Below are 144,179 nucleotides of genomic sequence, written 5' to 3'. Positions count from 1 at the left end.
GATGATCAGGAGGCTGAGGGCAGTTCATTTATTTAGAGCTATGATTTGGACAGTTTCTGGATCTGAGACAGTTTTCCAAACTGTTTGATTTTTAACTGAAATAAAGACCAGGACCCAAGGAAAACAAAATGACAATGGAAAATTACATGGACTCCCCTGTGGTCCATAGTGAAAAGGGAAGTGAGGAAATGAAACTGAGGTAGCATGATTTATCATGAAAGAAAACAAAAAGTGAAAGCATGTAAATCTCACAGAGGTCATCCTGACTGAACCTGGGGCCAAAGATCATGATGTTTTATAGTTCCTACTGTCAAATATTTGTCCTTAAAATACAGTATATCCAGATATAGAAAAGAAAGAAAGTGGTCAAGCAGAAGAAAATATATGCATTTACATTATACATACACACATATATGCAGAACAATGAAAAATATCATGTACCCATATAACTTAGATTTTAGTAGGCAAACAGACAGTAAAGTGAAGTATATATGAAGTATTAGAAAGTAATACATCTGAAAAAAATAAAAATGGGAAAGAAGTATATTTTCATTTTTCACATGTATTACTTTCTAATACTTCATATATACTTCCACCTCAGGAAATGGGAGCTTCACATTTTAAATAGAGAAATTCTGCCCTAGAAGGTGATACTTGGTCAAATACTAAGTAGATTTGATGACATTATCAATGTGAATAGCTTGCAGAATAGAGTTCCAGGCAGTGTTCATGAAAGGGAATATGCATGGTATGTTCCAGAAATTGTAAAGAGAATGTGTTTAGTGGTAAGGAAGAGTCAGAGGAGACAAGATGTGATGGTGATGATGGGCAGTGGTGAGATGATACCCAGATCACATAAGGCCAACTCAAAATCTCAGAGGGCTTGGGTCTTTATATGAATTAAGAAGGGAAAATCACCAACCTGTATTTCCTTATCATTCCAGGGGATATAAAATCATGACAGGATATTTTTGACAATGTCTCTTCCTGTTGTCCAAGGCTATATTCTAGGTGCATATAATTTCATTAGAATACTTTCACATACTATTTTAATAATTTTTTCTTTCAAGTTATGGGACTTGCTGTGTTCAGAGATTACACATAATTTCTGGTTGTTATCATCATACCTGGAACATAATAAAATCTCCATTCATGTTTCTGAATAAAGCCATGTTGGAAACATATTATACATAAGGGCAAATTTCAGGTTGTCACATATATTAAGGTTATGAAACCATATGATACAATTCATTATGCTTAATTCAGAAAATGTTTGAGTGCCATAGACATAAGCACATTAGAAATTAAAGAGAACAGAAGAATATAGTTAAGATGGATTCAAAATAGGTACGATTTAAACAGAGAGCTATCTTAAAATAACATGTGAGTCAAGATATCCACAACAATTAAGAACTTTCCTTCTCTTGTCTATGATCCCTCTCAATATGCATCTTTTCAAATTATTTATGTAAATTTTAGCCAATATGACAGCAAAAATCTCAATAGTTAGTGAATCATATTCAAGCAAAGTTTATTTAATAATTTAAGGACATTAACAGAAATCTGAGTATAATTCAGTAATTTTGTTTACTCATTTTCTTTTTTTTAAAGAGAGAGAGAGAGAGAGAGAGAACTTTTTAATATTTATTTTTTGGTGGATACATCTTTTTTTATTATTTTTATGTGGTGCTGAGGATTGAACCCAGTGCCCCGCGCATGCCAGGTGAGCCCGTTACCACTTGAGCCAAATCCCCAGCCCATATTCATTTTCAAAATATAGATCTTATCGAGATCTTAGATGGGAATGCTTAGTGGCATAAATCATCATCTGCATTTATACTGAATACAGGACATGGGAGAAAGAAAGAGTGGAGTCTGGAATGACTATATGGTTTTTGGTTTAAAATACTGAAAAGCTGGAGTTGCCATCAACTGAAATGGAGAAAAACAAAGATAGAAGTAGATATTTTTCTTTTGAAAAACACAGTTTTGAACAACATAAACCTGAGACGTTTTTTGAATAATAAGGGCAAGTGTCAAGTACGCAGATGGACATATGGTTCTGAAAGTCAGGAAAGATGTCCAGCTGTTGTGTAATAGACATATGGGAGACACTAGCGTGGAGATTGATTTTAACACCACAAAACTGAATTAAATCATCAGTTCATGAGTTTAAATAGAAAAGAGAAAAGAAGTCCAAGCACTGGAACCTGAGGTACCATACCATTTTGATGACAGTGTGGTGAGCAGGAAACAGGACATGTAGCCCAGAAAAGAAAGCTGGAAAAGAAGAAGGAATATGAATGTGGGATCCTAGAATCCAAGGGAACAGTATATTTCCTGTGTCTGTTTCTCTGTGTATATGTGGATAGATACAAACATACACACACACACACACATCGTAGGCACGCACACACACACACACATGCACACACACATCACAGTTGGTCCTTTGTGTATTCCTCATATACCTATTAAAACAAATGAAGATAGAAAATATTTTTAAATGTGTTTGAATTAAACACGTACAAACTTTTTTCCTTGTATTATTCCATAAATTGTTTCCTAAATAATAATTTTTACATAGCAATTACTTTGCATTTTTATTATAAGTAATCTAGAAATGGTTAAAGAATATAAAATGATGTGCATAGCTTATATGCAAATACTGTATCATTTTATATCCAGGACTTGAACAGCCAGGTAATGGCAAGGTGTTGAGAACCAATACTGAGGGATAACCCAGATACACACACACACATACACACCCTTGAAATAAAATTTTTAAAATGTAAAAAAAAAAAAAATCTTCAAATTATTAAAGACAACAAATTAAAAAGACAACACTAGGAAAATTGGGAATTGATAGAGTCAGACAATTTATAAAAAGAAATATAAATATCAAATCATACCAGAAAATGTCCTATTGTTAGTGAGGCAATATCTCAGGTACAAATTCATTCTTTTATGCTCTAAAATGCTGGGGCTAGAATTCTTTAAACTATATTCCTTCTTGTTTCTTGTCAGTCTGTGTCAGCAGGAGGAAATAGAGAAACACTGGAAGACTGGAAGAGAAGAAAAGAAATTTTGTTTCTCCTATGCCCACCATTTATTTCATATTCCAGCAGCACATTTTAACCCATGAGTGATTAATTCTCCTAAAGGGATTATGGACCCAAGAACAAAAGATTAAACTAGAAAATAATCTTAAAAGAACTCTTTTATGTTTCTGAGCATAAGATAATTTATGATCAACATATGTGTTGTGAAAACTTGTATGACCTATAATTGAAAAAAATGAGAAACACATGTATAAAATAAAGGTTCAAATTAAAATGGCACATCCACCTCAGAGAATATCAGCCATTAAATGCTGTTTATGAAACATTTATATTAACATAAATAATGATTATTATAAAATATGTTTGCTATATACATATTTTTAAAGTACACATAATTTAAAAAATGTAAAATATACATGCTGTCAGGCGCATGAATGAATCATTGTGAAAATGTGAGTGAATCACATATAATAGGGAACCAGTACCTGTATGAAAGAATCAAGACTTAATTTGAAGTTCTCTGATTTGGTTTGGATTTTCTGCCCTGTTATAAAGCCTACAGCTCTTTTCTCTCTCATAAAGGTGTCACCAGAGCCCTGAGAGTCCCAGGTCTTTGCTCTTCAGAGTAGAGCACAAAGTGCAATAAAATGAACCTTTTAGGGAAAATTTTACAAATTTACAATATCATCGAGAATTACCATACAAAGTTAATGGTCAATGACAATGAAGCTTCCTTATACATATTGTTTCATCATTTGAAAATTGTCTTCACATACACCAACCCATGTGCTCCTCACAACAACTGTAAGAGGGAAGAGGAGAATTCTGAGCCTTGGGGAAGTTATGTAACTTCTGCAAACTCTGAAAAGCTGCCCAGAAATTCTTTAGTCCTTACACCTTACCTCATAACACCATCCGGAGGACAGAACGGCTTAACTCATCATTTTTTCATTCCTGTGGATAAACTCTGCAGAGAATCTGAAAACTGCTTTCTTCCCTATCAGCAACCCCTATGAGGCTTTGTTTTCTGAGAAGTCTGATTTAACAGCTGCAATCCTCAGCGACTACGGACATGGGAATTCACTGAAAGATAAAAGTTAACCCTTGGAAAACTCATTTTAAAATATTTATCTCTTAAGGTTCCACCTTTCTTCCTCTTTTGATTTGATATTGAAAAATAAGAAAGGAATGAAGCACTGAGATGTAATTTCACTTTCCTGTCTGTAAGCATGATGTAGAAATTCATTATTCACAAATAACATGACTTTCTACATTAGATTAACGGAAGCTCACTTTCTTTCCTTTTCACTCATTTTCAAAGTAGGTAAAATATTTTCTATTGTTCTTTTTGAAAAATTCCAGTGGATGTGATCCTGAATTGATTTTTTTTTTTTGGTTGGAAGTCTGCTGAAGACTGAGTGATTCAGATCCACATTCGTTTTGTGCTCCATAATATAGAATTATACATCATGACCATGGAGCCCAGGCTCTAATACCTGGGAGATTCAGAAGCTCACTGCTGCTCTCAGTATCATCCCTAAAAACAAGGGAAGCCTCAGCTCAGAATCACCAGAGAAAGGTGATTGATGATCAATGTTGAGGGACTCTGTCTTCCTGCAAAGGTGTCCTGAACCCTCCTAAAGATTCAATCCACTGCCACGAACTCACTAGTTGGTATTTTGATCCTGAGGCCACCTACCATACCCAGATAGGAAGTCAGTGAGATTTCACTAGAAGCCCTATGGAAAAATGACCCATTAATCTTTTTAGAGAGTTCCATCTTAGGGTTTTCTGTGTGCCAATATTATTGATCTAAAGTAGTTGGAAAGGAATAAGAAACACCACTCAAACTGTAAGCTTTCTCTACTATTTTCTAATATTGATAAATACTGATTTATATCTCTAGATCAGAACAAGACCAATTCCAATATATCTTCCAAAGTTGGATTAGGATTTTATTACAGTCTCCTATATCTCCCTTTCATGAAATATACTAACTTCAACTCTATGCATTTTTTTTTTATTTTGGTACCAGGATTGAATCCTGGGGTGATGCACAAAACCCCCAGTCCTTTTTATTTTTTAGTTTGAGACAGTGTCTAAGTTGCTTAAGGGCTCACTAAATTGCTGCGGCTGGCCTTGAGCTTTGTATTCTCCTACCTCAACCTTCTGAGTCACTGGGATTACAGGCATGCTCCCACTGCACCTGACTTCTATGCATTTTCTAAATTGCATTATTCCATAAACTTAAAGTATGACCTATAGATTTATTTGTTACCAGTGATAGCTCCTCAACTATTTGTTTGTCTGAGGTGATATCATTTTGGAAATTTAAAGTAAGCATTTAGAAGTTTGTTTTGTTTTGTTTGGTGATGCTGGGGATTGAACCCAGGGCCTTGTGCTTGTAAGGCAAGAAGTCTACCAACTGAGCTATATTTCCAGTTCTAGAAATTTTTGTAACAAATTTTCATTTCCATAAAATTCAAGCTCCAAATTGGGTTTAGATGTTTGTTGTTTGACTTCTTTGGTATACTGCATGTCAAGTTAGCTGCTTAGAAATGCTTAGTGGGATCATCTTCCAGTCTGAAATATTTTAAGATTAATCTGTTGTCTGTATCCTAAAGGTGCAATAAAAACTCAGAAAACAAAAGCATTTTTATACCTTGTCTTTACAATTTAATTTTAGTAAAGTATTTAAAAGAAAAAGCAATTATAATTTAACAATATTAATTAAATTAGAAATGTTAAATTTCTATAATTTATATTATTTATTTGAACCTTAATTTTTATCTGAAGTTATAAATTTTAGGAAAGGAAAGCCATACCTTTTCTGAATGTGGCAGTAATATCAAAAGAATGGCAATGGAAGTAATTTTAAATCAATAAATATCAAAAGGATTTTTAATAGTTTATAGAAGTACAATTCCTCACTAAGTTTGGTTTTGTAATCAAGGGTGAAGTATGAAATGTTAAAAAAAACAGTGTGCTTTTTAAATAGTAGTATATGTTAAAACAATGAAACCATCAAAACATAAAGCAACATTCACCAAAAATATAAATAAATAAGTTTAAACCCAAAAACTTTTCCAAAAAATATCTTATCTTAAAACTCTGACAAAAGCAGAAAAGCAGTTCATTACTTTTTATAGAGCATTAATAATGTAAAGACTTCTTATAAAGTAGAATTCAGGTTGCTAAAGCTAATTAAAAAATACATATGCTACTGTGGAAAGGATAAGGAAAGTCTACATTAAATGTTTTGTTTGAAAATATTGAATGGATCTGTGACAGCATAATTGAATATATTGAGAAACTGGATAATTGAACAACAAACTCACAGAACAAAATTAACAATGTATTTTTCATTGAACTTAATGAGTAGATAAATACTGAGAATATATCTTGCAATTTTTTGAAATGCATCATTTGATAACTATATTAAGAAAATTTTTCTTTTTTGAGCTTGTTTGCTGACAAAAAGAACAACCTTGAGATCTACAAAAATATGAAGAATTATATTAATACCTATCTAGCTTGGCGCTGTAAGATTTTGGGTGACAGATAATGACAAAAATATGTTGAGGACAAAAATGACAAAAATATGCTATTAAACAAATTGGCAACAATTTTGAAAAAATGATGACTTAATATTGACCATTTGCTAAAAGTTTTCACCAAACATTTAATGGAATTGACACAACATGAACAGCATTGTAAAATAAATTCATGGATACAGAATGTATTTCTTTCCAAAAGAAATAATTAAAATTTAGCTAAAATAAGCTAACTTGGTGATAAGTAAAAATTCTGAAACAGATAACTATCCTCATTTTAGAAAAAATAAAGGAAAATCTTAGCATACAGAAATTAGTTTAAATTTTTTTTCCATTTTGTAGACATTTCACAGACATACATTACTTATAAATTATATTTAGCTATGATTATAGAACAATCAAAATATATTCATGTAACATTCCTTATATTGTTATACTTCAATGAACACAATTTATATATTTTTTTCATTTTATAATGATATGCCTAACTGATGAAATGCCTAACTTATTGAAAATCATTTTATAACTTAAATCTAACAATAATAAAATACCAGTGTATATATTTTGAATGTCTTCTCATTTAATTATTCTTCTAGTAACACGTTTTTATCCCAGTTGATAAAAATATGTTATAAACAGATTTGAAATAAAGAATAAATCACTTCATCGAAGAGAGTTTGAGAAGCACTAAATTTAGTATATTCCAGAGGACAGAGGCAACACTTGTGTTAATTACCATGTGTACATGCATGTGTGTTCTCTTCTTCAGATAATGCCTCTCATGCTTAATTAAGAACTAGGCATGTAGTAGAACTCAATACATATTCATTGATTCAATGAATAAACACATTAACAAATCTACCAACAAGAAAACTAAAAACAGAGTGATTAAGCAGCAGTAAGAACTGTAATGTTTTACCTTCAAATCCCGAGATCACAAAGGTCTGACTGAGATCAACAGAGGTCAACCAAGGGTGTTACCATTCAACATCTAAAGAAAGACAATAAAAGGCCATTCCCAGAGAATTTTCACCTATAACCGAGCCCAGGACTGACTTCAAATTCTTGTTCTTTGCTCTTCTAAGGTGTTTCAACTACAGCATGGATTTTTTTAGGTTCATTTGACATTTGCTGTAGGACTGAAACTTAGATTCACTTAGTACAATTTATCTGATTAAAGCAGTTTGAACATAGGTAAATTATATAATGAAAAATAGTTATTTTAAAATGTCCATAAAGTCAGAAAATATAGAAAAAAATCAACAGTTCAGGGCTCCTATTTAACAGATATTAAATTTCACCAACACAAACGACAGCAACAAAAATATCAGGACAGTTTAAAAAGTTTAGCGGATAGTTAAATGTGAGGATTTAGTTTAGAACTGTCTATATTTTGATTTAGCTGTTTTAGACATGTGCTAAGAAGTAGCCTGTGGATCATTCCCAGGTGATTTCTAATTCACACTTTTTTCCCTTTCAAAACCAGTAAGATCACATTGTACCCCATAAATATGCACAATAAAAAAGACATGTATAAAAGCTGAATTTTTCAAAAAAAAACAAGTATTGCCATACAACAAACTAAGAACTTTGTAGATATTGGTGTCCTTTATCACAAAAATTAAAACTCTGAGGAAATATGGTATCCCACATATGTCTTACTAAAAATGATGTGTAAAAAAACTTAAACTATTTAGATAAAATACATGTCAAATCACTTCAGTGGATTAATCCTTTGTAGAGTTAAATTGTATATTTCAGATATGATTAGAATTCTAAATAAAAAATCATCTCTTTTTCCAAATGGGTAAACTTTATCCTTCCTCTTCTTCCACCAAGTTTTGTCAATTCTGCTTTCTCAATATCTCATAATTCATTGCCTTCCTTTCTTCTCACTCCTTTGACATCATCACTTATTTCCATTACTTCAAACATCTCCTAAAAGGTCTTGATTCTTGCCTCTCTGTACAACATAGTCCACAGCGATCTTTTAAAATGCAAATCAGTTTAGAACCTGTCCTAGCATAAATTTTCCAGTGGCTTCAAGTTGCCATCAGCATTAAATCTAGAGTATATAGGATGGCACACAAATTTAGTCACTGGTCCTCTCATTTTCCAATTGGCACTCTCCTATTTTTCCTCATTCTTTGCCACACTTAACCAACTGAAATTGTTTTTCTACATCCAAAATATACCTGGCTATCTCATTTTCTGTAGATTTCATATGACATTCTTTTTACATAGACTATCCTCACCATCATGCTACCCATCTTGTTTTCTAACTCATCAATGTCATATCTCAGTTGCTTCCTTCAAACCACACAAAATATCCTGATGTATATCTCTACCTACTATAGTATCAAACACTCTCTATTCACTAGTCTTAGAACTAAAATATGGATTCCCTTGGGTATAGAAATAGTTCTTATAAATCTTCATTTCCAACAACTTGTGTGTTCAGGCACGTAGTACATTCTTGATAATTGAATGAAGAATAAAGCAGGACAGAGCAGCACAGAAATAAATGCCTTTCTCGACATCTTGAATTACCTTTTTTTTTATCAGCATGTTTCCTGTGGTCCTTTGCAATACTATGCAAATTGCTTTCTGAGTGTGCAATTACAAGCACAATAGCTATCCCAAAAAGAGTTACTTTTTTATTGGAACATTAAAGATTACAGCTTTGCAGAATAGGATTTTGGGTAATTTGGCAGTCTACAGAGATTGCCAGTTGTGGATGATTCTCTTTCCTGCTGAAATCGGCACTCCTTTGATAACCCTCCTTTCTAAAGTTATTACTAGGCTCATCAGGTTTCATAGATAGCACCTAAACTGATATAATAGTACCATGAAAATCTGCCATGCGCAGGCTCCTATGCTGATTGTAATTTGTATTATCTTGCAAAAGAGGCGACCAAACCACTGAAATACGTAAAGCATTGTTCAAGTAATCGTTCATGTGTAGCACACTCTATAATGATGCAGAACTGCAAGATGTACAATTAAGTTTTATGGCACTAAGATTTTGATTTATGTTATCTGTAGGAAAGAAAAGAAAAAAAAAACTAGATGGGGCAATGAAAATGGGACAACACCCTATCTAATAGTAAATCTTTGCAATATACGTCCATGCTGTCATATGCTGAAACAGATATAAATACATAAAGATAGTATTTCTCCTAAAGTAATGGCTCATTGGGATGCATTTTCACTGAGAAAGAAACTCTCTACCACGTTTTGCTTACAGGGTCAAACTGGCTATGTAATAAGGCTAACATCACTCAATACAAGTTGGATTATTTTATATATAAAAAACAAACTGATCAGAAAGCTTACTAGATTCATTGTGATACCACTAATGTAGTTTCTCAGATGCTTCTTATTTTGAAGGGCAAATTCATTGAGATTGTCAGTCTCACAACAAAAGTCTAGCAAATATATGCTATGTGGCTTGAATATTATATATTTTACATCTCACGTTGCTTTCTAAAAATCATGCTAAATATTTATGCTTGCTTATCTGTGACTACCTTAGAAGAAACACACTGTTCTTTGAGGGATGCATCATAAAATATGTACTATACCTGTGTACCTGTTAACATTGCAGTTAATACAATGTTGAATCTTGTAGTAATTTGGATACTGTTTTAACCTGGTGTAACTCTATGTGCCAGGGTTTGGGGAATTATAATCAAAGCCAATTTAACAAGAAACCTGGCCCTTTTAGCCTTGTGTCATATCACATTCTTTGACCATGTTTCTTATCTCTGCATCTGGAGTGTGGGCATGATGTCTCACTCATATTTATCCTCCCTCTGAACCAATTCCGCTGTTATGTATCCTCATGCCACACTCAGTACATTGCATGGTAACAATCATGCATATATTAACTAAAAAGGCACTTTGTTGGGGTTCATGAACTTCTAGGCTCAGGGAACCAATCCAGCATTTTTCTGTTTGATCTATTTGGCATTATATCCCAATGACTACACCCCCCTCAAAATATCTTTTGCTTTCTCTCCTTCTCTTTATTCCCCTTTTCTAACCCTTCTCCTTATCCTTTTTCTTCTCTTTATCCTCATTTCACATTTTTTTCTTGATTCACTCAATACTCTATAAAAGCTTTTTTCCAAACTCTTCAGCTGGCTCTTCCTAGAATTGTCCTTGATTTATCATTCTAGAATCTACTAGAGCATGAATTCCATAAAAGCAAAGAGGCAGAACATCATGGCAGATGTGTATGGTGGAGAAAAGCATCTGGGACATGGCACCAGGAAGAAGAGAGAGAGAGAGAGAGAGAATATTCCACTTATCAGATATAAAATATATACACCAAAGGCACTCCCCCAAGGACTAACCTCCTGTAGCCATACCCTACTCACTTCAGTTGAGTTAATTCCTATCAGGGGATTAATTCACTCATTGGATTAAAACTCTAATAATCCAATCATTTCCCTCTAAAACTCCTTGAATTGTCTCATTGTCTCACACATGAGCTTTGGGGAGATACCTTTTATTTAAACTATAACATCATCTAAGTAAATCTTATGTAAGAATTAATATAGTTTGATGAAAAACAACAAAAAAGCAACCCTTAAGATAACTGATTTTCAGCATCGTTTTCACATCAGAATCACATGGGAAACCTCAAAAAAATCCTCAATGCCCAGAATGCCACTCAAGTCAATAAGATCAGTATCTCCGGGATGATACAGGGCTTTTCCCTAGATATTCCACTGTGCAACCGGGCAAGGCTAAGGAGATAAACTATTTATCCTCCCTCTGAACCAATTCCACTGTTATGTATCCTCATGCCACACATAACTCAGTACATTGCATGGTAACAATTATGCATATATTAACTAAAAAGGCACTTTGTTGGGGTTTATGAACTTCTAGGCCCAGGGAACCAATCCAGCATTTTTCAAAAACAAGGCAGCCCTACTTTTAAAATATACAGAAAATTATTTGTTCAGAATACTAATTTTCAGGGTTAAATAAAAAAAGACTCTTAAATTTAATAAGAAAGTTAATTGATATCCCACTATTGTACATTTTTCTTCATGCCTTTGGTCATGTCAGTCTTTCTAACTCTTATTGAAATACCTGTAATATAGTTATAAATTAACTGAATTCATTTTAAGAAGTTGACATGATTAGGCTTTGCTTACACCAACTTAGATATCAGTATGTAAGATGATTTACCAAGGGCAAAAGAGAAAACAGGGACAAACGTTCATCATAGAAAAAGAGATTTGCAGATGTTAGATTTTTTTGCTTATAGAAATTTATTATTATTAAAACAATGTTTAATATGAGTTCTTAATTTCCACTATTTCATTTTAAATGTTTGTAAAGAAAGAAATTCATTCACTTGTACCACCCACACTTGTGTTAAAGAGGTGAAAGATTGTGAAGGTCAAGTCCAAGATGACTCCTGTTATCCTTTGGATATGAGGTATTCCCCAAAATTTACTGTTAATGCAGAAATGATCAGAGTTAAAATTATTGGATTATAAGAGCTGTTACTTAATTGGTCTTTCCTAGTTTGAATGAACTGACTAGGTGGTAACTGTAGGCAGGTGGGGCATGACTGGAACAGGTGGGTCACCTGGAATGTGCTCTGGAAGGGTTCTTCTCTGCATATCTCTGACTGTCTGTCTGTCTGTCTGTGTCTCTGATTTCCAACTCCATCATCAGCTGCACAACTTTCCTCCACTGGGCCCTTTCCCCATGATGTACAACCTCAGTTTGGACCCATAGCAATAGAGCCAAACTTCTATCTATGGTCTTCTATGAACCTCTGAAACCATGAACCCCCAAAAAACATTTCTTTCTCTACATTGGTCTTGTTGTGTATTTTTGTAACAGGAAAGAATAAGCTAACTAAAACAACTCTAAAATTCCTAGAGTGGTTGACAAAGTAAAACATTACACCTTGAAAAAAAACTGTTTTTTTTTTTCAGTAATTTGGAAAGGACAAAATAATTGATCTGTATTTTTGAAAGTTGATTAGTTTGCCTGCAAGGCAACCAAAGAAAATGACATGTATGAGGTTGACTGGAGGTGGAAATACAAATTAATTTATATCACACAATTTGCCATTTCTCTTTCTAATTTAAAGCCTTCATTATTTTGTTTTATATTTTTCCAAGTAACATGTAAGTTGCTTAAGCACTTATAATTGTTCTTATGATTGAGTAAACTTAATAATTAATTTTGAATTGACTAATAAAATTGTTGAACTAGAAAAAGATGAATAAAGATTCCCTTTGGTCTGTCTGAGAAAATGACTTATGTCCCCTGTTAATATCACAAGTAGAACTTGAAATAAAAAAAGCAGAAGTAGACAAAGTGGGGAGATCAGTTCAGGTAGAGAAAGTGAAGTAAGTGACATGAAACTGACCAGCTTTAGGCTCTCGCTTCATTATGGACTGGCCCAATTTGTTTGGGAAAAAAAAAGTCACCATTTAAAATTTCTTGTCTATGGTCAAGATATAAATATATTTTCTATAATTTATTCACGAGAGAGAAGTAGGAAGTGGCAGCAGCTTAATCCTAGAGGACTGCCTTCTACAGGATAAGGATGAAGGAGACAAAGTCGGCTCAGTAAATTCCAGTGTCCATGGGACACAGACACCTTTTAGTAGTGGTGGTATAGAGGAAATTCAGCAAGCAACTCCTACCCAAGGAAATGATGGCATTTGTGGATCAAAGCTCCACAAAGATTTCAAAATTTAGGCTGATGAGAAGCCTGTATCCCAAAGGCCCTTGAGTGCATTCAGAGTAGCTAAGCTAGAGTCTAGTAAAAGAGAAGGGATGAAAATTAAAAAAAAAAAATTCTCCATGCTTTTCCTTTTCTTAGTATGTCAATCATCTCCTTGTGTTTACCACCTGGCAAACTGCTAAGTACCATTCACCTATATTTGACTTAGGTATCGCCCTCCTTTGAGTGAATTTTCCCTTCTCTATAATTCCTAGTAACTTGTGATTATATTCTTCTTCAGAGTTTCTAAACTATACTTAATTTTTTTTACTGATATCATTATCTACCCCAAATATCTTCCTTGTGAACCTGATATCTAATATGAAGCTCGACACACAGGCTGTTATGGAAAGGAACCACTTCCTTTGAAGTTAAAAGGGGAATGTACACTTGAACATGACTTAGAAGTGGAATTAAACAATAGCCTTCTTTCTTTTCTTTTTTTTTAACTGTTTACGGCAATTACTGTACCTCAGAAAACATTTTAGATAGTAATTAATGATTCCGGAATGAATTCTTCATTAAAATTCTTATAGCATGACCCAAGAGTGATTGCTAGAATAAAAAGGAGAGAAAGTGGAAAGAAACTAGCACAGAATTCACACTTCAAATTTAGGATTAGTCAGTGTATTGGTTTGTGAAGGCTACCAGAACCAAATACCACAGTACAGGTGGCTTAAACAACCAAAATTTATTTTCTCACAGTTCTGGGAGCTGAATTCAAGGTCAATGTGCTGACAAACTTGGTTTCTGAGAGGCCTCAGGACTTGGCTACCTTCTCACTGTGTCCTCAAAGATTTTTCTGTGTGCATACACTTTGGCACCTCCTCATCTTCTTATAAGGTAGCATTCTTATTGGATTAGAACTCCTTATAATCACATCTTAAAATAATTACCTCTTTAAGGACACTATTATCAAACATGGTCACATTCTGAGATACTGGATGTTAAGGCTCCAACATAGTAAATTGTGGTAGGGTGGGGGAATTGGTCTATAACTGAGGTTGTAAATGTGAGTCAGGGAGCGCTAGCATCTCTTAGAAATATGGCAAGTAACAGAGAATAGGAAATGAGACAGAGCAGGCTTGTCCAAGAGGATTGCTCTGTTCAGCTTAGGAGCTGACAAAATTTTTTCTACACTGGCTTGGAGATACTCATGAGAATATTCATGAGCTACAAGTAAAGAAATTAACAAACTATATAAATCCTAAAATTTCACTGAGACTTTTGAAAGTACATATATTTTAGGTATCATTATAAACTTGAAAATAAAACCTCATGCCATATAACATCTTTTTTTTCTTGAATTTTCTAATTTTTGAATCATTTTTATTTCTTTTTCTATCTCATTTCATTTTTTTAGTTTTAATTTGTTATACATGAGAACAGAATGCATTACAATTCATATTACACAAGTACAGCATAATTTTTCAATAAGTGTTGGTTGTACACAAACTAGAGTCATACCATTTGTGTCTTCATACATGTACTTCATGTAGTGATGTCCAGCTCATTCCACTGTCTTTCCTACCCTCATTTCCTCTCTCTTCCTTTCCCTCTCCTTTGCCCTAGAGTTCATCTAATCCCCCCATGCCCCCCAGGCCCAACCCCATTATGAATCAGCATCCTTAAATCAGAGAAAACATTAGGCATTTGGTTTTGGGCGATTGGCTAACTTCACTTAGCATTATATTCTCCAACTCCATCCACATACCTGCAAATGGCATGATTTTATTCTCTTTTATTGCTGCGTAAAATTCCATTGTGTATATATGCCACATTTTTTTATCCATTCATCCACTGAAGGTCATCTAGGTTGGCTCCACAGTTTAGTTATTGTGAATTGTGTTGCTATAAACATTTGATGTGGCTGTGTCCCTATAGTATGCTGTTTTAAAGTCCTTTGGGTATAGTCCGAGAAGAGGGATAGCTGGATCAAATGGTGGGTCCATTCCCAGATATCCAAGGAATCTCCATACTGCTCTCCATATTGGCTGCACCAATTTCCAGTCCCACCAACAATGTATGAGTATACCTTTTTCCCCACATCCTCACCAACATTTATTGTTGTTTGTCTTCATAATAGCTGTCTTTCTGACTGGAGTAAGATAAAATATTAGAGTAGTTTTATGTGCATTTCTCTGATTACTAGATGTTGAACATTTTTTTTTTCATGTATTTGTTGATTGAGTGCATATCCTCTCATGAGAAGTGTCTGTTCAGTTCCTTGGGCAATTTATTGATTGGGTTGTTTTTTTGGTTTTTTTTTTTCTTTTTTGGTGTTAAGATTTTTGAGTTCTGGGCTGGGGTTGTGGCTCACTGGTAGAGTGTTCACCTAGCATGTGTGAGGCCCAGGGTGAAATCCTTAGCACCACATAAAAATAAATAAAATGAAGGTATTTAAAAATAGATTTTTGAGTTCTTTATATATCCTAGAGATTAGTACTCTATCTGATGTGCATGTGGTAAAAAAATTGCTCCCATTCTGCAGGCTCTCTATTCACCTCACAGATTGTTTCTTTTGCTGAACAGAAGCTTTTGAGTTTGAATCCATCCCATTTATTAATTATTGATTTTAATTCTTCCTCTTTAGGAGTCTTATTAAGGAAGTTGGGGCCTAATCTGACATGATAGAGATTTCTTCTATTAAATGCAGTCTCTAGTTCAATTCCTAGGTCCTTGATACACTTTGAGTTCAGTTTAGTGCATGGGAAGATAGGGGTTTAATTTAATTTATTTTTTTTTGCATATGGATTTCCAGTTTTACCAGCATCATTTGTTGAGGCTATCATTTCTCTAGTGTGTGTTTTAAGCGCCTTTTTCTGATATAAGATAATTGTAATTATGGGGGTTTGTCTCTGTGTCCTCTATTCTGTCCCATTGGTCTACAAGTCTACTTTGGTGCCAATACCATGCTGTTTTTGTTACTATTGCTCTGTAGTATAGTTTAAGGTCTGGATATAGTGATGCCACCTGCTTCACTCTTCTTGTTAAGGATTGCTTTAGCTATTCTGGGTTTCTTATTTTTCCAGGTGAATTTCATGACTCCTTTTTCTATTTATATGAGGAATGTCATTGTAATTTTGATTGGAATTGCATGAACTCTGTATAGTGCTTTTGGTAGTATGGTCACTTTGACAATATTAATTCTGCCTATGCAAGAACAAAAGAGATCTTTCCATCTTCTAAGGTCTTCTTTAATTTCTTTCTTTAGTGTTCTGTAGTTTTCATTGTAGCTGTCTTTTTTAAAGTTTATTCCCAAGTTTTTTTTTTTTGGATGCTATTCTAAATGGGGTAGTTTTTCTTGTTTACCTTTAAGGAGATTTGTCATTCATATACAGAAATGCCTTTGATTTATGAGTATTGATTTTATATCCTGCTACTTTGCTGAATTCATTTACTAGTTCTAGTTCTAGAAGTTTTCTGGTGGAATTTTTTTGGGTCTTCTGTGTACGGAATCATATTGTTAACAAATAGTGCTAATTTGAGTTCTTTTTTTCCTATCTCTAACCCTTTAATTTCTTTCATCTGTATAATTGCTCTGGCCAGTTTTTTAAGAACTATGTTGAATAGAATTGGAGAAAGAGGGCATCCCTGTCTTGTTCCAATGGTTAGAGAGAATGCTTTCAATTTTTCTCCATTTAGAACGATGTTGGCCTGGGGCTTAGCATAGATAGTATTTACTATGTTGAGATATGTTCCTATTATCCCCAGTTTTTCTAGTGTTTTGAACGTGAAGGGGTACTGTATTTTGTCAAATGTTTTTCCTGCATCTATGGAGATGATCACATGATTCTTATCTTTAAGTTTATTGATGTAATGAATTACATTTATTGATTTCTGTATGTTGAACCACCCTTGCATCCCTGGACGAACCCCACTTGATTGTGGTGCACTCCCTTTTTGATGTTTTTGTATTCTATTTGCTAGAATTTTATTGAGAATTTTTGCATCTATGTTCATTAGAAATATTGGTCTGAGGTTTTCTTTTTTTGATGTGTTTTTGCCTGGTTTTGGAATCAGGGTGTTATTGGCCTCATAGAATGAGTTTGAAAGTACTCCCTCTTTTTCTATTGGAGAGTATTAGTATTAGTTATTCTTTAAAGGTATTGTATAACTCAGCTGTGTATCCATCTGGTCCTGGTGTCTTCTATTTCATCACTTGATATTGGTATGTTTAAATTGTGTATATCATCCTGATTCAATTTGGGAAAATCATATGATTTTAAAAATTTGTCAATGCCTTCTATATTTTCTTTTTTTTGGAGTACAAGTTTTCAAAATAATTTCTAATTATCTTCTGTATTTCTTTATTTTTTCATTATGTGTGTTAGTAATTTGAGTTTTTCCTCTCCTTCTCTTTGTTAGCATGTCTAAGAGTTTGTCAATTTTATTTATTTTTTCAAGAACCAACTTTTTGTTTTGTCAATATTTTTCAATTATTTTTTGTTTCATTTTCATTGAGTTAAGCTCTGATATTAATTATTATGTCTTCTACTGCTTTTAGTGTTGATTTGTTCTTCATTTTCTAGAGCTTTGAGATATAATGTTAGGTCATTTATTTGTTGACTTTTTCTTCTTTTAAGGAATGAACTCCATGCAGTGAACTTTCCTCTTAGTACTGCCTTAATAGTGTCCCAGAAACTTTGATGCATTGTATCCATGTTCTCATTTACCTCTAAAAATTTTTTAATCTCCTCCTTGATGTCTTCTGCAACCCATTGTTTATGCAGTAGCACATTATTTATGTCCAAGTGCTGGAGTAGCTTTTATTTTTTATTTTATTGTTGATTTCTAATTTTATTCCATTATGATCTGATAGAATACAAGTTTGTATCTCTACTTTTTTGTATTTGCTAAGAGTTGCTTTGTGGCATAATATATGATCTATTTTAGAGAAGTATCCATGTGAACCAGAGAAGAAAGTGTATTCACTCACTGAAGGATGAAATATTCTGTATTTGTCAGTTAAGTACAAGTTATTGATTGTATTATTGAATTATATAGTTTCTTTGTTCAGCTTTTGTTTGGCAGATCTATCCATGGTGAAAGAGTTGTGCTAAAGTCACCCAGAATTATTGTGTTGTGGTCTATTTGACTCTTGAACTTGAGAATATTTTTTTTATGAACATATATGCTCCATTGCTTGGGAAATATATATTTATAATTGTTATGTCTTGTTGGTTTATGGTTCATTTCAGCAGTATGAACTGTCCTTCTTTATCCTTATTGATTGACTTTAGCTTGAAATCCACTTTACTTGATAGGAGAATGGAAACCTCTGCTTACTTCAGCAGTCCATATGAGTGGTATGATTTTTCCCAACCTTTCACCTTCAGTCTGTGGATTTGTTTTCCTATGAGATGCGTCTCTTGGAGGTAGTATATTGTTGGGTCTTTTTTTTTTTAAATCCAATCTGCCAGCCTATGTCTTTTGATTGGTGAGCTTAGGCCATTAATATTCAGGGTTATAACTGAGACATGATTTGTATTTCCCAGCCATTTTTGTTTATTTTTGGTATTTAACTTGACTTGGTTTCTCCTTAGATTAGTTTTTCCTTTAGTGTAATTCCTCCTTCTGCTGATTTTCATGGTTTTTTATTTCCTCTTCATGGAATATTTTGTGGAGGATATTCTGTACTGCAGGCTTTCTATTTGTACATTCTTTTAACTTTTGTTTATCACGGGATGTTTTTATTTCATCATCAAATCTAAAGCTTAATTTTGCTGGATATTAGATTCTTGATTGGCATCCATTTTCTTTCAGAGCTTGGTATATGTTTTTCCCGGATCTCTTTGGGTTGAAAAATCTTCTGAGATACAAATTGGTATCCCCCTATGTGTGATTTGATTTCTCTCTCATGAGGACTTTAAGATTCTATCCTTATTTGTGTATGCTATGCATTTTCATTATAATGTGCCTTGGTATAGATCTGTTGTAATTTTGTATATTTGTTGTTCTATAATCCTCTTGTGTTTGATTTTCCAATTCATTCTTCATGTTTGGTAAATTTTCTGATATTATCTCACTGAAGAGAGGGTGCCTTCCTTTGGTTTGAAACTCTGTGCCTTCCTCTATCCCAATAACTCTTAAATTTGGTCTTTTGATGCTATCCCATAATTCTTGGATGTTCTGTTCATGGTTTCTTATCATCTTCACTGTGTAGTCAACTTTATTTTGCAAATTGTATACTTTGTCTTTATTAACTTATGTCTGTCTTCCAAGTGATCTAGTCTGTTGGTGATGCTTTCTATTGAGTTTTTAGTTGGTTTACTGTTTCCTTCATTTTGAGGATTTCTGATTTTTTTTCAGAATCTCTATCTCTTTCTTGAAGTTAGCTTTTGCTACCTGTATTTTCTCCCTTATCTCTTTATTGGTGTCATCAATGGTTGCCTGTATTTGCTATCTTATCTCTTTGTTAGAATGATCAATTTTTGCTTGTATTTGCTCATTTAGATTATTATTTAATTCACAGATCATTTTTAATTCTGAACATTCTGAACTCTTTCTCTGACATTTAATCAACTGTGCTGTCTGTCCATAGGTTCTGTTATTGTAGTATCCTGGTTCTGGAGAGGGGGCATTTTCCTCCCTTGTTTTTTCATGTTGTCTATGTGTCTTTCTTTCTTGCAGTGTGGATCTGAGGTATTACAGTTTCTACCCTATAATCTTGTAGTATCTGTACAGATTATCTGTACCTCACCTTGGTGTTGGGCTTCCAGACTCTGCTGGTGTCTCACAGTGAATGCTACTTCAACTAAAGGTGGTGGCTGCAATAGCAGAGTTAACTGAAGATAGCAGTGGAAGTGTCCCAAGATGGATACAAAGTCTTTCAGAGATGGGGCAGAAAGGGTGGCCCTTACACTGGCTTTGGGATGCTTGCTCCTAGATTCAGCTGCTTCTAGGCCCTGTCTGTTGTCCCAAGGTAGAGGCTCCTGCATGCGGAGGGCTATGGCAATGGTTGCAGTGACCCAAGATGGAAGTGGGTTAAGCCTGGGCTCCCAGGGGACAGAGGCAGACTTGGGCCTACCCTGTGTCTGGGCTTGTTAGCAGGTTGACAGAGGTGTCCTGAGCCAGAGCCTGAGCTCCAGAGGGTGTCTGCCAGTGGTGGGACAGACCTGGGCCTGATCTTAATAGGGAAAATAAGTTGATTATGTAAATTCAATATTTCTCTAATAGTTATGTATAAAATAATGTATGCAAGCTATTGTTTGCTCTTTTCCCAACATGACTATTTAGAAAACTCTCTAAGCTATAATCCTACAGAAAGAGTTTCAACTTAAATTAATTCTAAAAGTATATGTAAATGTGATATGGGGTCAAATTAGTTTATATCAAAATGCAAAGATTTATTGTTTTCTCTTATTTACACAAATTAATAGATTAAGAAGTTTTTGTATATTTAAAATAATCTAGGCAAAGGGTGATAGATTTTTTAGAAGCCTTTTCCAAGCAATGATAAAGTTTAGCATATAAAACCTATTTGTCTTCATTATCTGTAAGCCAGAAGAACAGAAATTGAATTTAGATGAATATATTGAACTCACCAATAGACGTATGTTGAGAGGCAGTGTGTCTTTGTGAATATAAAATTAAAGTAAGTGACTTAATAATAAAGTAAGCCTTTGTCGAGGAAGCCTGAGGCAGCAAAATCTATTCTCTGATCTTTCCCTCACTTCTCTCTTAGCAGGAGTTTGATAGCTCATTCCTTTTTGTGAAGGTATATTAGGAGGAAGAAGGAGGAAGAAAAAGCAGAAGAAAAAAAATTCTGATGACAGAACACAATCATGATGACTTATGAAATATTTTCAATTTCTGGTCACTAAATAAATATATAGTTATGAAATCTTACAGAAAATCTACAAAATATAATTTAGCTCATTGTAAGGGTGAAATTAAAAAAAAATAAGAAAGACATTAGTTTGTGATACAGCTATTTATCAGATAGAAAGTAACACATAGCTTAATCTATGCAGGATGACAGGTTTTTGTTTGTTTTGTTTGCACATCAAAATCTAAATAAATATATTGTGTCCATTAAAAAAATTTAAATCTCAGTTCTTAAAAAATGCTTCTGACAAGCTTATCAAGTGCAAAAACTTGTAACATAATATCTATCTTGTAAAACCTTAAAGTTATTAAAGGAAAAATTCAAAAGAAATACTTAATGTTCAATTTTATTTGGAAAATGTTCAGTAGAAATCAAAATAGGGTGAGCAAAAGCAAAACAAGATGTCTTTTTTTAAACTGGAATAAGAATATAAAAATTATAGAATCTATTTGGTATAGGAGACTGTTTAAATGTATTAGAGAATCTGAGATATCTGAAAGGCTCCTGATGGAAACTGACAAAAAAAAAAGAAATGTAATGATTCCAGTCATAAGTAAAAAAGAAATAAGAACTTTCCAATTGTGGGAGCATGTGTAGCTGTCCACACACTTTGAACTGAATCAGAACAACCTAGAAAAGCCTTTCATGTGTTCCTTTTGTTGACTGTGTTGGTAACAGCATTAAAAAAATGATCTAATTTTCATCTAGTGAGATATCTCTTCAGACAGTGTACTTGAGGGGCACATCTTGTCTCCAGAGGAATAATGCTTTCCAGTGGTCTAGCTATGGGTGTGGTAGGGGATTCTGTGCAATCAAACAAAAGGGTTTAACATTACCATGTGTCGGACAGAAGGAAGAAGTGCATCTTAGCTATGACATAATAAGATATTCAGTAGCAGCTGGAGATCTGGGTCACACTATAGTGATCAAACAGTAACAACTAAATGCCCAAATGTTGTTTGTAAAAAGTTCCATGTTTCTAGGAAGCAGATGAACTGACAGAAGGATAACAAATATTTTGGCAACATTTTTTTCTGATAACTTATTTACTACAATGTTTGTATGACTATTTCAAATTTTAAGCACCCTCAATTTTAGTGTTTTCAATTTTTGTCTGTTATTTTAAAATTCTGTAACACCCTTCATTTTATAACAAACATCACTATACCTGATTTATCAATAAGAATCTAAAGGATAGAAATGTAAAATTATATTCACCATTACTTACAGTTATTGTGAGATGCAACTTTGACCTAAATTACCACCATCAAAATTTTTGTTTCATTTTGTCATAGGAACTTATTGTCTGTTGCTCAAATAAAAGTCTTGAAAAATTCATCATTATTTAACATAGTCATCTTAGAAAGGTACTAAATCTTCATTGTATGATATTATCGTTATTAGCATTATTAAGATCCTGTGAAGAAAATTATTTTATATAAAAATAAATAAAATATCAATATCCTAAGTGAGAAATTTGGAAAAAGGATTAGAGTAGTAGAAACATTCGTGACTATTACACTCAATGGCATGCTAGTAAATAATAACTGAGTCTCAAAAATTAAAGTAAAAAAGGAAACTTTGAATTTAAAACAGTTTCCATAAATACCCACTCTATGGCAGATTTCGAGCTCCTTGAAAAAACCTTAGGTAAGTGTCATCTGTGAATTCAGAATTGCCAGAAAATTATTTGTTCATATGAGTCTGAAATCATATCTCACATTATAGGTTATGACATTTTTTCATATAATATTTATTATCCTGTTCCTAAAACTTGTTAATCACCAATAAAACCATTCCTCATAACCTCAATGAGAAAATAGTAAATGACATTTAGAGATGAATGTTTTACAGTTCTAAAAAGTGATTTTTAAAATTGTGATTAGAAATATTCCTGGTGATAAACACCTTCAAAATTTTGAAAATAAAAATTTCTTCAGCTTCTCCCTTTGCCCTCGGAGGTCAGGTATTCAGTGTGCAGCAGAGAGAAGCTTATGGAACATTGTGGAATGTCTAGAAACGTGTACCAAATAATAAAATTTGGAAGGGCTTGGAGAAATTTGTGAGGTTAATACAGAGTTATTCTGTAGAGTACTATGAAATATAATAATCATTTTTGTCTTCAGCCATCAATTTTTATTTCTCCCATACTCCCTTTACTCTCTGCTCCTATATCATAAGAATTCTTTTATTCTCTTATATATTAATGCTTGAGCATTCTAATATTCAGTCAGGCAATTTTTTTCTAGTTTTTAGTATTGACCATGAGGGGTTCAGAATGGGGTGGAGAGTACTAAACCAAGAGGTTCTTTTGCATTATCATATGCACATCTGGAGCAATATTAAAAATGATAATGCATAGAATGTATTTAAAAGTAAAAGAAAAATATCTTTATGAAAAATTAGGCAGTCCCTGTAATGCTAGGTATAGGGAAGGAGGATAGTATACCTACTTTGTGGGGCACTTGCTGAGTGCATAGCCATGATATTCATTTACTAAAAGCCATTAAGCAGAATACAGTGTGATAGAACCTGATGACTGAATCCAGGAGCAGAGAGCATCCTGCAAAAGTCTATTGGTATTATCAGATATTAGGCAAAATCAATTAGTTCAGAGAAAGAATTTTGATTACTTGAAAGTATAGTGGAAAAAAATGCTGAGACTGCAAGTTCAAAAGCAACCAGTAGAGCCAGACATGCTAGTGCATGCCTGTAATACCAAGTACTTCAGAGGCTTAGGCGAAGGATCTCTCAAGGTCCAGGCTAGCCTATGCAAATTAGAGAGACCCTATCTAAAAGTAAAATAACAAGTTCTATGAGTTTAGTTCAGTTGGAGAGCACTTTCTTAGCATACACAAGGCCCTGGGCTGCATCCTAGTATCACCAAAAAAAAAAAGAAGAAGAAGAAAGAAAGAAAAAGACACTGGAATAGAATACCTTGGAGTTTCTCTAGATTTCAATAAGGACAAAAACTCAATCAATCAATCATTCATAAATTCTAGACAAATTATGTGGATTAAGGAGAAGCCATTTGGAATCAGCAAGATAAATTTAATGTTGCTCCATAGAATATAAAATAAAAGCTATTTAACCTAGGAGTATAAGATATAGAATGCTCATTTAAGTTTGAATTTCTCATCAGCATTGAATATCTGCAATATTTTGTATGTATTTATACTAAACAAGCTAATGTTTCCTGGATTTAAATTTAACAATGTGTCCTACATTTTTATTTGCAAAACCCTTAAATGATAATTTAATGGCAATTGCATGTGAAAAGCCAGCCTTGAACATTACACTGGTACTGAATGTATGGGAGAGGATAGCTGGAGAAGTACCTCTAGGAAGAATTCAGGTGAAGGTGGGGAATCAAACCAGGTATTGGTTAGGCCTAAGTCTTGGAAGCTGAGAGAAGTTTCCTTAAACTATATTTTTTTTAACCACAGTATGGGACAAATTAATCCTTTAATTTATGTACAGCATTACTATGTTTGCAGCCCATGGTGGATTGCAATGTCTAATCTGCAGCATTCAATGAATGACAGGTGATTTGCCATAACTTTTGGAATTCTTAACATCTGAAAGACAATAAGTTGTTTAAAACATTATATTCAAGTTTAAATTGTAATTGCATCCTGAAATAATACTCATTTAATGATTTTTATATTTTACCATAACCTTTTCAGATTGGTCCAAGAAATAAATTATGCCACTTAGATGATCATTATCAAGAATCATTACTGACAACAATAGCTTAACTCCAAACTAAGTCTCAGTAGCACATTTTGAATTGTTCATACTCCAAACCAGGAAACACACTTAGTAATTCCCCACTCATGAATTGGCTTGCAAAGATGTCTGGGGATTTAACCTCATATTTATTGTCTCAGATTTTACTCTATCAGTCTCCTAACAGTAGTCATAACTCTGCTAATAACATGTTAGCATAGTTGAGGCTGAAATTATATTGCCTGGAAATTTATGATTTGTGGTATTAATATCCAGACTTATGAAAATTTTATGCCATCCCCAGAAGCTCATGAGTTTTGGGGTATAAGACTGTGATTTATCCCCTTCATATATTTAATAGGATGGAGATGAGAGTTGCTACATCTACTTTAGGTAATGACAATTTTCTGGTGAGATTACTTTTTTTTTAAGATTACTTGTCCCTGCCTCTTCCCTACATTTTAATACCAAAAGCAATATGAGGTCTTAAGGCCAGTTTCCAAAAGATAGTATTTTTATTAATACAGAAAACAATCTGGGCAAGTGTCAGAGTTCCAGGATCTAAGTGAAAGATTTTGACCACTTTCCTTTCTCTGTTTATTTTCAAGATGTTTTTAATTATAGGATGCTGCACAGTTTATTCTATTACTTAAAAAAAAAAAAAAACTACTGTTAAATGGCAACTTAAATATCTTTTGTCTTTAGAGCATGGGTAATTTAGAGCACATTGTGATTAAAGGCATCTTAAATCTCACTCTAGGGAGTAACTTGCTTCAGGTCATGGATGACACACACATGAATCTTGCTAACTCCTAATATCAGAGGACTCAGGAAAAAGATACAAATCACAGAACAAGACCACTGACAACAAATTTGTTTCTCTCACCTATACTTAGAAATCTTTCCAGTGTTGGGTTTTTTAAAATGGTATATATGTTCTTAATATAATTTTAGGATTATTGTTTATAAACAAGAGTAATTTGAAAACTGTCTGCTTGGGAGAATAGGTTACATTACAAAAGTTCTGTAAAACATTACTCTGGTACCAGGGTTTGGGATTTCACTTTGTTTATTCCTGGGACAACATTGTCATAAGAGCAAAAAAACATTTTAGGATTCTTTAAACCAGACTACTCACTCCATGCACTACAAAGAAAAAAGAAAGGAGAAAATCAATAATATATCTTGATATCGCCCCTCCCCCCAAAAAAACCCTCAAAGATAATAAGTGCCTGACATTTTTAAAATTTATCTGGAGAAATGCAGTGCGTGATGGTTAAAATATAAATTCTAGAGCCAGAATATGTCTACCCCTTACTAGTTGAGTGAATTTTAGGTGAATATTTCATCTCAGTTCTCCTCAGTTTGTGTATTTCTACAACAACAACAACAATTTAAAAAAATTTTTTAAAACATTATTTGTATTTATTATAGTAATAAAATACAAATAATGGTAATGATGATATATTTATTTCATTAGAATATTATAATCATTCAGTTAACATATGACAAATGCATAGAACAGTTTCTGGAACATAATAAATACTTAATAAACATTAACTAATATTTAATGTGTCTTTCATACCAGGCATTATATTAGGCATATTTTTCTATATTACAGTTAATTTTTTTGGCCAACCCTGAAAACTTCCATGTTTCTTCATATATGATAACTGAGGTTCACAAATTCCAAGGCTATTAAATAAAAACACATTACTGAAATGAAAACCAAAATTGGGAGTCAGGAGACAAAAATAAACTTCAATCAATTTTTAGATAAGGGAGCGAACTTATTGAAACCAACTGAGAAAATACCCAATTCCTGAGGACAAAAGAGGCAGACTTAAAATTTTGGCTCTATCACAGCATTTTGTATGGTCATGGGAACTTTAATTATCTGCTAAATGATGAAAATAGTAATGTATTTAATTATTTTCAATTTAAATTAATATGCAAAGAGATCAAATTTAGTGCCTACATTACAATAACTGTTCAATAAGTGATGTTTCTTCTAATGTCATTGGTTTTGGAACTCATGTTGTATTTGTTTTTATATTTCCTTCTCTTTCATGCATACATTGGCTGGTATAGATAGTAGATATACAAAGGAACACCAGAAATGTTTAACAGAAAGATGAGCAAGTTTCCATATAATGACTTGGAGTCAGGAATTTCTATTTTCCCATACTTCTTGAATAGTGTTATTTTACTTTTTATACACTTTTAATTGGTGCATTATGGTCTTACATATTGTGGGGATTTATTGTTATGCACTTGTACATGCACACAATATAACAACATAATCTGGCCAATATCACTCCCTAGCACTCCCCCCTTCCTCCCTGCCTTTCATGCCTTGGTCCCTTTCCTCTACTAATCTCCTTTTGATGTTTAGGAGATCTACTCCCAACTTTGTGTTCCTCTTTCCTCTCTAGCTTCCATATACGAGAGAGAAAATAGTACCCTTAACCTTCTGAGTATGATCTATTTTGCTTAACATGATGGTCTCTAGTTCCATTCATTTTCCTGAAAATCCCATAATTTCATTTTTCTTTGTGGCTGAATAAAACTTTACTATGTATATACACCACATTTTACTTAGCCATTTATCCTTTGATGGACACCTAGACTGGTCCCATAGTTTGGCTACTGTGGATTGTGCTGCTATACAGGTATGCATGTACCACTGTAGTATGAGGACTTCAATTCTTCATGGTAAGTATGGAGAAGTGGTATAACTGGGTCATGTGTTGATTCCATGCCTAGTCTTTTGAGGAGCCTCAAAACTGATTTCCATAGTGATTGTACTAATTTATAGTTTTACTAACCATGTGAAAGTGTTGCTTTTTCTCCACATTGGATGCTTTCAGTATGCAGAAACACTGAAAAATTACTAAGAGCTAGAATGGCTTGGTAGTACTAACAAGAAAGGCTTAGCTAAGGATTGCCACATAGACGGAAAGGTTAAATTAATTTATATGCTAAATATTCTTCAAAAGGGCAGTGTGTCAGTTTAAGCAGAATAAAGGAAAAAGAGATAATGATTTGGAGTTTTTATATTTTTACTTTATAATTTTGTTCATTTTACTTATTCAATATGAAGTTATTAGCAGCAAATTAGTTTAAGGTGATTTTATCTTCTTTCTGGGTTAAACATTTAATCCTTCCTTAACCCTATATTTAAACCTCAACTGTTCTTTTTATTTGCTTTAAAATCTGTATTTTGTGATATCTGTACAGTAACACCAGGCTAGATAACTCCAGTGGTGCTCATGGTACTAATCAAGAATAATGTCCCCACTCCTTCACCCTGCTCCCTATCCCATACACACCATAAGTTCTTAGCAGTTTCCCAATATACCAAAAAGATTCTTTGATTCCCATGTATATCTGCGTTGCTGAGAGGATTTTTTTATTATTGTATTAATAACTTCAGAGACTAAGATGGTCCTAACACCCAAGAAACACATTTTTTGCCAGTTCCACTACCCCTTTATACAGAGGGCTATTAATTTTATCTGGTGCATTGCACTCTATGACAGCAGTGCCCTTGTTTTGTGTTTGAAATTCTGTTAGGAAATAATGTTGAAATGGCTGAGAGGAATCATTTGCAGCAGTTTTATTCCCTCACATAGGGGAAAATAGCAAAATAAATCAACAAGGCAAATGTGTACTAAAGCAAGTGCAAACACCACTTATGAATGATGAAAATAATAGCATGGGATCTAAGGCTACTCATCTTTATAATATCTTTTCTTATAGGAATTCGAACATCTGCTCATTCAGGGTAAATACAAACAAACTCATCTTTGAAAAAACCTGTTTTTCATTAGTATTTATGATTATGATTTAGTAAAGGTACATTTTTATTTGTAGAATTTTCTTCTTTGAAAAGTTTGGCTTATTTTGTTTTCAATGAAATTATGTAAGTTTTCTTTTTTCTAAAAGAATCATTTTCACAAGTGGTTATCAGGAGCTATATGTTTTCCTACAGTTTCCTCTTTCAATATTGTTCCCACTATGAGAATTTTGACTTATCCCACAAAATGGCAAAAACAGAATAGGTATCTGTTTATCTTCACACTCATTGGTTATAATTTGGTGAATTTCACATACTCCTTGAAATAACTGTTTCATTTCCAAAGGCATGGGCACAAAATTTGCATGTAAAACTCAGCACCATGTGCAATTGAGTCACTGAATCCACATTTTATGACTACAGACAAGTTTCCCATGAGGGTGTTCCCCCTATTACCTTACCCCCAAAACATATGCACATACATATACACACAGAGACAAATATATACAGACACACACACACATATGATGTTTTTCTGATATCTGTTTGCTTTGTTCCTTACTCATCTGTCACCTTAAGACAGACATGTTGACTTTGAAAAAAAATGAAGCTAAAAATTCAGGGGTATTTCAAAGCCCACTTAATTTAATCTACAATTTGTCAGGGTAAAGGTTGCTTGGCAGCCGGCACCCAGCCCTCCCTCGTGGGAGGACAATCAGACGTACCAGGCAGAGGAGTCAAGCAGGATCTTGTTTATTGAGGAAGCACACACAGCTTATATACTGCACAGGAGCCAATCAGAATAAAGGTCAGAGAGGTGGAGCCAGTTCACGTGTACACCCATCCCATAGTCTGTAAGGGAAGGCACAGCTGTCCAGGAGGGCGGAAGAGTCTTGGACCTATCCTAGAAGTGGTCCGCCTTTTCCATCACCACCCACAGCACTGCCTCCTGGCTGATCGCCAAGAGCCATCCCAGCCACATGTGCGGCCCCAAGACCGGGAAGTGAGCAGCCATGCCCTAAAACAATTTATTCAATTAATTTGCTCAATGGTAAGGTTTAAATGTTTGTGTCTCTACCTCAAAACTCATATGTTCAAATCCTTACTCCAAGTGATAGTATTAGGAATGGGGCATTTTAAAGGTGATAGGCCATATGAGCTTCCCCTCCAAATGGGATTTATGCTCTTTGAATGGGTCACCAGACACTCTTAGCCTTCCCCCCACATCAGGGAACAGCAATAAGACAACCATCTGTGAACCAGATCTGCCACTGCTGTGTTCTTCGGGTTCCCAGTCTCCAGACTATGAGAAATGAATGTCTGTTATTTATAAGCCATATAATCAATCTATGACATTTTTATTATAGCATCCTGAACAAAGACATCTAATAAAGGGCCATTTCACTGCCCAACACTATGTTCTATAGCAGATCAGAGGGGAAGGATTCAGGGAAGTTAGGAGTAATCTTTTAATCTCTTAAACTTGTTCTATATAAATATTATTTCTTAGCATACATTATAGAGTTTATATCATTCCCCATATTTGAATTCATTTTATACTTTCTCCATTTAATTTTTCTTCATTTTTTCTCTAGAACAATGAGTTAAAATAGGGGGAATGGTAGAATAAGCAGTAAAACCATACTATATTCCAAATAAATTAATTTGCCATATGTGTTGTAAGTATTTATCATGCAACTAAGGATAGCTCCTAATTAGTAAAGCAATTTGACCTCTTATGCTACAGAAATACTTGCTTTGACAATTCTGATATTTAGGAAACTAATTCTCCACATAGGTTGCTCTACCTTCCTACAGATGCAGATACTGATGAAGTGGATCAATAGGACAAGTTCCAATCTACTGCAGGAGTCTAGAGAAAAGTTACAGTAATTTGCTTAAAACAGTAAAGAACTTCCAGGAGAAACGTCTCAGGTCTATGGGAGTGACTAAGGATTGCTGATCTCTTTCATTTACCCACAGAGGTTTAAGTAATTCTGCTCATCCAAGATTTCCCAAACACAGATAGAGGACCAGGCTAAGGGATGGAGATAGGCTGTGGTCATAAGTTTTAGCATCTTATATTCGTGTATATTTTAGGTGTTGTCTAGTTTATGTTAAAAGATCTGTAAGACTGAATTCAAATCTCAAGATATAAAACATCTTACCCTTCTATTCATTGTGAATTTGCCAATTTATTGAGAACTTTAATCTCCTTAATCAATAGGAAGAAAGAAATTCTCCTGTATTGCAGGAATGGGGTTGTGGTGGAATGATTCTTAGTTTCCGATTTGAAGAATAGCTCTTAGATGATAGGAAGCACAAGATACAATGGTTTGATTCGCAGTATTCTTGTAGCAAAGGTATGAACATGGCCGCTGAAATTCATTTCTCATTCTGGCCATATCACAATAACTAAAGGAATTCCAATTCAAGATGTCCTAATAGCTGAATCACTCAAAAAGTTCTTAGCTTTGGGGTTATTTACAATACATTTTTCACCGAATATTTTAAGGGTACTTCCAGGGATTCATTTAGTTGCAGATTGCTACATATAGAGTAAAATCTTAAGAGCAAAATTTTCTCATTTCCTGGATTCGTTTAAGAAAAATCAGTGGGGTTAGAAATAATAAAGATTTTATTAAGATATTTTATCTAAGTACAATTTCAATCTCAAGTTTTTTATGTTTAAAATGAATGTTAGGCAGCAATATAACAGTATTTACTTACATTTATACATAACTACATATTGGAAAAACATTGTTCCATTTTTTATAATAATATAGTGTTCATTTAAAAAACACTATATGCCAGATATTTATGGAAATAAAAAATGCTATATCCTTGATACCTCCTACAGAGCTTATTTACAAATTTTTAAGAGAATCTTTGGAGTTTAGTATCCAATTTATATGAAAAAAATTAAAATAGCATAAAAATTGAAACAATAATACAAAAATATTCATGTCTTTCAGTAATATTATTAAATTGCTAATATTTTGCCAAATTTCTTTAATTCTCCTTCTTTTTTTAATGTTACTAAGTTTTATTGAATCCAGTATATTTAAAATAGTATTTTAACATGAATATAAAATATAATGATGATTGGTTTAACCTTAATTTTTCTATCCTAAGCGTTTGAAACATAGATTATCTTTTGTAATTCCAGCATATTTCAATTTGTATGGTAAATTTTTTTGCTTGTCAATTTTTAATTTTTCTTATTTGTTCTTTTTAGTTATATGTGACATAGTTACACATGACAGTAGAATGTACTTTGATATATTAAACATGCATGGAGTATAATTTCCCATTTCACATTGTGGTTGTACATAATGTGAAGTTACACTGGTCTATATTCACATAAGGACATAGGAAGTTATGTCAGATCCATTCTACTATCTCTCATTCTCTTACACAAACATATCCCACAATGACAAAGGAAACATTTTGCTGAACAATATGAAACTAAGTTGCAGATATTATTACATATTACTCAACATTTCATGAGTCTCCTGCCAAAATAATTATTTCTGTATAACACAATATTATTAATAGAAAATAATGTTACTTTAATAAAATTAAAACAATTATTTATATTCATTTTTCTTAGTTCTTAAGAATCTTGATTCTTCTCAAGAAGTCTTATATAAATCTAGATTTTCTTTTGTTTGTACTTTGATTTAGTTGCTTTTGGTTAGAAGAAACCATCTTCTGTCTTATAGTAAAATATTTATTTGGTTGTACTTAGGAGAAGGGGGTTGCCATCATCACTTAATTTTTATAATTTTTAACTGGAGCATATTAGTTACACAGACTAGTTGGTTTTATTGCAGTATATTCACACATGCATATATGATAATTTGACCAATTTCATTCCCTAGCACCTCATCTTGCCCCCCTACTCCTCTCCATGGTCTCCTTCTTCTACCCTACTGGGGTCCTTTCTATTTTCATGAGATGCTTCCCCCAGTTTTGTCTCTACAGCTTCCACATGTGAGAGAAAACACACGGCACTAGTCCTTCTGAGTCTGGTTTATTTTGCTTTAGTTGCATTCATTTTCCCGCAAATGATAAAATTTCATTTTTCTTTGTGGCTAAATAAAACTCCATTGTGTATATACGCCACATTTCCTTTGCCCATTCACCTATTGACAGACACCTATGCTATTGTGATAATTGGTTACTGTGAATCATGCTGTTATAATAAGGGGAGTGCATGTTATCTCTAAAATATGCTGTTCTTAATTCTTCTTTTGAATAGATACCAAGAAGTGCTATAGCTGGATCATACAGTAGTTCTATTTTTAATTTTTTGAGGAGTCTCCGTACTAATTTTGACATGGCTATACTAATTTTAGATTCCCACAAATAGTGTATAAGGGGTTCCCCTTCCTCTACATCCTTGCCAGCACTTACTGTTATTTGTATAACTAGCATCATCAGATTCTTGACCAAGTTACTAAAAACTTATGACAACCTCTTTAACAAATGGTACTGGGAAAATGGGTTATCCATATATAGAATGTGTAACTAGAATCCTATTTCTCACCCTATAGAAACGTAAACTCAATATGGATCAAAGACTGAGGAATAAGCCCAGAAACTTGTTGTTGAAATCATGTTGAAAAGGGAAATGCCAGAAGAAAACAAAAGGGAAACACTCCAATATGTAGAGTTGGAAGCGACTTCCCTAATAGGATTCCTATGACTTAAGAAATAATACAAAAAAATCAAGGAATGGGATGGTACAGAGCTAAAGAGCTATTTCATAGCAAAGGAATCAATTAACAGTGTGAAGAGAGACCCCACAGAATGGGAGTAAATCTTTGCCAGCTGCTTTCTGACAGAGGATTAATATTCTGGATAAATAAAGAACTCCAAAGGCATTTTACATATGATAAATGAACTACACAGATACTTCTCAAAAGAAGAGGAACAAAGTCCCAAGAATAATATGAAATAATGTTCAACAGCTTTAACCATCAGGGAAATGCAAATAAAAACTACATTGAGAGTGGTGCACACCTGTAATCCTAGTGATTTGGGAGGCTGAGGCAGGAGGATCACAAGTTCAAAGCCAGCCTCCACAAAAGCAAGGCACTAAGCAACTCAGTGAGACCTTGTCTCTAAATAAAATACTAAACAGGGATGGGGATATGACTCAGTGGCTGAGTAACCCTGAGTTCAATCCCGGGTACCCCCCAAACAAACAAACAAAAAACTACATTGAGATTCCACCTCACTCCAGTCAGAATGACAATCATCAAAAATATTTCATCCTTTTCAACATCATTTCCTTTCATTGTCTCCTGCTCCCAGTTATGCTGCAAAAATGTTTTTATTTAATAACCTTGTTTTTCTATATACTTTTTGGTGAATTTCTGTAAATATCTAGAATTAAATGTCCAATGAGAACCAAGAAGTTCCAAAATACAACATTTTTAAATCACCAAGTTTGTTCTTCTATATTAAAGAAATTTAGAATGAACAATCTAAAGTATAAACTCTTGTACTTTAATTTTCTTTTATTCAATTTTCTAAATCTCTATGGTAGTATTTCAGATTGTATATGACATCTATCTTTTGTGGCCATTGTCGATTTCTGAGACTTCACTCTCTTTTAAACATGTTAATGAGCTCTGTATGAGGTAATTCAGTTACAGTCAGAAAACAAATTTGTAGTTTCAAATGATAGTTCTTTATAGAAGAAATGTAAGGGGCAGAGGGAATAAGGTTTAAAGTCAGAGTTCTTTGTTTAAGTTCTTTTAAAAAAAAATCTTTATTTATTTATTTTTATGTGGTGCTGAGGCTCAAACCCAGCGACTTGCATGTGCTAGGCAAGTGCTTTACTGCTGAGCCCCAACCCCAGCCCAGAGTGTTTAAGTTCTTGTTTAGCTAATTGAGACTTTTTTCCAATTGGATATGCTATTCCATCAATTTATATCTCAGTTTTTTAATCCACATTGAACTTGAAGAGCTACAACTCAAAGTCAGATGTGAGGATTATCTATGATTCCAAAGAAAATGTTTTGTAAGCAGACAGCACTATACAAACTAGGAATTACTTCAATTAACAAGAGTTACATTTTGTTGAAAATTATTCAGAAAATATTTTGAATCAATTCATGCTTTTAATCATTGTCTAAATTTATTATCTGTAGATGAGTTCCAAAAATATTTAAATCAAGAAAAAGTACCCTCTTTTAATGATTTGTCCAAATTGATTTAAGCATGTTAGAATGTGTGTTAATTCACATTTGTAAAACATATTAGCTCTGAATTTAGTCCCAAGGAAGTCTCAAACCAAATTGTTATCTGTAAAGGGACACAAATCTAATTTCAAAGGGTAGAAATCTGTTGTTGGTGTGAACACTATGATTTTGTATGACAAATCTTTATGCAAGCCCTTAAACTCAAAAAAATTCTGAGAAATTAGACTTGGGTGTCTTCATAATAATTTTGTCACCTGAATATCTATACAGTTTATACAGGTGGGATTAGAGGTGTTTAAAATGACATTAGGTGAATGAATATTAACCACTAGAGATAAGTCCTGTTTTTATTGCCAGTTATGTTCCTATGTGTTTCTATGTAGTTTTTAAAAGTTTCTACTTCCTACATCTTTATAAATTATTCTCTGTCTCCCCTTTTTAACCTTCTCACAAAACATGATCATGTCAAATAGATTTCACCTTACAGAAAGTAAAAAAAAAAAAAAAAAACATGAGTAGTTCTCCCAATACCATAAAAGTGTTGCTTAACTCCTTACCCATCACCTTTCCCAGGATTCATTTACGAAGTTTATGTCATTATAATGTGAGAATCTGACACCATGAAATAGGCCAGTGATATTCAAAGAATCTTGTCTCAGATCATCATTCAAATATGTGAGTTCTTGGAATGCATCCAATACCATTACAGTTGTCACATTTTTTTTTAAGAGAGAGAGAGAGAGAGAATTTTTTTAATATTTATTTTTTAGTTTTCGGCGGACACAAATCTTTGTTTGTATATGGTGCTGAGGATCGAACCCAAGCCGCACGCATGCCAGGCGAGCACGCTACCACTTGAGCCACATCCCCAGCCCACAGTTGTCACATCTTATGTGTACTGACTGAAAAAAGATAACATGAGAAATCTTTTGTCAATTTAGACTAAATTACTCATATTCCTAATATTAAAATTGGTCACTATAAAAATATTTTTAAAAAGTCTGAAACCAAGAAGTATTTAATAAATGCATATATGCACAAATGAACACATCTTTAATTATATACAATCAGCTCTAAGTTTCTATGGAGAGAACACAGACAGTGAAAGTTAAAAATTATTTTATATTATCAGTAAATTTTGAAATATTTCACAAGTGGGTCATGAAAGGTAGCTCATAATAACCAAGAAGGACATAATTGTTTTAAAATATAATAAAATTCTGCTGAAATTAACAAGTATAATATTTTTTTTCTCACATGCAATAATCAGAATATATTTTTTATTCCAAATGGCTTACTATAATAATACTCATTTATCTTACAGCAGAGGACAAACTTGAAGAACTCATATAATTCAAATTAAGACATACTTATATACAGTAGCCAAAACATGCATTCAAAGGATAGGAATGTGGATCAGCAGCATTAAAGAACAAATCTATAAATAGATGCACACCATTATGTTTAACTTAATTTTGAAAAAGATATGAAAGCAATACCTTATCTTTTCAATGGTCATCTTTGAAATAACTGGATATCCATATGCAAAACTAAGAAGCTCTAAGTATAAACCAAGCATTTATGTGTGTGTGTGTGTGTGTGTGTGTGAAAATAAAGTATAATGCAGAAAAGTTTCATAGATTCATTCAAAATAAAGTATAACATAGAATAACATTTCACTGGGTATATTTAAGAAAGGATTTCTTAGATCAGATGTCAAAATAACAATTAGAAATTAATTGGACCTCATAAAAATTAAGAGCATTTCTTCTGTGAAAGTAAAACATAAGAGAATAAAATGAGCCCCAAATAGGGAGAATACTTTACAAATTACACATTAGACAAAGTGCTTACCTGAATTATGTAAAGAAATTTAACTGATAGAAATAATGTCAACTAGAAAATAAGATTCAAATGTCAAAAATTAATAGAAGTAGAATCAATTTAACTGGCTTATTTTCATTAGAAATTACTATCTTTAGCTATTAATATCTTAAAGAATAATGGCATTCAAAATTGTAAGTGGCCTACCTTGAGATCAAATGTTAATCCCACAAAGTTTGCTCAGAGTAAATCAAGATGGGGAAAAAAAGGAAGGGTCATGAGCTGGGGAACAGTTTTAATAGAGAGATGAAGCATGCCTATTTGGTAGAAGATACTCATCAGCAAAAGTAAGTGACCTATAAACACGAGTGCAATCTCTCATTTGAATACAGCAAAATGGTAGAAGTCATAATCCACGTACCATGTTCACTTTAGCACAATGTCTGGGGTTATATGGATTCTTAAAGAAAAGATCACTCAATCATTTATAGAAGTTTATCCTTATGGAGGACAAATACTTAAATTCAAAGGTAGAACTTAAATTTTTGCAGAGAAATTGAATAATAGTGATGGGATATATCTAATTAATGAACTTATTTAAAAAGTCATCACAAATAGAAACTTAGGATGAGTAAGCTAAATTAAGCAAGAAAGAAACCTTATCTAAGAATAGCAGTTATGTGATAGGATTGGAGATGTATGGGAGAGGCTGGGAGGTAAGCTGATGCAGCAAATCAGACTGTTTCATAGGATTACAAAATCAATTTGACTGTGATGATGTCACATACCAACCATTCTTAAAAGTGGAGAAGAGGTAGCTGGACTTGTTCTAAAGTTCTATCTCTCATATTGACACTGAATTCTAAAAGTGGCAGAACTATGAATGGAAAGTGTAGTCAGAAAAGGTTTAGGTTTGTTGATAAAGAAAAAGAACAAAAAAATCAAATCCCTCAGAATTTTTAATGAATTATCTGACTTTATTCTGTGGATGGGAACAATGAGATACATACTCGAGATTAAAGCATTGCTAACTATATCTGCAAATTTCACTTCTCCTGTTCTAACACTTTTTATTTAATATGTGATTATGATAATGATAGCATATACTTTCTTAATGCTTGCTATATTTTTCAAGTGTACTTCATGTATTAACACATTCAAATCTTCCCATAACTTTTTGAATTAGTAAGTATCCCTGTTTTACAAATGAGAATAAAACTAGTCAATTAGAATAGTTCTCCCAACTTTTCAACATTTGTACTTGTCTTTAGGTCACCATCAAACATTGAGTTTGGAGTCATGACTACCCCAAAATGAAATAAAATGGAGGTAATGTTAGGTAATAAATATGTCAGTTATTAAATTTTAGAGAACAAATACAGTGTTTTCTTCCTTAAATTGTAAACACAATAATAACAATGTGACATGTATTTGTTTTTCATTTTGTAACTAAGAAAGAAGAAGGATGGTAGGAAGGAAGAAAGAAAGAAATACAGGAAAGGAAAAATCAGTGTTATTTACAGTTAACAGTTGTGGAAAAACTGATGAATCAATTTCAAATGTAAAATAATATTGCTTTCTTTTTAAAACCATATTAAGACTTTTCAAAAGATTTGGAATAAAGGTTCATCTATTTTGTTTCATAAGTGTATGCATTAGTGCTTATGAACCCAAGGAAAAGTGATAGAAAACCAATTACTGAATGATGTGCATTTGTAAAAGACTGCCATCTTATTTTTAGGACATATTTTTAAGGAACTAATACACACTGCTATGAATAGAAAACACTTTACAGCCAAGAGTAAAAGAAATAGGGCAGTAACAAGGCTGCACACAAAACCTTTGCAGAGGCAGTCAATCTTCCATGGTCATACCTGGCTGACTCAGTACTTCAATGATGTATTTGGAAAAGGGATTGTCAATCAAAGCAGATAAAATGTATCCATAAATGTATCATAAATTAGAACTTTTTAGTGTTGGACATTTTTTAGAGTGGTGGTATAGAGGGCTAAAACTTTATTTAAGAGGTAAAGACATTTAAGACATTTATCAATTATTTAACAGTTAGCAACAATGAATTTCCAAACTAGGATGAAACAAAGTCCCAGGGTGACATTGCATCTAACTACTATCCCTGAATGTTTCTTCCTAACCTGTTGACACTTTCCAACTTTTTTGTTGTCCTAAAAGCAAATAATGGTGGTTCTGGAGAACATTTCTTCTTTAATTATGCAACTATTTCTTATCTATATCTTATTGGGATAAAACTCAATTTTTGTCATAATAATATGTAAATAAAAACAATTTAATTTTTATTTAAGAATAACATAATTTATATATGAACTCTGTAGTAATAATAGATGTAGATCATTTTAAGATTCTGCAATGTAAGGGCACGGTTGATCAATATGAATCCAATGAAAGAATCCAACTTCAGATGTTAAAAGAGGTATGTGAGGGCTATGTGATTCGAACATTAGTACAGGTCATGGAAACTGAAATTGGAGCCTGACCTGAATTGAAGAGTATTTTAGGCCAAAGGATACTAACAGAAACATATTGATGAATAGCTGGCCTCTGGAACCTATCAAAGCTGAGATGTCGACAGGATTTCTGACAAGAAGTAAGCACCTTGTATTTCACTGAATAACAGAGTTGGAATTTTGTTTTCATTTTTTGGTAAGAAATATCGAAATATCTTAATTTTTATGCAACTTATATAAATAATCTTTTAAATTTCATTTTTAGTTGACACATAATAATTATTCATGTTTTTGAAGTAGAATGTGATATTTCATTTGTAGATTGTGCAATGATTAAATTGGCATATTTAGACCATAAACCATCTCAAATATTTATCAGTTCTTTGTGGTTAGAACATTTAAAACTCTCCCTTATAGTTATTTTGAAATATGAAATATCACTGATTAAAGTTACACTCCTGTGCAATTGAACAGAAGAACTTATTCCTCCTAAGTGTAACTTTGTGCTTTTGACAGACAGCTTTCTCTCCCCATTCTCCTCTGCCCCGTCCTTCTTAGCCCTCAGTAACCACTACTCTACTCTACTTTATGGATTAATGTTTTTAGATTTCACATATAAGTGAGATCATGAGGTATTTATCTTTCTGTGTATGACTTATGTTACTGAAAACAATTTCCTCCAGGTTCACCTATGTTGCCACAAAGGACAGAACTTTATTTTTTAAAGTGGATGAATAGTACTTCATTATGTATATATGCAACACTTTCTTTATTCATTCATCAGTTAATGGATATTTAGATTGGTTCCATATCTTGGCTTTTGTAAATAGTGTTGCCCTAAACATGAGAGTGCAGATTGCTCTTTATCATACTGACTTGGCAAAGGAAACAATCCATAGAGTGAAGAGAAAACATAAAGAATGGGAAAACATATTAGCTTTTGATAAGGGATTAACATCAAGAATAAATAAGAAACTAGACTGGACAATAAAGAAAAAAATGATCCAATTAATAAATTGCCAAAAGACCTGAATAGACAGTTCTCAGAAAAACACAAATAGATGGTCAAGAGGTATATGAAAAAATGCTCAACGTCATTAATCATCAGAGAAATGCAAAAGAAAACTGTAATGGGCTATTTCTTCACCTCAATTAGAATGGCTATTATTAGAAAGACAAAAAATTACAAATGCTTCTATGGATGTGGATAAAGGGAATAATTATACAGTATTGGAGGAATGTAAATTAAGACAGCTATTTATGGAAAACAGTACGCTTGTTCTTCAAAATTAAGGACACAAGCAACCATATGATCCAGAAATTCACCTTCTAGTTATATATCAAAAATAAATTGGATTTTTTGGACAATATTAGCCATTGACTTAAAAATGGAAGACATAAATACTGGACCTGTTATATAAGAATGTTGTATACAATATGTTATAACAATTTTTGGAAATATTTAATGGGAATACATTTCATAAATTTTATTAATGTTTAAAACCTGTTCTTTTACTGCAAATATATGTGATAAAATACCAAAAAGTAAACATGTGCAGATTGAAATTAAAGCATTCTAGCATTAGATAGACTATAATATAAAAAGATACAATATATACAATTAGGTTGCAGTGAATATAGATAGCAATTTTTTTATGAAATGCTTTTTATTCCTATGCCATCTTCTAAAAGTACCTTAATGCATATTGTGCGTATATATGCACATGGATGTATATGTATGTATGGAGATAGGTAAATCAGCTATTTAAAATGTATCTAATCTGCTTCCTCCAAGAACTCAGAAAGATGGGAAGAAAGACCATTCTACTCTCTTAATTAAAAAAAAAAATTCTGATTAACCAAAGAAACATTTAAAAATCCCTTCAGACAACTAAGGTTGCAAGGTAGTGAATACTCCCAACTCTAAGAAAAAATAGCACCCTTCCCTGCAGAAAGGACTGCCTTGCCTGTTACAGAACATAGGAAGAAATCAGAACCACAATACAAACAGATAAAAAGAAGACAGCTAAACAAATTGTTAAAGAGTTTCAACTGGTAAATAGAACAGAGCTTCTGTAGGCAGACAGAAGAGCACTCACAGGCTCAGTAACAAGGAGCTCTGTCAGGTGCTTTGAAAAAGCCCAGCCTCTGCATAGAAATATGGAATAAAAGGTGGAATGTAGAAGGAAGAGAGAAAGCCTAACAGGTGTTGGGGAGGACAGGAAAAATCTTGCATAGTAAACCTTAGCAGGTCTTCTCAGGACGTTTTCTCAAAGTCTCAACCTTCTGGAAGAGGGGCAGAAAATCATTTCATCATTATTAAATTTTTTTTAAACTATGCTCCCTCTGGGGGAGAGGTAGGATAAAGGCCTGAGGGTAAACCCCTGTGCCAGTGTTAAAGATCTGTCATACTGGGAAATTGGGAAACTTACTTGCCCACAATACTCACAGCAGATACAAGGCAGAACAGAAGGGATATAGGTGCTAAGAAAACCACATCCCTGAGGACTAATGACAGGAAGGTCACTTACCTGAAAGGATGTTAGTTCTCTCATGTCTACGCCACACAGACACCAGACAGCGTCCTTGCCAGCACTAATTAACAGGCAGGGAAAGACCATCACAAAGGGAGCCTGGAGTCAGACACTCCTCCTGTATTGCAGGCTTATAGAAAAAGCTGAACCCTCAGAGAGCTCTAATACTAAGGAAAACCCACCTGTGGTATATGGAAAATCATAGGAGCAAAACTCCAAATCTTGGGCAAATCCTGACCAGATCAATTCAATTTCCTTTGCTAACTGACTGAAAAAAAAAAAAAAAAAACTACTGATTTCCAGGGGTGAACATCCCTGAACCAGATATCAACTGCTCTGGAAACTGGTTAATATTTTTTGAGACAGTGTTAAAGAAAAAAAGATTAAAACACATCAAGCAATCTGTAGAACCAGACAGAGAGATACTATGGTCATGAGTTAGAGTATGATTCAAATGCTGAGGAATTGAGGGGAAATGACCAAAAAAATTTCACAAATATATAGTAAATTTCAGAAAAGAGGAGAAAATTAGAAGAAATAGTGTAAAATAAATGCTGCCAAAATAAAGCAATAACAGTGATGAATTCCTCTGACAGGCTCATAGCTAGATTCCACAGAGTGAAAGAAGAATAAGGAAAATTTAAACATAGGTCACCACAAATTACCAGTCTAAACATTTTTTTTAAAAAAGGAGAAGCAAATAGCCAAATGGTTTAAGATACATGAAATTAAAATAACAAAAAGGAGGAAAACAAGAAGAAAAAAAAAGTTGAATTCACAATTACAGAGAAATTTCAAAATATAATGAAAGAAACCAGCAATTAATCCAAAAGCAAAGGTAAGATATAATCAAAGATAAACAGACATATACATATCTGTAAATGTAAATAGGAACATATTCAGACAAGTAATATTCAGATAGCTGAATACAAAGAAATGAAATAAATAAATGGAAAATAGTTAGATACAAAGGACACATTAAATACAGAAAATAAGTGACAGAAAATCTCTGATCAGATACGCTGAAAAGTAGAATATAATGGAGCAATTCTCAAGTATGGAAGGAAATTTATTCCAAATTATAATTTTGTATCAAATATAAATATATTTCACATCTAAAAAAGACCTGAAAACTATTTTCAGACCAACAAAAATTAAGAGAATTGATTGCCTGCATATATTTCCTATAAGGAATAATAAAGAAATGACACAGAAATTGTTACTCCAGAAAAACTTGGATTTATAAGAAATGAATATTCTCAGGAATTATCAGAAGCAAAATATACATAAAAGGCATTTATCTTTTCTTTTCATGATTTATACAGAAAATGACCTAAAGCAAAATAATAATAGTTATGCATATTATAACATGTAAATTTGACATATGTACCAAAGAATATGGAAGATGGGAGAGATGAATTGAACTACGTTGTTGTAATATTCATAAAATATAGATAACCATGTATGATATTTATAGGTGCACTGTGATAAGGTTAGTGATCTATATTATAAAATCAAAAGCAATCACAAAAGAAAGTAGAGAGAGAAGCTAAAAATAAAATTAAAACAAATAATTAAAGTACACATTTATATCTAAGTCAGGCAGAAAATTAAGAAGAAGCTTAAGAACAGATGGAATGAATGGAAACCAACTAGTAAGGTGATATGCTAATAATTGCACTGAGTGTAATAGATCTGAGTACCCTATTTAAAAGGCAGTGATTGTCAGATAATAAAAATAAGAGTCAGTTATTTTCTGTAAGAATCCCATGTTAAATATACAGGTAAATAAAGTATAAGTAAAACAATAGGGGGAAAAGCATGAGAAATTTAGTCCCAAGGAAACTGGAGAAGCTATGTTAATATTACACAAAGCACACTTCAGATCAAGGATTATTACAGGAGATGAGGAAGGATCTTGCATAATGGTAAAAGACTGCATTCACTAAGAAGGAATAGCTGGCTTAAATATTTACAATACTTAAAAATAGAGCTTCAAAAGGGCATCAAGTAAAACCTGATAGAACTAATACAAGAACTAGATAGCTTCACAATTATAGTTTGAGACATTCTCTTTCAGTAATTGATAGAACAAATAGAAAACCATTTAGGATACAAATATCTAAGAATTTCAAATCAACTAAACCTAACTAACATTTATAGAAAACTGCTATCAATGGCAGCAAAAACACATTCTTTAAGTACAGAGTTCCCATACCTATCTCCCCAAATTAACTAAATTCTATATAAGAGTCCAATCTCACTTATTTTCCAGTAATATACATGTATCATATCTAAGACGTTACATTGCATGTAGCTGTCATGTATCCTTGGTGTCTTTGGGTCTGTACAGTTTTCCTGTTTTTCATAGCTTTGGCAGATTTGAGAAGTACTTGTCAGGTAATTGCACAGAATGTGCCTCATTTTGGGTTTTTATTAGGTATTCTTCTTGATTACACCATGGTTATGGGTTTTTGCAAGAACAAAGGTTAAGTACCCTTTAAATCATGCTATATCAAAAGCACATGCTATCAACATGAGTCGTCACTAAAGATGTTCACCTTATTCAGTTGACCAGTGTTGTGCTGCTAGTTTCCTTCATAGTAAATTTTCTTTTTTAACATACTCTATTCTTTGGAAATGTCATTAAGTGTTGTCCAAACTCATCTCTTAAAAGAAAAAAGTATCTACATGAATTGTATTCTTTTAAAGAAAACTTTGTCTTTAATTGTGTTAGTCAGCTTTTCATCGCTGTGACAAAGCATCTGAAGAAGCAACTTAATGCAGTTTTAGAAGTTTCAGTCCAATATTGGTTGGATTCGTTGTTTCTGGGTCTGTTATAAGGTAGAAGAACATCATGGTAGAAGGGCCTGTGAAACAAAGATGCTCACCCTCATGATGGCCAGGAAGCAGAAAGAGAGAGAGGCCAGAGACAAGATATACCCTACCAGAGTATGCCCCAAGTGACCTTTTCCTCCAACTAGATCCCATCTCCTAAAGATTCTACCATATCCCTATAATGCCATCAGCAATGAACCAGTGAATGGATCAGTCAAATGATGAGGACAGAGCGCTCATGAACCAATCACTTCCCAAAAGTTCTACCTCTGTGTATGGTTGCATTAGAGACCAAATCTTCAATTGATGAGCCTTTTGGGGGTGTTCTAGATCTCAGTCATACGTGTATTCTCTATTCACTTAACCATATATGTATATCAGAATGGACTTTGGGATATATTTTTTGCTTTGGGTTATAACTCATGACTCTTTATGGATTTATGCTCATATTATTAGTAATTATTAATAAAACATTAATGCCAAATTTTGATTGAGGGGATATCCAAGAATACTTATATCTAAGTATCTTATTTATCATTGTTTTCAAGCTGATTCAATGGCTTCCTAAACTGGCTTAGAAATATGATGTGAAAAATGTTATCTTTCTATTTCTGAAATATTTCACCTATTTTCATTTTTCATCTATTAGAGGAACTTTGGAAATAGTAGTGTTTCCTGATATTTGTGTCAATTTTATTACTGATACTAATAAGGGCAAATCTTTTTCATGTTGTTAAAGATGAAATGGAACCCAGTTTATTCTGATATATATGCAATTATTCTTTCATGTCTACAATAGAGATTACAGAGCAGAATGCATTCCAGCAAATATCTTCATTTTACATGATTTTACAATTTTCATATTTTATACCTTGATACAAAACTGAATTAAACTTAGGTAACTTGATTGGCAGGATTTGGAGGCAAGTTGAAAATGTTTTTACCTGAATCCTGGATAGATGTATTGCAAAGTATTACCACAGTATCATGATACACATTCAGTTTTCCTATTCCAGTAGTCTAGAATTAGCAGAGGGAGAAAACAAAGAAACTACAATGAATCTAATGAAATTACTCAAAATCTCAAGATAATAGTCTAAACTTTGAAGAAAAACTGAATCAAATGAGCCACAAATTGAGAAAGTTACTTATTACATGTTTTATAAGTAAATAAAATAATTTTCTCACCAAATGCAAAATAATGCATATATTCTGAATTTATCTCATGCTAACTATGAGAACTATTTCACCTTCATTTATTAATACTTCTTGATCATTTTATTTGTAATAGAGATCAAATATCACATGATATACAAATTATAGTTGAACTCTATTTTTAACTACATGCTGATGAAATACCATTCATATGTGAAAAATAATAGTGATATTTGTTAATATATCTAACCAGGATAAAGCTTTCTAATATAATTTTAGTGGGCAAATAAAAATTATGCACTTTTTTCTTGTGAAACTTGTTTTTGAAATATTTATCATTTTGAGACACTTGTGTAACAGGGTGACTATATTTAATAACAAATATTATATTATTGAAAGCTGTTAGGAGAGTAGGTATTAGGTGTTAGCAACACATAAAAAATGACGTGAGGTAATACACATATCAATTACCTTGCTTTAGCCATTCTATGATGCATACATATTCCTAGATAAAGATTTAGACATAGATCATTATAAACTACCTAATGATTCATAAATTCTTATACTTTTCCTGGTAAGTATTATTGCACTGTGACATATTCATCACAGTAGTCAATTAGCTGTATCCAATGTCTGTCTAATTCAAATGCAGGAATTTACACTGGCACATGGATGAGTTCTCAAGCATGTAGAATTTCATTGTATGTATTTGATGCATCAAGTCTCCATTTTTCAAAGTAATTTTGCTTTTACCTAAATTTTTCACATCCAATTTTGTATCATGGATGTGTTAAACATAATATCACTATTTTTCTCTCTCTTTAATTTTATAGGTTATAGTCAGTAATAAACTGATAGCACCGTGTGTTGTTACAGACAGCATGGGTGTTCTAGCATGATTATGCTACTCTATTTTACTCATTTTTGGTTGTATTCATTCTAATAGTAGATCAGTCATTAACACTTTATGACAATGGATCACATTAAAGAACTTGTTTAGACTGGTTATTGCAAGACATATTTATATCTATTAATGTGAAATTAGAGGCTTTAGTATCAGTTCTTAGGTCCTAACTGGCAGACACATATGTGTTTGTGTGTATATAAATATAATAAATGTAGCCAAAGAATGGAACCCTTTAGAATTACAAACTTAAGTAGTGATAAAGGAAATATAATCTCTCACTGTACTAAAAATTTTTTTTTACATGTTGACCTATTAACTGATCAAACTCTCATTGGTTAACTTTTGTGTAGCATGCATTGTGGCAGGAAACATGGAATCCTGTCATTATGATTAGTCACACTTTTTTTCTGGAATAAGATAGATAAAAACAATGAACAAAAATTACTGTGAGAAGAAGAAATACAGTCAATCAACAAATATATGAAAAAAGTGTTTGACATCTCTAGAAATTAGAGAAATGCAATGGAAACTTCTCTAAGATCTCCTCTAACTCCAGTCAGAATGGCAATTATCAAAAATATGAGCAAGAACTAATGTTGGAAAGAACATGGAGGGAAAGGCACACTCATACATTGCTGGTGGGACTGCAAATTGGTGCAATCAATATGGAAAGTAGTATGGAGATTCCTCAGAAACCTTGGAATGGACCCACCATTTGACCCAACTATCCCACTCATAGGTTTACACCAAAAGGGCTTAAAATCAGCATACTACAGTGACACAGCCATATAAATGTTCATAACAGCTCAATTCACAGTAGCTAAAATATGGAACCAACCTAAGTGCCTTTCAACAGATGAATGGATAAAGATAATGTGACATATATACACACAATGGAATATTACTCAACCTTAAAGAAGAATGAAATTATGGTATTTTCCAGTAAATGGATAGAGCTAGAGAATATCATGCTAAGTGAAATAAGCCTATCACAAAAAACCAAAGCTGAATGTTTTCTCTGATATCTGGATGCTATTTCACAATAAGTGGGGTGCTAGGGAAGAACAGAGGTACTTTGGATTAAACAGAGGGGAGTGAAGGGTAGGGAAGTGGAAGAGGGTAGGAAGGTAATAACAATAAATAATAAATCAGATAATATGGCCCTATGTGCTTATATGATCACATAACCCATGTGATTCAACATCTTGTACAATCAGAAAGAAGAATGAGAAGTTATACTCCATTCATGTAAGATGTGTCAAAAAGCATTCTATTGTTATGTATCACTAACTAGAACAAATTAAAAAAAAAAAAGAATTACTGTGAGGTTGGGAGTATAGCTCAACAATAGAGGAAGCTTAGCCTACAAAGCCCTGGGTTCCATGACCAGCACAGCAAAAATATAACGTACAAAGTAATAAAGAATTATTACTGTGGTTCAAGTCTGAAGAGAATCTAAAAACATCACAAGAAGGGAATTGAGAACTTCATCTAGAAAATTGTATGTTGGGGAAAAGTAGTAGAAGAAAGACATTAGCAATAAAATCTAGGCCCTTCAGACAGCAGCAAAACACAGAGACAAGGTGCACAGTCAAGAAAATTCCACGTAGCTGCTAATTTTCAGAGGCCAGGGCTTTGCTCATAGGATGCTAGAAAATGCCTGATACAGAGCTAAGATTTAATAGTGCTACACTTTCTCCATGTAACATAGAATGATCACTTTTATTTTTAAAATATCCACGAAAATACTAACTCACTTATTAGTTATTTCTGGAAGTTCTATACATTTTTCCTCTAAAGAACATTTTACAAATTTCTGCTGCTATTCTTCCAGTTTCCCCATTACTTAATATTTCTTTCTAGTTTTCAAGATACAGTTTTTAACAATTCCACTTATAAGGCAGGTAAACAGAAATAATAATTTCTCATGTTATTTCTGAAGTAACTATCATAATAACAATAGATCATTAGCTTAGTAGAGTCTCGTTTTTCAATGTGAACTGAGAGCCTGGTTTGGATGATTTCTATACTTTTAAGTTTATTAAGTTATGTTTCATGGCCCAAAATGTGATCTATCTTGATGAATGTTTCAAGCAAGTTTGAGAAGAACATGAAATCTGATGTTGTATGAAGTATTACATAAATGTCAATTAAATCCTAGTGATTAGTGGTGCTGTTCAGTTCAACTACACCCTTATTGCTTTTCTGCCTCCTGCATGTCAATTCTCAATAGAAAGGTTTTGAAATATCCAATTGTAACAGAGGAGTCATTGGTTTCTCCTTGCATTTCCATCATTTTTTGGGGGGGACTCACATCAGATGTTCTAATGTTAGTCACACAAATGTTAAAAATTTCTACGTGTTCTCTTTGATCCTTTATCATTGACCCCTGTATCGTCACATATGATCCTTATCCCTAGTGATGTTCCTTATTCTAAAGTTTGTTTGTTTTTGAAATTAATACAGCTAATCCAGCTAACTTTTGTTGTTAGCATGCTGTATGTTTATCTATTTTTTATTCAATTTATCTGTGTCTTTATATTTATAGTACATTGATTTTAAACAATAGACCATTGAATCAGACTTCTTCCAAACCAGACACACACTGTTTTATTTTTAATTGTTGTATTTAGACTCTTGATATTTAAAATGATTATTGACATATTCAGATTAATATCTACCACATTTACTACTGTTTTTGATTTATTGTCCTTGTTTTTATCTAGTTTTTTTTTCTTTTTCTTTCAAACTTTTTCTTATTTTTCTTGTTTTACTTGGGCATGGAAAGACTTTGAGAGTCTTTACTCCTATCCTTAGAATAAGAAAAAAGGTGAACAAACAGAAAATCAATAGATCTTCTTAAATTTATTAGAGATCTGCAGTTACAGAACAAACCACTGTCCCCAGAATTAAAGAGAAGAGAGATAGAATATCAGAACATAACTAAGTACAAGCCTATGAGAGAAAAAAAGTAGCACCTCAACCAATATGTGGGATAAGAAGACCTAAAGTGCAATTGATGAGTTAATGGAAGGTTGGTGTGAATAGTATGAGGTAAAAATTCCAGAGGTCCTCAACTTAGTGAAGCCCAGATTTCTATAATGTCAGAGGGATTAATGGAGTCTCATAGTGAAGGTTAGAGAAATTTCTCCTTTCCAGGGAAAGAGATAAGTAGCCATTTAGCTATATGTCCAGAATATTCTGCTCTTAACCATGTTTTCATTCAAGAAAAATCTATTTTATCAGAGAATAATTTCATTACAAAGTTATTTAAATAAAGCATCAGTAAGATATTCCAAATAATAAGAAAACACATTTAAATTAAAACAATAATAATATGTTACAAAAAAATAAAAAGAATTAAAGAGCCAGGTGTAGTGGCATATACATATAATGCCAGTGACTCTGGTGGCTGAGGCAGGAGGCAAGTTAGAAATCATCCTCAGCATTTTACTGAGACCCTTACTCAAAAAAAAAATAAATAAAAATAAAAAGACTTGGGATGCAGCTCAGTAGTAAAGGGTCCCTGGGTTCAATACCTAGTACAAAACAAACAAACGAGCAAACAAAGAAAAAAAGGAAAATGATTTAATAAGGTAACTGGCAAAATCCATGATTCTTAGCAGTATCAAAAGTACATTTTGACAAGATGAATCCACTCCATTATGGCATCATTAGATTCCAGATTCAGATTTTTTAAATGAAAGCACCTGCCTAGCAGAATCTAGATTACATTAGTATCTTCCAACCAGTGAAGAACTTTATATCTGGATGAATAATTTCAAAAGAAAAATCAAAAATGAAAAGAAGACATTCTTCAACAGGCAGTCAGAAAAATATGGGAAGAATTACAACTTCATAAAAAAAAGCAGTGTTTTAACTTATAGTGATGTAACTGATAGTTCACATACCATTTTCTTGCTCTGGCTTTCCATATACTCCTTGAAGAATCTAAGATATATGTGCCTTTTTTTCTCATTCTTTCCATTTATAAAAATTTGACAAGAAGTATCCACCTATTTTTAGCCAAAGATTTTTATAAGATATAATTAAGAACATTTTTTTAAAATAATGTTATTGAATCTAGATTTTTAATAATTTGTGGGGGGGGAATACAGAAAATGAAAACAATTACTAGAAGTAGATGTTATTTGTCTAAATGAGTAGTTTTTATTTTATTCCAAGGCAAGTCCCTAAAGACTAGTTATTAGAATGGACTTTCTAGCTATTAGATGGGTAACAGATGAAATGAAATTTAATTCATTGATTTTGATGTTGTATATATGCTCAGAGGGTTTCAGAGATTGCTATCATTCATGCATCAAGAGTTTGAAAACCGAATTCTGCCTTCACATCAGTCATGGGTGAATATGGTCACTGGCCTGTTTAATTAACTGGAAAACACTAATGTATTAAGATTAATAGAAATGAAACTTGGAGTCTATATTCTATTTCTCAGTAGTAATATAGATACTATTGCTCCAAAATGTGATAGGTAAAAATTCAGAAGTAATGGAAAAAATCATTAAAAAATAGATACACCTTCTTCACAAACAAATATTTAGTATCCTTTTAAAATACCCTATTCATGCTAGAAAATTCGTTTTCTTTTAATAATGGGTATTTTTTCTCAAATATTATATAACTTTTATATAATGAAAGGATATATAAAATGGTCAGATATGCCATACCTTTGGGAAGTTTTTCTTAAAATTTGTGTCTTACAGAATGAATGCTTTTTATTCAATTATTTCTTATTAAAAGGATTTATTTTTAAAGGAATGAATAAATAAATAATATTCATTCTTTTAATAACTTTCATTTTATTTTTATAATGCTCCAAATACCTTTTTATGCCTGAAAGTTGTAAATATAAATGAGTTATCAAATTAGCTTTAATTTGGGGGGGGGGAGAAGAGGAATTAGAAAATTATAAACATATTATGAAATTTCCACACAAAAATCTAAAGATATGACCAAATAAAACAAAAAAAAACAGTAGAATTTTAATTTTTATGAAAATTAAGTAATGGCCTTAAACCAACATACATATTAAAGATATTTGATAAATGAACTATAGATAGCAAAGTTTGAAAAAAATCATGGAGGAGTGACTCACAATGCCAAAAAACGTGTCAGGTAAATCTTTCTTGTATACTGTCAAATTCACAGAGCCAAAATAGGTGTCTCATTTTTGATAAGGATTTTTCTTCAGGGAGCCTATTTAAATCAATATAAATCGATGCTTTCTGGAATTCCGGCACTGATACTGAATGGACAATAGCATAACTGTTAGATCAGAAAACAATACTTGAACATTTTTTTATGAGGCACAGGTTTTCTTTTGGTATGTATATTAGTTTCCAGTGGCTGTTGTAACAAAATGCCAAAACTGAAAGTCTTAAAACAACAGAAATATATCATCTCACAGTTATGGAAGATAGATGGCACATAAATAAACTGTTGTCAGGGCCATGCTTCATCTGGAACCAGTAAGAGTGAATCCTCCCTTGCTTTAACCTAGCTTTTGGTGGCTTGTCAGCAATTCTTAGCATTCCTAAGTTTTCAGTGACTACATTTCAAATTCTGCCTATGTAATCATATATCACTTTTCCTGGGTGTGTCTTCACATAGTGTTTTCCTCTTATAAAAATCCTAATATTAGATTAAAATTTACCCTAGTGACATCAGAACTTTTTTTTATATCTGCAATTATTTTATTTCCAAATACAGATTCAAAGGTACGGGGGTTTGGACATTAAAATATGACAGTGGGACAGTGGCATATCTATTGTGTGATAGGAAAACATATTTTATTAAAAGAGAGATTCTTGGGCTGGGGTTGTAGCTCAGTGGTAGAGAACTTGACTAACACATGTGAGGCCCTGGGTTTAATCCTCCGTACTACATAAAAATAAATAAAATAAAGGTATAAAGGGGGGGGGGAGAAATTGATTCTTTCTAATGATATGTGTGAGTAAATTCATCATTTTAAGTTGAAATGGGTTGTGTGTAGCATTACATGCCCTCACCAATAGGAAAAAAAATACTTAATAGTTATTTTAAGAAAGTATATAACAATTTTTAAAAATAAAGTTCACAATGGTAAAAACTACCATAGAAATAGAGTAGAATAGAAAAATAAGAAAATATTAGAAAGAATAAATAAAGACAATAAAGCATTGAATTTTAAGAATGAAAGGATATTATATATAGACAGCGAAGTTTTAGACTTTATAAGAATGCAATCTGTAACTATATGGCAGAAAATCAAAATATGAAAGAAAGAGATATGATTGCTTAGCTTTAGTTAAACCATCAACATTAATCTGGTACAAAGAATTTGATAAGTCAATTACCACAGAAATAATTTTGAACATGATTAAAATTCTTTTTTTTTTTTTCCTAGGAGGGATTGAACCCAGGGGCACTGAGACACATCCCTAACTTTATTTTTTATTTTTTGTTTCGAGATGGGGGTCTCACTAAGTTGCTTAGGGCTTTGTTAAATTTTTGAGCCTGCCTTTGAACTTGTGGTCCTCCTGCCTCTGCTTTCTGAACTGCTGGGATTACAGGTGTGTATCAACAAACTTGGCAGAATTCTATTTTAAAGAAACATATTAACAAGATGATTTCACAGCTAAATTCTACCTACTTTTAAATAGTAAATAAATGCAATATAACAAAACATTCAACACCATAAAAATCATGAAATTTTTCTCAATAGAGTGTATTGATCAGAATGTGTTTAATACCAGTGTGATGAATTTGATTCTGTAAAGAAAAAAATTGAGTACTTAATTGTGATTATAGATGCAAAGAAAAATGGAATTTATTAACTTACTGCTATAGTTTGAATGAGTGACGCCGAAGTTTTTCTCAAAGACCCAGTCACCAGGGTGCTGCTATTGGAAAATTGTGGAAACTTTTAGAAGTGGGGCCAAATAGGATGTTCTAGGTCATAGGGGGCATGCCCTTAATGGGAATTGTGGGACCCAAGTATCTTTCTCTTCCTGTTTCGCCCCATTTCCTGGTCAGAAGATGAGCAGTTTGCTCTGCTATATGCTCCCACCATGACATACTGCCCTCCTCAGCTATCTAAAGTAAAGGGCTACTGATATATTTTGAAACTAGAACCTAAGGACCATGAGCCAAAATAAACCTTTTCTCTTTATAAGCTAATTGCCTTGGTATTTTGTTACAGTTGACAGAAAGTAAACTAATATGTTTAGCAAGATAATGTTGAGTTTACAATATTTGCTCATTGACCTTAGAAAATTTAATAATTTAGATAGCAGAAAATTTTGATAGAAGAATTTATGTTGTAAAAGATGCTAAAATTTTAATAATATTCAGCCAAGGTAATAAATTAAAACTAATAGGAAAAGAAAACTATGAATAAATACATTTAGCAGAAAACTTTGACTCTTGTAAATAGTATACAAAAGACTATTTGAAAGCTTCAGTTAAAATGTGAAATATTAATCATTTGTTTTAAAAAATATAATGAAACTTTTCAACATTAATATCTTCCTATAAGAAACAACAATATGAGTATAAATACTGGTTAAAAACAAAACAGAAAAAAAATCCCCTCTCCTTATGTTATAGTGACCTACTAGAACAATAGTACAGTACAGTGTTAAAATTAATGAAATATATGATTATATCTTTTTTTCAATAGTGACAATAATAGGTTTCAAACAAAGAAATAAAGAAAACCCTCACAAGAAGAATCAGAGTTTCAAAATTTAAAATTTACTGAATTAATAAGTAGAACTATATAAAGAAAATTATATGAAAATATAAAGCACTAACAAAACAAATTTCAGAAAACACACACAAAAAAATGAAAAGGTAGCCCATGTTCATGAATTAGAAAAATCAACATTAAGATGTCTATATTACCCAAGGAGAATTATAGATTTAATATTATTAATATTAAAATTCCAATGACTTTTTTGACAGAAATAGAAAAATAATCCCAGAATTTGTAAATGAACCACAAAAGAGCCTCAATAGCTAAAGTAATATTGAGCTACAGTGAAGACCCCATACTACCTCATTTGAAAATATGCTACAAAATTGTACCAATAAAAAAATCATGATATTATCATAAAATCAGGCACATAGCCAAGTGAAAAAAAATAGCAAATCCCAGAAATACATCCATGCATTTACAGCCAAATTATTTTTAAAATATGCCAAGAAAAATGGGGGAATAATTGTTTCTTCAGTTTGCTTCTGCGAAATTGGAAATATAAAAATATATACTACATACACACATGCACACAAAAAATAATGAATTTAGAATTTAGAACTTCAAATGTATTAAAGACTTAAATGTAAGTGCTGAAACTGTGAAAATATTAGAAAAAAAATATGTAGATGTATTGATCCATGATGATGGGCAAAGGGATTTGGGCTATAATCCAAAAGCACAGGCAACAAAAGCAAAATTAGATAAATCAGATATTATACTAAGAAGCTTCTGCACACAGAAGGAAAAAATATCAACATAGTTATAAAACATTCTACTGACTAGGAGAATATATTTGAAACCCATACATTTGAAAAGATTAATATCCAAATTACATATAGAACTCAGTAGTTAGAAAACAACCAAAGCATAAGAAATACAACTGAATAGATAATTGTCAAAGGAAGACATACAAATAGCCAAGAGGTATTTGAAAAAAAAAATGCTCCAGATCACTAATCATTAGGGAAATGTTAATTAAAACCATGATGAGATAATACCTCTGATCTATTGAAGTGGCTATTAGCAACAGACAACAGATGTTGAGGATGTGGAGAAAAAGGGATCCTTGCATACTGGTGGTGGGATTGTAAATTAGTACAGTTATTATGAAAAACAGTGAGGGGGTCCTCAAAAAATTAAACATTGAACTATCATATAATCCAGCAGTTCCACCACTGCATATATAATCTAAGGAAATTACATCTCTATGTCAAAAAAGATTTCTGCACTCACATGTTCATTGCAAAATTATGCAGAATAACGAAGATATGGAATCAATCTATGTTTTCATCAACAAAGAAAAGAATAAAGAAGGGACACACACACGGAAAGGAATATGACTGAGTCTTTTCAGAAAAGTGAAATCTTGTCATTTGTGTGTGAAAGCATGGACAAACCTAGAGAACATTATAATGAATGTAATAGGTACAGAAAGACAAATAATGCATGATCTCACTTGTATGTGGAATGTAAAAACAGTCACACTCATAGAAACAGAAAATGAAATGATATCAGAGGTTGTACAGTAGGATTAGTGGGAAAATATTTGTCAAAGAACAAAACTTTCAGTTAAATCAGAGAAGTAAGTTCAAGGCTTATTGTATATCATAGTAGTTACAGTTGATAACAATATATTGTATACTTAAAAATTTCTAGGAGGGGCTGGGGATATAGCTCAGATGGTAGAGTGCTTGCCCTGCATGCACAAGGCTATGGGTTCAATCCCCAGCATCACAAAATGACAACAGCAACAAATTGTAAGAGATTAGATTTTAGGCATTCTCACCATAAAAAAAGATATGTGAGATAATGCATGTTAGGTAGATGAATTTAACCATTCCACAATGTATGCATATTCAAAACATGTTGTATACCAAAAACATACATTTTTTACTTGTCAGTTGTGAAAGAAAAACATTAAAGAAGAGAAAATTGCAAATTATAAATAAATGGAGCACCTCTGGGTGAAGTGTCTACAGAATGGAAATCACACAGTGGATATAGCTAGTTAATCACTGATATTGATTTAGAACTGCTGCAATGCAATGATTGTTTTAAGCAGCCTCACTTTAAATTACTTTTATTCTTGCTTTCAAATTCTCTACTGAAGACATATTCTATAATTTCCTACCTTAAGAGCCCACCACATCTCATACCCATGTCTACAAGGTGCCATCAAACATAGCTAAAATATGTAATTATATTCTTGAACCAGGAAGTTTTAATATTGTATCACTTATACCAAACTTAATGATAACACTTAAAGCCATTGTAACTGAAGTGCTGAAATTTTTCTAATGATGTTTGGTTTCGTTTGGTATCTCAGATTTTGCATTACATTGTAGATATCAATGAAAAATTCAAAATATAATTATCATGGTAGATATTAAAATATTTTCATTAGCATTTCCAAATCAATGTGATATTGGTATAGATAATCAGATAAGCTAGTCAGAGAGGGAAAAAAAGAATCCAAAAATGGATGAAACAATAATTATAACTTCATTATATAAAAATCACTAAAAATAGTTTATAAAATGAACTAAAATTCTTGGGAGAATTTTATGTTATCAAAAGTATATATTAAAAACACTTTTGGTCTTTGTGGCAACACTTCTCAAGCAAGGAACTGTGTTATTAGCTAGATCCACAGACAGCATCACAGAGTCAACTGTTCTAGAAAGTTGAAGAACATTTTGAAAATGTCAGAAACACTGCGAATGCGTGAGGAAACACCATCTGTGCCATAGGTCAAATAATTCAGATGGTGAAGTCCAGGCCCCTTAGGTATGCTTCTGACATCCTGTACATTTTTCGTAATACTAGAGGGAAACCAAGAAAAAAATATCTTTCCTGAATGTCATATGTGTCAGTATCCAAATCAATATTTGCCTGAAACTAAGACAAAAGCAAAATGTCACTATTATAGGATAAAGCATGAGGACAAAAGAGTAAAGGAGAAACTGTATTAAAAGAAGAAGTGTACTTCCATTATAAAATGTTCCTTGATACATCTTCAAAGCTTTACAATTCAGTGCCTCACAGTAACTTCTCCATCCGCACAGTGGCTGAAAAGTTGCTGCTGCTGCATTCTCTAGGCTTCATCTTTTGCCACACTAAACAGATGCTTGCTTCCACTATAAAAAGGAGATCACCACCATGGAGACAGGTATTTTATTCTTTATGGGTAGAATCAAGATGTATTTTTTACCAGGATTACTAGGATAGAGTTAGATGGAAGGCAATACTGATCAGTAAAATGTCCTTCACATATTACATAAATTGAAAAATGTAAAAACATTCATCTGGTTCATCTCTGGAACTTAAGAGATTTTATCAGTGCAGATAGTGAGATTTCATGGAATGAAATATATATATATATATTCTCTATTCCCTTTGCATGCTTTTTTTTTGGTTTACAGAATTAAATATTAGCTCTTATTTGTCCTTAGATTTTGGACCTGGAAATGGACCAAAGAAGAAGTTGGCTTTAGGATAAAATATTATATTTGAATTTTTTCTTTTATTTTTTTTCTGGTACCAGGGATTGAACCCAGGAGCACTTAACCACTGAGCCACATTCCCAGCCCTTTTTTGTATTTTTATTTAGAGACAGGGTCTCGCTAAGTTGTGAAGGGCCTTGACATATTACTGAGGCTGGCTTTGAAATTGTGATCTTCCTGCCTCAGCCTCCTGAGCCACTGGGATTACAAGCATGCACCACCATGCCCAGGTTTTCTGCATCTTAATGTCATTTTATACAAAAAAGAAGCCTCCTCTCTGTTGTGGAGTGGCTGAAGTTCAGAGATAGCAGAGAAAAAATGTTGGGTTAGCTATTCCTTTCATTGAGGTACCAAATGCTGCAGCCGAGGCAAAAGCAGATTGTGACTAACTTCTTATGTCAAATGCTTCAAAATTCCTATTGAAAAACCGAGTTTTACTCCAGATATAATTTTAGAGTAGCTGTATAAATTAGATGGAAAAATTATTTGCACTCACGATAGAAATTCTTATAACTGGTTTTCAAATTGAAACTAATCCCCTCCAAAAATTATGCTTTGCTTTCATGAAGACCCATCTCAGTCTTCAAAGAGTTAATCGCCCGCTACTAATTATGAAATGTTAAGTTGGTCTTAGGTCCATTTTCACATGTAATACCCTGCATGGCAATACTTTGTTTATGTATTTATATCTCTAATCAGACTGTGATCTCATTAATATTAAAAATAATTTTAAAAAATTAAATAAAAAAAAAACTAAGGCACGACAGAAGCTCAACATATTCTTGTTAAGCTGAGAAAACAAAACTGAGGATTTTACCTTCCTAGTACTGAGTCAAAAGGATCCGATGAGCCCAGGTTACAAAGATACCCCTTAAATGATAGATACCAGTAGCAGAACCAAAGCAAAAAAGCCATAAGATTTGCAAATAAAAGGTGAAAATTTCTTAACACAACAGAACAATAGATAAGAGCAGAAAAATTCCATTTTGCAGCTCTGAGGAGCCAAAATACAGCCACTTGTCATAGGTAAAATGGATTCTCACTCAATCTACCTTGCAATTTCCTGACAGAAGGGAGAACTGGCCATCATATCATCTAGGAATTCCCTCATGTGCTTTAGTCTGTCAGCTGAAAAAGATTCAATTGATTATGACAGATGGGCATTAAGTTTGTCACAGTTCTGATGGATCGGGGAGGGAAAAGTTTGATAAATGCTGAGAGACAGATTATGCCTTGATGATTATTTTTGTGAAGTCAGTCATCTGTGTACTGGGTACTTACTATAATCTGCTTGAGGAAAATTATTATCTCTCACTAATTGGCATACATTTTATTTCATTTTTGACTTAAAATATCAATTTCAGCCTGAAATAATTATGCATAACAACAAAGAAAGCATACCTAAGAGCTTCGTAGTCTATACTTCCACAAGTACTCATACTCTGAGAATCATGTCTACCTTATGAATATCTAAATTGATGCTCTGAAATGTGGGAATAAAAAAAGATGTTTTAATTATGACTATATTCAGCCAATAAATAGTCCACCATTGTTTTATATCAATCTAAGGATACACCTTAACAAATATTTCCATAAAACTCATATTTTTAAAAAATCACTTTGGAAATTGCACCCTTATGACATTTCTAATTTGTAAATTAACTTTATGAGTTAGAATAGTTAAATTATAGTTGGAGAGTTCACATGAGAGTAAATGCAATTTTTAATCTTTTACCAGTGCGTGCAGTTTATCAAGCTGGTGTTTTTCAAACAATCAATTTAGGTAGGAGACTTTTAGGTAGAAATCTCAAGTCTTAAACATATTTTCAGTTCTGATCTTTATTACATCTTGGAAAATGTGTTTATTTTTTGGAATTCCTAGTTTCAAAATGTTCTTTTTAAGGTTCATTGGCAAAGCCATTTTTTTAAAATTAAAGGGTTTTTTTATTTAAAAAAGAAAATTAAAAGCCCTTTTTAACCTCACCTGCTGCACCAGTCCAAAACCAATTTCTCTCAGATCCCTTTCTTGCCCTCCCTACTCTTAGTGGTCCAGCAGATGGTCTGGCCCTTGCTGATTAGGTTTCTTTGGCTACAGTTTTATCTAGGGTCTATCTTCTTTGAAGTTGACAAGAGGCATTCACTGGCTCCCATCTTTTTAAAGTAAGCAAAAGGCACAAGGTAGCTTTTATGTTGTTTGTAATGACAACAAATGATAGGATGGTAAATGAGAACCACCATCCATCCTCTCTCTCCCTTCATTTTTCAGCATGGCTCCTGTTCCCAAGCAACAGGTCATAGTTACAACTCCTAGAAGTGATCCCTGTTTCTGGACTCCCTGTCCTCCATGTGTCTCAGCAACTTATGGTTTTACTGTTTTTCTGCTTTGAGGGATCTCATCAATTTTCCTTTTTTCTTCTCAACTCCATTATCATCTATATAATCAGTTCTATTCAATTACTTGTTTTTGAGTGATTTCTATTTTTTTCTGGGAGGATTCTAGATGACACATTTTATAAAAACTAATTAAAAAGAATAGTAGTATCTGCCTGGAATGGAATGTTGAAATGTGCATTAAAGCTGCCCAGAGTGTGATTCAGAGTGGGAATCAGTTATGAATGCAAACTATGGATAAAGATATTATATGTAACTGCTGATGTGTCTGTTCTATGACTGCCCTACTAGATGTGTCTGTATCTTTATACTCCATAGTGTCATCTTTTTTCACCACACGATTCTTCATTATGTATACCCTAAACAGTTCCATTTTCAAGAGACAACATTTCCTTTTTTTCAATCATCTTCATTAAAAGTTTTCAAAACTCAGGACTCTTACTGGTTTAAGACAATTTTTTATTTAAATTATAAGTTTTGTAAAAACATAAAAATTGTACATAAAATTGTCCATCAATGGATGAATGCATAAAGGAAATCTGGTACATATAAACAAGGGGAAACAACTTACTCTTTAGCCTATGGAATCTGATTTTCACATTCTTATAAGAAATAAGACTGAAATCAGTCTTAGTTTCTTATTGATGATATAATGTATGACCACCAACTTAGTGGTTTAAAACAGTTTAAATTTATTATCTTTTAGTTTTGGAGATCAGAATTTTCCCAAAGCTAAAATCAAAGTGTCTTTAAAGCTAAACTCCTGCAGGCCCAGGGGAAAAATGCATTCATCACATTTTCTAGCTCCTAGAAGCTGCACACACTTGCTGGTTTTTAAGACTCTCATACATTCAAAGTAAGTAATCGTTTCACTCTGGCCTCTGTTTCTGTTCTCAGACATCTTTAACTTTGGTGGTTAGGCCTACCTTTGTAGAATAACTCATCTCAAAACCTCCAACTTAACTCTCTCTAAAAAGTCCATTTTAACATACAACTGAAGTATTCATAGATTCAAGGATTAAGACAAGCACTTCTATATGTATCTACCTCTTATATTTTGAATTCTTGTTATACATTATCGGTCTCTATGAAATAAAGGCTTTTTATTAGTATAACATATATAGAACTTATTTAATCTTTAGATACAACACATTATGAAAATAATAATTATTCTTATTCTTGCCAGAAAATCTAAGGCAAGAATTAAATCTGTCCAGAATTAGTGAATGGATGTCCTGTAGTTGCTTTAATATGTCTTAGTTATTATTAATAATATGAGAGAGACAGGAAAGAACCAAGATCTTCAAATGATTTCTTTATAAGAATAAAAAATTACTTACTTATAAAAAGGTTTATTTTGTTATAAAAGGTTGATTTTGAGTATCCAGAACTTCACAAATATTACACAGTCTTATGAAAAATGCACTCCAGGCTAGTTTTAATATTTAAGGCTGGGGTACAATAATTTTTTCAGATTCATATATATGTTTCAAAGGAAAAAAAATGTTGAAAATGAAAGATGAGGGAAACTACATATTAAAATTAATAGAGCAGACTGATTTCCAGTTTCTGGTCTACCATGTAAGGTAGAACATTATGTAATGCTCAAGAAAGTCCATTGTTTTAAGTTACTGTTAAGTGGGCAGCTTCAGGAGTAGCAGAGCTGGTAAAACACTGGGGTTTTCTAGTAGATGAGTTCCTCTATTCCCAGGAGCTATGTGTTTGAGATCAAGGTTGAGACTGATAAAACTCTTGCACAGAGCCTCCTCATGCAGGGCATTACCACAGCAGCTAGGCATCCTGCACCCTTGCCCAGAAACATTCCCAGGCACCAAGCTTCTCATAGTCATGAGGTCATCAGAGACCCCAATCTCAGGCACTGCTATCCCATTCTCTGTCACCGCTCTCCACATACAAAGTTCTCTCATTGTTGATCAGAGAAAGCCCTCCAGAAACCTCTGGCAAGGAGAGGACAAAAATTACCATGTCTATATGATCCAGACCATCCTACTTTTCTTAAGCAGGTTTGCCCTGAAAGGTAATTATTTTATCAGAGAATGACTTTTGGGGGACTTATCAAAGCCTAACAGGCATGGAACAATGGAAATACATCAAGTTCACTGTGGTTATCCTGTCTCTTGAAAGGGGCAGGTGACCCAACAAATGCATATGAAGTTCACAGCTGAGAACAGAGATCTACTAAAAAAAAAAAAAAACTGCAATCTCGCTATAAGACTGTATAATGCTTCCTCTTCCAACCTAGACCACCACACCAACAAAGGTCTCTGGTCAGAGCTTCTTATACTGAATACCTCAGATAACAGCTTTCAACAAAAATTAAAAGGCACGATAAGAAGTAAAATCACACATTGAAGAGGCAGAGCAAGTATCAGAATCACACTCAAATTAAATGATGTAGGGATTATAGGAACAAAAATTTTAAATTGCTATAATTAATGTGCTTAAAAGCTCTAATGGGAAAACTTGACAACATGCATGAATAGATGGGTAATAAAAGCAAAGAGTGAAAATTCTAAGAACCAAAAAGAAATACTAGAGATAAAAAAAACCTGTAAAAGAAAAGTGCTAGATCTAAGCACATTAGTGAGATTGACACAAAGAAAGAATCTTAGAGTCTGAGAATATGTCACTAGAACTTTACAGAAGTAACAAATAAGGAATAAAACCTGAAACAACAACAAAAAGGAATAGAATATCCATGAGCAGTGGGATGGAAATGCCAGAAGGTCGGGAGAGGAGAGGGAAAGGTGGTAGGTAACAGAAACAAAATGAAAAAAAAAATTTGAGGCAAGAATAACTGAGCATTTCTCAAATCATAATAAATTTATTATCAGGCACTAAAACACAAATCCTGGAAGCTCAGAGAATGTCAACAGGATAAATGCCAACACATGATCAATCAATTAAAAAATCAATAACAAACAAGTCCACTTAGTCAGATCATATCCAAACTGCAGAAGAATGGAGAAAAAGAAAAATTCATTGAAGAAGCCAGTGGGTGAGAGAACCTTGCCTGCAATGGAGTAAAAGTAAAAGTTACATTTATCTTCACCTCATAAATCATGCAAAGATGAGAATAGAGTTAGATATTTAAGGTATTGATACAAGAATAAAAGTGACCTTGATTTCTATGCCAAGCTAAATTATTCCTTAGAAGTAAAGGAGAAATACACTCTCAGTTGCTAGCAGAATTACCTTGTAAGAAATGTTAAAAAAAAGTACTTTGGAGACAAAGAAAATTCTGTATGTCAGAAACTTGGACCTACATAAAGAAAGGAAGAGCATTGAAGAAGGAATAAACAAAATTAAAAACATATTTCTATTCTCAATTGATCTGATATGTTCAAAATTATAATGGCAGCAATGTATTTGATTTTGTATACTTAGGTAGATAGCTACAGATAAGCTTATGTTTGCTTATGTGTAAGTAAAATATATTAAGCTGGAGATGGGAGGGAAAAAACAAGAATATTTTGTTATTATGAGGTACTTATGTTACGTATGATATGGTAAAGTATTATTTGAGAGTGGGCTTGCATTAGTTGCAAATGTATACTGCAAATGACAGGTATCTTCTAACAAAAAATTATTTATAGCTTTTACATAACTTTAATATAGAGAAAAATTGGAGTCATATAAAATGCTCAAGACTGTAAAAAAATCCAAAAAATAATAGAGCATAAGTATAAAACCAAAGAACAACAATGAATAAAAACTATAATAGATGTGGTAAATATTAATCCAATCATTTCAGTTATTTTAAATAAAGCATCTAATTACAGCAATTAATCAATTCAAAAACTGTATAATGTTTCCTCTTCCAACCCAGAACACCACACCAACAAAGGCCTCTGGTCAGAGCTTCTTATACTCAGTATCTCAGATACATATTGCAGAGCAGATGAAGTTCCTAGACCAAACTATATGTTTTCTACAAGGAACCCACATTAAATGTAATCACACACACACACACACACACACACAGATTAAAGGAAAAGGAATGAAGAAAGACATGCCATGCTAATGCTCATCAACAGAAATGGAAATAGGTACATTAATTTCAAACAAATCTGACATCAGAGCAAGGTAGCAGGGCTGAAGAGGACATTACATAATAACAAGAGGACGAATTTTCTGAGAATACATAAAATACCTAACATGTACGCCCCAAGACCAGAGACAAAAACTGATAGAACCACAGAGAACCTCTACTATAGTCAGAGACTTCAACACTTCTCTGTCTTCAGATGGATAATTCAGCAGGTGAAAAATCAATAAGGATACAGCAGAACTCAACATCATCATCAATCAGCTGGACTTCATTATCTACAGACTACTTTTTCCAATTACATCAGAATACACATTTCTCAAGCTCATGTGAACATTCACAAAAGTAGACCACACTCTGAGTCTTACAACAAACCTTTAAAAACTTATAAGAATAGAACTAACATAAAATACCCTCTCAGATCACAACAAAATTTTACTATAAATCAATATCAGAAGCATTGTAGGCAAACCCAAAATACTTGAAGATGCTTATTCTTAGAGATGTCTCAAGAGAAATTAATATATCTTTAAAACTAAACGAAAATGCAGTCTTATGGTAAAGCAGTGCTTAGAGAAAATGTTATAGCATTGAATGCCTATATTAGAAAACAAGAAAGTATGGACATTAATAATTTAAGCTTTCATTTCAGAAAACTGTAACAAGAACAAATTAAATAAAAAAAGGACCAAAAAAAAGTGTCAGAGCTAAAATCACTGAAATTGAAAATGGAAAGTCAGTAGAGAAAAATCAATGAAATGTAAAGCTGTATTAATAAAATAGATGCTCTGTTAGCCAGAATAACTAAGAAAATAAAGGAGAGAAAGAAGAAATTTCTAATATCAAAAGTGAAAGAGGGGATTTCCCTCTATGTCTCACTGATATTAAAAAAGTAATACAATAATATTGTGAGCAACTGTATGTCAAAAATCCTATAATCTTGATAAAATGGACCAGTTACTTGAAGGACCAAAATTCACACAGGAAGGAGTAGAAAATATGAATAAAAAAACATGTCTATTAAACAAATTGAATCCATAATCAATAAATTTCCCAAAGAGAAAACATGAGACTCAGATGATTTTGCTGATAAATTTTACCAATATTCAACTAAGAAATTATACCAGCATTATTTATCCTTTTCCAGAATAAAAAATAAAAACAGAAGGAATGTTTTCTCAGCATATAAGGCCAGCATTTTTTCCCTCAAATCAAAATCCGATGAAAGATATTATAAGAAGAGTAAAATATGGACCAATATCTCTCATGAAAATTGATGTGAAAATCTTCAACTGACAATTAGAAAATCAAATTCAATAATAATTTTTTTAAAAAGGATGAAGTAAAATTTATCCCAGGTCCTTATATTGCTTTTTTTTTAAAGGATTACCTGAGGTTTCACTCTAATTTCTAAGTTTTAATATAATATTTAGTGTAATTTTATAATAGTCCCCAAAGAGCAAAATAAATAAATAAATAAAACACAATTGGAGACATCACAATACCTGACTTCAAAGCACACTACCGAGAAACATTAATCAAAACATCTTGGTGAAGGTATAAAAAGATACACAAATCAGGGGAACAGACTAAAAGTTTCAGAAATTAATTCATGTATTTAAAGCCAACTGATTATTAACAAATGTGACAAGAACATACATTGGAAAAAGTACAATGTTCAACAACTGGTGCTGGAAGATGAGATATATATTAGTTTAAGAATAAGACTCATATATCTCACCAGGCACATCAATCAATTCAAAATGGATCAATGACCTAAATGTAAGACCTGGAACTATAAAACTAGTGGAAGAAAGCACTGGCGGAGGCAAAGATTTTTTTTTTTTTTGAGACTGCAAAAGCACAGGCAATAAAAAAGAAATCTAAACAAGAGAGATTATATCAAACTAAGAAGATTCTTCACAGCAAAGGAAACGGAGTCCAGAGACACCCTGAAGAATATCTTTGTGAACTAGTCATCTGACAAAAGCTTAATATCCACAATATATAAGGAAGCAAACAACTCAACAACAGCAAAATGAATAATACAATTTTACAACAAACCAATAATAGTCATTTCTCAAAATAAGTATGTGAAAAAATTCTCAACATTCTAATCATCAAGGAAATATAAATTAAAAGAGCAATGTGATAGCATCTAACATCTTTCAGAATATTATTAAAAACTAGCAAATCTTGGTGACAACATGAAAAAGGAAGAACTATTAATAAGCTGTTGGTAGGAACATAAATTACTACAGCCAATATGGAAAACAGTTATGGAAGTTCCTTCAAAATATGAAAAAAAAGTTACCATATGACCCAGCAATCCTACTACTGGTTATATATTAAAATGAAATGTAATCGTTATATTAAAGACATTCCTGCATGTCCATTTTTATTATGGTATTAGTCATGATAGCCTAGACTTGGAATCCACCAAAGATGTTCATCAATGGGTAAATGGATCAAAATAATATGGTGTGTTTGTGTGTTTGTGTGTGTGTGTGTATGTGTCTGTGATATAAAATATACAGACATATAAAAGCACAAATCTTATAATTTGTGGTAACATGAGTGGAGCTGGTTAATATTATGTTATGTGAAATGAGTCAAGCATAGAAAGATTAATTTCATGTGATCTCACTCATTTGTGGAAGTCAAAGTTGATCACATAGAAGTAGAGTATAAACAGAGGTCACTAAGAGGCTTGAAAGGGTAGGAGGAGGTATGATAGGAATTGATACATGATAGATATCAAAACATGGAGGGGAGGAACTAGATCTAATATTATAGAGAACAAGAGAAAAAATATAGTCTACAATTAAGTATACATTTAAAAATAAGAATAATAGAAGAGCTTGAAAGTTCTCAATACATAGGAATAAGGAGATGTAAATGCCAATTACTTCTACATGATCATTACATATTGTAAACATGTTTCAAATTACAATGTTATACCCCATAAATAAGTACAAATATTCTATTTTAATTGTTAAAAAGTTGCCACAGAAGCTCAGCAAGCATTCCAAATGGAAATCTGAAGAACAGTTGACCTATCTCTAGTCATGTATGATGAGCAAGTTAAAGAATCCAGGTAGACCAGTCCAGCATTTGGGTGAAAGACTGTGAGCATTTAGCAAGTACTAAATATTCAAGTTAAGGCAAAAGTTGACTTGAGGAAGGCAACGCTTTGATATTAAAACAATATATAAGAAGCTCTTGGAAGGATATGGTAGCTACCATAATGAGAACTAGAATATACATTAAAATATTTTAAGAAATGTTTATAGCTGAGGTAAGATCTTTGGACATTGGTAAACATTATCTCATGTACATGAATTTTTATTTAATTACTAAATTTTAGAGGGACCCTGCTCAAAATAACAAAGTTTAGATGTGAATACATCTTTTAAGACTCAAAGTCCATTTTATTCTCACCACATGAAATCATAACTAATGTGTTCAGTATAGGTACATCCCCTCAGAACAAACTAGTTCTATTCCAGCTAGTAGATATGGTGATGATTCTGATTTATATGTAATAACGTTGAAATTACATGGATAGTTTTTGTTTTAGAATTAATTTTAATTAAGTAAGCCAATAGCTAGCTTGACCCCAAAATTTCAGAAGTAGTAAAAAGAAATTACTTTTTACTTTATTTTAATTTAAATGGCACATAAAAGCTTTGCTTCAACCTAAATTTTAACAGGCAATTAATTGTTCAGGGTTTTTAGGAGTAGGACCTGTGTGTTTTATCCGTAGGGAGATGAAATGGCTGAGGATATTGGCTGAACTGAGCATTTATGTGGTAAAAGATATGCCACAATTAGAAGAAAAAAAAGGAGGGGAGGATTGGACCCCAATATCATATTTGAAGTACTTCTGGTACAATTATTACAATGTGAATAGAAAAAAAGGTAAGTAGTTTGTAAAAAAAAATAACAAAACAGTTAAAATTGGCAATATAATGTAATCACAGTTTATATTTTCATCAATTTTTGCAACTTTAAAATAAAAAGATGATTTTACAAAAGAAGCAATTGCACATATACTCATCTGTTGAAATTTAAACAAAATGTTATTCATTGATTTAGTCTCCATATATACCATCAGTAGCCTGAAAGACAAAAGAAAAAAAGAACATGTGGCAGTATTAAAAAAATCACTCCTTAGTCAATGAGCACCATGTAGGAAGAAAGCTTGTGTGTGTGTGTGTGTGTGTGTGTGTGTGTTTTCTAGGATAATTTTGATGTGGTAGAATATACTTGTTCTTTCAGAGAGTCTCAAAGCACTTTAGAAATGCAAGTAAAAATCAACAAAATTGAGTTACTGAGTTTAGGTCCTAAAAATTTAAGTGAAAAACAAAGGCAGATGAAAAATATAAATAATGAACAAAGTTATGTATTATTCAGTGATGATTTTTATAGCAATGAAGGACACAGACTTATGAAAGATTTTAGATTCATTTTTATCTCTTAAATATTAAAAATTGTCAATCCATATTCAAAGCTTTGTGTACTAGATAGCAAAAATTTATATCAGTATGCTTTTCTTGATTTTTCATACTTGGTTTGTTGCTGTCTCATAATATTACTTAGTGAAATGGCTACTAAAAACACTATACAACCAAGCATATTGGTTCAAACTAATGTAGTTTGAAACCAAGTGGGTTCAAAAACATTAGAAGATAACAGTTTATACAAAGTCACAAATAAGATTAAAATGTAAACATCTCTTCTACTTTCTTTTTTGAAACAAAAGAATTGTTTTTATTATCACCATGTAATATGATTTTGGAAATAGTCACAAACACATAAATATTGATTACATTCCACAAATAATCTCAAATTTATAAGCTAATAGTCCACATAGAAAATAATTTCTGTAGTATGAAGAGTAAAAAAAAATGTTAACTGTAGCTTTTGCATGAAGTATTCCTTTATTCTCCAAATGACAAGCATCTAAGATCTTACAAAATTGTTTTCCTCTAAGAAAACAAATTTTAATCTGTGATTTCACTGTTGCCTTCCGTTTAGTTTTTCTATTTAAATCAACAAATCAAGGTATAAGTTGCATACTATGAAACACCACACCAGTTTTAAATGTACAGTTTATTGAGTTTTGCTACCATGGAATTACCACAACTGAGATTAATATATTTCAACACAAGCAAAAGAATATAGTAATTCCATTTTTTAGTCAATTGCACTGATCCTAGATTAGTAGAACATACATCTGCTTTTTGTCACAATAGGTTGTACTTCTGCTAAGTTTTTATATAAATAGAATAATACATTTATATAAAATGTATATATATATATATATATATATATATATATATATATACTTTTTTGTGTTAGGTCCTTTCTCATCATATTATTTTGTGAGAGTCATGTGTGACATATCATGCATCATAACTTCATCTTTTTCATTGTTAGATAGTGTTCTACTGTATGTGTATCCCAAGTCTTATTCGCCTCTTGATTTTATTTGTGCTTTCTTTATTTTTTACTTATATTTTGACTATTAGGATGAGGCTTTTATAAGCATTTGTCTATAAGTTTATATATTCATTTATTTTGCATATCAGTGTTGCTTCTTTCAGTTGATTTTATATTTGGAAAATAAAAGTATACACATGGTATAAAATTGAAAGTTATAAGAAAGAGAAATCACAGAAGATCTGGATTAGATCAGAAAAGATGTTTTAATGTTTCCCTTAGTATTGTTTGTAAAGATCTTGTTCAAAATTTCTATCGCTATTTAGTACTCTATGGTGTGCATGCACAACAATTTGGCAAAGCAATGTCCTATTTCAGATGATCTTTGGACTATTCCCAACATTTACTATTGTATATTGATACTGGTATTGTAATAAATACGTTCATCTTAGCTTATTTGGAATTTGGAAGCATGCCTTCACATATATTTCTAGAAGTGGTTTTGCTACATCCGAGAATTAAAGAATATATAGACTACTATATATTTTCAATTCACTAAGCACATCAAACTTTTGGGATTTTTTTCTATCAGCTCTAAACATAGAGAAAACTGGGGTTTAATGCACTATTGCATTCCATTTTATATGCATTTGTAGATTAATTTGTACTATAAGAAAGAAATAGAGATGATTTGTGCCATCTCTTTCAGATGTGAAAAGCTTGAAAAAGTGTTTATTCCACTATAACAACTAGAAAATCTAAGATGGTCTATAAACTAATGTTTCTTAAACTCATTGAAAAATTTCATCAGAAAATTGAGATCAAAGGACATCCAAATCACTTGTAATGAATAAAAGACACTGGCCCCAGAAAGATGAGACACAATTTCCACTTATCTGACAGAAAGTGAGTTGGAATAAAACTCCAGGTAAAATTTTTAGCATGATTCTAAAGGTGGAATGTGAATTAGGATGAGTGTATTGAAACATCGGGAGCCACAGAAATAAGGGGGCTTCGCTCAGGCTCTCCCCCTACAATGGCTCTAGATGCTGTCAGGAAAGACTGTGTAGGGGTTAGGAGTCAAGAGGAGTCCCTCCTGTGTGGTTCAATGCAGGAGGATTATTCTCTCAGGGAAGGACAGCAAACCTTGTCAGTCTCAAGGAATGGGTAAATACCCACTTCTAACCATGGGGGACAGGTAGGATCATCCATGATCCAAATTATACAAATTCTGTTACCCTGGGCAATGGAATTTGTCATGATTTAAAAAAAGAAAGAAGAGAAAAGAAATCTCAGAAACTGGGACAGACCAAGAAAAGGCATCACTCTCCTCTGTCCCAATTCCAGACTACCAAGCTGCAGATAAAATGTAAGAGCAATTTAGAGCCTGGACATGGGCAAAGTGAGAGAGAAAGTTATTACAGCCTGCAGCTTCACTCTCTAGCAATTCACAGATTCTTAGTATATATATTTTTGATTAACGAATAGGTAAAATAATTATTTTATAAACAAAAATAAGTTTTGTTATGTTTCTATTCAGTAGCCCTAGGCCACAACTTGACATGGAAATTGTTCTTTATCAACAAATTCTTTATTTATTGTGTTCAGCATGTTTACTGGATCCCATTGCTCCTCTTAAATATATCTAAATAGGTTTCATTTAGGAGAATTCACTTCAAAACAGAGAGTGAGTGTTGCTTCAAGCCACATTTACTACTTCTCATTCAGGTATCTGGGTCATGCCCACTGAAAATCGACTAAGATGATATAGGAAACCAAAGCTAGAATAACTAAATTCTACACCGATATTATTATTTTATGCTGTATTTATGTTCTGTCTCTTGTGCTTAACACAAAGTTAATGGAAAGAGCAAATGTGTTACTAAGCATCATTGGCTAAAAAAAGTCTAAACTGGGGATGGTCTGCCAGTTTTAGTAAAATCTGAGCTCTCATTGTAATCTGAATGCTTATGATAGATTATGTGAAAGTATACTCATTCATTCGATTTTTATGATTTACCTGAAATAAGCCCAGGCTGCTGAGTGCAGCTGTTTTTAAAAGGCAGAATACAAACTTTGTTATTCACCTTACTTTAAAACTTGACTTGTTTTTTAACTTGCAGAAATTCTTAGCATGCTCATTAGGTATGTTATTGCCATGAAAACTACACTTTGAAGCACACAGGCATTTGAATGTTATTGCCTATATTGAAATGTGTGTTATCAGCAGCAGGCTAGGAGACAAAGGGGGCACACTTTTGGCTTTAAAAGCTGTAAATGCGTTCTTTTATAGTTGGTAAAGGATTTTTGAAAATCAACTTCTTCTCTAGAGAACTACAAAAGGAAGAGAGATATGCATTATAAATAACTTAAGGGTTAACTCAAAAGGGCTGGTAGATACTTGGAAAATGGAAGAAAGAGAATTCTTTTGGTTCCAAATTGATACTAATAAGGAAAAGGGATAACAATAATGAAGATTTCTTACAACATGGAACATCTGGGCCCAGTGAAATATTTCTAATAGCCTGAGTACATAAAGCATGACTGGCAAATGTATTCCCTATATTTTTTAAACTAAAATCTATTGTAATCCATAGAGAATGATTACATAATTTTCAGGCAAGAGTGAGGTGGTTTGGGGTCCAATTTTTCAGTAGGAAATCTTGAAAAGGTCACACCCACACATGTAGTCACAGAACCCTTCTACAGAGAAGTTGGAAAGCACTGTTCCAGATGTACACCAAGTTCAGTGATTCCACTACCAGAAGTATTAGGGTACAGTATATTTTAGAGCACACTTCTGTCATCATCATATTTTCCCCCCTGTTATAACAGAAAAACTACAGCCTAGAAAATTTGTGCAGAATAGAAATTTATTCTGGAGGCAGAGAAGTCTAAGAGCAAGGTTCTAGCATCTGATAAGGGTTTCCTTGCTAAACTCTTCACATGGCAGAAGGCAGAAGGACAAGATGGGTATAAATTCTGTATCCTCATAAGACAGAGGAGAAGAGAAGGAATTTACTCCAGCCAGCCCCTTTTATAGCAATATGAATCTATTCACAAAGGGAGAGCCCCTATGATCTAAGCACCTCTCAAAAGGTCCAGACTTTCAGAAGTTTTACTTTATGACTTAAGTTTCATCTTATGAATTTCAGGAGACACATTCAGACCATGGCAACCCCTGAATAAAGTTCCAAATGATAGGTGTACATTTCCCCCCACATCCTCACCAACATTTGTTGTTGCTTGTATTCTTCATAATTGCCATTTTAACCAGAGTGAGATGAAATCTCAATGTAGTTTTAATTTGCATTTCTCTAATTTTTAGAGATGTTGAACATTTTTTCATATATGTGTGGATGGATCATACTTCTTCTGTGAAGTGTCTGTTCAGTTCCTTTGCATAGGGTTATGTGTTTTTTGCTGTTAATTTTTTTGAATTTTTTATATATCTGGGAGATTAGTGATCTATCTGAGGTGCAAGTGGCAAAAACTTTATCCCATTCTGTAAGCTCTCTCATTACATTCTTGGTTGTTTCCTTTGCTGTGATGAAGCTTTTTTCTTTGATTCCACCCCATTTGTTGATTCTTGATTTCACTTCTTGTGCTTTAGGAGTCTTGCTAAATAAGTCCGGTCCTAAGCTGATATGATGTAGATTTGGGTCTACTTTTATTAAATTCATGATTTAATATGACATTGGACACTACTTAAACACAGACAATAATCAAACTATTTTGAAAATTTATATTCTAATAAAGTAAAAATTCTTGAAGACATCTACAAATTTCTAGAGACATATGACCTACCCAAACTTAATAAGGAGAACATACACAATTTTAACAGATCAATTTCAAGCAAGGAAATTGAAGACACTATAAAAAGCCTACCAACCATGAAAAGCCCAGAACCAGAAGGACTCTCAGCTGAGTTCTACAAGACCTTCAAAGAAAAAGTAACACCAATACTTCTCAAATTATTCCATGAAATAAAAAAGAAGGGAACCCTTTCAAACTCATTCTATGAAGCTAATATCACCCTGATACCAAAACCAGACAAAGACACATCAAGGAAAGGAAACTTCAGACCAATATCCCTGATGAATATAGATGCAACAATTCTCAATGAAATTCTGGCAAATCACATACAAAATCATATCAGAAAGATAGTGCACCATGATTGAGTGGGATGCAAGTTTGGTTCAACATACAGAAATCAATAAATGTAATTTATCACACCAATAGACTAGAAGACAAGAATCATATGATCATTTCAATAGATGCAGCAAAAGCATTTGACAAAATACAGTACTTCTTCATGTTCAAAACAGGAGAAACACTAGGAATAGTAGGAACATACCTCAACATTGTAAAAACTAACTATGCTAAACCAAAGGCCAACATCATTCTAAATAGATAAAAACTGAAAGCATTTCCTCTAAAGACTGGAACAAGACAAGGATGCCCTCCTTCACGACTTTTATTCACCATGATCTTTGAAACTCTAGCCAGAGCAATTAGACAGAAGGAAGACATTAAATGTAAATGAATAAGAAAAAGAAGAATTCAAACTATCCTTACACTTCGATGACATGATTCTATATTTAGAAGACCAAAGTATTCCATCAGAAAACTTACAGAAGTCATAAATGAATTCAAAAATAACACCCATAAACCAAGTTCATTCCTACACTTCAGCAATGAATCCACTGAAAGAGAAATTAGAAAAACTACCTTGTTCACAATAACTTAAAAAAATTGGAAATCAATCTAACAAATTAGGTGAAAGACCTCTACAATGAAAACTACAAAAAAATAAAGAAAGAACTCGAAGAAGACCTTAGAAGATTAAATGATCTCTCATGCTCTTTGATAGATAGAAATAATACTGTCAAAATGGCCATACTACCAAAAGCGCTCTACAGATTGAATGAAATTTCAATTAAAATCCCAACCACATTCTTCATAGAACCAGAAAAAAGCAATCATGAAATTCATTTGGAAAAATAAGAGACCCAGAATAGCCAAAGAAATCCTTAGCTAGAAAAGTGAAGCACAATACCAGGCCTTAAATTATACTACAGAGCCGTAGTTACAAAAACAGCATGATATTGGCACTAAAACAGACATGTAGATCAAAGATACAAAATAGAAGACACAGAGAAAAACACACATAAATACAGTTGTCTCATACTAATGACAAAGGTGCCAAAAACACACAATGGAGAAAAGATAGCTTATTCAACAAATGGTGCTGGGAAAACTGCCAATCCATATGTAGCAAAATGAAATTAAATCTCTATTTCTCACCCTGCACGAAACACAACTCAAAATGGATCAAGGACCAGAGACCCTGTGTCCAATCAACTCTTTAAATGTCAAGAAGAATAAATAGCAAGTATTCTTTTTTTACTGCTGTTGTAGAAAATTATGACAAATTTAATACAAGTTTAAAACAATTGTACTATCTTGTACAGTCATAGTCTTACTGGGCTGAAATCAGGGCATCAACCACACCATATTCCTTTTAGCAGACTCTAAAGGGAGAATATGTTTTGATATTTACTTTTTATTGCCCCCCCAACTTCTGGAGGCCACCAATCTTTCTTGGCTGGTGGCTACCTTTTCTGTCTTCAAAGTGAGGGACATTACATTTCTCATATCATTCTGTCATCAGGTATTCCTCTGACTCTGGTTTTACCAGGACAATTCTTTTGAGGCCTCATGTAATTTGGTTGGATCTGCTCAAATAATCCAGATATCTATCTCCTGGTATTTACCTGAAACATACCTGCATATCTCTTTTTCCGTTAAACTGTCAGATTAACAGGTCCAATGATAAGGACATGGGCATATTTAGGAATCTATTATTTTTCCTACCACAACTTTCCTATAACTAAATACCTAATTAAGGTTAGAATTGACTGTAGTCACAGTGGCTTAGGAGGCTGAACAAGGGTTCAAAGCCAACCTCAGCAATGGTGAGATGCTAAGCAGCTCAGTGAGACCCTGTCTCTAAATAAAATACAAAAATAAGGGTGGGGATGTGGCTCAGTGGTTGAGTGCCCCTGAGTTCAATCCCCAATGCCAAAAAAGAATGAAACAAACAAAAAAATTGGTTAGAGCTGAGATTAGAATAGAAGAAACAATTCTCTGTCTTTTTAGTCACACTACAAATTATTTGAATTATTAAAAGAAGGGATAATATTTTTAAAATATTTATATTTTCTATGCAAATGGATAATGATATTGAAAAAAATTGACATTATTTGCAACAGATAACATGATTCCTTACACTTATTTGAACTGAACATTTTGTAGCATTGTAGGCCTACAACTGAAATAGATAATGAGAGATTTAAAAATGAGAACGCATTTGGAAAATTCAGACAGGAAATATTCAATGGAAGTTGAGTCCAGGAGACATGAGCCAGTAAATGACAAAGGTCAATATAACCAGTAATTCTGAAAACCTTTTTGGAAAAGAGGTATCTGGAAAATTATATGTAATGGCTTACCAACAAAACTTTTCTTTAACCACTGGCAAATATTCATTAAAATTTATATATATATATATATATATATATATATATATATATATATATATATATATATATATATATTTGGTATTTGTGTTTGCTTGATCTAGTTAAAAAGACTGGAAATGTTGAAGGTGAGAGAGTGCTACTGATGAATATTTAAAATTGTTATGAAAGAGAAAATAGCAGAAGAAGAGAAGAGAATAATATAAAATAAATATAGGCACAGGTGGCCATCTGATAGCAAATCACATGTAGAAATCTTGACAAAACCACTTCACAGAACCTTAAATGAACTTCTATTTAACCTTATTTAGATGATAAGGACAAAGTGGTCTTAGATGATATCTGAGTGGCAAGTCTTTGTGTATTTTTGCCAGGATCAAATTCATATTCAAGAATATTTTGGTTGGCATTTGCAAGCAAATTTATCACTCAGCAACTTAATAATATCTACTTAAAAACTTGCATTGTTTAATTTACAATTCACTCTGAAAACAATGCAATTATAATTATTAATTTCTATACAGCATTGCAGTTCTGAGCTCTATGCTTTGGCAATCTATTTGATAGCAAATGATATCTCATTAATAATTTCATTCACATTTCATATTTATTGTGAGTGATTTTTGCAATGCCTGGTAATAGGTATTATTCAATAAGGCTATATGTATTTGGTTTTCCTTCCACTCATGCCTTTTTTATGTGTGTCATTGTCCAGAAATGAATTAAAGTGCAAAACTTTCCATTGCATGTAGTCTATAGTCAAATAAGCAAGACAGAAAATAATCAAGTATAAAATCTTGGCATATGGCTATTAAAGAAAACCAAGTGTGCCTTGACCGAAAAATACAGGAAGGGTACAGTACTAAAAGAGTTACTTAAGAAAGTATTCAGGCCTAGTTTAAAATTTCTCTTCATGGGCTGGCTGCACAAGTTAACACTCCTGTTAACTTCAGGAGCTTGGAAGGCTGAGGCAGGAGCATTGCAAGCAAGGTCAGCCTGGGCAACTTAGTGAGACCCTACTTCAAAATAAGAATAAAAAGTCCTGGGAATGTAGCTCTGTGTGAGGATATCCCTGGATTCAATCACTAGTACTGGAAAAAAATTTGTAAATGCCCCTCATATGTTTGAAGATATAAATATGACTCCTGAATAAATATTTTATCATATGCAACAGATATTTCTGGAAGAAAACAATTATAATTTATTTTATTTTATTACCAAAATATTGCATGGCTGGCTCTATTTTTAATTTCATATTATAAATCACAGTTTATTATGTCACTGTTTATTTTATGTTATAAATCACCTTAACAAGATGATTATGTAGATAATGGAGATATGAACATGCTAATTTAATATTACATAAAAATACAGGACAGATTTTAATTGGTTTGTTCAGATTAAATCACAAATCATATTTAAATTCTGGCCTTTATGTAACATAGGATCCTGAAATCATGTGTTTTGCTCTTTTTTTACTTGTCAGTGGTAACCATCAAGCTTTTTCAAGTTCCTGAAAGAGTAATTAACTTTATATAAAATATGTTGCAACAGAATTATTCTGAACAATTTTTTTCTCAGTTGCTGTTATCTAAATGCGTCTTTAATTCTGGCATAATACATTCTTAAAAATGAGAAAGAATCTGTTGCTTCTATGTGTTCTAGAATTTTGTATATAAATTTTAAGTGATTGACTGGATTGATTATATTATTGGCAGACTAAGGGAAAAAGATAGTTTTACTTGGCCATATCATACTTTGGAATTATTCAGGGAAAGAAGCAAAAGAACAAGAGAATTGAAGAGAGAAGTTGATAATAAGAAAAGATGTAGAACAATGAGAATATAAACAGCAGGACAAAAGTCAAGAAACAATGCTCCTTCAGAGATGAGGAAATGGAAAAATGGTCCAAAGAGATAAAATTAAATTGGAACACACACACACACACACACACACACACACACATCAGTGTGGTTTATCTGTAAGCTATTCATATACTCACTGTAGTAATACTTGGCAGAATGACATGCTCTATCCATGTTTACTCCCCTCTATCCTGACCTCTTTTCCTTTATATAGCTTGTCACTCCCCAGAGATTTAATATCTTTCATTACATTGATTGTCACATACTCCATCTCTCACTATCATTTCAGCTGCCAATTTTTGTCACAAAACATTCAGTAACAGTAGTCACAAGCTGTACTGTAGCAATTCAGACAGGTGCATTTTCTGTGATTCTTAATTATGAGTTTTACTTTGTAAGTTAGAGTTTTCTGAAAAGAAATTGAGAAGAAGACAATGCTTTTTTTAGGGAGAGGAATGCAGATGAAAGGATGGCTAAAGACACTAAAGATTGCATTTTCTGAGTACATGTTTTCATTTAACCATTTTATTGTTTCTATTTGAAATATGCTGATAATATATAAAACATAGAAAATGTATTTATTTAGTCTTCAAGGCACAAAAGTTTATGTGATTGTATAGTATGATCTAATATATTGTTTTCATTTTTATATCTGGACCCTGAACCATATTTAGTATCAAATGTGAAAGGGTAAACATGATAATGTAATTTTATTTCTTTTGGTACAGAAAAAAAAACCCACTAAGTTGATTTACATATATTACTTATATTTCATTTAAATATCTACAAGACCTTATACTTACATTAATATTAAATTCATAGTAAATTTAGAAATGTGCATTTTTCTTTTAAATAAGTACTGTCATAAGAATCCTTTACATGAGAATTCATATGAATTTTTAAAAAAAGATTTTTAAAAGATTACATTTTCAAGGTGTTCAGCAAAAGTGTCCTCCAGAGAAAGCTTTCATTGGCACTGTAATAACTGTGTCAAGACATTGAGAAAAGCAAGAATCACTTCTCATTGCATCCTAGAGATTGACAAGTGACTTCTGCTGATGTCAGGTGAGAACAAAGTGCACACAAGAAAAATGAACAATGTTACATCTTTAGTTTGCTGATACAGTTGGAAAAAAGATATTCCCTAGAAATAAAATGTACTAAAGAGATCTAAGCTGCAAAGACTATGTAATGATAAATGAAATTGCATGGTCTCCATGGCCCATAAAATTGGATTTTATTTTATTCTAATTGGTTTTTGATTTAAAACTCATAGCACAAATAAAAATCTTAAAAGGAGAAGAAGCTTAAAAAGAACAATTTGAGTGTCTTTATTATATGAGGTTTGACCTTAAGAGTTCTCTATCAAACTATGTAACCATTTTATCATTATTGTGGAACAGTATATTGAAACTTTAAGATGAATATATAGTAGAAAAACCATACAAATTACTTACTCACCTAAGTTAACTTTAAAATAATGTTTACATGAGCCAACACATTTATTCATGGCTCATATAACTGCCATAGCAAATATTTATTAACTACTCATCTACATCATCTATATTTTCATTTTCTTACAACAAAACATAATTAATAATGTTTTAAAATGTGCAGTTTTGTAGTTTTTTTAATATGAGTACATGTATTTTAGTAGACTCTACAAAATACTACTTCTGTTAGATACAACAAAATGACAAGCCTATCAAAGGATTTATAATTGTGTATGACAAATGACATGATTTGCCGACTGAGGGAAATAAGGAAATGACATTTCCTTAAGTGTTTTGTTCAATGTCAGGTATATAAAAGTGGAATTAATTCAGATAAAAATGAATATAAGAATTGAAGGGTCTTTAAAGTACTTCACAAGACAAATGAAGGAAGGTGGTTTGGCATTTTAAAACAGCAAATAGTGGTTTCACAGGGGAATTAGGTATATCTCTTCAGTATTTGAAAGCTTGTCATGAATGAAGGGATTAATGTCTGTTGCGGATAAGTATTTCAAACACAGATTTGTATTTATGCCAGAGGGATCCAGAAATGTCTGCTACCTGAGATAATGAACATCCAGTGCCTATATGTGTTCAAGTGTTGATTCAGTACACAGTAAAGATGAATATTTCAAAGAAATTTAATAGTAATCCAGGCAGTATCTCCCTGGTGCTATTGGAACTAATTTGACTTGCTTACTCAATTTGAGCATCCAGGTGACCCAAAAATGATACTGGCATGGCTCTACATTGATGCGTATTTATGAATCAACCATTGCATCGTTCATATTGATGAATTCACTGAGTTACAATATCAGTATGAAGATTTGGACTTAGCTAAAGTGGAATGTGTATTGAAAGTTCTGAAGGAAATAGGTTGTACAAGTATGATTCCTGTGAAAATACAGTATTTCTGACAAACTTTGGTTTCCTTAAATTCTATTGTAAGTTAAAATTGAAGATATTAGTCTATTAGAAAACAAACAATTTTTTTAGAGAAATGGGGGATCTTTTAAAAATTACTTTTATTGTTTTTCAGTGCTTGGGATTGAACCCAGGTCCTCAAGCAATAGAATAGATTTCTGAAGCCAGCAATACCTAGGTTGCACATTTAGCTCTGTCATTTGTCATCTTTTGCCTAGACCACTTAGATGGATTGTGTACGTGACTCAAGGGTAAAGATATATGATATATGTGAAGGTCTTATTCAATATCTGATACATACAACATGCTGTGAAATGTTAATTTTGTTCTCTTTAAGTTCAACTAAAACTATTTTAGTTTCTGAAAGATAAAAGTAAATATGTTATAAATCATTCCCAACATGTGAAAAATACAATTTAAGTATGATTCCTAAGATAATATCCACTAAACTTACTTCATGTTTTGATCTACCACTGAGTCCTCTGACACCCTGTGAAACAGCTAAGCTTGTGGAAGCAAAAGTTGATTATAACTTTGTTATCCTTACCCACTGAGTTATAGCTAATGAATATAAACCACACCATTTCAGGGTAAGTTTGGACACAATGTAAACTGTTAAAGCAGGATCATTCAGTACAGAACTCAACTGAAATAAGTAAATGTTTCTATAATTATGGCTTAAACCATCACTTCTTAAAACCAAAGGAAAATTCACTGTCTTCCCTTTAAAAAAACTCTTCAATTTTTAGAGGCTGTAACAGAGACAAAGGAAGTCCCTAGTACAGAGTGAAGAAATCTCATAACTGCTTCTGAGAAAAAACAAAGAAAAAAAAGCATAGAATGGCTCAAATAACTATACTCAGTTGCTCCCTAGGAAAACATTGGCAATAGGCTCTCTTTCCATACAGTAAACATAGTATCCTTCTAAATATGAGGTACCTGTGAGTTATCTCTATTGCAATATGTATGATATATGTAATTTATTTCTACTGAAAATTAATAAGTGCATTTTAATTTATCATATTTGTGGAATCAAATTCAGGGTTTTGTGCATGCTAAGCATATGCTTTACCACTGAGCTATACCCCCAGCCCTACATTTTCTTTATTGGTGATTTTGTACTTATAGGAGATTACCAAGAATGTGATTTGTTGTTTACAGTGTCTGTGTATTTCTTTTTCATTCACCTTAAACTTTGGTGTAAGTCTTCTTGCTACATCATAACATGATAAAAAGCAGCCATGCAAAGACAGAGCAAGCATGCCAGAGAGAGTGGACTTTTATAAGACAGTTACTACTGTAGTAACCCACTGTTATTAGTTTATGAGTAGATGAATCCATATTATGACATATTACCTGTGAAAAGCCCCATGTTCCTATATTGCCACAATGACAATCAAACTTCAACATGAGCTTTAGAAAGGACAAACCATATCCAAACAGCCAAATCCCAAGCATGGTGAGCAAGATGTTCCTATACAGTAGTACTGAGGCACAGGGTATAGGAGCCCAAAGCACTTTCACAAAGAGAGATGGCAAGGTAATGATTCAGATCCTGAGAAGGGTCAGGAGGGTATATATGTAAAGAGTAAGGTACAATGAAAGAATGACAGAGACTACACATGTTGAAGAAGGTGTCCACAGAGAAAAACAAAGCAATTCATACAAAATATCAATGAACAAGGAAAATATGCAAGAGTAGGTGCAGAAAAGGTGTATCAGAGTTTAGGTGAGACAAACAGAATGTCCACACAGCAGGAAAATCCACTTTGAAGTGTCACCATTTTATCAGATCAGAGAAGAGTGGTCTCCTGTGGATTGCCTATGCCCTGATTTAGACAATGCAGATGTTCACATTGGTGGAGGCCTATGGGGGTGGGAGAGTCTAGTGGGATGTGAAGGGCCCTGGCAAAGGGAAGAGGCTGGCTGCATTCAGGAGAAAGAAATCAATAAGTGAATGTATTTAAAAAAAAACTAGAAAAAAATACCTTACAACCTTCACTAAATTTAAATCAAAATCAATCATAAGCTTAAATGTAAAATGCAAAGCTATAGAACTCCCAGAAAATCTGGATGACCTTGAGTATGACCATGACTTTTAAGATACAATACCAAAGACACAATCCATGAAAGAAAGTAGAAGAAGTCAATCTTAAAAGGCTACATACTGTATCTAAATTATCACTATAAAAAAGACAAAACTATGAGACAGTAAAAGATCAGTAGTCACCAGGGTTTAGAAGGGAAGTAGGCATGAGTAAGTGAAATGCAAAGCTTCTTAGGACAGTAAAACTCTTCTGTATGATATTATAATGGTGAATATATGGCATAACACTTTTGGCAAAAAAAAAAAAAGACTAAATGTGAACCTTTACATAAACGATGGAATTTGAGAATTATGTGTCAGTATAAGTTCACTGTAATAAAGATTTTACTCTTTTGTGGGATGTTGATAGTGAGGGACTTAGGTGTCTAAGGTGTGGGGAGTCTTGGATTCATCAGGACTCTGTAATTAACTTATTTTTGAAATAAAAATATAAATGCTCTAAAAAGCAAAGCCTAGAATTAAAATGATACAATTGAAAGACCAAAGTATAAATACTAGTAATGTGTTTGTGGCTTGTTTCCAATGTGCACAAGTTAAACATATGGCACCAATTGCAAAAATATTTCAGGAAGAAATCAAAATATGCTAACCAAAGGTTCTTACATTTATATGAGAAATAGTATACTATTTTTTCAGAGGAATTGTGATAAATTAAAATGCCAATCTCTATAAAAGCTACTAAAATTAAAACAAAGGAATTAGCTGGGGCTAGTTATTAATACATTTTAGAATACAAATATATTCATTAATCCAAAATCAGAAAAATAGAGCAAAAACCTTATAACATAAAGTGTAATCAAATAAACAAGATTTATTGAAGGAGTAGGTATATAGATTTATACCCAAACATATTGATAATCAGAATTTTCTAACAGGCTAAACAGAGTTAGCCAAGTCAATGAAAAGGCCAAGAATAATTATATGCAGTCTATAAGAAACTTATATGGTAACATTTAGAAAAACAAATCTATGATAAAAGTTAAAGGTTAGAGTGATATGTTCTATGAAAACAATAATCACGAGAAAGCTATATGATTATATCAGTATCAAAAAAACAAGCTGAAGAAAAAGCAATGTCCCATGTAAAAGGGAACATTCCACAATAATAAATGCACTCACTCACTGAGTATATATGTACCCCTAAATCTATATGTACCCCTAAATATATATGTACCTAATACAAAAGCTTCAAAATAAATAAATCAATAAATGGCAGATTTAAGGCCCAGTTTACCTGATCATGACTGAATAACAGGAACCAGAATGACCTTTAAACAGCTCAAAACTGAACAAACATGGATCAGAATTTTAAGTATTGGACTACAGGTGGTGGCATAGAATTCTGCTTTTGGTAAATGGAATAGCAATTAATAGAGCCCTGTGATTTCCCAGCTTTTTCTTTTTTTAATTATCTTTATGATTATTTTTAGTTGTAAATAGACCTTTATTTTACTTATTTATATGTGATGTTGAGAATTGAACCCAGTGCCTCACATCTGCTAGACAAGCACTTTACCACTGAGCTACAGACCCAGCCCAGATTTCCCAGCTTAATGTTTGGGATCATTTGTAGATTGGAGTATAGAGAAGAATCCTCAAAAAAAGGTCCAAGTTCTTATACGGTTACTGCAGTTTAGGAGATATATGCAGGTAGATTTTTTTTTTAGCAAATTCCCAGAGGCACGGTAATACCAGGGAGAAAGAGAAATAAAGTGTGTGGAAGAGTCGCCTTGATAGCTCAGCCTAGTACTGATGTGTGTATGTATGAGACAACTACCTGTAACTGAGGATAAAATATAATAAAAGACACTACTCAGGAAGCTGAGGCTAGGATCAATCACAAGTTTTAAGCCACCCTGGGCAACCTAGTGAGATTCTGTCTCAAAATTATAATGGAATTAGGAATGCAGCTCAGTGATAGAGCATGGTTGGGTTTAATCCCCAGTTCAGCTAAATAAATAAATAGATGCATTGAAATATAAGTAATCCCACAGATCCAAGAAGATCGATGAACCACAGAACTGTAGTCATATCCACAATATGCCAATGTTGATCCAAATGAAATTACCAAAATGTGGAAAGTCACAAATGTCGTTGTGTTGTAAACACAACAAAACAACAGCAGTAAAGATCTTAAATGTAGTCAGTAGCAGAAGTGGAGTCACACTACATGTAAAGAGACAGCATTAAGAACGCCACCAACTTCACATTAGAAGCATGAAAATCAGCATTCCGATGAAGTATCCCACCGTAGTTTTCTTCATGTGCTTTTGTCTGCATATCTATCAGTGTAAAATCTTGATAATTCAATCATTTATAGCCTTACAGGGTCATATATTATATTCAATCACATTTTTTATTTTATAAATAGATTCTTATTTTCAATTTTATTTAGATTTCAAAGTGGACAGCTGTCAAACCACAACATTTGAACTGAGGCATTGTTGGGGACATCAAAGGTAGAGGGCTTATTTGGTGAAAGAAGGAGGTGACATTTTTTGAGAGTATACATATATGACATAAATTTTCATTTAATTACCATAAGTGTCCATTCTGTTATTACTATCTTCCTTTAAAAATTGAGAATATTTGTATTCAAATACGTAAAGATTTGAGACTTATGGGGGTTTCAGGTAAGTTATTTAATATTGTGCCTTGCATGCTTCTATGACATATAAGCACCCTCTAAGGCACAGCACACCAAGTAAGTTTAAATACAATTGCACTAAGATTTCATATGTATTAGAAAAAAATAATCATTAAAAACTATATTTTCTTCCATTTATTTAATATAAAATCTGGTCTTATTTCAATTATTCATATCATTCACAAACAAAACATTTGCCATCCTTAATTTTGCAACTTATTTTTGTGGGAGGAGTCTTACATGTTGAAGGTATGCACTGATTCTATAATGCCTGTGACTGCATGCAGCTTGCTGCACTAACAATGTGTATAAGGTATGGAATCCATAGCTGAGTATTCAGCTACAGATATAAAAATAGCATTAGTAACTTCCTGGACTATGGACTCAATATTAAAAAATAACATTGCAGCTGATATGTATTGATTGAAATCCAGTCTTTAGGACTTGGGGCAGCAGATCTGATTCAGCTCTCTTTTGCTTCCCTAGAATAGCATTTTTAGTATTACAGTTATGAGCACTTCACTTTCAGTGACATTGACACATTGGAGAAAAATTCAAAGGGAGTATTCTTTACTTGAAATCATGATCCATGAAGAGTATTTTAAAAGCAAAGACAATAATATTCTAATGTGGCATTAAATAATAACAGTAATTTGTGGTGAGCCACTTCTGCCGTTTCTGCGGACTATGGTCGCCATTACAAGATGGCGCTGGCTCCGCTGTGGTCTGTGACAAACAACTCCTTATTTGGGAGAGTTGGCGCATGGTTTTTCACCACCCTATGAGAAAGCTCCACGTGGCAGCTTCGCATTGGGGCTTGAGATGCTTTATTAAGGCTGGGAGGGGCATCCGAGAGAGAGAAGAAGAAATATCAAGGGCCTGAATAAACTGCTGAAAGAAGATTCCTGAGTTGCGACTTCCTTGCGGGCAAGGGGTCGCGACAGTAATTAACATGTTTGGAGTATTTAATATAATATTCTATGAGTTATGTCACAGAAGAACATACACGTCTGAAAGATTTAAGTGGGCAAGGATGATTTTACTCAAGACTACTGCCCAGAAAGGTGGACATTCCCTGGGCAAAAGAATGTACTGTCTGTAACATGAAGGGAAAGAATGTTGAAGAAACCTGGATGTGGTCAGCATGTAGATGGGGCATTTAAAGCCATTGGTGTTTATCTGCTAGATCAGATAAGGGAAGAGTTAAAGTGGTTTAAAGAGGACATCAGTTTAGGCTCAGAGGTAGCAGACACCTGAAAGTCAATGAGAATGAAAGGAATTGTGACCATGGTAGAAAGAAGTGCTAACAGAATTTAGTATCTTAGAGGACAAGGCAAGTATTTCAAAATGGGGCGGGGGGATAGTTGAGGCAAGAAAGATAATAAGTGAGTTTGTACCAGACAATATTGGCAAAGATATCAAGATTAGTTTTATAGGAAACTTTGGGTTTGGGGCAGGAGATGATTGAAATGGGTTGAGAATGAAAAGTGAAAAGGGGTGAGGGAATCTAATTGCAATAGGAGAACATTCAGTGGAGAGGAAGAATTATAAGATTCATGAGGAAAAAAAAAAAACAGATGACAGAGCAAGAAACCAGAAAGGGATGCAATTTTAAGGAAACTTGGGAAAATAATCTTTGATAGGAAATGCTATATTTCTCCTATGATTTACAATTATAAACTGAAAATGAGAGAAAGAAATGAGAGGCATCTCAGAAACTGAGAGGAGTAGACAGAAAAATATTAAGATATCCTTCAAGTGTTAAGGATCCCGTTAAGTTGAAATAATGTGTTTACGCTGACATTTCAGTTGCTAGTCAGTCTTCCCCAGAAGACTAGAGAAAGTAAATGTTTTGATTTATAGTTTTTGGAGCACAGGGACTGAATCAAGCTGTTTACGGTGAATTCAAATTTGATAAAGTAAATGTATCTAGAAAACATGGACAGGAAGAAACTGGTTAGATCTCCTGATCATAAATACTAATGAGATGGAAAACCATTAGCAATGGGAGAAGTTGCCTAAGCAAACTTAAGTTTATGCTCAGATGGTGAGTTTATATATATATATATATATATATATATATATATTTACATAATTCAGATCATGCTCAAGGTAGAATTGGGAGTATTTTAATAGCTAAAAGTTTCTTCGAAAATATTTTAACGGCTGAAAGACTCTACTGTGTATATATATTTAAATATACTTCCTTTGTAGTTGTTACCAGTTTTTGTAATCCTAAATAACATTATGATGAGTAGTCTTGTACATAAATTCAAGACATGGACACACAGAACTAGTGCAGTACAAATAAAATAGAATGAGAAATTTAATTCAACACCACTAAGTTGTAAGGAGGGACAATGTTCAAGGTGTGAACTAATGGGAAAATATTTGAGGACTTTACAGAACAAGTTTGGTCAATTTGATTAGGATTTCTACGTTTGTAAACTTGTGCTTATCAAAGTTAGACTAGCTAGTACTCTCTCTTATTTTTAAAAAGCATTTTACTTTAGTTGTAGATGGACACAATATCTTCATTTTATTTATTTATTTTTTTAGGTGATGCTGAGGATCAAACCCAGTGCCTCACACATATGAGGCAAGCTCTCAACTACTGAGCCACAACCCTAGCCCAGAATACTCGCTCTTAGGACTAAGATACAGATGCACTTTACTTCTTGGTGGTTACATTTCAGAGTGATGGCTCCCTAGACTTTGAGAAAGATTTTCCTGGGTTGTACAACTTGATAAGAGACTGGAAAAAAGATTTACAGATCAAGGAGACTCAAAAGGCAGAGAGTGGTCTTTTTCCAAGAGGAAACTTTTCTAAAGTTTAGTCAAGCTAAAGAAGCCTCCTTGGTCAGATAACAAATGAATGACATATAGTTAAGAAGGAAGAGAATGGAAACAGGCTCCCTAGGGGGAAAGGCTTAATAGCTGTCAGACCTCAGTCTCCCCACATAATAAAGGTAATAAAAACAAGATGGCTTTATGATTGAATTAGTTAATATGTATAGCAAATGTACAGCATGTAATAAGTACTCTTTGAATGAGGACTAAATAGGAACATGAGGATTAAATAGAAATAAAATAGAAATATTTTACTTAATTTTATAATAACTCTATGAGAGATCCTATTGTTACTATTTTATTGATTAGTAAAATAAGCCTCAAAAAGATAAAAAATTATCCTATAGATTCAGCCATCATTAAAACCCAAGAAGCCTGGAGCTGAGACTTTCCTCTAATCTGAGGAGGAGAAGATGGAGTTGAGATCTGAGTAAAAATTATGATGAAAATTCCTGTGAAGAAATTTCCAAGTAAAAATTTACAAAGGCAAAATTGCCCAGACCGCATGAGGATGCCAGCAGTTAGTGTCCACGGTGTTAACGGAGACGACCAAGGAGAATCTTGGTGTGCAATGTGTTTCTTTAAGAATCAGAAATGTAATTTGATTAGATTGTCTTTAATTTTAATTTGTAAGTTACTATGAATTCATAGGACTTATTTTGATGTGAAATTCCATAACATTTTTGCAAAAGTCATACAAACAAACTGTAAGGAAAACATATTAATAATATTTTCACTCAAGGGGAAATAACCAGATTTTATTTTACTAAAGAAAATTTAAATGCATCTGATCCACTCATAGATAAGTAGAAATTAATAGTATAATATTTGATTATGACTTTACTTATATCCCTGTTTTAACTCCAATTACAAGGAAAATTCATTTATTTTTAACCACAGGTAATAAAGGCCACAAAAGAGTCCTATTGTTACCAATTACTGTGTATAGGAGAGCAGAAAATGAAAAGAGGCATATAATTAGCATAGATAAATGGGCTCATGACCCCATTAATTAGGCAGTAGGGGGTATTTTACACATAAATAATTTTATCATCTTCTTTCAATGATTGCCTTTTCTCAAAGAGTTCCTCTGGCACTTTCCTTTGTTAAGAAGTCTTCTATCTGTGATTTCACAAATGTCATTTGGGGTAAAAACTTCATCCTGGCTAAAAGGGCCATTCAGGACATAAATCTGAGCTCAAATCAACTAATAGCCTAGATAAGTCTTATTAGAGTGAGCAAGAGAGTCAAGTTTAGTGGAGAGAATACCTGCTTATAGATAATTTCTAATTATTAAAAAAACGAAAGGCTGTTCAGAAAAGAGTATCCAGCAACATCATCTTCAATAGCCACCGCAGTGTTTCAATCTGTAAAATGGGAAGGCCTAACTTGAACAGAAAGAATGTGAGGAATTTTTGAAGTGTGGAGACAGTTTCCCCTATGTGTTTCCTGTGATCTAACACAACAAATTGATCAGGCTTGGTTGTCTCTTTCAGGTTTATAACACACATTAACTGTATAGTCATCATCATTTTTAATAGAACATGATCAAACTAAGTCAATGGGGTAGAAGAGTCTTGATTTCATATTTTGAATTTTTCAGTGATTAATTTTTTTAAAGAACCAAAGAGAACAAGTTAATGGCTATTTCCTTCTTTAAATATCCAATCTCCATTATTTTCCCATTTATTTCCTCAATTATATGCAAGTACTAGATGTTCATAATGTCACTTGCATCTGTCTTTACATTAAAGGCAATGCTGTTCCTTATATATCATAACTGGAAAACTAAGCTGTTACATGCTCATAGGGGCAACTGCTCTATTTGCATTAAATCAGACTAAATAAAAGTTGATTTTTTTCCCCTAATACTTTCAGGGGATACATTATAGAGTTCATGGTGATTTTAATGTATATAGTCTAATGGATTCATTATTATTATGACAATTGTGCTATATTTTAACTATGTTCTTATGTAAGTAGATCTAATTTTTTTTTCATTTAACTTACAACAGTAAACTTCATAAGAGCACTTTTGATTAAAAATTAAAAGGCAAAGAAGATCTAAAGCCTATATAGAATTAAAGAGGAGATTCATAGAAGCTGCTTTGTATCATTTATACTAAGAAATTTTGGGACACAAAGACCTCCATTCATCCTGTGACTCAATCACATTGAGTCACTCACTATTTCCCAAAGATATTACCAGTACTGCTTACTACCTCAGCTTTTTCATTCCCCTTGATTACTCAGGGCTGAGTCATTGCTATTTATCATTATAAAGAAAATAATTTATAGTCACTTACAGGAATCTGCTACTTTAATTGTTGCAATTAAAATATTGTATACACATATAAAAGTTCTACACACTTGGATATGATTCCTAAGTGTAAGTTATAATTTTTATTTTTTAAATCAAATTGTGGTGCTGAAGCCTACATAGTCATTCACCAAAACAATTTTCTGTTACTTCTGGGTTTATAGCAAGACCATAATCATCATGCTTTTTATGGTTAAGTATGGTATATGACAGAGTTACAGCCAATGTGAGATATATGACATTTATTTGTTCCTTTTATAGTCTCAGACTATAAGTATCTTCCATAGAATCTTTTACCATTTTTCCCCCTATACTGATGACATTTTCATATCCAGGGTGACCTTGAAAGCTATGTATAAGAGAACATCTATCATTTTGTATCATTCAATGTTTGCATGGTTTTCCCCCTTCCTTCAGACCAGTGATCTGGATCATACTTTTAAAAATTCATTGTAAGCAGCTTGAGATTCTTGTGCAGTCTATTCTATTATAACATGTGTCACTGAACCTTCTTATTTATCCAACAAATAATTTTCTAGTCTTACTCCTTGCCAGAATTATTTATAGCACACATTTATTCACAGAACATATAACCCAGCCAAAAAAAATGAACACTCTCATGTTTCCTTTACCAAAAAGAAATTGAAGCTCAGAAAATTTACATCATTTCCATAGTTTACTAGTTGATGTGTGGCAAGACTAAGCCAAGACTCCAGAGAACATGCTTGTAAATCTAGCTCTGTTGCTTCTCTCTACTTCCTAGCACTGGGATTAGTAATAAACAACAACAACAGCAAAGGAGCCATCCACAAAGTATACAGTCTCTAAAAAGACTTAAGAGATAAGACAAACAAACAAATGGATGATCCAGAATTATACCCTGAAAGAGTTTGAACAATGGAGATTATTATGAAAATTTCCAATATTAAGTACAAATAATGGATCAGGTAATATTGGTGTCAACACTAAATTTCTAATTTTAATATTTTTTGGTTTTCCCTGATGAGTATAATGATGACTGATATAAGAGTTGGATATATATCTACAGAAAGAGAAAGACAAAGTAAAAGCAAATGAACAGTCAAGCCCAAATCTGCCAGACCTGATAGCACACACATAGGGATTCCTTGAACCTCTCTTTCAACAATTTCATTAGAAATTATACTAATATGAAAAGAGCTACTATGAAAGATTTTTAAAATCCATAAGATAAAGAAAGAAGCTGAGAAGTAAAGAGAATGATGAACAATCTATTTCAGTGAGAAACTATTGAGTAGTGTCTTGAGTCACATGAAGAAAGAAGTCATGGGAAGATTTGAGAAATGATAATTCAGGGAGGAATAAGGAGACATTTTCAATTACTGGAGTGCAGAGAATATCATGGGAAGTGTTCAGACATAGGCAGAAGTCAGACCCTTGTAAATAATGTTGAAATATTTTAATTACTTTTTAATGGTAAAAGGCAATATTGCTATTAGTGTCTGGTAAGTTATGTGATCCGAGTTACCATTTACCAATGTGACTTGACACAGAAGGTCATAAGGGAAATAAAGAAGAGAACAAGGAGAACTTTTTGCAAAATATTGTAATGGTTCAAGAAGAGATAGTGGCTTGGCCTGAGTGGCTGTTGTGGAGATGGTGATGAGCAGTCACAAATGGCATTTATTTTAAGGGAGAGTCCATATATGCCTTTTCCATGGATGGAATGATATATCCAGAGTGCACAGATGAAGAGAATGTCATCAAGCCTCTCTGCCTGCACTGAAGATCAATAATCTGAGGAAGCCATGTGGAGCCATCTTTTCAATAGATAAACAACATTCTGAGCACATTTTTGTGCAAAAGAAACAAGTTCAGAATACTTTGAAAAAAAAAACTTGAAGAAAATCTAAGCACATTTTTTTAGCTAGTTGTTCCTTTATTGTTCCATGGTACTTTTCTGCCACTCGTCATTGGCCATGTCAAAACTTATTATTCCTCTTGCTGCTTTTCCTTCCAGCATGCTTTTCTAAATATAGAAGGTGGCACCTATAAATTTTTCACAAGGAATCAATAATATAAGTTTATTAAATAAATTTCATTAAGACTTGGAGCTAACTACATGTAAAAACTATACATTGATAATAATGTATTCAAAGTGTATTTGCTATGGTAATTCTTGAAAAATTTCTTGGGACTGACTTGTTCATTAAGCTTGTAGTTGTTTCTCATGTTTAGGACAAATATTCCTTCTGAAACAGAAGCCTTTTATTTGTTGTAACCTCATACACATTGCAAAGGTCATAATATCTTGTATTGATCTCTTAAAGAAAACCCAAATCTGCAGACATGATAGCACCCATGTAATTCTGGCTACTCGGGAGACTGAGGTAGAAGAATTAAAAGTGTGAGGCAAGTCTAAGTTACTTGTCTCAAAATAAAAAATCAAAAGGTCTGAGATGTAACTCAGGGGTAAAGCAATACCCAGTACTGAAAAGAAAAGAAAAAAATAAATAAGCCCAGACCCCAAATCTGTTGTCTTTGATAATGGCTTATGCATCCAAACTTTTACATCATTGAGAACAAGTTTACTAGTTTGCTAGCCAATGTTTATAAATCTACCTCTCTAGAATAGGATTTTTCTTTGTTTATCTGTGTTCAAAAAGAATGTTTCAGTAGCCCAATCTCCTCCTTCTCTCTCTCACACACACAAACAAACATCAGGTAGTTCTGGGTCTCAAAATTAATTTCATATATTTGCCTCTGGCAACACAAGGTAATTTCAGCATTTAAAATTTTAATTCTGTTTTTGTTTTTTTTTTTGTCTTCTGAAGGCAGCAAAAATGTCAGATGAAATTATTACCTATGGACTAAAGTACCTCCCTAAGCTGTTCAAATGATAAGTTATTGCTTGATTAGCTGCATTTTGGTTGGGGTTACTGGGGATCAAACAATGTTTGATGCTTTGTCAATGAGCCATATCCCCAGCCCTTTTTCCTTTGTATTTTGAGAGAGAGTCTAAGTTGCTGAGGCTGCTCTCGAATTTGTGATCTTCCTACCTCAGCCTCCCGAGTAGCTGGGATTACAGGTGGGCGCCACTACATTTGGCTATTGCCTGCCTCACTTGTGATTACACATGAAAAACACTTAAAATTGGAAGAACCTTGAATCAGCAGGTAACATACATTCACCATTTTCTACAACTACAGGTAAGTGATTACTCTAGATATTTTCAGGCTTCAGTACTTAAGGCAAATATAAACATAACAGAGATGTATGTCTTTCACCAGCCTCAACAACAGAGTTTAAAAGGCTGATGATAATAGTGTTCATGTTATCCTACGATACCTGACCAGAACCCTGCACACTAGCTGCACTATAGCACATAACATCTGTACTCATGGATATTACAGCATAACAGGTTAGGGAGTGACATGGTGCATGAGATATGACTCTTCTGATTGGATTGTAAAAGAGAAATTATGGAACAAAATCAATGTTCCTTCTGTATTTATTGACCATGTCAAAATAGTAATATAATCAGTAAGCCTGTACTCCAACTGCTGATTTTTCACTGCCATCTTCATTCACTGGTAGCACATTGTCACTTTCTAAAAGGAAGGCTGAGGATCAATATAACTACTAATAATCTTGACTCACCTACAGCTAATCTACACTGTGAGTTGGATCTGCTTTATTATGGTTACTGATGGATGAGGAAACATGAAATTGACTCTGTACTATGTTAAAGCAACTAAGGAATGTGTTTTGGGTTTTTTTTTTTTTTAATTCCAGAAAACTTTTGTCCTGGCCCTATAGAAAAGAGGCTGACATTTTACCATAAACAAGATTTTTTTAAAAAAAAATCTCTAAGTGTGTGACTTGTGTGAAAATAATTTTCTTCACAAAGAGTGGTCTTGAAGAGATACATTTCAGTTAACATTTATAGAATTTTTAGGACTATACTAAATATGTGCAAATTTTCCTTATTTTAAGTTTCATAACATAGAAGTCTGTCTTTCATGATGAAGGTAGAATATTTTGTCTATTGATTCCACATTTGGGAAGATTGCAATACAACTGGAGATAATTCCAGGGTTCTCTCAGAAACACTTCTACAGATGTCTCTTTTTATACAAGGTAGCAGTGGAAGATAAGTGTGATTTTACTTACTAGAAGAATATTCAAGTCAGGGACGTGAAGTCCTGGCTGAAGATGAATTCCCATGCAAAATCTAAATTGTCTCTTTCCCAAAATCTTATATCAAATCTTGTGGCCCTTTTTTGGAAGGTGACACATTTTAATTTCAGAGCTTTTACCCATATGACACTGAATGCACAGATTTTATATACATTTAGAATTGTTTCCTCCTTTTAAAATATTGCTTGTAGTTTTCTAGTCTTCACAAGCTTTGGAAATTTTATATATTCCACAAGACATGTAGCTAAGTAACCATTTTGTCATTAAAAGTCCAATATTTTATCAGAATCTCATGTATTAGTGTATACATTCATAAGTCTGGGGAATTACTATTCACTCTGTTAGGTGTGTTCTAGCTGTTACTGCACATTGGCTGAGTGTTTTGAGATTTCCAGCATCAGCTTTATCTCATCACTCTTTGACCTTGATAACCTCCTTCAGCTTCTGGGTTCATGCAGCTGTTTCCTAAGCCACTACTGGTTTTTGCACAGTGGTTTGATTTCAACTATGATTCCAGCACTGATTTTACTAAAATACCTGTTGAGAACATATTATAACTCAAAATGGGATGTTATTAAAGTTTCCTTGACAACATAGAGGAAGTACAGCTCCTATAACCTTGGGGTACTCTGGCAGCTAGGAGGCCCTGACAGGTGAGGCCCTGCCTAGTCAGACAGATGCTCCATGGAGCAGAATGCTTCTACGATAATTGCAGTATGAAAAAGTTGGTCTCTGTTAAAGGATTTATCTTCTTTTTATGAGGTCTTCAATCAGCAAAAGCTTCCCCCAACTTAGGATCATACTTTTTTCCCTTAGTCTTAATTTTCCTGTCCAAATATTAAACTACCCGCAAGGTAATAGACAATATTTGTGCCCCAAATCTTCAGAAGAAACTCCCTCTAACATCTTAGGAAAAAGAAAAACAAAAAGAAATCCGAACACAATAGGTATAATAAACCATGAGAAGAAAGGATACATACTAAATATGTTCATGCTCTTAGAATAAGGTTAAAAATTAAAATGGCAGAGACCATTTTCCCAATACCCTCAACTTTAATTCAAATCTGTTCTCCCTCTTAAGGAGGGATCAAGTCTTAAATCACTGAGGAAAAAGCATGCTACATCTTTAACGTTCCCTTGATATGTTGGTTCTTTGTTATTGATTTATTCAGATGTTCCCTATAGAGTAGACACAGTGCTATAGAATGAGGGAAGTATTTGTTTTCAACATGGCAAAAATAAGAACTTTTGAAATTATTTTTCTTGCCCAGAACACCTTTAATCAATCAAGGCATTTTTCTCTGAAATGGAATTCAGTATAAATATTAAATGCAAGGTCTGAATTAATTTAGGATGGCTAAGGTATTTGTTTAACTAAACTAGGCATCCCTTATTCATCAAGGAGAAACTAATAAGGATTATTCAATATATATGAGACGAATTCATTGGCTATGTAATTAATGTAAACATATATAAGCACATTGCTATTTGAGCCATTTAGGTACATAATTATAAATCATCAAATTGCCCCAACAATTCATTTATAAAATTGCAAGTGGTAATGATACTATTTAGTGTTTACCTATGATTAAAATTTAAAATGTTGTATTTAAATCTATTCTGTTTGTTTTCCTATTACATCGTAATTTTTATAGTGTTTTCATTTATCTTTATTTAAATATCTTTTTAATTAAAATATTTAATCCACAATAATCCTGGAGAAAAGTTAGAAGTACAGTATAAAGGATATTTTTTATTTAACAGTTTAGAGATGAATTGATGATCTGATGCTACGTCATCTCCAAACACTGTAGTACGTTTTCATACAAACATTGGAATGTTCAAAAGAAAGAAAACAGAGAAAAAAAGAGACGTATATAATACAATTACCAAAAATTGACATTTACACAATTCCAATTTCATAGAATTGTTCAATAATATTTTATAGCAAAATTATCCAGTTCTGAATCCCTTCTTGCATTTAGATGCCATGTCTTTTTAATCTCTAGTCTTGAAGGATTCTTAATTTGTTCTTTGATTTTGAAGATTACAGACCAATTATTTGGTAATATGTTTAACTGATGTTCCTTTGTAATTATATTCATGTTATATAATTTTAGCAAGAACATCATAAAAGTAACTTTATGTTCACATTGTGTCTTACCAGGTATCATACCCTTTCAATTTGTTCCATTACTGATATTCACTTCACTTGATAAAGTTGGTATGTTTCAGGTTTCCAACTATAAAGATACTCTTTCTTTTTTCTTTTTTTTTTGAGAGAGAGAGAGAGAATTTTTTAATATATATTTTTTAGTTCTCAGCGGACACAACATCTTTGTTTGTATGTGGTGCTGAGGATCGAACCCGGGCTGCATGCATGCCAGGCGAGCTTGAGCCACATCCCCAGCCCAAAAGATACTCTTTCATTTTTATGATTATTAAATATTTAAGAGAAAGATTTACTTTGAAGCTGAATAAAAATATTATTCATCATACAATTTTATATGCACACACACATACACAAATACACATACATTCATGGAATTTTCTTAGTATTCTTTGTGTAAGTGGATTATGTCACCAGATTGTCCAGTCAGAACCCATTCAGTCTATATGGGTGCTTTCTAAACATTCATACTATTCTTTTAGTATTTCCTCATTTTCAAGCAAAATAAGAAGGTTCAAACTTCTCTTGCACTTTTCCCATCCCACCTCTCCAGGGTACATTTTCTCCTAATCCTATTCATCTCTGACCCTACCCAAAAGAAGGTGTGCCACACATTTCCACATAAATGTCCTTCTAACTTGGGTCACACCCCAGTTGCCCGGCTTTCCCATAATTACCTTTGCACCCAGTTTACACTATCATATTCCTCCCTGAGCTGTGGTTGCAGGAGGAAGCAGGAATGGCAGATGTTCAGCAGCATCACCCTCTCTGTTCCCCATAGTAACTTTAGAGTTGGATTGACCAGGAAGGAAATTAGGGTGAAAAAGGAAAGAAAGAGAAAAAGGAAGGGGAAGAAAAGAGAAATTGAAAGGGAAAAGAATTTTAGAATTGCTTAACAGAAGAGTAATATAGACTAAAAATCTAAAATATTTGAAAAAATATTATTATTTTTTCTTTTGTTGTTACTTATCATATGTATCTCAACCTTGTTTTTGATTGCAAGTTTTACTAATACATTTTTCAACCTATTTTCCATTAATTTGCCTTGATTTTGACATTTTAAGTGTCATTTTTAGAGTCATTTAAGTCTATATTTTCTTTGTTTTATTATTAAAATATCTAAAGCAATCAAAAATTATATTCCTTAATCATTAGTTATGTGAACACTGATGTTTTAAATTATATTTTTAAAATTCTTTTTAATGCACCGTAAAATATTAAAAGAAATTAAAAATAGATGTATAGACAACAAATGAACTTATCTATGGCTACAGCAAGTGCTTCCTTTTGAAATTAAAAGTATTAATATGGTCTATAAATCCATTTTGAAATCCTAATTATTCTATATGCCATTCTGACTATGTTAGTCACATTTTCGCTAAAGTGACACGATACCTGAGATAACTTAAAAGGAGAAATTTTTTACTTTGGTTCATATTTTTAGAGGTTTAAGTCTATGCTTGCTTGGCTCCACTTTTTTGTGTCTATATGCATCATGACAGGGGAGTACATGGTAGAAGAGAATGCTTACTTCATGGATACTGGAAGAGAATGATAGGAAGAGCCCAGAGTGTCAATTTCCTTATAAAGGCATCACCTCGATGAATTAATTTCCTTTCACTATGGAATACCTCCAAAGATTATACCATCTCCTAGTAGTGCCACAAGTCTTGAGCATATAGGCTTCTGGGCAACATTCAATACCCAAACTAACTAGGCAGTTAAATTTGCAAGTGAAACTCAATGTTCTTTGATTAAGTGATATTTAGAGTACAGTTACCTGACTTGCCAAAAGCTTGCATGACAAGAATCATTCAAAATAAATAAGGTTGGAAACAACCTAAATACTCATCAATAGGCTTATGGATAAACAACAGGTAGTATGTTCATACAATGAAGCAAAACAGTAAAAAGGAATGAACAGCAGTATGTTTGAATCTCAGAAGAATTATGCTGAGTATAAGAAGTCAGACAAAAAGGAATCATTGCTGTATAATTTCATTTATGTGCAAGTCTGGTAAACACAAACAATGAGAGAAAGCAGTGCTTGGACTATCTGGCAAGGAGAGGGGCAAGTAGATGGAATTATGAAGGATAATGAACGTATTCCTTATCTGGATTGTGGTGATAATTTCACAGATGTATATGTATGTCCAAACTTATCAAAATTTTACACTTTAAATATGTGCAACTTGTATGTCAATTATAACTTAATAAAATTATTACTGTATTTTAGGTAGTCAATAATGCTTTATTTTTCTTAATGGCTTCTAGGTTCTTGTCATATGCATTGTATTATTTTTATAATTCCATATTCTATTTGTCAGGGTATTCTTTAATATAGTACAATGTACACTAGCTTTCATTTCTTCCAGATTTATATAGATAAAAATATAAATACCAATGATGGAAATTCTGTTTTCTTTTAACAGAAGTATAATAATGACATTTTTCCTAGAAAATTTTCTTATACATACATAGAACTAGTTCTATTTTTTTCTATTATCCTAACTAATTTGTTTATATTATATCAGTATCATAGTATTTTGAGTGGAGTAATTTGTAGATATATTGTTATATTAAATTTTACTTTTTCAATGTAGATTTGTCTTTTATTTAACTGTTTTCTTCCTCTGAAATATTAAATTCATTCTTTCTAGTTATTGTTCTTTAACTCCTTCAAAATCTGACTAGTTTCATTAATTTAAACTCTTTATGATGGCAAGAATAGCATTTATAGAACATTTCTTTCATTTGATATCTTTCCATAAAAATTAATTGTATGAATTACATAAGTACTCTTGTTCCTGTGAAAACTTTTTTATATACAATAAAGATTTTTATCTACTTAATGAGGTATTTTCTATTTCTATTTATAACATACAATTGTTACACTATAAATATATTTTCTATAAAATAGTTTCTACATTCATAGTAAGAAATGCCTTTTGATTTTCTGATTATTGTAAATTCTTATTGCATTAGCCAAAAAATCTAAACTACACTATCTTAAAATAATGCATAATAATATTGAGTATGCTATTTTACAATAATACATAATAATGTTTAAAGTAGGTATTTAATTTAAATGAATTGTATGAGTAAATGTGCATTATAAAATATTTCATACAGTGTAACATATTAAATAGGAAATTCTGAAGTTGGACAGTCACAGACATTTTCCACTAGTTCTGTGACCCTTAAAACCTTTCTTAACATCTCTAAACATCAAAGTCTTCATCTATCAAAGAAAACTATACTCATATTTAGTTCTTGGTTGATATGAAAATTAAATAAAATAATGTACCTGGCATATTTAATAATTTATAAATGAGTAAGTACTTAAGATAATTCAGCTAAAAGAATAGTATCAAGATGATATAAGTTGCTGTATATCAAGAATGAGTAAATTTTGAGAGTCAGGGTATGCTTGGGATAAGTGCTATTGATTGCCTCATTCAATGTTATCTTATTACTATTCCTAAATCCATTGCCATGATTGGGATACTAAACACTTTATTTTATAGACTTTCTTACTCCTAGAATTCTAAATATGATTTGACAAATATGTTTTGCAAAGAGTCAAGCGGGAAGGGTGACACCATCACACTAGTGGGACTGGAGAAGGGAGATCTTCTGGTGTTTCACATACAGTAGCCCTTTTTCTTTTTCTGAAACCAAAGAAAACTTTCTGGTTATGATGGGAAGGAGCAGGGTCTCTGGTGGTGGCCCAATTTTATAGTGTGACCTAATTTTATTACCTAATATTTGAGAGGTTTGTGTGGAGACTCAGCCAAGCATTTATTTCCTCATCCCATTGAACTCAAAGTGGATTTGTAGATTTTTAGTTTTAACTTATAATTTCACAGGGAAACATTTATTTTTCTGTCATATACAATTGTTTTTTTTAATCTTTAATATGCTTACATACTTATAATCCCAGAATACACAAAAAGAATCATTTCAGAATTTCTGTTGTATACCACTGACAAAATCACACTATTTAGAATTCATTCATTTTCAGTTTTCTTTATCTTTAAACTGAATGTATATAATATGAATATTGTATTTTCCCCACATTTTAATTGATGCATTATACTTATATATAATGATGGAATTTGTTGTTACATACTCTTACATGCATACAATATAGCAATATAATTTGGACAATATCACTCCCCAGAACTTCTCTGCTTCCTAGCCTTTGGTCCCTTTCCTCCCTTTGAATTTTAGGAGATCTACTCCCACTTTTCTTTTCTTTTTTCCTCTCTAGTTCTGCATTCTCATGTACAATTCTATATGCAAGTTTATACTGTAGTACATAGGTTTCTCTTTTTGTTTTCAGTGTTTTAGAATGCAGAAAAAAAGATTGAGATAATTAAAACAAAAAAACTGTGGTTCCACAACCGATAATTAACAAATGTAACATTTTGACACTTTTGTTTTAGACATTCAGATAACAAATAGAGTACAGAAAAAGGTGATATTCCTTTTGTTTCCTCCTCCATGTTTTCAATCTTCTTTACAATTTGACAACCTACAGGAATCACTAACTCCTCATTTCCCAGACATACTTAGTTGTAGTAATTGTTGATTATTCAGGAATCACTGGGGAAAACACAATCTCCTCTTGGTTTAGATAAAGAAATGAATTTTATCAGAGTCTACAATTGCTTAAAGATTGTATACATTCAGTTTAAAGATAAAGAAAACTTGCAATGAATGAATTCTAAATAGTGTTTTTTATTTTGTCAGTGGTATGCAACAGAAATTCTAAAATAATTTTTTTGTGTATTCTGGAATTATAAGTATGTAAGCATATTAAAAATTTAAAAAAATTCCTATGACAAAAAATAAATGTTGTTCCTTATGAAATTATAAGTAAAACCTAAGAATCTACAAATCTGCTTTGAGTTCATGATAAGCTCATAAGTTCTCCCAGCATGGTTATTATATTTAGTTCAATGCTAAACTCACAGGTGAAGTACCTTGTTTACCAAGATCTTGAATGGAACTAAGAAATAAAACTAAATCCACTATTCAAGAATATGATTTTGAAATATTTGTTGACTATTTTTTAAAATATGAAACTAATTTTGTTTTGTTTTCTTTTTATTATAAAACAAAGCAAAACAAAAACATCATCCCACAGTATCTGTTTAGCATTAGGTGTGCGTAATCTAAAGGACAGTAAGTAGGAAAATTCTGTTACTTTGAATGAGCTCTATAGATGGATGATTATGTGTAGTCTAAGAGCAATAAGAAGTAAGTCACTTTTGTGTAATAAAAGAACATACAAATGTGATCCTAGCAAGATGAATACCAGAACTGAAAACAATAAAAGTGAAGTGACTGAATCTGATAAGAGTTCAATAAATTGAAAATATGGTCAAAGTGTAAGTGTTCTCTCACTTACATTAAGTATATATCTGTCCATAGAGTAAAAATATGATCTTTTGTTGTTGTTTATTTTAGTTTTTAAAAAATTCTATCTGATCCAATAAGTAAGGAAAATGCATATGGGGAATTTGGAGAAAGTAATTCTGCTTGTGGGAGATAGAAAAGGAACAGGAGTTACATAAGAATTTTGTGTCACAGTGAGTATTGTCAAAGCTTATACATTCACAGAAAAGAGAGGCCTCTCTCCTACCTGTCTCCCTGGAGATGAACTCTCCAGGTGCCCTACCAAGTGCATTGTAGCATCAGAATTTAATGAGGTACTTGCACCAGGATTTGATTGTCATTAAAACTAAAAGATAAGTTCCTAGGAGACTTTAATGGAAGAGAGGAAGGTAGATTGAAGGAAATTGTTGATTTATATTGTATAAACCTAGTCATTGAAATATCAAAAGAAGAAAATTTAAATTGACTCAAAAGGCAATTGTTCACAATTAGAAGTAAAAGGAAAATGATTTTCACTATTCTGGCTCTATCTTGTTACTTCAAGAATCTGCTGACTCTCTGGGAGTGACTAAAAAGCAATTCTTCTTGTACAATTTGATTTGGTACTCATGAGTTGAGATTCCATAGGGGTGCAGTAGTTGGCTTGAAATTACTGACAGAGGTGGATGATAAAAAATGATCACTCAAAGTATGGAATGCTCTTGATAAAATGGTTATGGTCAATTCTATTGTTTTACCTGGAAGAGAAACTGAAAAGCGTGACAGTAGTGAATAGCAAAAAATTTCAGTTAGTATTTCCTCTAAATGTTTTAATATAAATTGATCATTAAAACAGACAAAATTGACTCTTCATTGATTTTTATTATAAATTTTTAAATAAAACATTATCACAAATTCAAACATTCAGTTATAAACATTTTAAAAGTGATGGTTTTAAAGAAGTAATTTTGATTTTTCAAAGTACATGACCAGGAATTCATTTTACTAAAGATATTAGTAATTATTCTAATATTGAATATTTACTGTGAAAAGAAACAATTTGACATTTCAAATGCTTGACTTACTTCTTTTTCTTCCTCAAGGAGATAAACAAATAAATTCATAATGCTTCGTGTCATTCAGATTATACTCTAAATGCAAATTCTTCAGGGAAACAGAAATCACTTTTCTTTGTTCTGCACCACACATATTCCCAACTGTGATCCTAAAAGTTATAAATACATATGTAACAGCAGCTAAGACTCGGTAAAGAAAATTGCCACATTAAATTAGATGTCAATGAATAATTCCTTTTCATATTGTAGCAGTTCTTAGGAGAATTATGCCACAGCAGTTAGTCTATAAGTAATGATAATAGTATGTAAAATTCTATCAATTGATCCAAACAAAAGTCCAACCAGTTTATCAAATTGTTTGTCATATCTAGAGGAAAAAAATAAGCTGCAAAAATTCTCTCTCACTACTTAAATTTGGCCTAATTTTCCTCTGAGATTTAAGAAAATCAGTTATCTTTACTAATATAATTCACAATGTCTAGGAAAATGAAAGAAATTATTTCATACAGGATATCATTTCCTAAAGAAGATTATATTTCCCTTTTCCACTTCCTTGCTATACTGGGAAATGTCACTTTAGGAAACTTATAAGGCACTTCAGTAAATGAACAAAGTAATAATGTACAGTGTACTGTAACTTAAGTGATGAAAGGGACTTAGAAGGAATGCTGACTTTTAAATATCTGTTTATAGTATTTCTTACTCCTTTTTTTTCATGCTCACAACTCATATAAGGAAATAACACAAAAATAGCCATGGCTATGCATCAGCTATCATTCATGTGCTTCCTCTGATCTCCCAGCACCACTCAATTGCCTGCTCCTTCCCAGTCCTTCTGTGGAGACTGACTCCTGTCCTTGCTCATGGTTGTGTCACAACTAGAATGGTGGTTTTTTCTTCTTTTCACTTGCAGAGTTACAGAAAGCACCACATCACAGGTCATGGTATCTGGTTTTCACAGGGAGAACTTAAGGAACCAGATAATATAACTCAGAATCAAAGAGGAATACATTTTAGCCAGTAAAAGAGAGAAGATGGGAAGTAAATATCCATTAATTATACTTCTCTTGTGGCTTAAGATGGAGCACAAGATATATATCTTACATGGTCAGATATTTGGTTATGTCTGTGTTAAAGTAATAACCAGTTTGGTCATGGTCCATCTTCTATGGCTTTCACTCTCACTGTACTGGGATTGTACCTACTAATAAAGAGTTTGCACCTAAATTAGATAAGGGTGCACTATTGGAAGGTTACCTACCTTTTCTGAAAGACCCAATCCATAAAATCATCCATTGCAACAATTGTGATTTAAAAGGCTTCCTACTATTACAGACCCCAAAGTTATAAAGTTTGCCATAGCTTGCCTGACTATCCCCAACATGGCCTTTTGGTGTAGACTTGAAGAATTCTAATTAGCAGATTACAGATACAAATGACCAAATAGAATGTTCAAAAGAGACATGTATTGCCTCTAATGTACAGAGTCAAGTAAGATGCTGGTTCTCCTTTTTGGTAATAAAGGCAAACACATAGTACTTTTTTATCCTCTTTTAAACTTTTGAAGAGATTGAATATTATTAAATCTATGAATCTACCCACAGAATACAAATAATTTTTTTTTCTGGCTAATAGTCCTATGGATTTCTATGGGGCTTATTAACTATCCTTCCTGGTATAGGAATGATAACACTGCAGCTAGTTCCATTGAGATCCAGCCTTCTGGCTTGCCAGCCAAGAGGATAGCATTGATAAAGTGAACACCCTACACATCAGAAGACAGAGGAGCTCATAGTAAATTCTGATGTACTCCCTGATAGCAAATGGCAGGGATTTTACTTATCATTATACCATCAATACTTCTCTCTACACATTTCTTCCAACTTGGCCTACACCCCACCCCTCGGTATTTATGGGACAAGGATATATAGAGATAGAACACATTGATTCCTACTACGTGCTCAGAAGTGAAAATGATTACACTGTATTGACTTTGTTCAAAGTATTCCACTGAGCTAGGAATTTGGAGATATAGAAAACAAAAAACAGATTGAGTCTTAAAAAAGAAGGGCCCAAGAGCCATTGCAATGCAGGAAACACCCATGAACTTGTGACATGCAAAACAAGAATTACAGAGCAAGCCAGCCTGTGTCCTCAGCCTGGGCACTTGGCCTATACCCTTGACCCAAGCCCTTATCTGCAAAAAGTAACATGAGGGCAATGTACAAGCATAGGGAAAACTGGATCTCCACCCTAACTTCACCTCTAGTCTAGCCCCTTGTAATCATTCCTCTGTAAATCTCTATATTATCACCCCATACCAATGGGTTGCTGTCTCTCCCTCTGGAAGCGGGTCAGTATTTGAATGTGTATTTTTGTTTTATCTCAAAAGTTTCTTACTCTTGAAACAGCCCACATTCTGCCTTGAATGTTTATGCTTTCCTAAATAAACCGTTGTCTGTGTCTGTGACTGGCATGTGCTGAAATTCTTTTCTTTCAGGTAAGCCAAGAACTTTATTTATCCTCAGTGGAAGTTGCCTCTCTGGGAACTCCTTGAACCTCTGGTGACACTACCACAAGTCAGTTTAGCTTTAGTGAATGTTCCGTTCAAACCATACTAGCTAAATTCAGATGTCCATCTTCCATGCAACATAGTAAGATTGTGGCTAAGATACAAAATAAAAGTTTGAATCTTTCTTTTATCTAAAATTCTCCAGAATTTGGATAGTTACATATTCTCTTGAAGATGAGAAGATCCAACCTTACCTCTAATAGTTTTTCCATTAACATAACAGAGTTTAAGATAAAGAGGGAATGAACAATCAGGGTATACAAAGGGAGAAATCAGCTTATACCATTTAAAAAGTCTCATTTTCATTCAAAAGAAGCTCAGAAACTACTTTGTACTTCAATAAAAAGACTCGAATACTTTCAATCTTCCCAAAGCTAAATATCCAGTGCCCAAATCTACATAGCTGACTCCATCTATTTTAGCTTTGGGGACCCTGAGACTCTATAGACACAACTATGTTTTTTTCTGTTGGGGCTACAGAGTTTCTACCTGTTGGGTAGAAACTAGGTTTTGCCTTGCACAGTAGTGACATTTCTTAAGAAACCTACTTTAATTAGAAGCATGTGTCCTCCATTGCAATAACATTGCAACAGGGATTCACTTGATGCTTTGGCTAGATCCCTTGTGTCTGGAAACTTAATTTATTTTTTCTTTTTCCCAAATACTTATTCCTGATCTTCTCCTCCATGATCTTCTCCCTCTTGATCTCTCCTCCCCAATCGCATTTTCTCTGAATCACGGCTTTAAAAGCTCACTGTTCCTGCTGATGGGCAGAATCACAGCCTTTGGGATAGGAGTCCCCTGTGTTTCTCCTTTACTAGCAAGGCAATAAACCTTCTTTTTCATTTTTCTCAAAACCGTGTCCTAGATTGGCATCCAGGATAAGGATCAAGCTCTCAGCAACAATATCTCTAGAGTTCTCACTCAATTTTAACCTACAGGCCATAGGAGTGTTACAAGAAAGCAGGCTGATTTTATATTTATTAAAATTTGTTGTTCTTCATTGGGTCACCTCATCAGCATTTTAAAGCCAACATGAATTCTAATCAATGTCTTTTCTATGGTTTATAATGGGAGTTTGTTCCAGGAAAATTCAGACTTGGGGATGGCACCAGAAGATATCAGAAATGATAGGTCTCCCAAATTAACAAGTGAATTACATCTCAGGACAGAGAACATATGGAATATAACCTTTGAATCACCTCTTTAACAGCCCCTGTCCCGTGAAGTCAGGAGACAGAGGACACTGAAAAAGATGTTTTCTGGCTTTTGACCTTTAAACAACTCCCAGTTATTTTTCATTAATAGCTAGTAAAGTCAATTGTCACTTGTTACTCACTTGACTACACAATTTGGACAACATGGTTTTTATGTCTATGGACTTACCAGAAATCCTATCAATCATCCATAAGTTACTCACGTTTCTTCTTCCACCAAGACATATCTGTCACCATCCTATACTCATTTCCAAAATTGTAAAAAACTGTGATTATGCTATGCCCTAATTGTTGTTAATAATTTAGCATCATGCTTACTGGTAAAAGACACACAACTCCTGGATCAGAGACAAAAGACTTGATTTGTCGTCAGCACAAAAAGCACCAAGTACAGCATCATATCACAAGTCTTCTTGCTCCAAGTCCCCCAGGAATGACATTTATAATCTCACAGAGATGCCTTCCAAGCAGATAAAAAGGCAACTCACAATGTTTGTAATAATAACTTTGGCCTTTGCTTCTGAGTCTCTATCACTATCTTCCAAGATAGTTCACTGTATAAACATTTTTGAAATAATTGAAATAATTCTTGAAATAAAAAAACAGAAAAAGAAAAAGGGGTAGCAATAGCAGTGCTTCTGCTTTCAAAAGAACCACAGATATCTCGTAACAACTGAGGCTTATTCTTCAGCACAACATGGTATATAAATAACATGTTACCCCAAAAGAATGTTGACATTAAGGTTGTCTGGGGTAGTGTTCACTGAATATTAACTAAATAAAACTGATTCATAATGAGGCTCAGATATTCATTGCTATCAAAAGCTGGATCTTTGTCCCCTTGCCAATACAATAATGAAGGCAAAGTTTTCAGAAAAGGAAAATTTTTATTGCTTTGCTAGCAAAGGAGAAACATAGGGGACTGCTGTCCCAGAGTCTGTGATTCTGTCTGATGGGGCAGGGAGGGGGGGCGGGGGCAGTGGGATTTTTATTGGTTATATCGAAAGGTTACAGTCCAGGTGTTCTCTATCCAGACTTGTAATTGGGTGTTAAATTGAGAGAGTTATTTCTTAGATCTTAATTACTTGGTTCCAGTGGTAGAAGTGTGCTCAAGGACAGATAACTCTGCTTAGAATGGGGAAGAAAGGTAAACTTGTTTTCTCTATATTAGGGCGGGAAAGACCAAGGAGGGGGAGAGATTAGAAAGGAGGAGGGGAAAAGAAAGAGAAAGAAAGGTGTCCTCTTTAAAAATAAGACCCAGTTGCAGAGCAGCAAGGGCTATATTCAAAGCATAAAGTGGAACACTGGTATACAATGACTTTATGATTTAAATCCTAATAAATAAAAAAACATAAATCATTTGCTACAGAAAATATATTTGACAAATTCAACATGGATTAATAAAAAAATCTCTCAGTAAAATAGAAATAGAAAGAAATAAAATTTCCACAATCTAATAAAAAGCATCTACAGGAACCCAATGAAAACATGTTGCCTAATGCTAAAACATAAATATTTTAATCTTTTCAATAAGATTGAAGATGAGGGACAAATAAATGATGTAAAAGAAGAGAATGGGGACAGAGTGTCAGGATGATGAAGTCAAATTGAAATGGGATTCTCAAGGAAAGTTTTACTAAAAATAATGTTTTGAATAAGATCTGAAGGAAATGAGGTGTCACCACACAGGGGTTCCAGGTCTCCCCAGAGACAGAAGAGACCTCTACTTAGATCTTCCAGGCTCTGGACATGTAGCAGAAAGAATTTAAGGATGGAGCAGTTATAGTAACAGAACAAGAGATTTATTATGAAGGGAAAGTACACACCAGGAATGGGAGTAGGGATGATCACAGATCAAGAGAGTGGGTTTTAATTAATCTGGGGGTCTAACATTTATAGAGTAGCTGGGGGCTAGGCTAGAAGTGAAATCTGGTCACAGTGGGGCTTACACAATTTCACACCAGTTTCCCTCAGGCTTCACATTGCCCTACTTTGTTTTAATCCTTTTATGTAGTTCCTCTAGATGCCTTGTGGTTATGTTGTGGTTTTGTTGCTTTTTCATGTGTCGGAAAGCTTTGGGCAAGGGTATGAGCAGGGTTGATTGAGAGCTGTTGGTTTTGCATTCCAATGGTTCATGGACATTTCCTGCATCCCAAAGGTTCACAGGCAATTGTCTTTTGACAAATATCAATCTTTTATCTGTAACCCAAAGCTCCTAGCGGGACAGCCGCAAGTAATCAATAATAACGAAGCAATGTAAAGAGTTGATCTAGTAGTAGGTCTGCTGGTTTGTGGTGGCAAGAACAGGAAACTATGCATTTGGTTTAGGTAGTGAAAAATATATGCATTTTCTATTCATTTTTGATGCATGAAAATATCCAAAAATGGAATATAATTTATATTTGATTGTGATATTTAACAAGATAAAAAGGGGCTCCAATCAGAAATTTCAACATTTATGAGATGCAAAGACAAAAATCCTGATGTATAGATGGCAATGCACATATTTCCATTTTGGGGAGGAGAATGGGAGCATGATGTGAAATTGAAGGAAATGAAGAGACTAATGTAAGAAAGCCAGTTTTCTGAAACTCAATACTATTCTCCAGAAAGGGATTCACTTAAAGTTTACAAGACAAGTGGCATAGTCAGATTTGTAAGAACTTGTATTTCTCCTGTTTTAACACTTTTATCTTTGGTCTTTGGACAAGTGAAGTCCTTGGACAGCAGGAAGTCACAAAAATTGAATAAAATCAGAAGATGGTAAACACATAAGTTGCACTGGAAGTGCATGACAAATCAGTGTCAACTAGAGGTGGGTTTTAATGATACACTATGAAACCTTGTTATCACCTATGTTCTCACTTTCAAGATTTTGTAAAAAGAAAATACATTTTCAATATGCAATATAATGAAAGCTTTATCTCACATTCTAATGGCAAGACTTACTCTAGTTCTCTCATTTTGCTTAAAAAGTATTATACTGAAACATGTTCTTTTTCTTCTGATTTAATACATGTTAATTATAAATATATGAATACACAGGAAATGAAAACAAAAAGTTAAACCAGGATGTTATCACCATGAGTACTTTGTTTTATTTACTCTTACGTTGTTTCTTTTATTTGTGTGACTTTTAGTGGAATGAAAATGACACCATCTTCGATGGGTAGTTCTATCTTACTCTAGTTTCATTGAAAATTTTATTAGGAATATTTGGCAATATCATTAAAAACCACTGAGACATCTGGTTTTAGCCTCACATGTAAAAAGTTTGGAAGTAATCATTCTTATCATTACAAGAAAAAAAGCTAGACAAAATGAAAATTAACATTTTCTTGGACTCATCAGAGAACCACAGTGTAGCACATGTGTCCCCCATGGGCTATGGAACCAGGGTCAGGATCACTCCGGTTAACTGGGCTGGCATGAAGGAATCACACAGACACAGAAAATACCTTTTTTGGGGAGGTGTTCCAAGGATGGCTCCTCCAGCTCCAGCTGTAGGCTCCCGTAAGGGAGGCAAGAGAAAAACATGGAAGGCTGGCAAGAGAGAGGGAGCACACCCTGAACCCTGGTTTTCATTGAAGAGAGCCATTAGATAGAACATTCCATCCCAAAAGGGTAGTATTACAAAGGAACAAGAAGGCAGCCCACTCCCATTGGGTAATGCCCACTCCCAGAGCCTCACTCCTCTCCCAAGCAGAGGTGAGATCCACCTTTTTCAGAGTAGAGGAAACCAGCCTCCACATCTCCATCCCACAGGGTTGAGGGTTCTCAGCTCCTCTATGGCAGCTCCCGACACTGCATTCATAGGCCAAACTCCAAAATCTGGAGAAGTAGTCACATTCATCAGAAAACCAATGTAGATCTATTTAACTGGAAGAGAAAGCGCAGGAGCTATAATTGACAGGAACACTTAACTGGTCTAGGTAGCTAGTGTGGGAGTTGGAGAACATTTTTTGCAGCCTTTTCTGTCAGGAATTTGACCATATTTGTATGATGTGGATTGGAGAAAGAAAAACTTATAGTTCCACTAGATAGAGTAGAAAAGAAGGCTGGAAGATCTCAGAGTCTCCAAGTGATAGAATTCTGCCTTAACCTAATTCCCAAAATTTATTATAGCTTGGGAGAATTCATATAATTATGATTGTATATTTTTGATGAAAATTTTGATATTTTAATATTAACATAATTTGCTAAATAATATTATTTCTATTTTTTTTATCTCAAGTTTGTTTTTTTAGGAAAATGATTTATTATTCTCTCTATAAAAATGTAAAATTTTTCTATGCTGGAAAAATGTAATCCATCACAGCAAATGTACAGTCTTAACATAACCAAAATATAATAAAACTAATTCTTTTTCTTGAATTATTTTATATACTTTCATTTCAAATCTTGATAAAATGACCCCACTTATTTTCTTGTTAATAAATATAATCAATCATTTATATCAGACTATTCATGTTCATGCATTCTTGTATGAAAAACATTTGTTCTCTTTTTTATTGGTATTTACTTGCTTCAGGAAATACATTTTAACCTACAGAAGATCTTTAAGGGTATCCATTATTTTTTTCATTCAGCAACCTGCTGAAGAAATGTTTATGTGATCCAAGTTTTACCACTTGATCTTGGAGATATCTTTTGATACAACAACATATTACAATTCATTTTTCTCATATACAGAACCTCCTTTAGATAACTAAAGTATATCCTCACCCTGATTTGTCAGGAGTTTTCTCTCACGTAGTTTATCTAGTTGTTAATCTAGGGATCCATTTTCTACTTTGGAGTAATTTTTCATTGGGCCAAGTAGAAAATAGGGTTTCGTGTGTAATACAGATATATATTTGGAAGATGGAGTAAAAATCTAAAAAAAAAATGAACATTCTGTGGTGATTAGTACCCTCAGATCAGCTCGCTAGTATAAAAGAATATTACAGAGGTCCCTCTAGGATTAACAGTGTGCATGTAAGTAGCTGTATTTTATATAAAATCACTTCTGAATTATTACCATGAAGGTGTAACTAGACAAGATACCAAATATTATCATAAAAACACTGTTTCACAACTTTTCTTGATATGTATAAAATGTGAAATGACAACTGTTAACACAATTTAATTTTGATAATTTAAATAAAAGGAAATTAATCAAATAGTTATGCTACATGCCTATACCTACACCCAGATTCACATATTTTGTTATGTTTCACCTTCTATATCGATGTTTCCTACTCTTTTTCCTAGAAGTGAGAAGGCTATTTTCAACTTTCTTTTCAGGATTTTTTTATTTTCAGTTAATGTCTAGTTTAATACTTAACCCATATTCTCATAATTTATTCATGATATAGCTGGGAGAAAATAGAACCTTATATAGAAATTCCCAGCCTTTAGCCTTGATCCAGTTGTAACCCAGCCCTTTAAATATTCTAGCGTCATCATATACTGTACACTAAATAACAAATGTATACAAGTGACAGAATGTGTTAGGAACACTAATGTCAGAGACATTATTCCAGAGAGGTAGCTAAATGTAAAACTAGGAAGAATATGGGCCTCATAATAGATAAAGAAATATGCAAGAGAAATGAAGGCCCAAGACATCCCAAGGAAGGAAGAGCCATCAAGGAAATAGCTGAAAGGTGAGATACTGCCAGACACGCTCAGGGAAACTGAATTGCATGAACTGCAGCATATAAATAAGATAGAAAAATAGTTTGATATTTAAATGGAAACATTCAATAACACAATATTTTATAAATGCAAAGTGTTGTCAAATTTAAAATATGGCCTTTTTTAGGTAGGTTTTAGGACTCATATAATAGTTTTGAAAAAAAAAAGTGTGGCATAATGCCAGTCAGTGCCTTTTTAGGGGAAAAAAAAACAACTCAGAGAAATAGGAATGTACAGTCTTGGCAAATATTAGAAACTTAAATCTTTTATTGCTATGCAAAGAATGAAAATCGGAAGTGCTAAAGGAATCTCTTTCTACTAAGTCTTTTAACCTTTTTAAATTCTTTCATGAGGGACTGGTTGATGCTATGTAGATAGTAAATGGCTTTGGGTTGAAGATCACATAAAAATAGTTTTTGATTAAAAGATGTGCAATTTTTTTCACATTTTATAATCCCAAAGAGGAATAGGCCTTCAAATTGAGCCAAATTGAATGCATAATTTGCCAATCAGCTAAACGCTGTTCTTTTATTCCTTATAAATGTGCAAGGACACGAATAGCTCTGTTTATAATGTCATTGTTTAAATCATATACATTACTTTATACAATTATATATACAACTATATAGAATGAGACAGATTGTTGTTTGAAATATCTTGAAAAATATAAACATTATAAACATTCAGAATTTAAACAAAGTAATTGTTCTACAGAAAAACCTGAATAAGAACAGTATATTTGACAAAAATCAATGTGCAAAATAATCCAGAGTACTTTTTCAATAAGATTAAAATATAAATTTGAAGTAATATAGTTCCCTCTTTCATAGTTTGATTAACAATGTTGTAAATTTTTAATTCATAAAATAAAGGTAGGTCTTACAGTAATGACATCTAAGTTCAATGAAATGCAGAAATTATATATGAACCCATCATTACAATGTAATAATTTCCTCAGGTGGTGATAACCTCTCAGAACCTCAGTTTACTTATCTGCTAAAGAATAATAATAACACCTCATTGACAGTGTTTCCATGTTTGCAGGATGGTGTATAGAAATATACTTTGTAAATATCAAGTTACTGGAAAATTATAATTATTTCTTGTAGTTAAAGCCTGGGAGATGATTATCAGATTGAGAAATAAAAAAAAAATTCATAATGAATAAGGAAACATGGCATTTTTCCACCTAAAAAAACTCTTAAAATTGCCATTCAAGGAATTAAGGAAAATACTGCAGAACTTATGCAGTGTAATAGACAGGTAATTCAGTAGAATACAACATACAACCCAGAAAGAGACCATAAAATATATAATATGATAAACCATTCATCACTAAAAAATGATAAAGAAAGAAATAACTATGAATGATTTGGAGATAATTTCCTTTATTCTTATAGAACATTTTCTAATAAACACTTCAAACCTTTAAATAAAATCCCCACATCATTTAAAAATTTTAAACATAAGAACTTTTGGAGATCATGGTATATGAACTTTTTGGAAGCAGAAGTGACATTTATAAAAAATTAAAAATATTTTCCCCTATCTTTACTAATATATCTTTCTCTTATTTAAAATTACATACAAATAATTTTTTAAAGAATAGAATGATAGAGGCATTTTTAAAAAAAAATTTGGTGACTATTTTTTTCAGTTCTTGATATGTATAAACACACATATATTTTAAAAGCATAAGTAATAACAAAGTTCAGCTTTTTAAATTCTGCCTCTTCTATCAATATCAATCGACATTTTCTATATTTCAATATAAACAATACAACAAGTATATCTGTCACAATTGTGGATTGTTTTGCAATATTCAATTATATGAACAGAATATAATTTGGGTATCCCACTGGACAACTGCTAGACATTTAGCATGTTTATAAAGAGTAACAGAATATACATTTATATGTATGAAATATAGAATCCCTGTCCAATGATATTAAAGAAAAATTTCTCCAAATTTAATTTTAATTTGTGTCCCTAAAGTCTGTTGTAATTTATATATCCTTCTCTGTTATTGTTATAAGGATAACTATAATCCCACATTCAACCATTCTGGAAAAAAATCACATTTATCATTTGAAAGTATTGTGTTGAATTAAATATTGAATTATTGTTTCCAATAACTTTGTATTTGATTGAGCATTTCTCTTTTTTTCTTCCAGAATGAACACTTCTATTGAAGAATTATTGTGCAATAACAGAAAGTTCCAAATTTTAATTTTATATCTCTAAAATGGGAATGCCAATAGGATGTGCAAGCTTAAACAAATGAAGAATTAGTCTAGTATATGTAAAGAGAATACAGTTTGGCATGTCATGAGTGTCAAATGTCAGCTATGATTATTATTATAGTTACTGTTAGTGAACATACTTTTATAGTATGGATAAAGAATATTTGACATGTAATAGTTCTCATAATATTAACTGAAAAATATGACACAACTATGTGAGTCCATTTGTTTCTTAGCCTATAGCACTGTGTAAATAATGCCTATCTTGCTACACAGAACTGTATATTTTTGCATTTGTTCATCAAATGTTAAATCACACAGTTACAATTATTTCCCACAGACCTTCCTGTCCTTTCTAATTCTTATTTTAAGTGTTTCACTTTTCTATGAAAACTACATACATATATATTTGTCTATTAAAAGGCAAGAATTTAAGAATATACTTAATTATAGTCAGGGTCCCAATTCTGATGAAAACCATTGCAAATATAGACAAGATAAAGATTCTCCTATGGGTTTATTTCAACATGTGCTCACTAGATCATCCTTGGAGAGAAGTGAAAAATATATTTGACACAAACAAACATGGATCAGTAGCAAAATCTTAGTCTTCTGTGGAGAGAAGTAATTCTAACAAAGTCCCATGTGTCACTAAGGTTTGACCACCAAGAAATTCATACTCCCTGACAAGAAAAGAATTGAAGATATTTTTTTAAAGCTCTGAGAGTTATTGTCCAGAAAAGTTTCCATACCTGTGCATCTATGAGTATGTCATTTAGTAGCAGCAGCAGAAGTCAATAGGTAAGACAGTTCACCCACCCCACTGAAGACTGACCCAAACACAGACATCGGTTTGAGAAGAAAAAGAAGTTCTCAAGGTAATTCACATTTAGAGTTACTTTCTCTGCTTCCAGCAATACCTGCATAGGCAATCAATAAAGAAAGTTCAGAGGGAAGGCAAAAGCAAATGAAATATATATTGTGATCCCACCTGAAATAAATCTTGGTTATCCTAAAGAACAATGATGATAATAATTGCAGCATACTTGGAGATAATGTCCTAAACATTACAGGAACAGTTAGAATAAGGCACACTTGGGAAAAGGCACACTTGGGATAAGGCAGGAAACCTATAGTCAGAATCAAGATTCAGCCAGCAACAGAAACACAGAAAGAGAATAATGCATCTGAAGCAAGAGTGATAGATGTAGGATATTACTCATCATTTGACAATCGATGAAGAATAAATTGTGATCTGTGTCAAAAAGGATGTTTCTTATTGATCAACCAATCCTTGTCATCAGATTGAGTTATGGATAATGTCAGTTACTGGTGTTCTATTATCAGACTGCCTGACCACCTAGTGCCATGGGATGTCAGAGGAAGCAACTCATTCCCCTTAACACAAGTGATAGACAGCTATAGAAACAGCAAAGCCTAACAAGTACTATTGTCAACACTGAGACTGTAACTAGCAATAGTGAATGATTCTGTCTTTCAATGTGAAGGTGAAGAGAAAATATATCACACCTTATACTCACTTAAAAGATAAAGAACATATTACATACATTTTAAAATAATAACTGGATTCATACTTGATGAATCCCGATAGGAAAATCTATGAAAAATGATTCTTCCTTTTTGTTCATAATGAACTTAACCTCATTTTATAGATTATTTTAAAGACTATTATCTTTCAGTAATTTCAGAGCAAAGATATCACTTATAATACCATATTATCATTTCTTTTTTCAAATTTTATTCAATTAGACATGATCAAACATTATTTTCCAATGAGTTAATAACTCATTCAAACACAATTAACTAAAAATATTTGTCCATATTTTTCATAATTGCATATTTACTATACATAGCATAGTCTTCTAGAAGATCTACCTATTTACATACTTGAAATAGTTGGGAGACATACACACTCATGCATGCACACCAACACACAAATGCACATACCCATAAACATTTTTTCTGTTTCATTAGTCAATCTCTCCATTTACAGTTTGTTTTATTTTTTAAGTTCTTAGAGTTACAAATTTTATTTAACTAAACAGTAAGAACCTTACTACTCAATATCTTTAGAAATATTTTACATTTTTTTCTTTCTGATATAAAATTTCAAATTTATTTTTAAAATTCCTTTTGGATTACATTGCTTATGTATATGTATAATTTTAATTGGTATCTTTATAATATTTATTCTTTATTTAAGAATATGCTATGCTGCTCTGTTAATTATTTTTATTCTCTTCATTATAATTTAATAAGGTAATAATATCTATACCAAAATATATACATAGGAGTTTTATTTTTCCTGTAACTATGTTTTATTTGCTATCTCTTATGTTTTACTTTTTTATTTCTATTTCTTACTTGGTACTACGAACATATATTTATGTCATTTGTATTAATCAGCCCTTAGTAACTGTGGCAAAATACCGGAAAAGAACAACTTAGAAAAGAAAATGATTATTTGAGGCTTGTAGTTGTAGCTGTCCAGTCCTTGGTCAGCTAACTCCATTGCTATGGGCCCCAGTGGAGACATTGTGGATGGGCAAGGCAGAGAATAGCTTCTTAGCTCATGGCAGCTGAGAAGCACAGGGAGAGAGAAGAACAAGGAACAACAACAACAAAAAAAAAATTCTAAGGGCACACTACTGGTGACCTACTTCCTTCAGTCACACCCACCTACCTACAGTTACCACCCAATAATAGTACATTCAAATGGATTAACCGACTGATGAGTTTACAGCTTTTATAATCTGATCATCTTACTTCTAAACATCCTTAGATTGTATAAAACATGAGCTTTTGGGGAGAATGTTTAAAATACAAACCATAAAATTCATATATGTTTATTCATTTGCTGCTCATTTTACTGATCTCATGCTTTAAATGGCTTCCTTTACAAATAATTTTCTTAAATTTTCTAAGAAATTATGTTTTGTGCAAAATTTGTTATTTTGTCATTTTTTATGATCTCAGACTTTATCAAAGCCTATAAATTGTATCTAACATATAGAAATTCAGTAATTATTCACCGATCAATATTAAATTATAAAACATAGGGTAGTATCTTTTTGCCTGAATTTAATGGCAATTTCTCCAGGATTATGAGGACATATCTTTAATATGTATAAAGATTTATTCTTATTATGAATGCATACTAAGTGTATATAAAGTAATACTAAAATTATCCATTATTGTTAGCACTTTTTTCATTTAACATAGTATGAATACCATTAATGCATATTCTAAATGGAAATCCATTCCCAAGAACTTCCATTTATCTTAAATGTGGTGAGGAATTCTCCTTTATCATGATACCACCTTGTTGTAAAATAATCATGCTTCACTCAAAAGTAAAGACTTTACTTGAATCAAACTATATTATCTATTAATATTACAAACATTTTCCCTAATTATTTCATTTTTATTTTTGTTGCATAGATTTAAGGCATACAAAATGGTGTTTTGGTATATGTACCTATAGTGAAATTACTGTTATAGTCACGTAAATTGTCATACCTATTATCTTACATAATGATTTTTCTTTTCTCTGAGTTGTGATAAGAGTACCTTGAATTAATTTCCTTAGCAAAATCAAACAAAAAAAATTTGGGGGATCTCCTGAAACTAGAAATTAAAATGGAGATCAGTAAAAAGAAAAGGAGACCAGGTGAAGGAAGGAGAGGAAGAGATGGGGACAAAATTGACCAAATTATGTTACTTGAGTATATGAATATATCCCAATGAATCCTATGATTATATATAACTATAATGCATCAATAAAAATGAATTAAAATCAACATAGCTATGCTGATGCTTCGATTATATACCCAACATACATTTATGCATCAAACAATTATGACATTTGACACCTGGAATGTTCTTGTGAAAATGATTTCTCTAAGGGCTTTTAAAAACTAAACGCAGCAGTTAATATTATAAAATTACTATTCATTGAAGTGAAGCAAAAAAAAGGAAAAAAGAAAGAAAAAAAAAGGAAGAAAAAATTTGTTTACTACATTGACAGATACATTTAAAGTTTCAAAACTCTTTCTCAGATTTTTTCCCCTTTTAAAAAGTTTATTGCTTTCAAATCCTTTTTGAAAAAGGTTTTAAAATAACACAGATCCAATTCCATTAGGACAGTCATATAATTTCACATTCTTCAATGTAAATCATGTTAACATGATCATCACAGAAAACTTGGGGGGGGCAAAAAAGAGGAAAGAGCAGAATGAAAAGGTGAGGAGCCCCACCCCTCCCTCATCCCTTCCATACTCATATCCTTCCACATAGAGAAATGCATGACTCATAAGGTACTGAACTTTGTTTCCAGGCTTTCTTCCTGGAAAAATTTTGGTTTGCTTGTTTTACAGATTTGTTATCACACTGAACACCCAAGCATTCTTCTTTTTCTATTTTTAGTTATATTAAACATCTTTTTCGTATTGGAAAAAAAATATTTTCTTAGCAAATTTTCAATATACAATATTATTAACCATAGCCTTCATGCTGTGTATAAGAACTCAAAAAATTGTATTACTTGTACCCTTTGACCCATGCCTCCACAATTCCTTCACCCTTCATTCTGGTAAACCATTCTTCTGTACTCCTTATTTCCATGTATTAGCCTTTTTATAAAGATTTCACATATAAGTGATATCATATAGTTTTATTTCTTTTTTTCTGTTCTATTCACTTAAGAAATGTCCACATGTTTCACCCATATTATCACAAATGATAAGACTGCCTTCTTAAGGTTGAATAATATTTTATTATTCATATATTCACACACCATAACTTGTTTATGTTATATCTTTGAAAAAATTTAATGTGACACCATCTAAATTGTTCAGGTAAGGCTTATCATTACAGACTAAATTTTTGTATTTTTTTGCAACTTGAATATCTTAACTAATTTGCACATTGCTATTTATAATATAATGGTTCTACAGTGTTCATATGTATTAGGTACATGTATAGTTTTCAATACTGTGTTTTAGTCTGCCTTTTCACTGCTGTGACTAAAATGAACCAGCCAGAACAACTGTAGAGGAGGAGAAGTTCATTTGGGTGCTCACAGTTTCAGAGGTCTCAGTCCAAGGACAGCAGGATCCATTCCTTGGGGCTCAAGGTGAGGTAGAACATGATGGTAGAAGAGTGTGGCAGAGGGTAGAAGCTCACATGATGATCAGAAAGCAGAGAGAGAGATTTCACTCTCCAAATACAAAATATATACCCCATAACCGTGCCACTAATGACCCACCTCCTGTAGCCACACCCCATTTTCAGTTACCCCTCAGGTAATCCCTATCAGGGATTAATTCACTGATTGGGTTAAGACTGTCACAACCCAATCAATTCTCCTCTGAGCTTTCTTACATTGTCTCACATGTAAGCTTTTGGGGGATACCTCACATTCAAACCAAAACATATTGAAACAAATTTTTGAAATTTTAATTCATTATCTTTTCTTTTTTTTCTCATCTATTATCATTGCACTCAATATTTTGTCGGAGTTTTTAAATTTTTTGTCTATAAAAGTTTTTAAAGATTCAAATTGTATGAGGGATTCATTTTAACACTCTAAAACTATGTTACCTGCAAAAGAATGTTTATTTTATCATTGTTGATCTTAGTCCATTCATACTACTGTAACAAAACAATAGTGTCTGATGAAGGTTTACTCTTCTGCTTTTAAGATGGTGCTTTGTTGTTAGATGCTTACCTGGCAGAAGGCAAAAAGGCAGAAGGTAGTTGGGAGCTTTGTGAAGCATTCCTTGTAAGAGCCTTAATCCCACTCAACCAAGGTGAAGCCCTCGTGAACTGAGCACATCTCTGGGGCCCAACTTTCCTATACTACCACATTGCTATGAAGTTTGAATTTATGAATAAGCGGAACGTATTTAGACTTCTTCAGTTTATGACAGCAAATCACTGTAAACAATGTGTAAATTCTTTAATAAGTGCTAAAATAAATCATGATGATGCCCATTCAATGGATTATTGTGCGTATGACAGAAGAACAAACTCTGCGGATATAAAACAAATCTATTATTAAAGAAGATAAAGTTTAGAAGAATGTGCAAAATATATTTCCATTTATGTAATATTTGCTATTAATGACGATTCAAGTCTGTTTGACAAGCTATAGTATAGAAAAAGAATATTAATAGTGGTAATATCACAAAAAGGAGACAAAAATTTAAAAAACTATTGATTATTTAAATCAATTATCATAAGCATATTCATGTACAATAAATAATATAAATAATGCATTATATGATATAAAATATGTTATAAAATATATAATAATATATCTTCATTTACTTTGTAATGTTTACACAAGCCATATTTTTGCTGGCCAAATTTTTCAAATTAAAACTTCAAGTTCAATATGAACTAATATTTGATGAAATTTAAATATATTGAAAATCTAAAGTCTACTGAATTCTGTACATACATACTACAAGAAACCATGTCTCCAATAATAATTGGTAGTTGTTAGAATTTTATGTCAATCCTAATGTCTAAAAACAAACAAATGTAAGGGCAGGGTCACTGAAATTATTCACTGTCCTAGAATTATACTGTATTTTGCTTAACATATATAATTTTTGAATATTCAGTATTTACCAACATTAATTTTGTGCTCCTGAAATTAATACAATGCCATTGCAAAAACCTGAAATATTAAAACATTTGAAAATTAGGACTAGCTTCTGGGATAAAATCTTGACCATGACTCTGTAATCATTCCCAATGATAGAAATGATTCATAGATAGTAGATGATTGAGATGATTTTAACCTTTAAGCATCACATGTATGGTATATATGACATGTATAATTCCTAACTCACTGATGTATATTAATATGGTGTTTATTCCATAGAGTAAGGCATACATTTAGTTGTGTATTGGTACCTATGTGTATGCGTACATTAACAGCAAAATAATCTAAAATGGTTAAATGTCAAAAAGAAAACTGTAGCAGAATATGTCTTTAGACATGTTAATATGTTTACAGAAATCCATGGAATAATACAGTTAAAACAATTTTATACTGAGTGATATACTAAAAGGAGACTTTTGGAAATTTTAAAAATCATACAATTTTAAACTATCATCATTACAATTTAAAACAAAAATTTGAAGAAAATGTTCCATGTCACTCTTCATAATTTAGTTGACTTTTATCATAGACATTACAGAAATAGCATGATTTGTTTTTATAAAAATTAACACAATACAAAGTAATTAAAAAAGCTTTAGGAAGCTTAGCTTTAGAATAAAATACTTCAAATAAATGTGTCTATATGTATATTTAACTTTATGATGGAGGAAAATACAATAGATTTTTATTTATGGTTTTATATCTAGTGTCAGTGATAATCTTTAACCTCCATTTTCATAGTTTAGAGATTCTTTAAATTTTTCATTTATTGGCTGGAAAATCCAATAATATTAAGACATAAATTTCTTCCAAGTTAACTTATAGATGTAATCACTATGCTCCAATGAACTGGTGGATATTTCAAGATTATTCTAAATTTTTTTATAAAAAGACAAAATGCTATGAAGAGCTAAGAAGCTAACCATAAGGGAAAATAGCTATAGCTTTTGTACCACAGATACCAAGATTTATTATCAAGCAAGTAAAATTAATACAGAGTGATATTTTTACAAGTATAGACAAACGGAGCAATGATACAGAATACAGAATTCAGAAATACACACACACACACACACACACAAATGTATCCTTGAGTTTTGACAGAGTTTTCAATGAAATTTATTGGAAAAGAATGCATTAATGAGTTGTTCTAGAACAATTTGAATTTCATATTGAAAAATAATGCATCTGAATATCTACCAACATATGCAAAAACTAATTCCAATCCATTTGGCAATCTACATGTGAATATATAACAACAAGTACATTTTTGTGACTGAATGTAGGAACTATCTTTTCAATAAGAATAAAACAGTTCAAAAATGAGAAAATTTAATGTATGCTATATTATAATTAAGAATATCAACATGTGCCATTAATAGGGAACATATATAATGAAAAATAAATATTTTTGATATTTCCATTATATATAATGGAGTATATAATGGAAAATAATATTCAGAAAATATAATATTTTTAAATCAATGAGCAAAATATAGGAAATAACAATAATCACAAAATGGAAAAAATGTTTAATAGTCACTTCTCAGAACTAGATATCTGAATGTTAAACATTTGACATGAAAATTTACATTGATATTCATGAGTAAAACACAACTTAAATCAACACTGAGATATCAGTATATTCAAATGTATGACAAAACATGAAAAACTTTTCCTGATTTCTTAGTGCTCTCCATTTGTATTTGTCTGCTTTTCATCACTGTGACAAAAATATCAGACAAGAACAATGTTGGGGAGAAAAAATTATGCTGGGCTCACAGTTTCAGACGTTCAGTCCTTGATTGGTCAATTCCATTGTTCTAAACTGAAGGTATAGCAGAATATCATGGTGTAAGTACATTGTGGAGGAAAGCTTCTCAGCTCATGGTGGCCAGGAAGCAAAGAGAGAGAGAAAAAAAAGACCAAAATATAATTACCAAAAGCACATTCTCATTGACCTCTTCCTCCAACCAGGCCCCATCTGCTAGGGTTACCATGCAGTAGTTTTTTGAAATTACTCATCCATCCAATGGATTGATCTGCTAATGAGTTTCTAGCTCTCATAGTTTAATCATTTCATCTCTGAACATTGCCATATTGGATAACAAATGAGTTTTTCAGGGGACTCTTCATATCCAAACCACAACACCATTATAATCATACATCCATGCCTTTGTCATGGGATTACTGTCATACTTCATTAGACTGTGTAGAGCATTGCCTACATCAGTAAACTAAGATTTGGTTTGTTCTCAAGGCTTGTTTTTACAACAGAATGTGAGAGGAAGTAAAAAGCAAGCCTGAACTAAAGCCTGAACTTCAACTTGAAGCAAAGTTTCACCAACTGACCACAGACCTATAAGCAAATAAGTAAATGTTTGTTCCCACAAACCACTGAAAACATGCATAACAAGAGTTGATAATGCTGGAAAGCACTGGAAAATGCCTTCAATGATGGTGGGAGGGTAACAGAACTAACAGTTGCAGACACCATTGGCTTCCAGGTAGAAAAATGAGAAAGAAAAGGAGAGAAAGAAATCCTATAACTAAAAAAAATGCTATTTCTATTGAATTTTCAATAAAAATATGCCCATATGTTCAACTAAAGAAAGGACTGAAAAGGTTAATTACAGCACCATGCTAATAGACAAGAACTGATAACAAACCAGATGTCCATCAATAATAAAACGAATAAAGAAATCATGGTATATTCACTCAGAGGGACAATCCCCCAAAATGAAGTACTAGTGCTGCATGTAATAGAATTAACTTTAAACATACATTGGATGAAACAAACCTAATTCAATAGGCCACATATCACGACTTTACATAAATTTTTAAAAATCTCAGATTAACCTGCATTGATGGAATTACAAAGATGCTTAAATTTAGAGGTAGGGATAATAAGTAGATAATGGTATGCATGAGGCTTTTGTGGAGTCCCTAATATTCTATTTCTCATTTGGATATGAGTTACATGAATATGTTTCCTTGTAAACATATGGTGAGCTGACCCTTTATGATTTGTGCTTTTTACTGTATGTGATTCTGCTTACTATTCTACTTAAAACCACCATTTCAAAGCTGAGTATAAGAATTTCTATAGGGAGAATGGGACACAAGTGAACTTAAAATTGTTTCTACTCTCTCATTTTCTCCTTGGAGTAATTGTTATGCAAATTTTTTCTCATTGAACCACAGCACTGAACATGTAACAATAGCAGTGGTAGTTATGAAAATGTTGACAATAATACTTCCTTTACTACTTTTATACTTAGAATCAGAAAAAAAAAAAAAAAACTTCTTAAATCAATCAGTAGCAATCCTCAGCACCTTATCTCAATCAATTCCAGGCTTTATTGTCACCTCATTAACAATAATAGAATACAAAAGTATCATCAAATATATTATTTCCTATTTTATTCTTTCAAGTAGAATATATACTTGCCCAAAAATTATTGGTGATTTGAATTAAGACTTATTTAAAAAGGAAAGTTACTAATTATATAGAAAAGTAAGGTGTTATTCTTTAAAATGTTTTTCTTTTTCACACAATGTTCAATTAAAGATATATAATTATTTTTTTTTACATCATGACATGGGATAAACTGGAATGACATTAAAAACATTTAATAACCATTAAAAATCACTGGGAAATGTCCCATTTTACTATAAACTTATTTTAGTTCTGATAGTAATCTTCTGCAGCAGAAATTACTTTATCCAACTTACACACATAGTAATTTAATTTAAGCTTGGGAAGCAATATGGCATATATAACAGTGTATTTAGAAAGAAAAAAAATGAATTCAAAGTTGATATTCTCCATATACTTGTTAAGTAAAAACAGATCTCTAAGCATTCTTATGTTCAGTTAAATACACATATGCATATCTAATAAAAAACGTTATGCATTTGTTTGATAATCAAACATGGGCATAACAACTAGCACACAATCAAATATTATTAATAGGTATTCGATCCAGCCCCTTCCAGTTTCAGAGAGATTTATAATTTCCAGAAAGTAAAAATCTGGTCAATGGCAAAACCATGTTTCCAACTTATATCTGTCAGAGTCCAAAGCTTATAATTTTTGTTCTTTATGCAGATGGGTTTTGTGGAAATATTATAACACTTCAGAAAACAGGACAGATTTTCTCCCAAAGACTCTAGATGTAGTGACCAGATTATATAAAGAAACATGTAATCTCACCTTATTTTATGACTAAAACTGCTAAAAAAAAAAAATCTACAAGTACCCACCCAGGCTAAAAGTTGATATGTGTTCAAACTAAGACTCCATATAATTTTTTTTTCTATTAAAACTACCAAAACATTAACTGTTCAGCACATGAAATGACAATTAAGGCTGTAAAAATTAACAGAATCACTGAATGCTGATGGTCACTTAAAATGTTAATTTACTATCAATTAAATGTGATTAAAGCAAAAACCATTGCCTATTATTTTGTGGCTAATATATATATATATATATATATATATATATATATATATATATATATATATACATCAGTAATAATAAATGAAGAAAAAAGATCCTCAAGTTTGTTTTGGGGGCACCCAAAATACTAGTTATGTTCTGCTAAAACTGCATCTTGAGAAAATGGTCATATTCCTGCCACCTTTACCCTTTTGCTCATTAAAATTTGTAAAAATCACAAAGACAGTAAAGATAAAAATAAGCAACTGTTCAAATGATCACTGGGTTTTATTATGAAAGGAAATTTGTGACTTTAGTTGAATTACTATGTTCTAAACATGACTGAGAGGTGTCGGATTCATTTGTAAATCAAGTAACATACCTGATGCACACTATCTTAAAAGTGTTTGAATATATTGTAATTAATGACATCTAAATATTTTTTTTTAAGTTTGTAAGATTGCCACCTTTAAACTTATGCATTTTTCAACTGATACATGGCAAAAGTGTAAGTATTATCAAGTATAATAATGAACTTTTAATACCAAGGCAATAGCCTAGACAGTACACAGAACTTGTGGTTGAGATGATCCTCTCAGGTCACGCCTCCTATAGGCAATAACTTTAAATTCTCAACAAATGCACAAAAGAGGAAACTTGTTGAAGCACTGAAGAATGAACAAAAGCAAGCAGAAACTGGAGGGGAGATGACAGCAGTAACTAAAAAAACAAAAAGCTAAACAAAGCAAAGAAAAACCCCTGGGGGAGGTTTCCAGGATTTTAGACTAAGAAAAAATCCCTTGCCTGTTCCATGAAGGCAACTGAAACTCAAAGGAAAAATGTGAAATTTTGGTGTCTTGAAGATACAGAGAATAGGGCTCAGGAAACTACAACTATTGAATACAGAAGTGGGAAATGGCAGAAAACAGAAAGAAAGCCAAGAGAGAAAACCCAAATTACTGTTAAAAAAAAAAAAAAAAAACATGCCCAAATATCACTGAAACCTGAACATGAATTCATGAGAAAAACTCCAAGCAGCCAAGCTGATGACCTGAGAACTAAACAATGCAACTTAAAAAAACAAAACAAAACAAAAACCACCCTTTTTTAAAAAGAGTTTGGAGTTTGAGATCAGCTTCTTTACATTCATATAAGAGAAACCAAAAATGTTTCATTTTTGAACAGTAACATATGTGTCTATACTTCAGTCCTCACAACTCTTGTTTTACTCAGCTTTTTCACTGCTATAACTAAAAACATTTTTCTAACCAGAAAAATTATAGAGGAGGAAAAGTTTATCCATGAATTCAGAGGCCTTAATCCCTAGAAGGCCAGGTCCATACGTCAGGACTCCAGGTGAGGCAGGAACAACATGGCAGAAGACTGTGACAAAGGGAAGCAGCTCACATGGTGATCAGGAGGCAGACAGAAAGAGATTCCATTCTCCAGATACAAATCTATACCCACAAGCCATGCCCCTAATTCCCACCTCCTCCAGCCACACCCCACTGCTTCAGTTATCAGTTAATCCCTATTATAAGGGAATTAATTCACTGATTGGGTTAAGACTCTTACAACCCAATCCTTTCTCCTCTGAACTTTCTTGCAGTGTCCCACATGTGAGCTTTTGGGAGACACCTCACATCCAAACCATAACAACCATCAAATCTTGGTTGTAGGAAATTATGAACTACAAACATCATGACCTCAAGTGTGAATTCCATTTTCTCATTATGCATCATTTACCCAGAGTCATTTGTCCACAGTTTGCTCAACTTGTGAGCTGTTCTAGAATATTTGGCTAACACTTACTTTACAATACACCTAGTACTCAGTCTTCTGATGTCTCCATTCTTAAAAAGGAGATATCTCAAGTGCAGGACAGGGAGTGGTTCATTATCTCATATGCTATAAAGATCTTACAATTTTGCATATATGAAAGGACACAAGCTTTTTCCTCAGGATTTCTGGATTGTCTGAGACATACAGCTTTTAAAGAGACTATAAGAAATGGTAGTTAAGAGCAACAACTTATATAATCAAATGATTTACATTAAAATTCTGGCTTCACCCCTTCATTAATATGAAAGCTTAGCCAATTGCTTGATCTCTGAGCTGGCCCCAGTTTGCCCATCTGAAACAATGGATGTGTCAATAATGTAAGGGGACAGATAGTTGCGAATAGTGGGAACAAGAGCATAAAAGAATAATTTGTATTCTATTTTTTGTATAAAAAATTGTATTCTTTTTGTATTCATTTTTGTATAAAATGAGCCCACTATGCTGATCCAGCAAATGCTTTCTTTGTCAAAAAGCAATCTTCCTGCAGCTCTGCCTGGCCTGAGTAGACAGGATATGTCACACTTCTCAGCAATGAGGCAAGGTCGAAGGTCAGGCAGTCAGTGTAGGTAATGAATGATGGGGGACAGGGGGTCCAGAGAATGAGCACTGGTTAACAGAGAAAAGACAGTGGGTTGCTAATGATTAACCCCAAGCTCCTACTCCTTCCTGACCTTAGGTGCATATATGGAGAAGAAAGAGAAGGCAATGATTAAAAGGGGAATTCTGGGGTCTATAAAAGAGCAAGACCCACCCCTCTCCCATGGATACCGAACTCTGGGCCCCCTTCCCTTTGGAGAAGTCTATCACTATCATTTTTCTTAAATAAAACTTGCTTCCTATGCTTGGCTCAGTGGACCCATTTCTTATCTCTAAGACCCATATCAGCAATACTAAGCAAGACAGCCTTATAGTCCCTCAGTGTCACTAAACTTTCAATGGGCATCTTATTTATTTGTTTGTTTATTTATTTATATATGACAGCGGAATGTATTACAATTCCTATTACACATATAGAGCACAATTTTTCATATCTCTGGTTGTATACATAGTATATTCACACCAATTCAATCTTCTAAGGAAAGAGGTGTTATTATAAATTGATCCTGCCAACACCTTGGTCATGACTGCATGCCTCCAGAGCTGTGAGAAATAAATTTCTAATTTTAAGACACCAAGAATATGGTATTTTGTTATGGTAGCACTAGTCAGTTAACACACTTAGTTTTAACTCTGCTTGTTAAGATTTACTAGATGAAATGTTAGTATTTACTATCATTAACATATGAGAGAGAGAGAGAGAGAGAGAGATATTTTTTTTCAGTACTAGGGATTGAACCCAGGCTCTCACATGTACTAGGTAAGCCTTCTAATAACTCATATCTACTTCCCCAGATCTATCATTGACATTTCAGTATTTAAAATATTACATTTGAATATACAAGTTAAGAAAAAAAATCCTGGGCTCAACAAATTCCTCTAAGCTGCAAAGTAACAGAGGACAGAGAGAATTATTAAATCCTATTATTTGACAACAAAACCCTTATATTATGACCTTCATAATGTAACATCTTCAGACATAATAATTGTAAACATATTGTTTCCTTTTTTAAGTTTGAAATTTCCTATAAGAAAAGTAAGTCCTCTTGTCATGACGAAGTGCAGGAAAGATTCTTCATCCTTTCAAATTTGAAAGTAGAAGTAACTATTCACATTTACAGTGTTCTGTTGACAAGCCCATTCTGCACATCCAACATGAAAGCAGGACCATCAGGAAACCTTACCTCAACTTCCACCTTTCCCATTAAAGAGTTTCAAATGTTGACAAAGTGCATTTCTATACCATGAAAGCAGTACCAAGAAACATTGCACTTGCATGTGAATAGAATACTCTGTCTCTTTAAAGAAGTTATCAAATATATCAAGATGTTTCTCCAATCTACCAACTTTCTCTAAAATATCAACAAGGAAATCCGAGTATACTTACATTACCATTCCTTCAGTATACAGAATATCTGAGAAAATTAACTTGTAAGCAGACAGGTTTATTTTGGCTCATGATTTTGGAGGTTCCAGTTGATGACTGATGAACACCATAATTTTAGGTCTCTGGCCAAGTAGTACATCATGGCAGGAGCAAGAGTGGAGCAAACACACTCCTATCGCAAACTGGGGAGTGAAAAGAATGAGGAAGAGGTGGGGGCCCATATCCTCTTCAAGTGCACACCACCAACTATCTCCCTGTACACCCACTCTTGAGGGTTCTACCACCTCCCATTAGTACCTCCCTGGGGGCAAGCTTTTAAAACCTATGGGCCTTGGGAGGCATTCAACATCCAAACTATTGCAATACTATTATTAAAAACTGAAAAAAATATTAATTTTACACAGCTGATTTCAGATAGAAAGAGGCTTATAATCACAGTTCTTTTTCTAAGAAGAACTCAAAGAAAAATATATGATGGATACACTCAGGGAACTTTTCTGAATTGTTTGAGATGAAAATAGAGTTTAACAAGTTATAGATCCTGAAGGGCCTTGAGTGTTCATAAATGAGCATGCTTTTATGAGGGATACTTGAGCCTTGTAGTCACACAACTAAATCTGGGTTATTCTTCTAATTTCTTCCATAATCCTGTGAATACCGCATCAATTCTTTGTAACTCAGGTATCTTCATTGTGAAATGGAAATAATTAGAACTAAATATATACATCATAGTTCTCTTGTGAAATTATATGAAATGATCCAGGTTAACAATGAGCAGAGAGAGCTGTGCATTATGAAAAAACAAGTACAGTTGCTATGTAGACGAAGAGGGGATAGGGAGGGGGAAGGAACATGGGAGGGGAACATGAATTCTAGATAGAGAAGAGGGGAGGGAGGGAAAGAGAGGAGACAAGGGATTAGCAAGGATGGTGGAATGTGATGCACATCATCCTCCAAAGCACATGTATGAAGACACAAATTTGGTGTCAACCTACTTTATATACAGAGATATGAAAAACTATGCTGTATGTGTGTAATAAGAATTGTAATGCAAGAAAAAAACCAAGTACATGTATAAAGACATGAATTTGCATGAACATACTTTATACAAAGATATGAAAAATTGTACTCTATATGTGTAATAAGAATTGTAATACATTCTGCTGTCATGTATTTTAAAAAAATAAAATCAATAAAAGAAGATTACAAATGAAGTAGATGCTTTATACTAGTCTACAACTGAAATTTATTAAAACATTAATCATAGCCCTGACTCATTTGTAATCAGTGCAAGCTTAATGGAATACTAGAAATAAATAAATTGTTAACACCTTCAAGAAAACATTTGGTCAACATTGATACACTAAATATTCCCATATTCATTTAATATTTCCAATTCTTAATTTTTCCCATAGTAAATTTTCAAGGTTTTACTTGTTGATTTAGAAAATTGAGTAGAAGTAGACTGTACAAAGAAAACATCATTTCTTCTTCTATGCTGGACCTTTCACGGAGATTATTTCATTTAAATTTTTGATCTACAAGGTTAACCCTAAATCTTTTAGATGGAAAACTCTATTATTAAAATAATTAGCATGTTAAAATGAATTGACAGTTTTCAAAAATATATTTTTATTTATAAATCTTGTTGTTTGACTCCAGGAAGCTGAATGCAGTTTTTGCTCAATGAATACTTATAATGAAGTTCTATGATACTTAGAGATTAAAAATGGACATTTGATTTTTGAGCTTTATTAAGACAAATGATAAATGAAAAAGTGCACATTTATTCCATATGCATTTAATGAGTTTGCACATATGCATACAGTGTGATACACAACCATAATCAAGGGAATAAATATATCACCACTTTAACAGTATTCCTGTATGTTATAGGTGTTTGTAGTTGGATAAATAAGTTTTTTTTTTTTTTTTGGTGGTAAGATCACTTAAAACAGAACGGTTTTCTTAATATATTTTATAGTGCCTAATACCATGTTGATGACTATTAGAGCTATATTGAATAGAATATTCATTTTGTATTACTGAATAAAACACTATACCCATTGAACAATAATTGCCTTTTTGCCTCTTCTTTTAGCCCCTGAAAATCAGCATCCTCCATTCTCTGATGTTATTGATTTAACTAAGATATCTCAAACAGTATTTATTCATCTGTAACTGGCTTATTCACTTAACATAACATCATCTAAGCTCATCAGTGTTGTTGTAAATGTTAGGATTACCCTTTGAAGGCTGGATAATATTCCATTTTGTGTCTATACCACATTTTTATTTATCCATTGATTTATTGATGAACACTTCATTTGATTCTATATCTTGGTTATTATAAATAATGCTGCAATAAACTAAAAGATGCAGGTATCATTTTGAAATTCTGATTTCACTACTTTTGACTATATACCTAGAAGTGGGTTGCTTGCATCACATGCTAGAGCTATTTTTAATTTTTTGAGAAACTTTCAGGTTGTCTACAATCATTTTATACTCCTGCCATTCCACGTTCCCAGAGTAGATACATACTCTCCAACATTTTTGCCTTCTTCTTTCCCTTTCTTTTTTTTCTTTCTCCCTCTTTTACCTTTGCTATTTCCTTTTTCTTGTTATGTTGTTAATAGCCATTCTTGCAGGTGTGAACTTTTGATGTGCCCATTTTTTAAATTGGGTTATTTGGTGATAGTAGTTGTTTGTTGCTTTTGAGTTTTAGATTATTATTTATCTTTTAATATTAACCCCTTATCAAATAGCTTGCAAATATTTTCTCGTAGTCCTTCAGTTACCTTTATACCCTCTTTATTTTTTCCTTTGCTGTTCAGAGGACTTATAGTTTGTTGCTTATTTTTGCTTTTGGTACCTGTGATTTTGTTGTTAAATTCAAGAAACAACAGCCAAGGACAATATAAGAAGATTTTCCCCTACAATTTCATCAAGAATTTTTACAGTTTCAAGACAAACATTTAAGTCTCTGATACATAATAGAACGCAAACATTTCCCAAGGTCTTGAGTGTACTACACTCATTTTATTCCCTGAGAACTTAAGATCAATCACATTCTTCTTTAATGTTGTCTGCCACACAGTCATGGATAGCATACAAACATGTTTGTTTCCTTGAAGACGGCCAGCACTATGGTTTGGATATGGAATGTACCCCAAATGTACATATGTTATAGGCTTAATCCCCAGCTTGGCACTACTGGTACGTGATAAAGACATTAAAAGTTAGTGCCCCGTGGGAGATTTTAGGTCATTGAGGGTGTATTCTTGAAGGGAATTGTGGGATCTTCCTTTTCTTGGCTCTTTAGCATCCCAGCCAGGAAGTGACCAGTTTTGCTACACCAGGCACTCCCTCCTCCTTGTGCTGCCTCTCCACCTAAAAGCCATAACTCCACCCTATCATGGACTTAGATCTCCAAAACATTGAGCCAAAATAAACCTTTCCTCTTTGTAAGTTGATTATGTCAGGGATTCGTTGCAATGATGGCAATCTAACACAGCTTCTTTTCTTCTTTCTCTTCTGTGGAAGATCATAGTTATTCAGATTTTGGGGGAGAGGCATGAGGGATTGAACCCAGGGGTGCTTAACCAATGAGCCACATCCCCAGCACTTTATTAAAAATATATATTTTATTTAGATACAGGGTTTCACTGAGTTGCTTAGGGCATTGCTAAATTGCTGAGGATAGCTTTGAACTTGTGCTCCTTCTGCCTCAGCCTTCCCAGCTGCTGGGATTACAGGTGTGTGCCACTGCACCCAACTATTCAGATTTTTTGTGGGGAGGGTACCAGGGTTGTAACTCAGGGGCACTCAGCCAATAAGCCACATTCCCAGGCCTATTTTATATTTTATTTAGAGACAGGGTTTCACTGAGTTGCTTAGTGCCTCACCATTGCTGAGGCTGGCTTTGAACTCACAATCCTCCTGTCTTAGCCTCCTGAGCCACTGGAATTACAGGCCTGCACCTTTCCATAGACTATTTTTTATATACATGGGAGTTCTAATGTAGCAGAAAGACACATCTTGTCATTCTTACTAGGACACAAAGGAAAACAACCACATTCATCAGCTTTGGGCTACTTGCACAGAGACTTTGAGAATGCTGAGAGTAGGATAATTTAGGGGGAAATATTGAAATTGATTCACTGACATTCAGGAATGAAATATTCTAACCATTTATTTTAGGGAAATAATATCAAAGAAAACTAACACAAAGTAAACAAAAAACATCTCTACATAGATTACATTGTCTTACATGATTACCATAATAGACAACAGCTTGCCCATTGCCTTCCTAGAATCTCAATTGAATATTTTTTCCATTTGGGTAAAATGAAAATGTCTGTCATTAAATTATTTCAAACAAAAAGAGAATTTTTTTTATTTTTCCTAAGGAGAAAACTGAATGATGAAGAAGCAAAGAAAAATGATAAGAATACTTATAAATGAAGAGCTATTTCAATACATTAGCTAATAGAATTAAAATTGGTACAATATTTCTAGAATTTGTGAAGATCTATCAAAATTTTAAATTGCTTCAGAGTTTCAAACTCTACTTGTAGACATACAGGGAAACTATTAATTATAAGGAAAGGTAATAGATAGATACAAGCAAGAGTTTATAGTATAAATAGCCTGAAATCACTGGATAATTGCAAAATACAAGACACTTTGTATGCTTTGCTTCTGTTACTCATTAAATCCTCAGAATTTATTACAACAACAGCCATTATTGTTACTGTTGCCACATATGATGTAACTGCAGGGCCCAGTCTTTTAATGGAATCACATATTGAAGTATAAATTAGAGAAAGGTAGATGTGAAAAAAATTAAAATTGAATATGTAAATAATTAGACAACATATAATAAAACCATTTAAATAAAATTAAAGAATATATTTAAAGCCCCAGAAACATTCACATTTTCTAATAACTATTATGAAATTATAAATGGAATTTCATTTTATCAAGCTTATGTTTATGATTATATGTGTACACAGGCACAAATTCATTGTGAAGATGGATGTGACATACATATAAATGTGTAAATGTTTGTACTTGTGTATGAATGTGTCACTCCTCAGTGACCTAAAATCTCCCATGGGGCACTACCTCTTAATGTCTTCATCACCTCCCAATAGTGCCAAGCTTGGGACTAAGCCTTTAACATATGTACATTTGGGGTACATTCCAGATCCAAACCACAGCCTACATATTTGCTAAGTCCTGAATTTAACCATTTTATCCTCCTAGATTGATGGGTTTTAACCCATAAGACTTTAGTTAACAGCTAAATGCCTCATTCAACTGGCTTCAATCTACTTCTCCCACCATAAGAAAAATGTACATATTTGTGCATAAATTTGCATATGCATGTAGGTAGAAATGTATAAATGTATAAGTTCATGGAGATAAATTTATATGGGATTCCTGATAAATAATTGTACATAATATGTATGCATATACATTTGGAGGCACATGCAAATATGTATGCATGCAATGTATATTCATGTCTGTATGTACATATATGTAGATGCATTTGTGTTTATGTATGAATATGTATATGTAGAAGAATGCGTATAAATGCAATGATAAATTTATATATTAACATAATCAGTTGTATACTTACCATATACACACACACTCTTTCCTACAGATTATTTTTTAAAAAATTGTAGGTCAAATGACTACAGTTTTTTTCAAGTATTTCTAAAAATTAGGAAGTATATATTTTATGTTTAATATAGAAATAAAACTAGAAGAAATCATAGCCAGGAGCATAAATAAGAAATGTTTGCTGAGAATGTAAGCAAGTTGCAAAATGAGAATCTACTACTACAAAATGTAAAGGAGATTTAAAAGATAATTGCTGGGCTGGGATTGTGGCTCAGCGGTAGAGCACTCCCCTAGCACCTGCGCGACCCGGGTTGGGTTCTCAGCACCACTTAAAAATAAAGGCATTGCGTTGTGTCCATCTACAAAAAGAAAGATTCTCTCTCTCTCTCTCTCTCTCTCTCTCTCTCTCTCTCTCTCTCTCTCTCTCTCTCTCTCTCAAAAAAGAAAAAAAAGATAACTGCTGCACTTAGAGCACCTGGGAAAATAAGACTGTTTCACCTCTTCCACTTAGGAGGAACAGCAAATTGTAATTCTCATTCCTGGGCCAAAATGGTAGGAAACACACACACACACACACACACACACAACAAGAAATGTACCTCTAGAATGTAGGAGTCAAGTATAGAAAAAGGAATGGCAGGTTCTGCCATTAAATCTTTAATGCATGAATGTCTGATTCAAGAATATAATCTGGACAATCTGGTAACAGGATGACCAAAAGGAGATAAGGCAAGTATAGGATCATATCATCTTCAAACAGTGATAATTTTATTTCTTCCTTTCCTGATTTGATCCCTTTTATTTCCTTCTCATGCCTAATTACTCTGACTAGAACTTCTAGAACTGTACTGAATAGGAATGGTGAGAGTGGATATCCTTGACTTGCTCCAGAGAAGGAAATGCTTTCAGTTTTCTCCATTCACTATGATGTTGGCTTTAGGTTTTTCATATCTAGCTTTTCTGATGTTGAGGTAAGTTCCTTTTTTCCTTAGATTTTTTTCAGTTTTTTTGTCAGGAGTAGGCAATGAATTTTGTCAAATGCTTTCTCTGCATCTATTGAGAAGACTGAATTTTAAAAATTCCATTTATGTGTTGAATTATATTTATTGATCTTGTGTTATACCATCCTTACAAACTTGGAATAAAACCAACTTGGTCATGGGGTACAATATTCTTAATATGCTGTTGAATTTGATTTGCAAATTTTAAAAAATAATTTTTGCATCTAAATTCACCGAGATATTGATCTGTAGTTTTATTTCCTTGATATGCCCTTATCTGATTTTGATATGAAGGTGATTCTGGCTTCATAGAATGAGTTGTAATGTGTTCCTCTCTGTTCTATTTCATGGAATAATTTGAGGAGCATTGACATTTATTCTTCTTTAAAGTTCTGATAGAAGTTGAGAATCCATCTGGTACTGGGTTTTTCTTTGTTAAAAGATTTCTAATCACTGCTTCTATCTCATGGCTAGTTATTGAAATGTTTACGTTTTCTATGTCTTCTTGTTTCAATTTTTGCAGGTCATATATATTTAGAAATGTGTCCATTTCTTTTACATTTTCCAATTTATTATAATTAATAATCATGTTATAATCCAATAACTTATTACACTTAAATATAATAATTATAATTTGTAAGTTTTCAAAATAGTCCCTAATAATCTTCTGAATTTCTGTGATGTCTGTAGTGATTTTTTTTTCATTTTCTTTTCTAGTTTTATTAATTTGGATATTCTGTCTTTTTCTTTTTGTTAGTTTGGCATGGATTCATCCATCTCATTTATCTTTTCAAGGAACAAACTGTTCATTTCATTGATCCACTGTATTTTTCCCTCTGTTTCATTGATTTCAGTTTTAATAGTAATTATTTCCTTCCTTCTACTGATTTTTGATTTGTTTTATTCTTGTTCTTGAAGATCCTTGAGATGCACTGTATTGCTTATTTTGGATCTTTTGGAAGTATAGGTTGTTGTTCCAGATTTGTTTTGTAGGCACTCATAACTATAAACTTTCCCCTTACAAGTGTCTTCATAGTGTCCCAGAGGTTCTGGTAAATGGTATCACTGTTTTCCATTGATTCTAGAAATTTTTAAATTTCTCCCCTGATTTCTTTTATCATCACTTTATCATTCTAAATTGTATTTTTTAATCTCTACGTGTTTATGATGTCTCTGTGGGTTTTTAGATGTTGATTCTAATTTTCTTCCATTTTAATCAGAAAAAAACACAAGAATTTTTATCTCTTGTTTTTGTTTTTTTGTATTTGCTAAGAGTTGCTTTGTGACCAAAAATATGATCTATTTTTAAGAAGCTTTCATTAGCATCTAAGAAGAAACTGCATTTGGCTAGTGTTGAATAAATATTCTATAGAAGTCTGTTAACTCCATTTGATCTATAATATTTTTAGGTTTGAAGAGTATTTATAAGTTTCTTTCTGTATTACCTATCTATTGGTGAAAGACGTGTTGAAATCAACCAATATTATTGTGCTGGGGTCTATCTTTGTCATTAATACAAGTAATGTCTGTTTTATGTAATTGTGCTCACAGATTTTGGGGCATAAATATTTACTGTTGTTATATGTTCTCTCATGTTGCTGCCTTTACCAGTATGAAGTGTGACCTTTGTCTCTTCTGATTAATTTTGACTTGGAAGTTTGCTTTTTTGGATATACAATATTTACTTTGTTTTTGTTTTCAGGCTTCATTTGCACAGTATATCAGTTTCCATCTTTTCACTTTCAGCCTATGGCTGGTTTTGACCATAAGATGAGTCTCTTGAAAACCACATAGTGTTGGGCCTTGTTTTTTAATCTATTCTATAACCTATGTCTTTTAATTTGAGAGTTGACATCATTTACATTCAATGTTGTTATAAAGAGAGGTTTATTCATTATTTCCATTTTGATTTATTTCTAATGTTTCTTTTGGTACTGTATTCTCGTTTGTTTAGCTACTCTTTAAATGAGACTTGTCCATTTGTGTGCTCTGGGCTTTTTTTTTTATATCTTCTGTGTGTACAATTTCCTTAAGTTTTTCCACTTAGTACTCATGAATTCTTTTAGTTTGCGTTTATGTTGGAAGGTCTTTATTTCTTCTTCAATTCTGAAGGACAACTTTGCTGAATATAACAACTTTGGTTGATAATTATTTTCTTTTAGGGCTTAGAACATATGATTCGAAGAATTCTTGGAGTACAGTTGTGCTGAAAAATCATAATTTTCATGGTCTTACCTCTAAAGATGACCTGATTTTTTTGCTCTATAGGCTTTCAAAATTCCGTGTTCTGTAGTTTGGGCATTTTAATTGTGTTACAGAGAGGTTCTTTTTTTGGTCTTGTCTATTTAGGGTTCAGAATGCCTCCTGTATCTAGATATCCATCTCATTCTTAAGGTTTGGGAATTTTTTTTCTCTTATTTCCCTAAAGAAATTATCTATTCTATTAGCCTGCATCTCACAACCCTCTTTATTCCAATGATTCTTAAATTTGATCTCTTAATGTTGTCCCAGAGTTCATATATATTCAGGTCATGGTTACTTATTTTCATGTCTTTAATACTGTCTACATATTCAAGACTGACTACTTTTTCTTCCAGCTCTGAGACTTTTAACTGAAAATTTTATTTGATTTATTTTGTCTTTAATTTCCAAGATTTGTGTTTTGTACTTTTCAAATACTATTATCTCCTTATTCACTTTCTCATTCACATCCTGTACTGACTTCCGTAATTCATTCAGTTATATTTCAGTGCTCACTCAGAATTCATTGATCACTATTACAATCATTGTTTTGAATTATTTTTCTTGTGTTTCATCCAGGTCAATATCTTTGGAATCAGTTGCTGATGAGTTATGAACTTTAGAAGACATCATGGTACCTTGTTGTTTTATACTTCTTATATTCCTGTGTTGGGTTTTATAAATCTATTGGGATTAATTTATTTTCCACTCTTACTTGTGGACCTTTTTCAGGCATAGCCTTCTCTTCCCAAAATGTTCCAAGTGATCTAGATTAATATCACTTGTAGGCATGGTGTCTATACCATTTATGCTAATTCACTCTGTTTTTGTTATAGGAGTTGATATGCCTTAGTGGGATCTCAGGGTACCCAGGTCTTTGCTGCTTGCTATCTGGTTATAAATTAGGGGGTTTTGCCTCTTATAGTCTTTGTATTAAAGCATCGCTGATGTTTGAGCATGGTTAATTATTCTGTGAAGCAAGTTATGTTTCTCTTGACTAGATTTAGTCTAGAAGCAATGTCTCCACCTTGTGAACTTGTAGTGCCCCAGTAGATTCCTAGCACCTCACAGAAAAGTGGAAGAAAACAATAGTGACAACAGAAGCACATAATATACAGCATTAAAATTAATACACAGAGCCTCCTATGACATCTGTAACACTAATTACCACAAAAATGGGAATTTTCAGTTTAGCAATTGCCAACAGCAAAAATAATACATAACCATGAACTAGGAATAGCATTAAAGTAAATAACAAGTGTCAAATATGCCATTCACAGTACTAATAACATGAATAGCAACAACATTAATGCTGGGAACGTAGAGTTATGTAAAGCATATAGTTTTAAAAGATGGTAAAAATACAGTTCATTAGAGGAAAAAAAAAGTGTAATGATATGGTAGAATAAATTTAGAATGTTCAGAATGTCCACAGCAAGAAAGCCGAAGAGATGTAGCAAGTGACAGGTATAAAGAAGGAGAAGAATATATTAATTTTTTAAAAAGTAAGTAATGAGAGAGCAAATAAGAGAATTAATATGCTAAGAAAAAATAAAATAAACAAATAAATAAAACAGAAATCCTACCTTTAAAAGTACAAGGAAAATTAACAATCATAAAAAATGCTAAAAACGAGAAAAGGGAAAAAACATGTAATATATGTCTAAATGCCCCGAACCAATCAGCACAATCAGAACACACAAAAAAGGGAAAAGGATTCTTTATGAAAGATGAAAAATTATCTCAACTGACATTGTCAGAACTTTTGGTAAGGAAGGATGATCACTGTCTATGCCCAACTGCCCTTTTTGTTTCTTCTTGGTTTATATAATAAAAGAGAGAATATGACCTGGCAATGTTACACGTTTCTATTTTTTTTTGTTGCTCTTCAAGTTGCTAAGTGACTGGTCTAAAACCACAGCTGGTTGAATAGTTTTCAGCTTCTCTTCTCACCAGTAGTACTATCTTTTTTTTTCCCCAAAGAAAGCAGATCTATGAAATTCCAGGGTGATTCTACTTCAGAGTTCTAAGTGGGAATTTCCTTCAGCTGGGGCTTAGCTCTAATCAGATCTTAGGAAATTGTTGGGTGGTATCCATTCTGGAGAGATTAGATTAACATACCCTAGTTCAAAGAAAATGGTGATCTCTTCTGGGAGTGTAGATCTCCAGAGTTTTCTAAGAATCCTACTTGTGGTCGAGAGGAGCAAATCCTACAAGGTCCCACACATTCTACTACTTCTGAATACAGCCTTCCAGGTTTCATCTCTGAGAGTAATCATACCTGCATTTTGAGATTCTGGACCCTCTTTAGCTGATCACATGATCCACAATACTCAAAGAGAAAATGAGTTGCACTTCCTGACACATCTCTAAATTAAATCCCCCTGGGTACAATCTTCTCGGTGCCTGTTTCACTCACATTCTGCAACTTCTCAAGCAGCAGCTACACCAGGTCCCTCTTCAGGATGGCTCCCTGCCTCAACTCTGCTTGGCAGTTGAGAATCACCCAATACTTTCTAGATCAGCCAAGCTCAGGCTGCTTTTATGTTCTACATGTTTTACCATGCCAAAAGAGTCCATTGTGTTTCTCTCTGATTGTGCTGTCCTTCTCCATGTGGAGAATCCAGTGCTGCTGATACTGACACAAACAGCTTGGCTCCAATGTCCTCTTTCTTGTTCTTTGTTCAATGCATCTGGCCAGTACTGAATTACAATAAATTTTCTCTTTCACCCACCTCACTGAGAAGCAGCGCTCCTGCTGCTTGAATCCTAAGTCATGGAGCAGCTGAAAATGACATCTTCCTTTAATCTGCTATCTTGAATATCCCAGGATATAATTTTTAAAGTCTATTTTTATGATATTTGTTTTGTTTTTAATTTTTGAAAAAGTAACAATTTATTTTTTGCTTCTGTTTATTTTTTAGCTTCTTGAGCTAAAAAAAATATGACATATATGACATGAATAACATCAAACTGCAACCTACCTACTTACAGTTACAACTCAATTAAGCCATTCTAGTGATATTAATCCACCGATTAGGTTTAAACTCTCCTAATGTAATTTTTTTTTCCCTCTGAACATTCTTGTATTGTCTCAAAAGAGAGCTTTTGGGGGACATCACATATCCAAACCATCATATTAACATATAAATATTGTTTCAAAAAATTTGAAGAATGTACATGGATATCTATCCAATCTATAAAAAACAAATCTATAAATTAAAGAAAGGGGAAACTCATTACAGCAATATATTGAAATTGTTTGATAGAGATCGATAAGACAGAGTTTGAATTTTAAAGAGCAATTATTTCCTGTACAGCCCCATAACTGAAAGAGAAAAATAAAGGAATTAGGGAGAAAAAAAGAAAGAAAATAATGAAAAAATATATAAAGGAGTTCAGTTAAAATAATACTAATAACTGATAGTATAATGTGGAATAAATGTTAAGCAGCACAAAAAATGTCACTTAATTTAAATTATTTTTTCTAAAAATTATACATTGATTTTTGTTTTAAAAAAACTTGCTATAAATAGTTCTTATAAGCCTTCATACATCATTTTTTAGTATTCATAAGACATATATTTTCTTGCAACCTAGTATAACACCATTTTGTTTTTAGCATAACAGGAAAATGTGTGATTTCTAATTGTATTTATGATGGGTCCAAGTTAAAATCAAAACTTTTCAATTTCCATATTTTATGTTGATTTTCTACCTAAATTAATTCAAGCAGAATTTTTAATTACTTTAATTAATACTTATATCACTAAGACAAAACTATTTTAAATGCATGAGATGTTTTATGATTAGAAAATATGGTAGATATCAACAATATCCTTACTTTATTTTCACAAGTCATTTGAAGACTTACAAATAGATGTGGAGATGAGACATATTATTAGTCACCCAAATTAACCCCACATTGTAGTGAAATATATCATATTATCATGTATCAATGAAATTAAGGTTGAAGTTTTATCATGTAGCTATCATTCAGCAATGTTTTCAGAAGTTCTGAAGGTATGCCACAGATGGAGAAAATACCTACTCTCTAGTTGATAGCATGCCACTTGACCTGACACACAAATTACTAGCCTAACAACTTTTTTCAACCTTCACAGTGTCATTGAGATTAAAAAAGAAAATTGGCACTCATTGTTTGGTACTTTCATTTCTACTGCTATATTTTCTTTTTTTTTTTCTATTGCTAGCTATATTTTCTTTGACTTTGAGAGTATATTGAATACTCAGCTCTAAGCTGAAAAAAATCTTTTGACCCATGATAAATACATAGATATGATGGAATTCTTGAACTTTTCTGTGAATTTGTTATTACTGTTGATATTATTTCTCTTTTATATGATATTTTTATCCTATACTGCAAGCAGTATCATGGATAACGTATTATTCAGTATATTATAATCCACAGAGGACCTTTGTCTTCTGATGTTCTTTATTCTAATTTATTTTATTATTAAATGTTATTTTAACATGAAATGGGGGTAAGAATATGACAATAAAATAACAATGCTAAAAGTAAACAGTTTGGAATTAAAGAGACTTAATTTGGCTCCAAGCCTTACAGTGGTATAATTTTTGTTGTTGTTGTTGTTTTTAAATGATGCTACCTAAATTCTCTGAGCTTCAATTCCTCATTCCTAGAATGAAAATAATATCCCTATCAATAATAAATTTTGTTGAAATATTAAAGATATTACCTAGTATTCTGCTTGATAAGTAAATGCCAGGATATATAAAATATAGTTATTATGATGCATAAAATTAATCGTGGATGAAAGAGTAAATAACATCCTATAATAATCTAACCATTTCAAACAGAGACTTAATATAAATTTATGCTTTCATCTGTTAAATCTGTTTTATTTATATGCTCAGTTATTGAGAAAAAAAAGAAAATTTGAAGTTTTGAACTAATCCAAATCATTCTAAGGTGAACTTGTATCAACCTTCCTTTATTATTTCTATTTTAAAAAAATTTTATTGTGGTACTGAGAATTGAACCCCACAGGTGATTTATCACTGAGTTACATCCCTAGCACATTTTAAGTTTTTATTTTGATCCAGGGTCTCGCTAAGCTCCTGAAGCTGCCCTCAAACTTTAGGTCCTCTTACCTCAGCATCTTGAGTCACCCGGATCACAGGTATAGCCTCTCTTTTCACTCTTGTCTTTCATATGCCTTAT

The sequence above is a fragment of the Marmota monax genome, unplaced genomic scaffold, assembly GCF_021218885.2.
Source record: "Marmota monax isolate L192 unplaced genomic scaffold, Marmota_monax_Labrador192_F-V1.1 WCK01_AAM20220418_F8-fsc00518, whole genome shotgun sequence".
NCBI classification, from domain to species: domain Eukaryota; kingdom Metazoa; phylum Chordata; class Mammalia; order Rodentia; family Sciuridae; genus Marmota; species Marmota monax.
Note: the sequence above shows the minus strand (reverse complement) of the source record.